This window comes from Eulemur rufifrons, chromosome 10 (assembly GCF_041146395.1).
Source record: "Eulemur rufifrons isolate Redbay chromosome 10, OSU_ERuf_1, whole genome shotgun sequence".
In the NCBI taxonomy this organism is placed as follows: domain Eukaryota; kingdom Metazoa; phylum Chordata; class Mammalia; order Primates; family Lemuridae; genus Eulemur; species Eulemur rufifrons.
In genome coordinates this window covers 25,889,327-26,011,222 of record NC_090992.1, presented here as the reverse complement: position 1 = coordinate 26,011,222, position 121,896 = coordinate 25,889,327, and the positions used below count along the sequence as shown (strand labels likewise).

Sequence of the window (121,896 nt, the reverse complement as noted above, 5' to 3'; positions counted from 1 at the left end):
ATCAGTAAGGACTGGGTAGATAAATGAGCACTTGGGAAATGTGAGGCCAAGGAGCTCGAAGAGGGCCGGAGCTTCCGTCCTTCTGCCGCGGGCAGGTGTGGCTCCCTGGTGATGGAGGCGGTGGGGCAAATCCTCCCTCGCTTTTCCACTCCCGAGCCGGGCGGCTTGCTGTCCCTTAGGACCGCGGCCTGGGACCTGAGCGGCCCTCCGAGCCCAGGTGCACGTCGTCAGTGGGAAGGCCTCATGGGGGGGCGCAGGGAGAGCCCCAGCCGCAGCCATTTCCTGCTCTTTGTGTGACAGCGGCGGCGGCGAAGGGGCCGGGCACCGGGGCGGAGGAGGAGCCGCGGGGCGGGGCGGCGGGCGGGGCCGAGCGCGGGGCTGGCGGCGCGGAGCCCGGCAGAGCATCCTGCGCCCCGGCGCGGGGCACTGCCGTAGCCTCGGGCCCCTCCCCTGGACCTGCCGCAGACCCAGGTAAGCGGCGATCGCAGGCCTCCGCCCGGCACGGGGACCACAATGCTGCTGGGGACGCGGATGCGGCCGTGAGGATGCGCGAGGGGCGAAGCTACTCTCCCCGTCCCCCAGCCCGCGGGGGACGCTCGGCGGCGCGCCCGGGCTAGCGCGGCCTGGAGGCCCCCGGAAGCCCCCAGAGGCCCGGCCTCCGGCTCCGGGCGGCCCCTGTTCCCCGCCGGCCCGCTGAGGGCCGGGCGGCGCGGACCCTCTGCCGGGAGGCGCGGGCACATCGCGGAGGTCGGGCGCCGTGGCAGCTGCAGCTGCAGCAGGTGCGCGGCCTGGGCCGGAGCCGCGGGCCGGAGAGGAGGCGGTGCTAATCTCGGGGACCGGAGACACCTGCAGCGGCTGCGAGCCCGGCGGCGGCGGCGACATCCCCGCGTCCAGGTACTGCAGAGCACAGGCCCCCGCCTCTGTCGCCGCGGCCACCATCACCTCCCCCAGCGCCAGCAAAAGCCCAGAGCCGCCTGGGCCCGCCTGGCAGCCGTCAGCGGCACACAGCGCCCTGCGGCGAACGTGAGATGGGTGGGGCGAGGGACGCAGCGGCGATGTTTGGGGGTGGAGGGCTTTGATGACAGGGTTGGCACGTCTGACCCGCTTTGAAGCATTCTGGCCCACACTAGCATCGCTCTCCCGGCTGGCTGGGGGCAGGGAGGAGGTGGGAGGAAGGGGATGAGTGGGCTGACTCCTGAGGGGAAAGGTTGTGTTTTCTTGAGCTCTGAAGAACCAGGAAGATGCCTCCCTATCTGTTGTGGCTTCTGCTTTTCAGGACGGCCCTATCCTCCCGCCCCCAAGTACAGCCTACCTATGTCCAAAGGAAGAGATGGAGGTGCGCTCTGTTTGGGGATGGGAGCAGGTAGCACGGTCCGACAGCAGGATGGTTCTCTCTACCAAGACGCTGGCTGGAAAGGACACTGACTGCCTAGGTGCCCTCCCCAGCCCAGGGAATCTGACTCTGACCTTTGCCTGTCTACATTCCCCAGCACAGTGGAATCACTCACCGGGGGTTGATGAGCCATCAGCTACCCTTCCAGCTAAGCCAGGAATGGAGCAAGGATCTTTTCGTGCTAGCTCCTGGGTGCTCTCAGTGTGGGCACAGACACTGGGGCAGTCCCTCAGGCACGATGGCCAAAACAGGAGAGTGTTGGTTCCCGTGTTCTCATTTTCCACCTCCTGCCTGTGTCCGATTTAGGGCAGTGGGTCTCACCTTACTCTTGGGCACAGGCTGTGCCAGCAGCCCTGGGGCTCTCAGCACTCGGAAGTCCATACCCGTGGGCAGCCTTGTGAAGGCCTTGAAGGTGGTTTTCTCCACCATAAGACCCCCTCTCTGGGGCCCTCCCTGAGGACTCCCACCTCCACTTCCATTACAGGGCCCCGCCCTTCCCCCATTCTCCAGTGTCAAAATTGTTTTCAGGAAAGGAGCTAGTGAATGCGTTTATCTTGAAGAGCAGCTAAAATACAAAATGGGAATACAAAAGAATTTCCCATTGGATGCAGGGCAGGTGCTTTAGAAGTCACTTGAAAGGAAACAGGGGATGGAGGCATTTTAATGGGGAGCAACAGAAATATTTGCTATCTCTAATGGTGGGATTGCAGATAGTGGGCTGGACGTGGGAGGCGAGCGCTGGGGAGCTCTCTTGGGGAACAGCTCCCTGAAATGACAATATCTAGCAGCTGACAGTTCCGTATTTGGCAAGGGCAGCTTTGGCCCTGAGGGCAGGAATACTATAAGGGTGTACACCTGTGTGTGTGTCTGTGTGTGTAATGGTCAGGGGTAACTGTCACTAAAAGGGGCATTTGTTGAGCACCCAGTGTCCACCTGTGGGATGTGACACACTTTTGCATAGAGTGTTACTCATTAGCTCTGGCTACCATCTGCCAGGGCAGTTATTAGGCAGCAAGAAGAGTCGTGTTGTTGCTTGCAAAGCCAGCGCCTCTAGCTAGTTCTGCACACTGAGCCTCTGGCTGGGGGCATTAGCTCCCTGCTCACTAAGCCGCTTTATTATATTTCCTGGCTAGTTTCGACCGGTTCTGTAGGCACCCAAGGCTGCCTTGTTCAGTCCCAGCTGGAAAATGAAAAGGGAAAAACTTGCTTTAGGCGTTAGGCCAAGAGTGGGGTATACAATCTAGTAAGGTTGGAGAGTTTGCCTCAAATCAAATCAGAGGCTGGCCCAGAGAAAGAAGGAGGCGTGAATTTAACAAACGGTAAAAGGCCCCAGGAGAACACTACATGTCCCTTCTGATAAATCGCACCTTCTCGGGGGTTCAGTGGGCCTCTGCTGCTGTCATTGACCAGAAAGCCAAATTGGGTGATGAATAGGCAACAAGCTAATTAACATTGGGAACGGCGCTCCTGGAACACAGTGCAGGGCTCCCGTCCCCACGTTTAGGGATCGGACTGTGCTCTCAAAGAGGCTTCTTTGGACCACTGCTGGCCCCAGGGGTCCACCAAGGGCTTCACAAAATGGGCTTTTGTAGCCTTCGTGTGGCCACCATAACAATGAGTCTATTTCTTTCCTGGCAAGTATTAATTATTCACTTGTAGTTGACGAATCCAGACATCAGTCACCTCATTGGAGTCTTTGTGAAAGGCCTTTGGTCTTGTCATTCTGCGGAGCTAAGCCATGTCTGGGGTCCAGAGGATGGCCCCTGCAGCAGTCATGGAGGTGGCGGGAGGGGCTGGCTCATGCTGCTGCCCCAAGAGACCAGCTGTGATGGGGGACGGGGAGCTGGAACATCTTCAGAGGATCTTATTAAGTGAAAGATGCGTGAAAGTGCCAAGCAGAGTGCTTAGCACGTAGTAAGTACTATTATATTTTTATTTATTGTTATGTGTATTAATTACATAAGCATTAAGAATTTGGCTCATGTGTGCAGCCAGCACCTTAGCTCTCACCAACCCCTCTACTTCCAGAGCTTTCTTCGATTTTGCTTTTGGGAGGGGAGTTGGTCTCTGAGACCAATAAACTGAGCCCCAGGTTTTCCTGCCAAAGGAAGCGAAAGGAAAGAATGATAACACATGGCGTCAGAGGGGTTTCAGGTGGGAAGTGCTCTTGAGTAGCAGCGGCAGGTGGGTAGAACCTGAGTAGGCCGGGAGAAGGGGGCGGGAATAGGCCGAGCAGAAGCCCAGAGCCATCCTGGCGTTTCAACACGCAGAGCCGGGGGAGGACCTCCTCCTCTGTATATATTCATCATTTTGCAACCCACCGAAGATGTTGAGGGCATGCTCTGCCTCCAAGGCAGACAGAGCAGTGCAGTGGACTCAGGTCACAGGATTTATCCCTGGCTTGCTCTGTGCCTTGAAACCAGCTGCAACCTCTCTGATTTTAAAAATCGAGCCACAGAAAGCAGTCTGCCCAGCCTGTTACCTGCCTGGCGTCAGGGGAGCCCACGGATGGGATAATGTCTATTAATCACAGTCCGAGAAGAAAAGGCCACGGAAATAGAGGAATCTCCTGAATGTGTGGCTGTTTTGGGTAAGTGGCCTGCATTCCTGAAGGAACAGTTTATTAATTATATATTGTGTGGCAGTTTAAGAAGACGAATCTGTGGGCTCTCTGTACTGTCAAGCCAACAGGAAACTGAAAGGCACTCTGTGGCTTACAGATTCTGTCAGGGCCCCTGCATGGCCTTGTCTGCACAAAGACACTTCAGAATTCAGTCAGCTGGGTGGGGGACGCCTCCCAGGACGCAGAGTTTGGATATTGGCTTCCTAGTCGTGGCCGTATGCTGAGGGCTGTGTGTGAGCTGCCATACTTCTTGGGCCTTGACCACAGGGGAGAAAACGAATTGGGTACAAATTCTTTTATTCACTTATTTATTTATTTATTTTGAGACAGAGTCTCACTCTGTTGCCCAGGCTGGAGTGCTGTGGCATCAGCCTAGCTCACAGCAACCTCAAACTCCTGGGCTCAAGCCATCCTCCTGCCTCAGCCTCCCGAGTAGCTGGGACTACAGGCATGCGTCACCATGCCTGGCTAATTTTTCTACATATATTTTTAGATGTCCAGCTAATTTCTTTCTATTTTTAGTAGAGATGGGGTTTTGCTCTTGCTCAGGCTGGTCTCGAACTCCTGAGCTCAAACAATCCTCCCGCCTCGGCCTCCCAGAGTGCTAGGATTACAGGCGTGAGCCACCGCGGGTACAGATTCTTGAAAGAGATTGTTTAGGGAAGGCAGAGCTGGAGTTCAGGCAGAGTTTCTCGCAGAGATCATTCTGGTCGAGTGGCATTTGATAGACTTACATGGCGACTCCGAAACAGCACGATGAGGGGAACGTAAACAGGCGAGACACCTGAGAGACACCCAGTGATGACATCAGTAGGCCTTTTGTGTGTTTACGTCATTGTTGGGTCCTTGTAGAGCAGCGGTTCTCAGACTTTTACCTCTGGGTGGAACAGAGGGATGTTTAGTGTGTCCGTGTTTTCTCAGTAAGGTGGGAGGTGAGGTCCTCTGCGGCAAGTAAGTTAGGAAACTTCAGGAGACTTCCGGGGTTAGGAATAGCTGCCTCTGTGGATGGAATAAGAAATCAGCTGAGGGTGAATGAGAGAATTGTCTGACTTCGCTGAAGACCCAGCTGCAATCAAAGAGAATCTTTAGGACTGAGCCTCAGAGGAGACACTCAGTGTTAGGTGAAGGAATACCTGAGAACTATTTGTGCTTTTACAATGTGATGCTTGAAGGCCCATTTTGGTGACATATGAATGGTGAGACAAGAATTCAAACTGGGGGTCAGCCCTCAGCCTCCAAATCTGTTACATCTCCATATGCGAAAGAGAATTGAGGGCCTGCCTCTTACGGTTTCAGGTGGAAACTGTATGGCAGAAGAATTTTCTAGAGAAGTCTCCTCAGATTCTTATGGTAATAAGGCTGACAGGTACGGGGCCTTAGAGAACCGTGATGTTTTAACTTCTTCCTCTTGTTTTAAACCAGAAGACATGTATTTTGGTCACTGGCTCATGCATTCAACAAATCATTCCTGAAGTTTTAATCAAGTAATGCCTGGTATGTGCCTAGCTCTGTGCTGGTTGCTATGGGTCAAACCCAGAAAAGATGACTCTCCTGGCATCCTCGGTGATCCAGAGAGTTAGCAAAATGAGAGTTTATAATGCAGTAGGAAATTGTGAACTCTAGACGGTGCTATGGGAATTCAGAGAAATGAAAGTTACTGAGGGGTTTGGTGGGTCAGACCTTTGTGGAAGAGGCATATCTTGGCTTGGGCTTTGACAGATGGTTGGTAGGATTTGAGAAGAGGAAAGGACAGTCCGCAAGGGAGTAGAGATGGTTTGAGCAAAGGCACAAAGCAAGAATGTCCTCACACAGGTTTCTGATGCCCCCTGTACATCTTGGCCACAGTGGATGGTCCACATGGTCCGTAAGGTGTGGTCTTTAAGGAAGCCGTTTAGATGGAATGTCCCAGCTATAGTTATGGCCATTTGCTTTAGACTTGAAAGGGCCCTGAGAGAAGTTCGAGTCTAGTGATTCTCACCTGGCTGGTTTTGTTGTTGTTGTTGTTGTTGTTTAGTACACATAATGGACAGTATTGACAAGCTCAACACATCACACCCTGCAGCCACACCTCCGGCTCCACCCCATTGATGAACAGGCAAGCAATGATATTATGGGGGAACCTTGAGCCCTTGCCTCACAAATAATCCAAAGTACTTGTTTGCAAACCTCAGTATTTAAACCGTTATTACCATAAGGTAGCTGCGACAACCTTCACAATGCAGGTTTTGCCATCACGGTTGAGACAGAACCTCCCTATTTGACAGAAAGAGAAATTTACCCCTTTAAAGTGAGTGCAAATGTGATTTAGGGGTCTCAGTCTTCAGTCTGAGCCATGTTCAAATTGCAGTTTCACACCGGTGAAGCAGAGGTCTGCATGTTCCGATCTGATGGCCAGACCAGAAGTCTCGCTCTGTGTCTCCATAGCAGGTGCGGTGGCTTCCCTTTCTGAGTTTTAGCAGGTGCCTCTGAGAGGCAGCTCCTCTCTCAGGGTTACAAATCACTTTGCTGTCCCTCATGTGATGGCCTGTCAGGGCCCCAACAGGAGCGAATCAGCAAGCCACCATGGGTGGCACGGCCTTCCCTCCTGCGAGGATGAGGGCCTACCCCTGAGCTGCTAGTGTCTGCTTGGTTTCGCCGGAAAGGCCTCTCAACCCTGACAACACAGGAAGCACCTGAGTAAAACGGCAAATGAAGTGGCCAGGCCCTGAGCCCCACCAAGATCTTTTTCTCTGCCTCTCCATAAACAATCAGGAGGGTAGGCCTTCCCTGGAGGCTCAAGTTGAGGCTGACTTGGACTTCTCTGTTCTGACCTCAGGTCCCCTGGGTGGAGAGAAGCTGCAAGTGACAGGGCCTCTGGTCCCAGAAGACAGGCAGTGAGGGACTTAAACAGTAAAGACTGGCTTGCCAGTCAGTGCCGTGTACCAGCCAGCTGTCTGAGCTGCTAGAGAGGAGGCCTGGGGTTGTTGTCTTTTGAGGTAAATTATTAAACTTTGATCAAAGCAGTACATGCACATGATTTTAAAAAAAAAGCAAGTAGCATCGAAAGACTCAATAAAAAAAACCACCACCCAGTGCCCACCTTCCCCTAGAGGCTGCCGCTTTTAACTCGCTGTTAACTTGCCGTTTCTCCAGTAGCTGCCTTCAGGCCGCTAGGCGATATGCTTGCACTGCTGTTTCTGGATTTATCTATTCTGCACGTTGTCTGTTTACTTCCTGCTGTGATGGATGACGATTTCTTACACCATCCGCCTCACTCCCCTGCCCCCATCTCCCGATTTAGGAAGAGCTCTATTTTATCCTGAATCCTTTTTAAAGCATCTGCATTATTAAGATGTGTAAATGATGAGCACAGGAGGGCCAAGTCATGTCCTTTGATTGTATTTCCTTTCTTGTACGGCTTTTTGTTTTGTTGCAGAATTAGAGCTCTTTCTTTCTTTCTTAAAAATATTTCTCTTTTTCTTTCAAGCTCTGTCCTAGCAGTTATTGTGCTGTGTTCCCTTGTCTTCTCAGGAAGTTGCGTGGCTAGCCCCAGCTCTGTCCCTAACCAGCCAAGTGACTGCACAAGTCCCTTCTCTTCTCCAGGCCTCGGTTTCCTCCTCAATGGGAGCAGAGCTAGGCTCCCTTCTTGTTCTCATTCTAAGCCTCACAGCCCATAACCCCACCCACCTCAAAGGGTTTTATCATCAGAGAAGACTTTTCTGCAGGGTGGGGCAGTCTCAGTACCTGACAGATGGCAGCAAAACAAAAACAGGCATGGGAGGGACCAAGCAGGCTAGTTTGGGACCCGCTGCAGGGTGGTTCATTTCAGCCCTGCAGTTTACAGGGCCACTCAGTGGGGTAGCGTGGGTGTGTCTGTGGCTCTTTCTCTCCACTTTGCTCACCACAGCCTCTGTTTGTAGGGGTGGCATCATAATCCCCAAACTCCCCCAGCTCCTGCTCCACTTCCAGCTCTCTTTGTACCCCTCCTGCTTATGTTATACCCCAAATTTCCCAGAAGTAGTTATAACAATACTAACATTTTCTGACAATAGCTTTATTGAGATACAGTTCACATACTATACAATTCTATTTTAAACATACAGTTCAGTGATTTTTAGTATGTTTGCAGAGATGTGCAACCGTAATCACAGTTGATTTTAGAGCACCCCAGAAAGAAACCTCATGCCCTTTCGCAGTACCACCTGTTTCCTCCAACCCCCAGCAGCCCCAGGCAGCCACTGATCTGCTTTATATCTCCATAGAGTTGCCTATTCCGGACATGTTGTGTAAATGGAATATTACAGTATGGGAACCAGTTTCTTTCACTTAGCATATTTTCAAGGTTTTCTATGTTGTAGCAAGTATCAGTACTTCATTCCTTTTTATGGCTGAGTAATAGTCCAGTGTGTGAATATACCACATTTTATTGATCAGTTGATGGACATTTGAGTTATTCCACTTTTTGGCTATTACAAATAATGCTGCTATGAACATCCATGTACAAGTTTTTGTGTGTCCATTTCTCTTTGGGTTATACCTAGAAATAGAGTTGCTGGGTCATATGGTAACTCTGTGCTTAAAAATTTGTGGGACTGCCAATCCTTTTTCCAACGTTGCTGCACCATTTTGCATTCCCACTAGCAATGGTATTTCTAATTTCTCCACATCCTCGCCAGTGCTTGTGATTGTCAGCCCTTTTTATTATAGTCATCCTACGGGGTGTAAAGTGGTATCATGTAGTTTTTCCCTGATGACCAAAATTATTAATCTTTTCATGTGCTTATTGGCTATCTGTGTATCTTCTTTGGAGAAAAGTCTCTTCAGATCCTTTGCCTATTTTTAAAATTGGGTAATTTGTCTTTTTATTATAGAGTTTTAAGAATTCTTTATTCCATATACTTAACATATATATATGATTTGATAAGAAAATATTTTCTTCCATTTTGTAGATTGTCTTTCACTTTCTCAATGGTGTCCTTTGAAGCATGAAAGTTTTTACTTTTGATGATATCTGGTTTATTTTTTATTTTGTTGGTATTTTTGGTGTTATTACATAATTAAAGAGGTCACAAAGATGGACTCCTATGTTTTCTTCTAGGAGTTTTATAGTTTTAGTTCTTACAAAAATCTTTGATCCATTTTGAGTTAATGTGTTATGTGGTATGAGGTAAGGGTTCAACTTCGTTCTTTTGCATGAGGCTGTCCAGTTGTCCCAGCACTGTTTGTTGAAAAGAGTATTCTTTCTCCATTGAATTTTCTTGGTACTCTTGTAAAAAATCAACTGACCATAAATGTGAGGGTTTATTTCTAGATTCTCAGTTCTGTTTCATTGATCTATTGTTGTTTATTCTCTGCCTTCATGCCAGCACCACACTGTTTTGATTACTGTAACTTTGTAGTAAGTGTTGAAATCAGGAAGTGTGAATCCTCCAATTTTGTTTTTTTTCTCCCCGCCTCAAGATTTATTTGGCTATCCTAGGTGGGTACCTTGAATTTCCATATGAATTTTAGAATCAACTTCTCAATTTCTGCAAGAAGCCAGCTGAGATTTTGGTAGAGATTGTGTTGAATCTGTAGATCAATTTGGAGAGCATTGCCACCTTAACAGTATGTCTTCCAGTCTATAAACATGGGATATCTTTTCGTTTATTTAGGTTGTCTTTAATTTTTTTAAACAATGTTTTATAGTTTATGTAGCATATGTTTTGCACTTATTTTGTTAAATTTGTTCCTAAAGTATTGTATTCTTTTTGATGCTACTATAAATAGAATTATTTTCTTAATTTCCTTTTCAGATTGTGCATTGCTAGTGTATAGAGATACAACTGATTTTTGTACATTGATATTGTATCCTGCAAACTTGCTGAACTTGTTCAGAATTTTAATAGTTTTTTGGTGGAATTTTTGAAGGATTTTCTACATGTAAGATTATGTCATCTGCAAATAGAAATAGTTTTACTTCTTCCTTTCTAATCTCATTGCTTTTATTTAATTTTCTTGCCTAATTACCTTGGCTAGAATCTCCAGTACAATGTTGAATGGCAATGGCGAGACCAGACTTTGTCTTGTTCCTGATCTGAGGAGGAAAGCATTCAGTCTTTCACCGTTTAGTCTGAGTTAGCTAAGGGTTTTTTGTAGCCACTCTTTATCAGGTTGAGGATGTTCTCTATTTCTAGTTTTTTAAACGTTCTTATCATGAACGGGTGTGAGATTTTGTCAAGTGCATTTTCTGTGTGTATTGAGATGATCATGTGGTTTTTGTCCTTTATTCTATTGATATGGCTTATTAATTGATTTTGTGATGTTAATGTTAAGCCAGTCTTATATTCCAGGGATAAATCTCACTTGGTTGTGGTGTATAAGCCTTTTTACATGTTGCTGGATACAGTTTTGTCAGGACACTAACTTTTATTAAGTACTTTCTACCTGTTATGCCATTTACATGGATTAACTCTTTTGGTTTTCAAAGCCTATATGATAGGAACTATTTTTATACCTCATATCAAAGATAAGGAAAGTGATGCTCAGATAAGTTATGTAACCTACTCACGATCACACAGCCAGGTATTAGCAGAGTCAAGATTGTAACGCAAGCCATCCAGTTCACTACTACATTAAAACGCCTCTCGTATGCTTATCAGTGGTGGGCATGAGAAAATTTTCAGATGTACCCAGACCTGTGCTTGTTTTCATTACTTTTATTTTTTATGATTCCCCTCTGTTAATGGAAAGTGATACTGGCTTTCTATTTGTGATTGTGACATAAAGCTTTCTTCTAAAGTATATTGATAAAGTGGCAAAAAAAAGAATTTCCTTAGAAAAAATTATTAAGTAAATAATTATACTGGAAGTTTACAGATAGACTGTATATTCTATTCTGATTTAAGTTTTTTTTTTCCTTTTTTTTAGGTTTTTTTTTTTTTCAAGACAGAGTCTCACTTGTTGCCCAGGCTAGACTAGCTCACAGCAACCTCAAACTCCTGGGCTCAAGCGATCCTGCTGCCTCAGCCTCCCGAGTAGCTGGGATTGCAGGCATGTGCCACCATACCTGGCTAATTTTTTCTATATATTTTCTTAGTTGTCCATATAATTTCTTTCTATTTTTAGTAGAGACGGGGTCTCGCTCTTGCTCAGGCTGGTCTCGAACTCCTGACCTTGAACGATCCTCCCGCCTCGGCTTCCCAGAGTGCTAGGATTATAGGCGCGAGTCATTGGGGGTGCCCGGCCTCCATTCTGATTTAAATTATCTATGTTATTAATAGTGAAGGAGAAGGAGTGGGAAAACTAGAAATGAAGACATGGCCAACTTCAGGTCATCTCATTTCTCCTACGTTGTCAGGAGATTCAGGTATATTCATGCATTCTTTCATTTGACACTTCCCCAGTGCCTAACGTGTTTATGGCACTGTGCCAAGGTCTTTGAGGTTTTCAGTGATGCATAAGAAAATTGTCCCTGACCTTGAGAGCTCCCTGGTTCTACTCTAGGGAGGGCATATATGTTTTATTTCAGGAGCAAACCCAGATTGATTGCTAGTGTCTGTCTGGAGCTCAGTATTTCATGAGAAGGAAGGACTGCGAGGCTGGCTGTGGACTCAGAGTGACATAGAGTCATTATCAATTAGCAATGTCTGTCCTGGCATGGGAGGAGAAGTACCAGTACTTGGGTCCCTTCTGAGGCAGAAAATATGGGAAGAGAGGTACACATGTCATAGAGAGGAGAGACCTTGAAGGATGGATGAAAACAGCACATGCAATGTTAGGAAAGAGACTTTATTTCATAGTTCACCATTTATAAAATATTAAAGCTTATAACTTTAAGTACTCAGACATTAAATGTGGCAGCCATTTTGATGGAGTTCTTTATAAAATATAAATGGGTTTTTGGTATTTATGTTTCTTTTCTCCCTTCACTTTTTTACAAACCTACCATCTTGGACCTAGTGTACCTTTCTTGATGTCTTGGGCTCACTGGTCATCCACTCATTGAACAGATCTTTACCGAGTTACAAGTGCATGCTCAGCATAGAAACTGGGTGTGAGTTAGGCACAGTGCTTGCCCTCAAGGAGCTTATAATAGGGCAGCAGAGAAAACATGATAAATCGCATGACAAAGTATTGTAGCTGCTACGAAAGAAGGAACACCCTATGTTCAGTGAGGACCAACAGAAAGTGGATTCAGGTAGTGCTTGGCATCAGAAAGACTTCTTAAAGAGTTCATCATTTTCTTAGGTCTCTTCCAGCTCTAGGATCATTTTGGCAACATGTGAAGTACTTGTTGGGGTTCTGTTCTGTACCATGATATTGGTGATATTTCTGCAGGCTATTGAGCTATGTAGAGCTCTTGCTTCTACACTCAGGGATCCTGATTCCTATTACCTATATGGATTTTCTCTCCATCTCATTTAGCACTGTCTCTCTCCACTGTTAGGCCTGCTGCTCTCAGCATCTAGGTGGCTCCTAACCTGTGGTTTTATCTTACAGACTGGTACAGGTAATATCTTAAAAGTGGCTTCAAGTGGCTAAGGTGGGGTTTGAAGCTGCAGGGTCTGACTGTTGGATAAGTGGATTGTTCCTATAAAACTTTTCACTTCCAGCCTATTCAATACAAGCTGCATGGTCTATTTTGGTGAACTCTCTGGAATTCTTTTAAGATAAACACAAACAGTTGTGTTCCTGCTTGGCTCCCACACCTGTGAAGAAGCTGGCTTCGATGAATGAAGGGGGGTCAGCTCCATGGGAGACCCTGTGACCTGTGGAGTCACGCTGGGTCACAGCAAACTTCACTTCCCACACAATCTCCAAACACACCCGGCTCACACCCAGGATGGAACAGCAGGCTATGATCCAGATTCTTTCTTTGGATTTTTCTTTGCTTAGTCAAATGCCACCCTAAATACTGTCATGCCTCACTTAATGACAGGGAGATGTTCTAAGAAATGCGTCTTTAGGCGATTTCTCATAGAGAATGTCATAGGGTGTGCTCACACAAGCCTAGATGGTATAGCCACTGTGCACCCAGGCTATCTGGTATAGCCTATTGCTCCTGGGCAGCAAACCTGTACAGAATGTCACTGTACTGAACAACTGTAGGCAGTTGTAACACAGGGGTAAGCGTTTGTGTATCTAAACATATTTAAACATAAAAAAGTACAGTAAAAATATGGCATTACACTCTTACGGGACCACGTGCAGTCTGTTGTTAACCAATCGTTATGCAGCACATTTTTTAATAGGAACAATCTAAGCCTCCCTTTTATTCTTATATTTATATATCTATTTACATAATATTTTCTTTGTCTATATAAATATACATGTATATGCATGTGTGTACGGATATTGGACGTGTGTACGTGTGTGTATGTAGCCTCTAGCTACAGAGCTGTACAGACAGGGGAAAATAGTTCTTGGCCTCTTGTTCATGAAACCCAAAGGTGACAGTTACCGAATCTTTCTAGCTTGGTGGAGTCTTGTTCTTCTTGAGGAGGGAAAAGGCAGTCAAACTAGGAAAAAAGTGCTTGGCACCTTTCAAACGGTAGAAAAACAGGTGTGGTCTGAAAGAAAAGGCGTAGAACTGGGAGTTGAGATATCTCATTTCTGCTCTACCTCTGCCACTAGCTGACCATGTGACCTTGAATGAAAGCATTTACTTCTCTGTAACACAGTGTCCTTATTAGAACAACAGCAAAAATGACAAGTGCCTGGTCAAATTTGCCGGATAGCTATGATTGAGAAAATCAATGTGAAAGATCTATAGAATTGGGATATTAGTGCAATAATATCCTATAATGATAATAATAATAGTAATGCTATCCCTTTTTTGTAGGAGAATTGTTGCAATGTTTAATTCATCCACGCTGTTAAAAACAGGCTATAGACTAGCTGATGTTAAACAAAATTATAGGAGAGGCCATAGGCTGAGCTCCTGCACTAGGCCCCAACAGACCAGACCAAACCAAAATGGAGTCACTCATGCTAAATGCCTCATAATCAAATTGAAACTTTAAGGAAGCAGATAGATTCCCAAACAGACTAGTTCTTTCTGAAAACAAGATTCAAGTCTACCTGAGTCAGCAGAATAAGGAAGTCCCCTCTGCTTTAATCCTTACAAAAAGCAGATGTTAACCAATTAGCATTTTTCCCCCTGTTGTTTTATTTCCTTGTTCCCACCTTACCAACCTCACTTTCTTGCTATTACCCAATGGGAGCTTTCATTCTATTTTGTGGAATAGCAGCTGCCCAATTCATCAATCGACAATAAAAGCCAATTAGATCTATATGTTTTTGTAATGTTGCCTTTTGACACTAACATTTCCTGAATGCTTATTCTTTGTTGGCTACTGTGTTATGTATTCCACATGTTGTAAAGTTATATAATCCTCAGAATAAATCACTGAGGACAGGCACTATTATAAATTATCACCTATTTAAAGATGAGTTCAGAGTGGTTAAGTAACATGCTGTGGTTATATAAGTGGTAAGTGACAGATAACAGATTTGAACCCAAACACAAGTTTACCCCCTATACTAGCCTAGTATTCTACTTCAGTAAAAATATCTTACTTTTTCATTTTCTTTCCAGAAACTCAAACAAACAGAAAATGATCATGTGAATATTTTGCTTACGGGGTAGCAGGGTTCAGGGTGTGGGTGTCAGAACCCGCATTCCCAAAGCCAGGTTCTGCTGGCACCAGTCCTGCATTTGTGGAGCCGATTCCCCTCTTGATTGGGGTCTGCCAAGTCACCACAGCCTGCCGGCCCCTAAAGCCTTTCTACGCAGCAAATTGCCCGTGAGCCCAATGTTATTACTGCCGTCAGTGAAGCCAGGCCGCTGACTTTGAGTTTGTTATAAAGACACTGAATTTAAATCTGCCATGAATGCCCCACACTGACAAGTTGCAGCTGTGTTTGGTAAATGATTCTCCCAGAGCACTGTTAATTTTAAAATATTTTCTTAATTTCTCTTCCAAAATGAAAAAAAAATGGTCACATGGTCATAGACTGAATTATTTTCATCTGGAAGATTGCATAACAGGCAGCAACTCAGGCAGAAAAGAAGTACATACTTATTTTCATGTATACCTCCGTTCACATTTCCAGAACATTTTTTCCTTCTGATTGATGGTGAATTTGTCAGCACTTGAACTAAAAAATCTCTGATTTCCTTCTCCCTTAGGCAGTGAGTGATCTACAAACACTCACAGACATCCATTAGAGAAGCTGTATTTGCAGGAAGAAAAGAAAGATTGCATTAATGTAAACAAAGACTCTTAACGTATTGACTTTGTAGGTTGTTCACCTATTAATTCTCTTCAAGGGAAGTGAAGGGGTACTATTGTGTTAAAGGGGAAAACCTTAAGGGTTATTTTGGCAAATGAGTATTTTTAAGTTTGAGAAGCCCAGAAGAAACGCAGTTATAGGAAAAAGAAGGGAAGTTGCATAAGAGCTGGGAGCATATAAACTGATCTCCAGGGGGTTTTATGGAAAATTTTAAACATATATAAAATTGGGAAAAAGATACAGTAAATCCCTATGTGTTCATCACACACCATCAACAATTATTAACTCATGGCTGGTTTTCTTTCATCTGTTATTCATTCCTCTCCCATCTAATATTATTTAGAAGCAAACTCCTATACCATGTTATCTATATTTTGGTAAATACTTCTAGAAGATAAGGACTCTCTTAAAAACATAACCTTTTTTTTTTCCTTTTCCAATGAACATAATTTCTTTCTTTTTTTTTTTTATTTTTTTTTATTTCATCTTGTTATGGGGGATACAGAATTGCAGGTTACATACGTTGCTCCTGCACCGCCCCTCCCCCCAAGCCAGAGCTCCAGGCATGTCTGTTCCCCAGGTCGTGCGCGTAAAAACATAACCTTGATATCATCACACCTAAAAAAAAAAACCCCACTATTTTCTTAATACTATCAAATATCCAATCAGTATTAATTTTCCAATAAATGTTACAATTTTATTTTCATGGTGGTTTGTTTGAAATAGAACACGTGATAGTGTGTGTTAGGTCTCTTTAAAATCTATAGCTTCACCCTCCATTTTTTTTTTTCCTTGCCGTATATTTGTTGAAGACACTGAGTCATTTGTCCAGCGGAGTTTGTCGTAGATTATATTGTACTGATTGTGTCACTGAGGTGTTTTATATCATGTTCTTCTGCCCTCTGCATTTCCTTTGAATCGGCATCAAAGGCCTGATTAGATTCAGGTGCTTTGTTTTGGGCCCAGCAGCCTTCAGAGGAGATGGTGTGTTTTTCTATCAGGAGGCACATAATATCTGAGCCTCTGTTTGCTCATCTATAAAATGGGAATAATCATAGTACCAACCTTTGTAGGGTAGATGCAAGATAAAAAAATAGTCAAGTGCTCTGCACAGTGTCTGACACAGAGCAAGGGCTACAGAAACATTAATTTCATCATTATTCTTTGAGCTAATGAAGAGAATTCTTAAGGCTTTGGAGGTTGTAGACCATTATGCCCAGTAAAACAATTAACTCCTCCTGTAAAATGGACTTAATAGTAACATAAGAAAGAAGACAGTCTTCTTTTATGGATTGGCAAGTGGTTTTGCTGTAGAACCTAATGCCACACTGCTTAGGTGTGGAGGGGGCCTGAAACCACCCTGGAAGGCCAGGCTTCTGCAGAGGACAAAGGGGGACATTACTTCTGAGCTCCATGTGCTCTCATTGAATGTGGCCTTCACTGTTGCCCTAGAACATGACATGACGGGAAGGTGTGTTCGACAACTCGGTGAACTGTGAATCTAGTTAGCTGCTCAGCCGTGGAAGCTCAGCCCTGATCTGCCCTCCCAACCTTGGGTCCAAAGGAGATGTTAGTGTAGGGGCAGCGTGACCTCCTGACCTCTGTAGCTGTTTCAGCCCTTTGCAGCCCCTGGACCGAATTCTCATGTTCATGGTCCTTTTCCTCCCTGACAGCCATGGTTCCTAAATAGCAAGGCAAACTCACTGACATTCACAGGAGAAATTCCAGCCCTCACACCGTCTCACACCTCCCTGGGATTGGAGCTGGGGAGGGAGGGGTTCCTGGACCAGTACAGTGGCCCTTCTCTTTGTGTCCTTCTTATTCGTGTGTATTTAAGGGTTGGCTTTATTATTATGAATCTTTTTATGAAACTCAGTTTTTAGGTTTTTTTGTTCACTTCTACTGTTTGTGTTTTATTTTGCTTGTTTTGGGGTTTTTTTTTCTGCATTATTTCTGCTTCTGTAATTATCAATCCTTCTCCTCTCATTTCTCTGGGTTGATTTTCGTTCTCAAGATTTCTGAATGGGACATTAAGTTCATTTAGTTCCACTTTTCTTATTTTCTACTAAATGCATTTGAGACATTTATTAGTGTTCTCTACCTTTCAGTCCTAAATATTATATCATTTCTATTTGAATTCCTCTTTAGCTATGAATAACCTTAAATGTGTTTTATAAATTTTCAAAGGCATGCGACTTTTTTTTTTTGCTATCATTTGCATTATTGATTTCTAATTTCATTGCATTGTTATCAATGAATGTGACTTCTAGGCTGTCATTTTTGGAGGAAACTTATGGGAACCTGATTGATAGCCTAAATCATGATTAGTTTTCAATCAGTGTTTCATGTATGTTTGAGGGAAAAAATAAGCACTCTGTTTGCTGGATGCTGAGTTCTTAAAATTGCCATTAGCTGGAGTTGGGGAACTGCACTGTTCAGATCCTCATCAGCTTTACCGCCAAAGTTACCATCAAAGCAGTGCACTCTGCCAGGGTCTAAGGACACAAAAATGTCCATTTAGGGTTGACTTGTTTGGCTTACAAAACAGACCCAGGCCAAAGAAGATGATGGCTCTTCCATCTTTGCAAGCAAGGTTGGTTTGCAGGACTTGAGTTCTTTTAGTCCCAACTCAGCCTAAAATCCTAGGCTCTGGTTTCTAGTCGATTATCATAGCTGTCATGACCACGGATAATTGTGTTCTGCAATAATTTCAGAATGGAACACATGCATATCCTTCTCATGAACAAAAGGTGAGGGGGCTAACCGTGACCCGTGTCCTAGCTTCCAGCATTCCTGGAGGCCCTTTCCCTTGGTTGTGTGGGAACTTCTCTGAGCCTTGTTTTTTCTTCACTTATGTGGATGGAGTGCCACCTTCCATGGTGACCACAGAGGGTTGTGGGGAGGGTCAGCCAAGATCATAGACACGAATGACCTTTGTTAGCTGAAAAAAGATCCTCAAATATAAAAGGTACAGGCAGAGTGCACCTTGTCAAGAAGTGGCGAGGGAAGTGTTCTCAATGTTTCTTAACCTATTTTATTCTCCAAAAGGAACCTGGACATGGTGAGGTTGGGAGAAATGTTTGGAGGCCCCTGAAATTCTCCATTGTCCTTCTCTTCCTTTCCCATGGTGCAGAATACAGAAACTACAGCCATGACCACGCACGTCACCCTGGAAGATGCCCTGTCCAACGTGGACCTGCTGGAAGAGCTGCCCCTCCCTGACCAGCAGCCATGCATCGAGCCTCCGCCCTCCTCCATCATGTACCAGGTAACAAACAGCAGATAGCTCCAGGGGGCCCAGGAACCCTGGGGATCCCCTAAGAAGGTTTGCCCTGAGGCAGAGGGAAGAGGAGGTCTGCATCTAGAAGGTGAAGGGCCATGAGCTGATAGAGTCCCCTGTGCACTCGTGGAGCCGAGAGTAAGGCATAGATTAGCTAGTGAGTGTGCACCAGGACTGTTTCCCCGCCCCAGGGAAGTCTTGTTGGTCTGCTCTGACCCCAGATACCTTCCTGGCTGTTCTGGCAGCTGCACCAACCAAGGTTTTGGTAGCTCTGACCTCATGAATTAAATATTGCAATTTAAAAACCCCTAGAGCCTGCTTGGGTAATTACTTTTCCTTCATGTATGTGAAAAGAGCTCGACAACTCCCCATAGCAGCCAATGGCCCAGGGAAGCTGGTCACAGTTGTTTGCTTTTGCCTAAGAGAGTAGAGCTTGTGATAAACCACTATCAGATTGTTCAAAGCCATGATCCATGCGGGCGTGGGGGATGGGGGGTGTCCATGCAGCCGGAGTCAGCCTCGCAAAGAGTCCCTTGTCTGGTTGTGCCAGGCCAGATGCCACGTTAAGAAAGGATACGTTAATTTCAAAATTTTAGCTGTATTTGACCTTTTGAAAGTTCTTGGACTGCTAAAGGAGAGTAAATATAAATGCATAATATATTTTTAATTTCATTAAGTGGTTAGATTTATTAAGCACATACTTGAAGTTTCAACTCATAAGCTTGGTTTTCACATCTTCTAACCAAAATTAAATTTTTAATCATGTAATTATCTTTTTAGTACAAGCAATACTAAAAGCTATAACAGAAGTTTCCCTGTAACTATGGCTATGTATATATTAATATCTTTTTACCAAATATACATATATATATGTTTTTACCAAAAGATAAATCTTTATATATATATATATATATATATATATATATATATTGGTCTATGAGTTGGCTTTTTAAATTAAAATTTGTTATGGGTATTTTTCCATGACAAAACCACAATACTACGACATTATGTTTAACCATGTCATGGTACTAATAAGTCCATTTGTGGATATACTATTGTTTATTTAGCCTTTTGCTGTTGATGGACATTGGATTGTTTACAGTTTTATTTTAGTCACAAAAAGTGCTGCAGTGATTATTCTTGTATGTATGTATCTACACCCTTAGGTAAGTATGTCTGGAACTGGTGATACACAGTGATGCACATCTTAACTTTTAGCAGGTATTTGGGCCTGTGGAGTTTAAGCATTTACTCCCGAAGTTCAGCTGAGTGAACCTGATTCCTGATGGGAAGCAGACGCAGGCCCTGTCACCAGCCTGCTCCTGCCCAGTGTGATTAAGAGTGGGATTTGGGGGGGAAGGGGCAAGAGGAAAGGTGATACAGCAATAGGTTTCCACAGACAGCTTGTGGTGTTTGTTGGTAGCAGTTTGTTCCTTGGACACTCAGCCACCTTGTGGACCTGTTTTCCAATAACCAAATGTTCCTGTCCCCTAATTCCACAGGCTAACTTTGACACGAACTTCGAGGACAGGAATGCATTTGTCACGGGCATTGCAAGGTACATTGAGCAGGCCACGGTGCACTCTAGCATGGTAAGTCTCTGTGACGCACGTGTGCTTACATGCTGCCTGCTGGGGTGGGAGGGGCCGTGGGCCACTTCTCATACCAGCAGCATGTGCTCAGCCGCCCCAAGACCCCCCTGCTTCAGTCAGACCCATCTGTCTATGCGTATTCTTACATTCTGCCCCATTCCCCTCTCTCAGTGCCCAGGGACGTCCTGTTCCCCTTTATCTTCAACCTTTGCAAAACCTACTCACTATTAGGGCCCGACTCGATCCCCCACTACTCACTTTCCTGAGCTCCTATAGCTTTTCGAGTTAACGTGTGATTAGATCTTGCTTTATCTTAATACTTTATAGATTTCTGATTGTGTGAAATTTTGTCTTTTGAGCAAAGCAAAAAGTTCCTCAAAAAAAAAGGGACCCTGGCTTTGGCTTTGGAATAACACAGTTACTGACTTGAGGAAGCTGATGGCCTGTATCATTTGCTAATGGGGCCAATCATTATTTTCTTTCTTAGGATCTGACCCATCTGTGGGGGGATCATCCACTTCCCTCTTGGGATTTCATTGATTTTATTCTCAGGCAATGCTAAAGTTTGAAGAATTTAGAATTCCTTGTTCATAGGCTCTGCCTGTGGCTCAGTAAACCTTTCTAACTATGTGTCTTAGTTCATTTTGTGCCACTATAACCGAATGCCACAGACTGGGTAATTTATAATGAAGAGAAACTTACTGGCTCATGACTATACTGGCTGGAAAGTTCGAAATTGAGGGGCCGTTATCTGGTGAGGGCCTTCTTGCTGTGTTGCAACATCACAGAAGGTACCACGTGGGTGAGATGCCTTCCAAACCCGTCCTTTATAAGGAACCCACTCCCGTGATGACAGCATTAGTCCATTCATGGGGACAGAGCCCTCATGACCTGATGACCTCTTAAAAGTCAAATACGGGCCAGTTCTGATTCTCAGTGGGTCAAATTGGAAATTGACAAGCTTACCATTTATTGAACACTCTCTCTGTGTGGATATTTTCGAAGCCTTGTCTCATTTACTGCTCACATCAAGCCTGTGAGGCAGGTTCTATTATAACATCCATTTTGCAGATGGGGAAAACCGGATCCCAGAAAAGTTAAGTAACTTACTCGGGGTCCTGGTGCCGACAGGGGACAGATCTAGACCCAAGTCTGTCTGACGACAAAACTTGTGCTCTAGACTATGCTTTGCAGACAAGTAAAAATGCACAAAGTTAAGGATAAACGTCATGGTAAAAGTTCAAAGGTCTATGTTTGTGAAAGGGCCTTGAGAGGGTCAGAGACAACTTGACGAAGGAAGTGGCTTTTGAGTGGAACCTTGTAGGAGGGTAATCGTACCTTACGGCTGTACAAGGTCTGTCCGGGAAGTATCCAGCCATTGTTATTAGTAATATAATGAGAATGGTTTACGCGACATCAACGCAGCCAAGCAGAGTGGACTGGGATGCGGATGCGAGGACAATGACAACTTCACGGTACTAATCAGTGGGGCGCTAGACGCCATTGAGTGAGCGAGCGCACTGTGTGGCCGTCGCGTTCAAAAACGACTGAGCAAGCAGAGCAACGAATCTGCATCAGATTTTACGGTAAGCTTGAACATTCCTCCACGGAAACTATTCGGATGATTCAGAAGGCTGTGGGGGACGATGCAAGGAGTGCAGCTCAAATGAAGGGTGACACGAATGCTTCAGAGGTGGTCGAGAATCTGTTGAAAGTGATCCACGTTCTGAAAGGTCTGCAACAAGCAGAACACCTGAGAGGGTTGAATGATGCAATCAACAAAGGTCCCAAGGTGCCTAGTTTAAGAGGACTGAGGTGTCATTGTCCTATGTACAGGGTTTCTTATATCTTCTTCAATAAATGTCTCCATTTTTTACAGTACATGGCTGGATACTTCCCAGACAGAACTTGTATCCTATCACACTTTAAAATGTATGTCAGGTGTTCTCATACATGATGTTATCGGAGCCTCATAACAGCCTTGTGACTTACAAAGAGATCATTGTACCCATTTTAGGGATGAGAAAACTGAGGTCTAGCGAAGTTCATAAGCAAGTTGCTCATGATTCCACGACTAGTAAGTCACGGGATTGGCCCTGAAATCTGGGACGGACCCTTAGTCCTGATCTCTTCCCAGTGTACTCTTCCATCTCACACAGTTATTAATAGAATTTTATGAGTCAGAGCTGAGAATGGGGGTAGGGGCTGTAGCAGGTAGAAGAACCAGCACGAGCAAAGACACAGAGGCAAGAATTTCCAGGGACTGACTGGGTTTGGACTGTAAGGTACATAGAGGGAAATGGTTTGTAGTATTAACGGAAAGTTAGATAAGGGTCAGTGCATAGGGGTTATATTAGTTTGCTCGAGCTACCATCACAAAGTGCCACAGACTGGGTGGCAAACAACAGACATTTATCGTCTCACAGTTCTGGAGGTTAGAAGTCCAAGATCAAGGTATCCATAAACGTATAATAGTTTCTCCTGAGGCCTCTGTCCTTGGCTTGCAGGTGGCTGCTTCCCACTGTGTCCTCACCTGTTCTTTTCTCGGTGTGCACACGTCCCTGGTGTCTCTCTGTGTGTCCAGATTTTTCCTCTCTTTGAAAGGACACCAGTCAGATTGGATGAGGGCCCATTCTAATGACCTCTTTTTAACTTAATTACCTCTTTAAAGACCCTGTCTCCAAATGCAGTGACATCCTGAAGGTTAGAGCTTCAACATGGGAATTTGGGGGCTACACAATTCAGCCCATAACAGAAACCTTTAATTTGGTTAATAAAAAATCAAAACAATGGAAAATCTTCATCCCTAGGAGACATGTGAACAGAACCCTGCTTAGGGGATAAGTTTTATTTGTTAGTATTTATAGAATGAGTTGTAAGTAGGAGTGAATGGGGCAAACAAGTCAGTCCGGATAAAATTGTCTACAGGAGACGCCTTGAAGTCTGAATGAAGGGGATGGCCCTGGGGGTGGCTGCGAGGATGTGGGGGTGAGAGCCCCTGGGGGTGAGCTCCCCCTGGCTCAGCAGTCAGCTGTGACCGTACTCACTGAGTTCTCCCAGACACGCCAGGTCAGGGACACCAACAGGGAAGTCGGAAGGAGAGGCTGGTCTGGAGGGTGACAGTATTCAATTCTATTGCTGCTCTAACAGATACAGACTGTCACAAACTTAGTGGCTTAAAACAATACAAAATTGATTTGCTTACATTTCTTTAGGTCGTAAGTCCAACATAGGTCTCATTTTGTTAAATAAAATCAAGGTGCCGGCAGAGCTGCGTTCCTTTCTGGAAGCCCAAGGAGAGAATCTGTTTCCTTGCTTTTTCCAGCTTCTAGAGGCTTCGCTTGTGGCCCCCAGCCAGCAGTCACATCACCTGCCCTCTGCTTCCACCTTCACGTGTCCTTCCTGCCTCTCCTGCCTGGCTCTTTCTCATATAAGGACCCTTGTGACTCCATTGGATTCACCAGGATAATCCAAGATAACCTCCCCATCTCGAGGCTCTTAATCACATCTGCAAAGTCCCCTTTTCCACGTGAGGTTATATTGGGGTGCTGGGGGTTAAGATGCAGACAACTTTGGGGGTCACTGTTCTGCCTACACAGGGATACTGTTGATCAGGTTTAGACGTGAGTCATGAGTAGGGTGTACTGTTCACATTCTTGGGTAACACCAAAATCTCGCTTCAATCAACAGTTTCCACCTAGCGCCTTGCCCGATCTCTCTAGAGTAGCTCATTAGCAACAGGTGGCTTCATTAGGCGCTCCTCTTCTTGTATTTCTCCTGCCCACACTTGGGCAAGGTGACTCTCTCAAAGGTCAGGACAGCCAGAGAAAAGAGGAGGAGAAAGTGCATAAATCACACAATTGACTAAGCACATGGGAGAGTTGGGGGTTCTTTGCTGGGGGTGAGATGGAGGCTGAGTGGGTGCTGAGAGATACAATCTGTCACTACAGCCCTGAAATTTGAATGAGACTCACACTGAGTTTATGTCATGGACTTACAGAACGTTAAAAATGTAAAGGACCTTAGAGATCCTTAGTCCTGCAGCTATCAACCTGGGCTGCAAAGGGAATCCCTTGGAGCTCATTAAAAAATAACCAGTGCCCGGACTCCCTCGCCCAGGGATAAATATTTAGTGAGTCTGGGGTATGGCCTGGGCATCACAGTTTCCCAGTTTCCCAGAGGACTCTAATGTGCAGCCAGGGTGGAGAACCAGTGATTTAGGCCAAATTTTTGCCTCCAAATAAGGAAACCATGACATTTACAAGTTAAAAGATGGGCCCAAGAAAAGCCAGGACCAGAACTCAAGTCTCCCAAGGCTCGGGGCTCTTTGCACTATACCAGCCTGACCTCCACATTCCAGGCATAATTGTACTGCACGTCTGGCTGGCGGCCAGCCCAGCCCAGCCCTCTGCAGGGCAGAGGCCACGTCCTACCTGTTCACTGCCCTGGTCCCAGCACACAGCAGAGCCTGGGACCCAAAAACGCTTCCAAAACAGTCTTCGAATGAATGAGTTGGAGTTACACCTACTGGTGGGCATTTAGTTTGGTACTAAAAGTAAACACAAGTCGCTTACATTCCTGTTACTTCCCCCTTTTGACGCGTGTTCTGAGGTTGCAGGAAAAACCCACACCCTTGATGTTGGTTCTCTTCGGTCTCAAGGACAAGAGCTTGTTACTGATTTAACAAATTCTCTAAATTAAGAATTGAAAGAGTGACCCGTCAGTGACTTTTGCTAATGCAAACAGAACTGTTGTAAGTAAATTAAATCCGATCCTGTACTAATAAGATATTATGAAATAGCTATGTGGATTTAAAAGTAAATCAATAAGGGTTCATTTCTATATAGATGCAAGCATTTACAAAGGGAGATGGCCCCGTAATATTTATTTTTTGATTGTATTTTTCAAGGTTTACTCTCCATAATACAAAACCATTTAAAGTATCCAGTTCTCTTAGGTATATACATCTAGGAATGGATTTGGTGGGTCAAATGGTAACTCAATGGTTAACATTTTGTGGCACTGCCGAACTGTTTTCCTAACTCACTTTGCAGATTACCTAGAGAGTGTGGGTGTGTGTATGTAATCCTTTTAAGTCTCACAAAATTCTGTGAGATTATTATTATCATCATCGTTTAACAGATAACTAAATGGAGAATTTTAGGATAAGCGACTTACTGTAGGCCAAAGGGCTAATAATGAATCTGGGATTTGAGCCCAGATATTCGGACCCTGAGCTAAAGGGCTCTTTCCACAGTAGCACTTACTCTCTGGGATGAGTCATCACTGTACGTTTCACATTGGTTTTGCCATCTGCTCTACTTACTATTTTTCAAAAAATTGATATTTATCATTTTCCTGCTCATGAAATAGTAACATGGGCTTTCATACAAATGTGAACATCAGCGTCTATAGAATGTAAAGAGTCACAGAATAATTCAGCCCCATCAAGCTATTCATAGCTTGGTGTATGTTGTACCAAAATTTTTTTCAATACATAATACATATTCATAATGATTCCTAGTTTTTTGTTGTTGTTTTTTAACCTATCTACTGTATATACTATTTTGCTACTTGTTTATTTTCTTGCTAACATTATATCTGGGACAGCGTTTGCTGTGGGAAAATATAGATAAGCCTCATTCTTTCCAAGGTGGCCATCCATCAGTTTGAAAAATGTGGCCTGGTTGTAGAGTCCTTGGGTGTCTGATGAGGATGATTTAGTTGAGTTCTTCTCGAACTTATCGTGCATGTGAGTCATCTGGGAATTTTGTTGAAATGCAGATTCTTATTCCATAGGCCCAGGGAGGGGCCTGAGATTCTACATTTCTAATAAGGCCTCCTCCCCCCACAGCCCCACGGTGTCCATGCAGCTGGTCCCCGGACCACACTGAGTAGTGAGGGTCTTCAGGGCTGTTGAGAAGCCTAGTGGCACCAGCGTAGTTTCTCCCTGCTGAGGATGTTTTGCTATTTCAGAATGAGATGCTGGAGGAAGGACATGAGTATGCGGTCATGCTGTACACCTGGCGCAGCTGTTCCCGGGCCATTCCCCAGGTGAGACTTGCTGTGTGTCTCTTTTGCCTCTCCAGGGGGTGTTACTACCCCCTCCCCCACTCCCAAACCAGAGAGCTGAGCTTTTCCAGGCAGCAGGGTGTGAAACAGGGCCTCTTATCCAAGGGAGGGCACTGAAGACATTCAAAGGACCCATGCCCAGGTGCTTAAAAAAACATTTGTTCAATATATTAATATTTTATTTCAAAAGCAGTATATACCAGCTGTACGATACCCAAACCAGAAGGATATGAAGTAAAAAGCAAGATATCCCCACTTCCTCACCCCCAGGACTATAAATGCTTGTGTACATATTCTTCTGGATCTTTTTCCTGGCATGAACATTCTTTTGTAAATTATTGTTATTTATAAAAGTGTGTTGTTTATTTATGTTGTTCTGCCAATTTTTTCCGCTTCTTTTTTCTTTCCTTTCTTTTTTTTTTTTTTTTGAGATAGAGTCTCATTCTGTGGTCCTGGGTAGTATGCAGTGGTGCCATTGTAGTTCACTGCAACCTCCAACTCCTCAGCTTAAGCGATCCTCCTGCCTCAGCCTCCCAAGTAGCTCGGAGTTACAGGCACACACCACAATGCCTGGCTAATTTTTCTATTTTTAGTAGAGACAGAGTCTCACTCTTGCTCAGACTGGTCTTGAACTCCTGAGCTCTAGCAATCCTCATGCCTCGGCCTCCCCGAGTGCTAGGATTACAGGCATGAGCCGCCATGCCCGGCCTTCACTTAATTCTTAATTACTGACTTTTTCCATGTTAACACAGATATTTTTATTACCATTGTCATCATATAATTAGTGGGTCCCATTATAACAAAATCAATAAGCCACAGGTATGTGAAGTGAACAGAAGCTATTCTTCCCCCTTCCTCCTAATTCTAGTCCCTAGCAGTAAGTACTGTTAACAGTTTGGTTTGCAAGCTTTCAGATTTTCTGTGCCTACATTACATATGAACACACACACACACACAGAGTTTTGTTTTGCTTAACAAAAATGGGAACAAATTATACTTACTATTCTATGACTTTTTTTCACTCGTCAGGTTATGGTAGCTTCTTTTCATGTCAGTTCACATAGATCTGTCTCATTTTTTTTTAGCAGCTCATAATGGTATCGTATGATTGTATCATAGTTTGTCCATTTAATCAACTAATGGATATTTAGCATGTTGCTACCATTTTAAGAATTTCTAAACCATAGTGTGACGAATGTCCTTGTGCTCACCTTCACTCTTTGCATTTGGCCTACCTAACGGCAGCCTTTGCGTGTGTCTTGTGAGAACGTCTGCCGTGTGACTCTGATGTGCGCACTGGCTGAAAACCACTGGACGGGGGCAACGGGTTTCTTGATGGACACATCTTACATTGGCCACCAGTGGCCTGTGTATGGCTAGGGGAGCCTTGTCCCAGGTGCATCCTGAGCAATGGACAGAACATTTCTCTGTGTTTAAAATCTGGCCACGCGCCTCTGAAGCAGGGTCAGGGAAAAGGCTGAAGGACAGAGAGCTTGCAGATCAGTGTGGATGTGTGTACGGCTCCCAGACAGGGCGCAGAACAGAGAGAAAGGGAGGACGGTTCTGTTCTCGGGACCAGCTGGTTTCTTTTCTGCAGCCAGTCTCTGCGGAGTATTTCTGCCCCCTGGCAGACTGGTGAGAAAAGGGCGACCCCAGCCTTCTCTCACTAGGGTGACCATGTCAGTTATCATCCAAAACGAGAGTGTAACAGGACCCTCTTAATAAGATGACAGGTGAGCACCAGGACTGCCTGGGCAAACCAGCTATATGAACCCCACCCACCACCTCCTCCCACAGGTCAAGTGCAACGAACAGCCCAACCGAGTGGAGATCTACGAGAAGACGGTGGAGGTGCTGGAGCCAGAGGTCACCAAGCTTATGAAGTTCATGTACTTTCAGGTGAGGGGGAGGGGCAGGTGTACATGCTCTCTGTCTTCTGGAGTTTAGTGTCGAGTTATTCATTCAGCAAATATTTTTTGAGTGTTCCCTACACATCCCTGGGTGAGCAAGACAGACAAGCCCCACCCCCTTCACGGAATTTACACGTCCCAGTGAGTACATGAGTGTGTTTTGGGTAGGGAGAGAGACAGACGATAAACAACACACAATAATGTTAGGGGTTCAGGGCATAATATGTGCTGTGAGCAAAATAAAATTTTTAATAATTCTGGGTTATAGAGTATCTGTGCTGTGGCTGCCGCTTTAGAGATGGCCTCTCGGGGTGGCATTTGAGCTCTGAGAATCTGTATGATGAGAGAGAGGCTGGCCCGTGACAGCCAGGGAGAAAAGGGTTCCAGGCAGAAGGTACTGCAGAGGCAAAAGTGCTGAGGCTGGAAGGAGCTTGACCTGTTTAAGAAACAGAAGGCAGCCCTGGTGCCCTGGGGGTAGGAGACGGGAATGTCTGGGGGAGGGTGCCAAGGCCAAGTGCAGCCCTGGATGGGGAGCGCTGCTTCTGGGGCAGAGAAGCCCAGGTCTAACCCGGCTCTGCCACTTTCTGACTGTGCATCCTGTGAATTATTTAATGTCCCCGACACCTTCAGATTTCTCACCTTGGAAACGATGCCTACTTCACAGGGCTGTGGTGAGTACAGATGAGGTCTGATTGTCAAGAGCCGATCAGAGCAGTTCCACAAATGGCAGCTGCTGTTATTAGCTTCAGGGACCTGCCTTCCCGGAGCGTGGAATCTCTTTGGGAAGACAGGAGACGAGAGAAGAACCATCCAGAAATCGATTAAGTGCTACCTTGAGGGCCACCTGGCAAGAGGCATTTATAGAAAGGAGGATCTGGAGTAATTCAGAGCTCTGCCATCCGGTGCCATAGCCGTTAGCCACACGTGGGTATTTACATTAGTGAAAGTGAAACCAAATCAACTCAGTTCTTCAGTAGCACGAGGCACATTCCAAGTGCTCAGTGGCCACGTGTGGTAAGTGGCTGTCCTACTGAAGAGTGTGGATATGGGACATTTGCATTATCGCAGAGTTCACTGGCCTTTGACTCTGGAAGGACAAAGAGGCCTGGTCTGGTCCTGGAAGGACAGCAGCGATGGCTGTCGGGCGCCTCAGGCCTGAGGACAGAGCCGAGCTCACGTCCTCGCCCCTTCTGTTCCTCCTCCTCCTCCTCCTCCTCCTCTCTCTTTCTTGGTCTCTCTGCTACTGCAGTGGCCTCTTTCTGTTGTTCAACTGCTGTTTAAAATTTTTGATAACGGCTTTATTGAGATATAATTCACCTACCATACAATTCACCCATTGAAAGTGGACAATTAAATGGTTTTTAATATAGTCACAGAGTTGCGTATCCATCACTACAATCCATTTTAGAACATCTTCATCACCTCAAAAAAGAAATCCCCAACCCTTTAGCCATCACCCCATAATACCCCCATTTCCTCCCCAACCCCAGCCCTAGGTAGCCACTACTCTACTTTCTATCTCCGTGGATTTGCATGTTCTGGACATTTCACATAAATGGAATCATACAACATGTGGCCTTTTGTGTCTGGATTTTTTTTGTTAGGATGATGATTTTAAGGGTTATCCATGTTGCAGCACATGTCAGAACTTCCTTCCTTTTAATGACTGTATACTGTCCCATTCTATGGATACACCCCATTTTATTTTATTTATGCATTCAACAGTTGATGGACATTTGGGATTTTTTTTTTTTTTTTTTTTTTACATACTGCTTTACAGTTCGGTTTAATCCATTAACAATACACTTGATATCTTTTTTCATACATATATAAATTCTCCCTTCTGCTGCATAGTATTTTATTGTATACAATCTGTGTAACCAGTCTCCTATTGTTGGCCATGTAGATGATTTCTGTTTTTATGCCTTACAAACAGTGATTCAGCAAACATCTTTGAGCATAAATCTTTTACTTCCCCTTTATTGGACGTTTTTACTTTTGGGCTGTTACGAACACAACATGAACATTCGTGTACATGTTTTGTGTGGACGTGGGTTTTCATCTCTCTTGGGCAGATACCTGGGATGGAATCGCTGGGTCGTACGGTAGATCCACTTTAGACACAGTAGCTCTTAACTGTTCTCCCACTTCTGTCTTTGTTCCCTACAGTCTATTGTCACCACAGCAGCCACTGTGACCCTTTAAAACTGTGGTCCCCAACATTTTTGGCACCAGGGACCAGTGTCATGGAAGACAATTTTTCCACGGACCGGGGTGGGTGGGGGGATGGTTTTGGGATGATTCAAGCACATTGCATTTATTATGAACTTTATTTCTATTATTATTACATTGTAATATATAATGAAATAATTATACAACTCATCATAATGTAGAATCTAAAGTCACCACTGATCTGACAGGTGGTGATGCTGAGCAATGGGGAGTGGCTGTACATACAGATGAAGCATCGCTGGCCTGCTGCTCATCTCCTGCTGTGCAGCCCGGTTGCTGACAGGCCATAGACCAGTACTGGTCCATGGCCCAGGGGTTGGGGACCACAGCTTTAAAATATAATTCAGACCATGCTTTCCTGCCCTAGAACTTCCCATGTCTCCCTAGCTCACTCAGTGTCCAAGCTCAACCCCTCTCAAAGGCCTACAAGGTGGCCCTGGCCCCCTCTGTCTCCGTTTTCTTCCCTGTGCTCACCCCACTTCAGCAACCCAGCTTCCTTCCCATCCCTTGAACATGCCTCAGGGCCTTTGCACTGGCTGTTCAGTTACCCTGTTTCTTTCTACTTCTCCTCTTTCAAATTCTTTTTCTAAAAGTCACTTCTTGATGATTTCTTCTCTGATTTCCTCCTTAGAGGGCAGCTCCTCTGAGCCCTTGCCACCTTCCTTCCCTTTGTTATTTTTTCTCCGTAGCATGTATCACATTCTGATAAAGAGAATTTGTTTTCTGTCTTCTCTTACTAGAATATAGCTCCTTAGGACAGAATTCGCTTATTTATTTGTTTTTCTGTTTTGTTCCCTGCTCTACTCCAGTGCCTAGATGGGTGCCTGGCATATAGTAGATACTCATTAAATAGCCATTTGATGAATGAACCTCTTTTTCTTTCTGAATGTCTCTTCTTCTCTACCTCCTTGTTGTCTGGTACCTGACACTGTCCTAGGTGCTAGGGATACAAGAAATTAACAAGATAGAACTCTTCTCGGCCAATGTATGTTGAATGAATCCATTGGTTTGATTCACTTAGGGGGCAGGTTCTAGTCTCCACTCTAGAAGTCAGCTTTGGATTTAAGGACTGCTCTGAGAAAGACTGCCTGACAGATTTGCCTTTCTCCAAATGCCCAGCTCTGATGGGCCCCAGGGGAGCCTTGGCCCTGCCCCCACTAGAGAGCCCAGGGAGCCCCCCAACCTGCCCTGGCCTCACTCGCTGCTCCTCTGCCTCCAGCGCAAGGCCATCGAGCGGTTCTGCAGCGAGGTGAAGCGGCTGTGCCACGCCGAGCGCAGGAAGGACTTTGTCTCCGAGGCCTACCTCCTGACCCTGGGCAAGTTCATCAACATGTTCGCTGTCCTGGACGAGCTGAAGAACATGAAGTGCAGCGTCAAGAACGACCACTCTGCCTATAAGAGGTTAGGGCACCCTCCCCCATCTCCCTTCCCCAAGCCAGGCCCTCCTCCTGGGCAGCCACCAAGTGGAGGAAGAGGATGGAGCCGTTCTACCGGCTCCTTCTCTGGTACCACGCTAGCCATTCCCAAACACAGCAGGGCTGGGCCCGACTCAGTGTGGTTTGAGGAATAGGATGCAGAGCCGGGTCTTGGGGGAACTTGGATCTTTGCAGAGGTTTATGTCTTCAGATGGAATCAAATCCTCATTTCTGTCTGTGGAGCATGCATTATGGGACCAGTAAGATAATGGTAAAAGGGTTACATTAGTCACTTTCTGCAAGAATCAGAGAGCCAATTCAAACTGCTTGTGTAAAAGAAGGGAATGAATTGGCACTCAGACCTGGAGAGTCCTGGCTTACCTGCACTGGATGCTCAATGATGGTGTCAGCTTGACTTTCCTCTGTGGCAGCTTCATTCTCAAGTGTCTGGTGGCCTCAGGCAACTTACAGCAGCTTCCCCCTCCAGCCAGGGTCGCAACCCTTCTAAAGAAGTGGAAGATGCTTCTCCTCCCAAATACTTTAGCAAAAGCCCCAGGGAGGATTGCGTTTGGTCCAGCTGGAGTCGCTTGGCTGGGGTGCTCTGCTTAGAGTCAGGGTTCTGTGTCAGCTGATGAGAAAGGAGGACTGAGAATGAAGGAGGGGTCATTCCTCTCCAGAAATCAGGCCACGGCCACCCGGAAGTAAGGGAGCGCAGTCAAAATGCATCAGATATCCTCTGTGTTGGTAGAGGCTCAGATGAGCTGCACCGTGTCTAGTGACATCTCTTGGGAAGGATTTGCTATGTCTCTGGTAAGAGGGACCCTCCTTCTCGAACTACGTCCTCCTGGGATGCCAAGGTAGCTGGAGAGATCGGGCTGATTCTCAGTTTTATCCTCCCGAGTGAACTGTGAAACCTGAGGGTGCCCCGCAGGCAGGGCCTCATCTCAAGGGTGACTCCAAAGTGGCAACTTCATGTAGATTTCAGAGATGGCCCATGATATAACATCTTCCCCCCCAATTCTCCCCAGTTATGGCCAACTGCTTCCAGCATGGCCACAGTCAGCATCCTCTGCTGCCCAGCTGGGTCATGAACAAGGTGGGGTGTCTTGTCTCTGTCTTCACAGTTCATGGAGACGCAAGTGGCACCGCCACCAGGTTAGGTGGAGAAGCCCCGAGCAGGTGTGGTTTTTCTCTCCTCGAGTCCCACCTGTGTTCCCTCTGCCCTGACCCTTTAACTTGCAATCCCGTTAGGTTAACTAGACTTCTGTTACCTAAACAGTGCTTTGCTTTAGAAACATCGAAGTTTTCCTACAAATAACAGAATATGCAGCAAAAACAAAGCATCCAACCTGTGATTCTTCCTCACAACTTGCTGTGTAGCTTGACTGGTGGTCACAGCAAGGTACAAGGATGCTCATTTCACCCTGTCTTACCGCTCCTGGCTGGGTGATGGGATACTAGTACCCTTTAAACTGTCTGAGATTTCAGAGATTTTTCAATACATTTTTGCCTTTTAATTTCAGGGACCCTTAATTACAAAGGGTATAAGTGGCCCCAAAAGAAATGACTTCAGAACACACTGTACCTTTCTGTGAGCCTCACCTGGGATATTCAGAGCTCGTTAACCTCGGGGACGGTGGCACTCTGGGCTAGGTTGGAGCGGGAGCCCGTGAGGCGTGGCCTAGGCTGTTGCGTGTGGACGGTCCTCTCTGCATCACCTGCTGTCTGTACTCCAGGGCGGCACAGTTCCTGAGGAAGATGGCGGACCCCCAGTCTATCCAGGAGTCCCAGAACCTGTCCATGTTCCTGGCCAACCACAACAGGATCACCCAGGTGAGCGCAGAATCCCCGTCAGTCCTGCCCTGGCGTCTCGGGGATACAGGCAGGGGTCTCGAGGTTGCGTGGGCCACAAGCCCAAGCAGACAAGCTCAGTCCCTGCCTTCCATCTCCACTGCCCTGTGTGAGAGTGAGACAAAGCTGCAGACTCGGTCTCTCCTCCCAGCCAGACAGCCGTTTCCCCGTTCCAGGTTTCATCCCCCGAAAGCCCTCTCAGCAGTGCTCTGCTCCCACAGCTGTGCAGGGGCTGACAGTGTGGGCTCTAGAGTCAGGCAGCCTTGTCTGCTAATCCTGGGCTGCCTCTGACCCATTGTGAGACTTCAAGCAAAGTCCAAGCCTCAGTGTACTCATCTGTAAAATGGGTCTGTTAGTTTAAGACTATTATGAAAATCCATCTCATAGGACTGTTGTTAGAAATAAATGAGCTAGTATATAAAAAGCCCTCATCATGCAGATCCTGACAGATAGTAAGAGTGTAAGAAGACATAGCTATTGTTTAGCTGCCATGGTTTGCCAGGGCACCCCCTCTCAACTGTCACTCTCCTGTCCTGCCCAACATGACATCACCCGTCTCCACCTCTGTCAGTGCAGTGTAGACAGGCACCAGCAAGAATGTCTGCAGGACCCAGGCCAAAACCGAGAGGGGCCTCCATCTTCCAAGGGTTTTCGGGCTCAAATCCCTGTCACCGAAACCCTGGGGTTGGCAGGGCCCTTGCTACTTGTTAACTGCAGAAGGCTGGCTGCTCAGCCACTGAGGCTCCAGGTTTTCTCTCCTGGAGCCCCCGCCCCCTGTTGCCCGTGGAGAGCACCAGCAGCGCCCTCCCCTGGATGTCCCGCAGGAGAAAGGGCCTGGAGTGGGGGCCTCCTTCCCTAACAGCAGGTGTTCCTGCCAGGAGGGGAGACACCAGCTGGCCCAACTCTCCTCCCCTGCCCTGGTCTGAGGGCCATCATAGATAAGTCCACATCCTCAGAACTAAGCTGAAATGACTACAGGCCCGTTGTTGTAAAGCTGAGCTGGTTTTCAGCTCAGCCCAAGAAAGCACTTTCTAGCAATCACAACTGCCGGGGAATAAAACGGAGGGCCGCACGTGGGGTGCGTTCCCTGCCAGGGGAGGTGTGCAGGAGCGCTGACCAACCCCTGCGGGGACGGACACCGGGGAGAGGATTCAGGTGTCAGGTGCTGGCCGGCTTGAGGGCTCCCCTTCACCTGGAGTCCATGACTCCTGGGCCTTCAGTGGGGGCCATGTGCTCAGTCACTGCCCTGCCACGGGGCCCAGGTGCCACTGCAGGACACATGCGCTGCTTAACCAGAGGGTGGCGCTGCTGTTTAGTGTCTCCATCAGCAACTGGAAGTGATCCCAGGCTACGAGGAGCTCCTGGCCGACATCGTCAACATCTGCGTGGATTACTACGAGAACAAGATGTACCTGACCCCCAGCGAGAAACACATGCTCCTCAAGGTAAAACTCCCCGGGCCGCATGCCACGGGGCTTGCCCTCTTACCTCCTTCTTATGTAAAATCATTTCTAAAAAATAATATTTCTTTTTCCTTAAACATAGATACAGATCTTACAGCACGTACTAGTTTGCAACCTGCTCCTTTCCTTTTGCCATGCCATCTTCACCTTCCACATGCCATTAAGGATATTCCTGCAGTGTCATGTGTAATGACCGCTGGGTATGCCATCATATGGGGACGTTGTTATTTAGCAGACCCCTGACAGTTGGATATTTGTTTGCTGAACTTCATTAGACACCCCTGAAGTACAGCCTTTGCGCACATCTTTTTGTCAAGCCAAACTTCCTAGAAGAGAAATTGTCAACTCAGAAGGCAGAATCTTCAAGCTTTTGCTCCATAATGCCAAAATGATCACAGTTGTTTTACCAGTTTACAGGTTTCATTCCAGAATTATCATCACATGTATTGTGGAAAATCTGGAACATACAGTAATGCATAAAAAAATTAAAGTAGCCAGGCGTGGTGGCACATGCCTGTAATCCTAGCTACTTAGGGAGGCTAAGGCAGGAGCATTGCTTGAGCCCGGGAGTTCACGTCCAGCCTGGGCAACATAGCAAGACACCGTCTCTTAGAAAAAAAAGAAACGTCTTACAATCTTTCCACCCAGCGATAACACTTTTAGCATTTTAATGTATGTCCTTGTAATTTTTTCTATGCTTATATATTTTCAAACTTTGCAATATACATAAGCATGTGTCATTTTTATCCCATGTGAGTAAATGTATTTGGAATATTATGCAGCTGCTAAATCATGACATGTGGATAAGGCTCCGTTTCTTCATTATTCTACTGTTAGCCACGTAGGTGATTTCTAACTTACCCCGACAGCTGTAGCACTGACATGAACAGCCTCCTCCAATTCTTTACATACTGCAGGGCCCCTTCAGATTCTTCCCCAAAACTTCACCTCTCAAAAATCTGGTACTTTTTTTCTCCTTCATGTCACTCTCGCTTAGTCTAAGAATGCCAGCCCTGCCTTGGTGTCCCCACTTTACGTTTTGTAGCACCTCAGTTAAGTTTGCATGGCTGGGTGGTTTTGTGACTTGTTCACTTTGGCTTCCTTGTGACCATCAGAAATCTGGGAAAGTCACCAAAAGTTGAGACGCCCTCTCACCCGCAGTGCGGTAGCTGTCCCCAGGCTCGCTGTCTGCACAGGCTGGGTTACCACCAAGCAGTTGTAGAGCTGCCTTGCAATTCCCGGGCCCTCCTTTTCTCTCGCCCACCTGTAATCCCTCCACACCTCGACCTCCCGGCCTCCCTCCCTCTCGGTTCCCCACGCTCCTCAGCCCCGCTTTCCCCAGGGTTTCGCCATTTCCTGTCTCTGCGCAATCTGCGTTGGTGAACGCAGATGCCACCAGGGGGCGCCATCCACCTCACACGGAAAAGCGTGGCGTTCATCCTGCAGGACAGAGTGCACCCAAGGGGGACACGACCTTAGCAGGCTCTGTTCTCCCTCCTTTGTGTCGGATGAGAAACAGAGGCACGGAGAGCAGTGACTTCCCCGTGGTCACACAGCTATTCAGGCCCCTGCAGCTGTACCTGTTCAAAGGAGCAGGCCAAGCCAGCATTCAGGAGACATAAGTAGATTGGAATCACAAACGCTGACTTACCACACATTTTCACGAAGAGGTTTGTTTTTTAAAAAGTCACCGGTGGGTCCTTGAGAACGTTTACATTGTCGGTTCTGTGGGGAAGGAAGTGATAGATATTTTACATTCACTCACTGTTCGGCAAGTAGTCATCAACTGCCCGGGTGTGCCGCAGCCCAGGGATTCAGCAAGGAGCTAGAAGCAGTCCTCTCTCCCTGGAGGGACCTAAGTGAGCAGATTTTGTCGACAGATCCTGGTTCAGATCCTGTTCGGCACCTGTCTCTGCAGCTTTAGCTGTGTGACCTTGGCAAGCTGTCTAACCTCTCTGATTCTTCATCGATAGAATAAGGTTATTGTATAGAACTTACAAGATTGTTGTGAGAGTTAAGAATAATGCTTGTTACAGCCCTAAGCACAGACTCTGGCCCATAGTAAGGCCTGAAGAATTAGCTGTCATAATAATTTACTAAATTCCTGTTTGAAATTAGACCTATGTTTCCTGTCTTGATTGGAAGACATATGGTTTGTTTTTTTTGTTGTTGTTGTTTTGGTTTTTTTTTTTTTGAGACAGAGTCTCACTCCGTTGCCTGGGCTGGAGTGCCATGGCATCAGCCTAGCTCACAGCAACCTCAAACTCCTGGGCTCAAACAATCCTCCTGCCTCAGCCTCCCGAGTAGCTGGGACTACAGGCATGTGCCACCATGCCCGGCTAATTTTTTCTATTTATATTTTTAGTTGTCCAGCTAATTTCTTTCTATTTTTAGTAGAGACGGGGTCTCGCTCTTGCTCAGGCTGGTCTCGAACTCCTGAGCTCAAACAATCTACCCACCTCGGCCTCCCAGAGTGCTAGGATTACAGGCGTGAGCCACCGCGCCTGGCTAACGTATGGGTTTTTATGATTGAATGTGTCTCTACGAGATGTGTGGGTGTGTGTACTTTTTTTGTTGCTGTGAACTTTTCCAGTGGATGTGATTAGCTTCTGTGCTCTGCCCCTTCTTGTTCTAGGTGATGGGCTTTGGCCTTTACCTGATGGATGGAAATGTCAGTAACATTTACAAACTGGATGCCAAGAAGAGAATCAATCTTAGCAAAATTGATAAATTCTTTAAGGTCAGCCACTGGGGCTGGGGCAGGGCAGAGGGCTGGGGTCACCAGAGCCAAGATGTCTTTGGGGAAAGGAATCAAATTAGCCAGAGAACTGTGGGGCTTTTTCATTGAGCTGGACCTCCAAAGAGTCCAGGAGGAGGCGAATAGAGCGACAGGGCCTGCAGCTGCGGTCAGCAAAGGAATTTGCTCTGTAGAAGGCTGTGCATGAAAGCTTCTGAGTCTTGGGATTCAGCTGGGGTTTGGCTGGGAGGTCCTGTGAGTCTTTTTGCATGCTGCTTTTTTCCTTTTCCTGAAATCCTTTGTCACCTAAGGAAAGAGGCATGTCCCCAAGATAGTGTCTGCTTTAGTTTCCAGTATAAATCAGAGCTCACAGAAATAGGATGATTAAAACCTGGATTTTAAATTGATTCACATTTGCAAAATCACCGCCTCGTGCTTGGTCCCTAGGAGGCCACCCCAGCCTCCCTCACCTCTGGGCAGAATTCCCCATCAGCGTCCACCATACGCCCAGGCCATTCCAGTGCCTTTGAGATTTGATCTTTTGTCCCCAGATCTTTAAAAACTTACAGTTAAATTAAGCCTTTGAGGTTTTTGCAAGGGGATTTTATACTTTGGAATTACATTCCGTGTTATCAATTTATTCTAGCATGAGGCACCGCAGGCATGGAGTGGGCCTGAGGGGTCAGACATGGAACAGCAAGACCCCTTAAAGGCAGGGTCTGGGTCCCACTGACTCTTCAAGGTGAAGGGGAACGTAAGTCACCAAGAGGAGACCTGTGACTTTTCTTCACTTTTTTTTCAAGGCTGGAACTTTTACTTTTCTCTAGAGTTGCCCCAAATGAAAACGGGACTCATCTCGGGGGACCCTTGGAAAATCTGCCTTAAGGCAGCATGAACGAGACGAGGGTGGCGCAGGATACGGCCTCTCTGCAGACAGGCCTGGGTTTAAGTCTGGCTCTGCCACGTAACAGCTGGATGGCTTTGGGAAAGTCACCAAATTGCCCTAAACTGAGTTCCCCAGTCTGAAAAATACGAATGCTAAGGATATCTACCCTGTAGGGTTCCCTGAGGATTCAGTGGGATTCCAGAGATAAGTCAGAGCCCTGGGTTAGAATCAGGGCTCCTGGAATTCCAGCTGGTCTGACTTCGTGAAAAATCACGGACGCTGTTTAAACTTCAGTTTCTTCATCTGTGAAGCAGGAGTGATAAAAGTACTGACTTCGCAGGGTTTTTGTATGGTCTGAGATACTGTCTGTAAAGTGCTTGGCACAGGACCTAGTGCGTGAGAAGCAGACGTTAAATCCCAGCCTCCCCTCCATTCGAGCTGGTCTTTGGTGGGGAGCTGTCTGCCCTCTGGTGTTAGGCGTTGCTATGGTTTTCACTACTTTCATGGTGTAGACTCTCTAGGAAGGCCACACCCACATAGCGGCAGGGATCCTCTAAGCTGGGGAGCATTGGAGCAGGGAGGACCCTGCACTGGGAGACGGGCCATCTGGTTCTTGGCCTTCATCCATTCTGCTGGCTGGTGACCTTAGACAAGTCACTTGGCCTTGCTGGGCCCGGTTGCCTGGAACACAGAGTTGATTGGAGGCAGAGGAGGACCTGTACGCAGGCTGGGGCTCCTTTAGGTCCCAGGGCACACGGTGGCACCATGAGGAGCAGAAACTAGGGGTCGCCCCCGGCACACACAAGCCCTGCCTCCCCCAGTGGGGTGGCGGTGACGACTGCCGCGCTCCTCCCGCCCTCGGCGTCTCACAAGCTGTGTTTGCTTCCTTTGCAGCAGCTGCAGGTGGTGCCCCTTTTCGGCGACATGCAGATAGAGCTGGCCAGATACATTAAGACCAGTGCTCACTATGAAGAGAACAAGTCCAAGTGAGTGCCTGCCGTAATGTCTCTCGGCTCCCGCGAGGACACCCAGCCTGGGCAGGGAGCCAAGGGGCCACTTCAGCCCCTCCTCCCTCCCCAGAGCCCTGGGCAGGTGGCTTCCGTCAGCACACTGGTGCCGGCCGGAGGGGAGCTGCGGAGGGTGCTCTGAGCCCTTTTGTGTCCGTCCTTTGCTGCCAGGTTCAAAAGGGCCAGAGCACAGCCACGCCCCTGTCCGGCCCAGCAGTGACCGGTGGATCCCGTCAGTGGGACAGCTAGAGCCGTCCTCCTTCCCTAGAGAAGTGGGGAGGAGTGGCTGGCCCTCAGTGGTCGGGGCGAGAGGTGGTGTCATTATTCCTCACCTGTTGAGGTGTCGTAGCTGTGCAGTGAATCCACTGTGGAGTGTGTGGTCTGGATGGTCCCAGCGATGAAGTGGGTTGACAGCCTCACCTCGGGTCACTTTACAAACCACAGTCCTAGGTAACCTGTGCTCAGGCCTGGGGTGTCAGTGCCTCACAGGAGTTGGGGTGCATCTGGCTCTTCCTTGGCCACCCCTTTGGTCTCTGGGGCTGTCAAGGAGGTTCCTTCCGTGTGCATCTTGCCCGAAGCTGAGTAGATGTGGCCTTTCTGTACAGAGGGGAACCAGCAACCCTTAGTCAAGGGTGAGGGCGTCAGTGCCTTAAAAAGATACAAATGGCACATCTTTGAAATGCACCCGCCTGGAGCCGCTGCCCATGCGTCTCCCCAAGGAGAGCCAGTTTAGTCTCTTCATAACCCTCCGGCTGCTGGTGTGTGAACAGGTTTTGTAGGAAAAGCAAGGAGTCGAGAATGCTGGACTTGTTTCCTCACTTTCTCCTGCATGACTTCTCGACCACCTGAAGTTGGTTGGGAGTGGAGGCTGCTGGGGTGACAGGGTGGGGTGTCAGGTTTGAGGGCTGGTGTGCCCCATCCTACACGAGTAACTCAGAATGAAAGTGATACCGAAGGGTTAGCCTGGGGAAGGCCATCGCCACTCTGCTGTTCTCCTGAGGACCACTTCGGGGACCCTTTTGAAATATTAAATTCCCCCCCAATGTGTTTCTGCCTTATGTGGTGCTCATGCTTCGACTCTGCTGGGTCACCGGCTCCCGATGGCAGGAGAGGGTGAAGGGAGTTGACTTTTTTCTCGGGGGCATGGAGAGAGAGGTTGGAGAGAGAGATCAACAGTGGAGAAGGGGGAGGGAGGAGGGAAGAGAGCGCAGCCAGGTAGCTTCCCTGCATGGGGTGCTTCTGCGTTGCCAGGTCACTGCTGGAAGAGAGGCATAATCCCACTTAGGCCTCCCTAGTCCTGGCCCATAGGCCCCTCCGAAGCCAGCTCCACCTGCAAAGTGTTAGTGCCGTCAGAGCCAGCAGACAGGTTCAAGGAGGTTGCCCACCTTGCTTTTTATTTGCTTGGATTCCAGCCCTTTGTACCCCTAGAGAGGCCGGGGTTCCTCCCTTCTCGTACTGCTGGTAAGTATTGTGGACTAATGTCTGGAAAGGCCTGCGATGGGCTCTTAGCGGAGGCTGGCCCCCCAGGAGGAGGAGGAAGGACTACTCCACTAGGCCTGCGGTCCCCACAGCGTTGTACTTAGCAGGTCTCTTGCTAAGGTGGCTGGGATGCCTTTTGGTGCCACCCAGGGGGAGCCGGCCACCTTGGGTGAGCCCCAGGAGCAACTCGTGCCTGTCCCACCCAGGCGCCTGGGGCCGGGCCCCACTCCGACCCCCTGATTGTCTACCCAGGTGGACGTGCACCCAGAGCAGCATCAGCCCCCAGTACAACATCTGCGAGCAGATGGTTCAGATCCGGGATGACCACATCCGCTTCATCTCCGAACTCGCTCGCTACAGCAACAGTGAGGTGAGCGTGGCTGGCTGCTGGGCTGTGGGCTGCGTGGGTGGGCCCAGGACCAGAAGGGGTGAGGAGCAGCAGGGATAGGACGTGAACCCATGGGTGCTGAAGAGCTGGAGTGAGAGAGAATGCATGTCAGAGGCAGGAGGGCGTGGAATTTAGAGACATGCTGAGGTTAATACTGGTTCTGCTGTTGCCCTTTGCAAGTTATCTGACGTCTCTGAGCCTCAGTTTCCTCATCTGCACAATGAGGGTAAAAGTAGTATCTATTCATTGAGAGGATTAAACGATCCAGTGCCCGAAGCATGCATTGAGCCTGGCGGACGGTAAGGGCTCAGTAATTGTGAGTTCTGCCTGCACGTGATCCAAGCCATCTTCACCCTGGATGGCGAGAGGAACTGAGTTCTGATCACTCATGCTCAGAACACCATCTAAACATTTCTAAACCACACAATAATAAACGATCATTATAAAAAACCAGAAATACAGTTAGCGAAACTAGGAGACCATAAAAATCTCCTGTATCTCAATAATTATGTTTCATTGAATTTTCCTTTTTTTGTAAGTATTTTTTAAAATATGGAAACATGATCAATGCACAAACCTCAAAAAAATACATGTATGCCAAAGGAGAGAAAATCATGTAAAATCCTGCCATCCCAGAATCAACTATGATCAATGTTTGGGTATATATATCCTTCTGGATCTCGTCCCATGTACACCCTTCTAACTTAGGTGTTGTTTGATAAACACAGGGCCCCTGTGTTGCTTTATTCCCCAGCGCTCATGGATGGCTCTGTTCTGCCCTCGTTTGCTCTTGGTTCCACCACGTTGCTAGCGGCCATAGAGATCATGCTTTCCAAACCCAAACTCAGGGAATGTCTTTGGTCACAGAGCAACATATTGGAAATGGGGACAGTCTGACAAATGCAGCAGTGTGGTCATTACACTGGTGACCCGCATGGACCAATGTCAAGCCCGAACTTTTAGCTTTCTTAACCACGTGTCAATCAACTGAACTGAAGCTACAGGACTTGAGTGCTAGGGCGCCTTAATCCTAGTCAAGTTTTGGTGTGGTCCAAAAGTGGTATACTGCACTGGCCAAGGATGTTTTTAAAAATTACATGCTTTATACGTATGTATAAACAGTCAATTCTCATTATTCTCAGTGGTTACATTCTATAAAGTGGTCATGAACTCTGAATATTAGCAAATACTGAATCATTCCAAGGAAAAAATACAGAGTTACGTTCTTGGGAACTTCTGGTCATATTTTTTGTCAACCGATCAGTATATAACCTTGTATTATAAATGCTTGTGTTTAAAGACGCTTCATGTGATGTATGTTGTTGGTTTGTTAACATTAATTCATGACCAATAGCACTGTAACTTATGCATGAGCAAAGCTTATCTAAAGCACATATTTTTTCAAAAGCTTTCTTGCACGTAGGAACACTGTGTAGTACGTTAGCCCTAAGCTAGGGGATCATTTTAAATTGTGAAATCACCAGTAAAAAGCACAAAAATATGGACAACATGGCATTAAGCAGACCACAAAAAGGACACTTGTTTACAGTATGACAGCTGAAACAAGATGGCAGAGAGTCACCTTGTCCAATTTCAGCTGGGAATATGCACATGTTTGCAAATGACTGAGAAATTGCTGCAAGTATTGATTTTGGGATCACAAATATATTTATCAAGTAGATTAATTCAAAATACAGATTCCACCAATAATGAAGACTGGCTGTATCTGTATATATGTGCATGTACATATATGCACACATGTTTGTGCACATACATGCATACATGTTATATTTCATTGTGGAATATCCCACATATAGACAGATGTTTGTACTAGTGTTTTCCAATCAGTGAGTCGTGTCTAATGAATGAATTGTGAGGTCAGTTTAGTGGTTTCTGATCAGCATTTTTATATGAAATAGAATAAAAAATCAGGGAATCCCATGCATTAAGAATGATTGCTTTGTGAAAAATATTGTTGCATACATATATTTAATATCTCCATGTTAGTATGTGTTCCTGAGTTACCAAATAGTATCCCTTCCTACTGTGAATGCAGTCAAAAAAGTTCGACAGGCAATGCCCTGTGATATGCCAAGGTGGGTATGAGTGGGGCTCTGGCATCGCACCACCTGAATTTGAACCCTCAACCATTTACAAGCCACGTGGCCTTCAGCAAGGCACTTGTCTGAGCCCCAGTTTATCTGTCAAGGGGATATAAGAATAGAACTTCCCTGTAGTGTTCTTGGGGGGAATTGATAATGTGTAACAGTGCCAGGCACTTAGACAGTGTGATGGTCAATGTTCCCCAGGTGGTGACGGGTTCGGGGCTGGACAGCCAGAAATCAGACGAGGAGTATCGCGAGCTCTTCGACCTGGCCCTGCGGGGCCTGCAGCTGCTGTCCAAGTGGAGTGCCCACGTCATGGAGGTGGTAGGTGTCCCTCGGACAGGGGGCCTCATGCTCACTGCTGTTCCCTTACAATCTGCCTCTTTCTCTCCCCAGCACTCTTTTTAAAATAGCTTTATAGAGATGTAATTCATATACCATATTATTTACCCATTTAAAGTGTATGTTCATTGGTTTTTAGTATAGTCACAGAGTTCTATAACCACAATCAAATTTAGAACATTTTCATCACTTCAAAAAGAAACCCCAAATTATCCCCCAGCCCTGTGCAATCTACTTTCTCTCTATAAAGGTTTCCTTATTCTGGATGTTTCACATAAATACAATCATATAATATGTGGACTTTTGTTATTTATTTATTTTTTTTGAAACAGAGTCTCACTCTGTTGCCCAGACTAGAGTGCCGTGGCATCAGCCTAGCTCACAGCAACCTCAAACTCCTGAGCTCAAGCCATCCTCCTGCCTCAGCCTCCTGAGTAGCTGGGACTATGGCATGTGCCACCACGCCCGGCTAATTTTTTCTATATATTTTTAGCTGTCCAGGTCATTTCTTTCTATTTTTAGTAGAGATGGGGGTCTCGCTCTTGATCAGGCTGGTCTCGAACTCCTGACCTCGGCGATCCACCTGCCTCGGCCTCCCGGAGTGCTAGATTTACAGGCGTGAGCCACCCCGCCCGGCCAATATGTGGACTTTTGTATTTGGCTTCTTGTATTTTACGTTTTCGAAGTTTATCCATGTTTTAGCATGAATCAGTACCCAGTTCCCTTTTTATGGCTAATATCCCATTGCATGGCTACGCCACATTTTGTGCATCCATTCATCAGTTGATGGACATTTGGATTGTTCCCACTCTCCCCAGTACTCTTGGAAGCTGGTTCACCCCACAGACAAGTTCTGCAACAAGGACTGCCCTGGCACGGCGGAGGAGTACGAGAGAGCCACCCGCTACAATTACACCAGCGAGGAGAAGTTTGCCTTCGTCGAGGTAGGTGCTGACTCGCTGCAGCTCCCCTCACCTCTCCGAGATGCTGTTTCAGAAGCTGTTCTGAGCAAGATAACAGCGTTGGCCCTCCTAATCTGCACGCTCTGCCCCGTCCCCTTCTCCCATCAGTATTAACCTGTCAAAAGTTGTTACTCAGAAATGATTAGAAACTCATTCTGTTCTTAAAAGTCCAAAGAAAAATGTCCACTCAACTAGAAAAATGGGCCAAAAGAAACCAACAGAAGAAACAAAAGTGAAAACAAATGGCTACAAGAGATATAAAAATGCCCAAACTGATGAGTGGTGAAAGAACTACAGATTAAAATTGAGATGGGATATAGTGTTTACCGATCAGGATAGCCAAGATTTGAAAGATGGGTGATGCCTGCTGCAGGTTGAAGTGTGGGAAACAGACATTCTGAGATACCTTCAGTGTCCAGTCTACATTTTACAGGCTTTCTACAAGGGCAGTCTGATCATATGTATTGACTATTTTTTTTTTTTTTTTTTGAGACAGAGTCTCACTCTGTTGCCCGGGCTAGAGTGAGTGCCGTGGCATCAGCCTAGCTCACAGCAACCTCGAGCTCCTGGGCTCAAGCAATGCTACTGCCTCAGCCTCCCTAGTAGCTGGGACTACAGGCATGCACCACCATGCCCAGCTAATTTTTTTCTATATATATTTTTAGTTGTCCAGATAATTTCTTTCTATTTTTAGTAGAGACAGGGTCTCGCTCTTGCTCAAGCTGGTCTCAAACTCCTGAGCTCAAGTGATCCTCCCACCTCGGCCTCCCAAAATGCTAGGATTACAGGCGTGAGCCACTGCGCCCGGCCTACTGACACTTTTAATCTAGGAATATATCCCAGCTAAATAAGTCACCAGTGCAGAGATGTATGTACATGGGTATTTATCACAGTACTATTTATAATACCGAAATATGTAAAACAACTTAAGTGTCCTCCAACATGAAACCAGGTAAATAAATTAAGATACAACTATACCATTGAATACTATGCAGTTTCTAAAAAAGACACTACCTACATGGAAAGCTATGCTAAGTATATTAAGTTAAAAAAAAAAAAGATAAGGAACAGCATGTAAAATGATTACTTTTATATTAAAATTAATATACTTTTGTATATTTGGTCAAAACTAAAGGGCATAAATATTTATATATACCAGACAATTACCAGTAATAATTTCTAGAGGGAGGACTCTTCCTGCTTTATAACCTTTTGAATTGTTTTTTCTTGTTTGATTGCAAAATAATATTTCTATTTGGGAGGAAAACTCATTCAGACTATATTGTGAGTGAAGCTATCTCCTTGATGACCATTCGAAACCTACAAGAGACTGGTCTAGAAGTCAGAGACCTGGGTCCTAGCCCTGGGCCCCATGGTCCATTCATTTCTGAGCCTCAGCTTCCTTATCTGTAAAATGGAGCTAATAATCTCTGCCCTCTCCCATCCCAAGGTTATTATTGAGAATCAAACAGTAATTGTCAAATGAGATAATGAAGGTAGCTGAGCTTTGAAAACTTAAAGGATCATACAAATGTAAGAGGTTAGAATTCTTATTAAGCAGATCTCCAAGCTGCATTTTAAAGGGCTGAGGGTCAGTGGTTATTATTTCAGAAAGGAGAAACATTCTAATCTCTCTCAACATTGTCCTGAGCGGCCCCCATACCTTTTGACCCTTCATTGCGAATAGTCAACCTGGAAAAAAGCTTCCCAGGCATCATCCCTGGTGGAGAAAGCCACCCTCAAGCCTATTTAAATGAGACCTACAGTCACAGGGTCCAGGCAACTTTGTAAAACTGTTGATGTATTTCTTTCCTTAATAAAAGGGATGCACATGCTCTATCGGTGTTTAGAAAATGCTCCTCCAGCCTCACTCCTGCCTTTACCTTCCCCCGGCCTCATATCACCATCCAGATACAAACACCGGGAACATTGTACTGTATTTCCTTCTAGTTCTTATTTTGCTGTACATTGAGAGGTCTTATCATTTTTTATCTTATTAGTAAAACATGTTTAAAAGTTTAAAAAGAAAAATAGTTCTGTGTGGCCTGTAATAATACAACAAAGCAAAAGTAGTAACGGACACCACCCCACTCCGCCCTGAATCCCCGAATAGGAAACGTCGTTCAAGTTGTGAAGCTGTTTCTCCTGGTATTTATCACCATAGTTCTAAGTAACAGGCTTCTGAGACTGTTTCTTGGTTTTTTTAATTTATGACATTTTTCTGTTGATTCCTCCATTGGGAGATAAGGATTTAACTCTCTCATCTCCACTTCCCACCCCCCCAACACACCCAACTGCCTTCCCACATTTTCCCATAATAGTAACATCACACTTTTCAGTAAAATCAATAGTTACCTTATATTATTGTGACAAATAACTCTTGTTACTTGTCCTATTAGGCCAAGTCACATGGTCTAACATGAATGCATTTTTCTTGTGCCTCTTTTGTTTTTCCTAGAGTGAACAAAGCCTTATTTTTTGTTTTTTCTATGAACCTATCAAACAGGCAACCCTAAACATACCAACAAAATGTAGAACTCCTTACAAAATAATCCATCACAATCATTATTTTATGAATTTTTTTTTTTTTTTTTTTTTTTTTTTTTGCTTAAAGCCATTCCTCCTGAAGTCCTCTTTCCTTTTTTCTAATCTGCACTGGTTTCCTCCAGACCAGGCAGGCCACTGATCTGAGATGCTCATCATCATTATCTTGAGGGTCTGCCTTTTTCTTCATACTGGTGGCAGAGACCCTCCAATAGCTTCCTAAGAAAGGGATTATGGGGAGAAAATGTTTGAGAGCTTGAATGTCTGAAAATCTTTTTATTCTGATCTCACTTTGTACTTGGCTAAATACAGAATTATCAATTATAAATTTTTTTTTCCAAATTCTTAGAAGTGTTATTCTGTTGTCTTCTAACCATTGATGTTGCTCTTGGAAAGCTGGATTCTATTCTAATTCCCGATTCCTTGCTTTTTTCCTCTGCAGAATTTTTAATATAATAGCTTTATTGAGATATAATTCATATACCCATAAAATTCATCCCTTTAAAAGGTACAATTCAATCGGCATGAACTCCTGGGCTCAAGCAATCTTCCTGCTTCAGCCTCCTTAGTAGTTGGGACTACAGGCAAATGCTACCGTGCCTGGCTAATTTGTTTTTGTAGAGATGGGGGTCTCACTGTGTTGCCCAGGCTAGTCTCAAACTCTTGGCCTCAAGTGATCCTCCCACCTCGGCCTCCCAAAGTGCTGGGATTAGACATGAGCTACTGCCTAATTTTAGAACACTTTTGTCACCCCCAAAAGAAACCCATTCCCATTAGTGGTCACTTTGCATTCTTCTACCCCTGGTCTCTAGCAACTACTAATCCTACTTCCTGTCTCTATAGATCTTCCCATTCTGGAGATTTTGTATAAATGGAATCATACGCTATGTAGTCCTTTGTGACTGGCTTCTTTGATTTAGTATACTGTTTTCAGAATTCATCCATGCTGTAGTATGTATCAGTATTCCATTACTTTATAGTTGAACAATATTCTATGGTGTGGATATCCCACATTTGTTTATATATTCATCAGTTGAACATTCGGGTTGTTTCAACTTTTTGTCTATTATGAATAATGCTTATATGAATGTTCGTGTACAAGTTTTTGTGTGGAAATATGTTTTCATTTCCCTTGGGTATGTACCTAGGAGTGGAATTGCTGGGTCGTATGGTGACTCTGTGTTTACAATGTTGAGGAGCTCCCAGATTGTTTTCCAAAATTGCTGCACCATTTTGCAGTTCCACCAGCAACTGTAGGGTTGCAATTTCTTCACATCATTGTCATCACTTTATTATTATCTTTTTCATTTTAGCCATCCTAGTGGGTGTGAAGTATATCATTATGGTTTTAGCTAATAACTAATAATATTGAGCTTTTAACTAGTGGTATTGAGCATTTTTCTGTGCTTATTGGCTATCTGTCTTTGGAGAAATGTCTATTCCAGTCCTTTTCCCTTTTTTAATTGGGTTGTTTGTCTTTTTATTTTTGAGTTGTAAGAGTTTTTATGTATTCTAGATACCAGTCACGTATCAGGTATATTATTTGCAAAAATTTTCTCCCATTCCAAGGGTTGTCTTTTCACTTTCTAGATGGTATCCTCTGAAGCCCCAAAGTTTTTAATTTTGATGAAGTCTAATTTATTTTTTCTTTTATCACTGCTGCTTTTCATGTCATATCTAAGAAACCATTGCCTAATCCAAGGTCACAAAGATTTAATCCTGTGTTTTCTTGTAAGAGTTTTTATAATTTTAGCTCTTATATTTAGGTCTTGTATCCATTTTGAGTTAATTTTTGTATATGGTGTGAGGTAGGGGTCCAACTTCATTTTTTTGCATATGCATATCTAGTCCCTGCACCATTTGTCAAAAAGAATGTTCTTTCTCCATTGAATTGTCTTCGTACCCTTGTCAAAACTCAGTTGACATAAATTTGAGGGGTTATTTCTGTGTGTTAAACTCTCTTCCATTGATTTATATGTATATCCATATGCCAGTGTCACAGTTTTGCTTAGTGTATCTTTGTGGCAACTTTGAAAATCAGGAAATGTGAATCTTCCAACTTTGTTCTTCTTTTTTTATCTCTAGAATTTTATAGGCCTATCTCTTTATCTCTGCTTTTCTGAAATTTCATTGTGAGAAAGCTTAATGAGGACCTTTTACATTCATTTTTTTTGATACTAAATAGGCCATTTCACTATGAAAATACATGTACTTTAGGACTGAGAAATTTCCTTGTATTTTAATTTTGGCAATTTCCTCCTCTCTGTTTTCTTTCTTTTTTCTTTCTGGATTTTCTGTTTGTCAGATGATGGGCTCCCAAAATTTAGTCCCTAATTTTTTAATCTTTTCTCTCTTATTGTACCTCACTTATTTTTAGTCTACTTTATGGCGATGTTCCCTTAAATTTAACTTTCAATTTTATTACAATTTTTAAATTTTGGCTGTCATATTTTTAATGTCCAAAAGTTCTGTCTTATTCTCTGCATGTTCCATTTTTACAACACCCAGCTCTCATGTCATAAATGTGATCTCTCCATAAAGATATTATAGCTTTTTGTAATCAGCTCTATTGAGGTATAATTTATAATTCAATAAACTACATCCATTTAAAGTGTATAACTGAAAGAGTTTTGAGGGTTGTTAATATACCTGTGAAACCACAAACATAATCAACATACAGAACATTTCCCTCTCCCCTTACCAATTGTTTCTTTGCAATCCATCCGTCATTCGTTTCTTACCTAGTTGTGAACTGGCACTTTGAGTAGCACTGGCCTCACGTTTCTGGATGTCTCATACCCTCCTTCCCCTGCGAGGTGGTGGGGGGTGGCGGGCAGGCTGGTGTGCTGAGGCTTGGTGACCCTGACCCTTGGTCTGTGCCTGGCCAGGTGATCGCCATGATCAAAGGCCTGCAGGTGCTCATGGGCAGGATGGAGAGCGTCTTCAACCAGGCCATCAGGAACACCATCTATGCAGCCCTGCAGGACTTTGCCCAGGTGACACTGCGCGAGCCCCTGCGGCAGGCAGTGCGGAAGAAGAAGAATGTTCTCATCAGGTGGGTGTGCAGATGGCTCTTTTCAGGGACGTATCAAAAATAAGCAGTGCTAAGTGCAGGCTGAGAGGAAGTTCCCACTCAGCTTCCAGATTAGTCTGTGAACACACACAGATCCTTCCAGCAAGTTCCAGGGGTTCTCCTTAGGAGACTGGACATTTGGGATGAATTAAGCCTCCATGTCTGGGTTTGTAGCCCTTATTCACACATTGTCTAGTTGTATGAACCTACTTAAGTTACTGACTTCAGAACCTCAGTCTTCCCCATTCATAAGATGGGGATGGTAACAGTATCTACTTCATAGCCTTCTGGGATGATGAAATGAAACAATCCACCTGTAGACCTAAGCACATGGCAGCATGAGGTCAGGATGCAATACATATAAGCTATTATTAAAATTTTAAATGCACAGAGATCTGATGATTTCCTATAACCAAAAGGGAAAAATAATCATCTTGCCTCACCCAAGTTCTTTCTCACTTCATGAGCTCAGAGGTGAGTTTGCAGATATCCAGCAGGCATCAGAATCATGTGGGACGCTTGTTAAAATGCAGGTTTCTGGACCACACCTTAAATCTTTGGGGGCAGCAGGAATGAGCATGCTTCATAGCACCCCAGAATTCTAATGCAGGTGGTCCTGGGCCACGATGGGCCCCAGAGACACAGGCTTGCGGTGCATCCTTCCAATGGTGAGACCTGGTCTGAGTCTCAGTTCTTCCTTCCCCAGTGTCCTGCAGGCAATTCGGAAGACCATCTGTGACTGGGAGGGAGGGCGAGAGCCCCCCAATGACCCGTGCTTGAGAGGGGAGAAGGACCCCAAAGGTGGCTTTGACATCAAGGTGCCCCGGCGTGCTGTGGGGCCGTCCAGCACACAGGTAAGCAGCTCCAGGCACAGGCCAGCTTCATAGACTCAGAGGCCAGCTGGGCCGTGGCAGGTCATCATGGTGGGACCGTGGGACGGGGGGATGGGGCCCCTCAGTCAGGAGGGGCAGGGTTGAGCAGCTGCTCTGGTCTTACTCTGCTGTCTTGTTTTGGTATAGAAAGGAGGACCACTGGCTTAAGATTCAGGAGACCTGGATTCTAGTCTCAGATATCTGTGTGACCTTGGGCACGTTACATAATCTCTCTGTGCCTCAGTTGTCTAATCTGGCCAATAGGGAGAATACCATATCCACCTATCCTGGCTATCTTGTAGCCCAGTGAAATACAGATTCCAAAGCTCAGGAGGAGTTTAAAGTGGAATCTGTATGCATCAATCCTGTCTCTCTTTAATAAGCCCCAGCCCCGGCCCCAGCCCCTGAAGTGACATCCTACCTTGGAAATTCACAATTTCTGCCTCTGACTTGCTATGTGATCTTGGGCAAGCACCTTGACCTCCCAGAGCTCTGATTATATTCTCTGTAAAATGAAAACTTTGGATGAGATCCTGGTACTGACAAAACATCCCTTATTCCTCACATCTTCCCAAAAGCACAAATGTGCAAAGCCCTTGACCCCTCAGTGAAAATCTAGTAATCAGAAATACTCAGTTGCCAGCTGGAGCTTCCATACAGTAAGAGGTGGCCTGTGGCTAATCCAAAACTGTCATAAAATTATAGGGGAGAAAAAGTGTATAATCTGGGCATCTTAGCTGAATCCTTGCCTCCTATTTAAGGATGAACAGTTTCTGGTAGTCTTGCTTAAGTATTGGGAAAGCAGGTGGATCCCATTGCAGCTTTAGGGGGTCTTCCAGACCCCAGAAGCCCCAGGCTGAGAACTCCTGCTTCAAGCCCCTCTCTGCCCTGGATCCTCCGAGGCAACCCCCTGACCCTCCTCACTGTGTGTGTGTCTGTGTCTGGCAGGGGACTGGGGGCCGGGACAGGGGTGAGGTGGGTTCTGGGAAGTTCATCCTAACTTCCCTTGGCTTCACAGTCCTCGGCCAGCTGCCATTACTGTCACCCACTGGCTGTGGAACGTCCCTCGGAAGCGTCTACAAACACATCTGTGGAGTGCCAAGGGTCAGAGACCTTTCCAGCCCAGAATGTCCCGGGGGGCGCTGCACAGGGCTCGCAGGTGTTTCTGTAAGTCCTAGGACACGAGTGAGGAAGAGACAGACGAGACACAGGAAAAACTGGAAAGGAGGATGAAGGAGGGGCGTTAGCAGAGAGAAAGGGGAGGAAGGAGCATTTGTATAGCTAGTGTGAGAGAAGGAGGGTCACCAACAGTGACCCCCCAGACACCACCAGGTCATGCCAAGGTGGCATAGACATATTTAGTAGACTCCCAGACAGCAGAGCTGCAAGAGCTCTTAGGAAAAAAAAAAACCCAGTCCCTCCCCCTATTTTACAGATGGGGAAACTGAGGTCCAGAGAGGGGAAGTGACTTGTCCAAGTCACAAGGTGAGTCCCAGGTGGAGGTGGGACAAGAACCCAGGTCTCCTGACTCCCACCCAGGGCTCTGTCACAGCCTTCAGAACACAGTGGACGTGGTGTCTCCCATAGCTGGGACGTAGACTGTTCTGGTGAATTAAATAAAAGTAGGTGGGGACGGAGTTCACCCTCTCGTGGAGGAAGCCCGTTTTCAGACAGTTAGAGTGTGATATAAGCCAGTCAGCACCCACACCAGACGGGACTCTCTGCATCCTTTGAGGACCTGGAAGGCCGTCATAGAAGAGCGCGTCTCGATTCTTAGGGATGTTGGGACGCGCCTGCTGACGGGGCTGCAGACCGTGCACTGTCTAATGGGCCGACAGCCACGGTGGTTCCTTTACCGCGAAGGGAAGCCCTGCGGCAGGGACGGTGTGTCACGTGCTTCTGTGGCTGCACAGCCTAAAGCAGTGCCAGGCGTGTGGCGGGGTCCATCCCAGAGCAGACCCAGAGGCAGCAAAGACGATCGCGGTTGCTGGGAGGTTGGAGCATCTCAGAGGTGGCCTCTAGCAGTCGCGGCGGCATTCCCACCGTATACAATACCTCTTGCTTTTCTCTCTCTCTCTTTCTCTCTCTCCCTCTTCCCTGTCTCTCCTGCCCTCCCATCCCTCTTCCTTCTCTCCTATCTATGTCTTAGGCCTGCCAGTGGTCCCCGAGGGCTTTGTTTCACCCCACTGGTGGCACACAGGGCCGAAGAGGCTGCCGATCCCTGGTATAACACCGCCGGGCTGGGTTGGCTTGGGTACCCTTCTCGAGGAGGCAGCAGGAATGGACTAGCCTGGCTCCTCAAGGTCCCTTCCGGCCCTAAGATTCACAGACAAATGATGTGGAAAGATCTAGATTAGCAAAGAGAACAAGCCCACCGCACTTGCATCCTTTGCACTTAAGGCACTCTGTAAGCAGGAGTTAATTGCCTAGTAGCCTCCTGTGTAAGTACCAATGTTAACCCGCTTTCCACCCAGGATTTCGGCGGGCTGTGCAATGCAGCTGATGCCACCAGGGGGCGCCATCGCTCAGTAACGGAGTCGAAAAACGCTAAGGGCCGGAAACTTGAGCTGTGGGAGGGGGGTTCATTCTGATCTTACCCCGTACCACAGTTCCTCAGAACGTTAGAGCTGAAAGGGACTGGCGTGCAAAAGCGTCTGGTCCAACCCCTTGTGTTAGATAAGACAACTGAGGCCCAGAGTGGGGACTTTGTTGCCTCAGGTCACACAGCAAGTCAGTGGCAGTGCCTGGCCTTGAACCCCGGTCTTTTGACTCCCAGTCCAGTGCTCCACCTGTGGCGCCTGTGGCCGTCTCCTCTGATGCCCGTGGCCTTGGCTGAGCAGAACAGGCAGGAGCCTCTTCCTGGGCCTGGCACAACCTGCCCAGGGACGCTGGGCGGAACTTCCTGCCGGGCTCCCAGTCTCCCTCCTGAAGGTTTTCATGGTTCCAAAGTGACTTCTCCAGCCCTAAACTGGTGCTTCCTTAAGACAATGCTTTTTAAGAGCAGACATCTGCAGAAAAAAAATAAATACAGCACAGAGCAACCTTTTCCCCCCGGGTTGCAGGGCCGGCTTCCGACCTCTCCTCTCTCTTTCTTTCTCAAGCTGTACATGGTGCGAACCATGCTGGAGTCGCTCATCGCAGACAAAAGCGGCTCCAAGAAGACCCTGAGAAGCAGCCTGGACGGGCCCATCGTGCTCGCCATCGAGGACTTCCACAAACAGTCCTTCTTCTTCACGCATCTGCTCAACATCAGTGGTGAGCCGTGGGGCCGGGCCGGGGCCAGAGGATGGGGACTCTCAGAGTGACTGCAGCCGCCAGGCTAGAAGTTGCAAAGAGACATGATGGTTGACCCTAAGGGGCACATTCTTGCCACCAAGCGGGAAACACACTTTCCGGTAGACTTTGGAAGCTAAGAAAGGCCAGGCTCAGTCCAGCTATTCTGACTTAGCGAAATTTGTCTGGGAGGTGCCTGTCGCCAATTTGTCATGAAGACCTCAATGGAAGGGGATGAAAAACAGGAATGCCCACGTGCAGGCACACTGGGCCCTAGGTGCTAGCAGCAGCCAGGAGCCGGTTAGCACTTGCAGCTCCTGGCAGAGGGGGCTTCCAGGCTGCATCCCGGTCCTGTGTCCTCCATTCTTCCTCTCCTGTTAGAAGGATGCACGTCCAGGTTGTGGAGGACAGGGTGGGGGAAGAGTAGCATCCCAGGGACACGAGAGTCTTAACGTGTCTGTTGGTACAGGAAAGAGTGATCGTAACACACAGTACAAACTTCTCTGTTAGGGAGTAGCCTGGGAAGGGCCTTTGGGGCCTGCAAACAGCGCGGGATCTGGGAATTACCGCACAGAAGGGGTGCGGGAGCCACAGCCCAGCCGAGAGCCAGCACTTGGGGGCTGTCTTGACCCCGTGTGTGTGCAGCGAGCACACGTTTTACGCTTAGATTGCCAGTTTTCAGGAGGGCTTTGCGGAGTGATGATAGAAATCGTGGGGACACCTAAAGCTCTAAAACATCTTCCCCCACCCCACTCATTACCACTGTCTCTGAAGCTTTACAGATGCTGTTTTCCAAGTAGATGTTAAGCCTGTCTTCAAGTACAAAAGAACAGCATCTACTAATCAATATTTAGTACCTGCTCTGTACCTAGCAGGCACAACAATCATCATAACAATGAACATTAATAAAAACAACAAAAACCAAGGCCTTTTGGAGCTTCCTGTGTGTAACCCAAGGCTCGTTCCCTTGTGCTTGCAGAAGCCCTGCAGCAGTGCTGCGACCTCTCCCAGCTCTGGTTCCGAGAGTTCTTCCTGGAGTTGACCATGGGCCGGCGAATCCAGTTCCCCATTGAGATGTCCATGCCCTGGATTCTAACGGACCATATCCTGGAAACCAAAGAACCTTCCATGATGGAGTAAGAGGCAGGATTTGGCCAGCAGGAGGTTCCTGGGGTGCAGGTGGAGGGAGGATAGTTTTCCAGAGAGCTCTGTTCTTTCCAGACGGAAGTGCTGAGTTGACTGGAGATGAGGCGGTCAACTGCCCCACCCGGGGAGAGCCCAGGCCAGGGGTCAGGCCACGCCAGGTCGTTTGACTCAGCCTTGCAGACAGAGTCCGAAGTCTCCCCCCAACTTCCCTCCCTAGACTTTGTCTGTCTCATAACAGCTCTGCTCAGAAAACAATCATCTCTGGGGATCAGGAAGCTAAAAATCCTTGGTCACCACCAATGTATTAATTATTGATTATTTTAGTCCCAGACAGATTTTTACAGGCCTTGGTTTTATTTCATATGGGTTTTGGGTGCACTGTAAAGTAAGTCTTGGGGGGGCCCTGGAGACATCGGAGAGGGCCGGCAGTTTGTCTTTCCCAACTCTGAGCTGGTGTCTATTTCCCGAGCACGTGCAAATCCGCCTGCCTTAAGACAGCTCCTTAGCAAGCCGCCGGCCGTTGTGTTTCCCTCTGCAGGTACGTCCTCTACCCGCTGGACCTGTATAACGACAGCGCCTACTACGCTCTGACCAAGTTTAAAAAGCAGTTCCTGTACGACGAAATCGAGGCCGAGGCAAGTGATGTGCTGCTCCTTTTGTTCTTGTGACCTTCTTCTGAAATTCTTGACTTTTCAGATCTTTGGCTATGAGCACAAAGTGGGGGCTTGGTGACTTACTCTAGAGTAGTCTTCATAATCATCGTGAAACTCAGAAGGGACCTCAGTAACATCTGAGGGCATGGGCAGAGGTGCAAATTGGAATACTCAGCTCGTGGCCTGCTCCTTTCTCTTCCTGTCTCCAAATTCTGTTCTGCACCATGAAGGGCCTCACGTGCACGTGTACAGACACCCAAGCTCTGCTGTCAACCCCCTCTGCTCAAAAACAGTGGCCCCTTGGCCAGTGCTAAGAACAGCTCGTACACCTGCTGTGTAGTCCGTCCGCAGGGAGACAAAGCCAGGGGAGAGACCACCGTAGCAGCCATCTGGACAAGGCTACTCAGAGCTGCTTCTAGAAGGGGAGAATGGGGGCTGAGTGAACACCGCTGCTTTGACCCTATACATTCTTTGCCCAGAAGAGGGTCCACTGGGGGCCTCTGAAGCTCAAAGTCCAGGGCAGAGACCCCAGTTAACTGGGTATGAGGAAAGCACTACACACAGCACTGTGTTTTACGTTCTGCATAATATGTGGGGCATAAAATAAAAGCTATGAAACCTTTTTGAATAGTTAACTTATGGAGCCGAGGATTTGGTGGGAAAAGAGTCAAAGATGGATCACGTAAATACAGTCTGCCTCTTTTGGTGTCGCACTCGTACCTGGGGGCTGTCACAGCTCCGCCCTCGGCCAGTTCCCGCTCTTGCCAGTATTAGAGGGTTGGGTTTGACTCCCTCTGTCTGGTGTGACATCATCTTCCCACCTGATCACCATGATCTACTACTAGAATGGCAAGGCTTTGTTCATTAAAAAACAAAGATATTTAAGCAAAGTTTGGAAAAAGGGGGCTTTTACATGTCTAATGACTATCAACTGCATAATCAAATTTGCAAAGGAAGATAAGAAAAATTGAAAGGGGAAGACAAGAAAGTTATCAGAGGAGATGGACGGGGAGGCTGCAAAGTTAGCTAATAATATGAGCAGCTGCGGGATCTGAGGAAGGTCTGTCTGGTGCATTCCCCGGGGCAGGCCACGGGACAGCCAAGGAGGGGGCAGTGGGGAGGTCGTCCCATCAACAGACTCTTTGAACTTTGCTTTCTCTGTTGACTAAGTGAGGACCCCAAGAGCAAGGGACCAAACTCACTTGGCCATAGAATCTTCTTTTTCTTCCTTCAAAGCACCTTGCCCCAGAAAGTGCTGTGGGCAGTCCTGCCCAACTGCCCTCTTCCGGTTGCCTGAGTGTCTGTGCTAAAGCAGGACAGACACCATTAACCTGTCCCACTTCTTCACCAGGTGAACCTGTGTTTTGATCAGTTTGTCTACAAGCTGGCGGACCAGATCTTTGCTTACTACAAAGCCATGGCCGGCAGGTAGGAGAGCCCCCGAGCTGTGAGCCGCCATCCTTCCTAAGTCTGCCACCTGGAAGACTTGGTTTTCTGTTGCAAAACCTCCCTTCTTCCCTAGCACCTGAGCAAAACGGAGCCGTTGCACAGGCCTGGACTGGGTGCTAGAATGTTGTGGGAAGGAAACTAGGCAGATACGGTGCTAACCTCATGGAGCCTGCAGTCAGCAGGGAAGACAGACATTGATTAAAAACTGATAAATGCACACTGACCAGGGAGGGTACGTGCTCTCTATGAAGGAAAAGTTTATGGGAACATGTGACTATCAAGCCAGAACTGCTCTTTGGTTGGGGAACGACAAAGCCTGTCTTGAGGGAGCAGCGTCTGAGTTCTTACCTCAAGCTGTTAGGAGCTAATTAAAACTAGGTGAAGGATGGGCAGGAAATTGCATGCAAAACGAACTGCTTATGCAAAGTCCCGGTGGTGCAAGTCTAATAATAGCAGCGCGCCTACCTCGTGGGGCTGTTGAGAGGATTTGTGTGCGTGAGTTAATACATGTCAATGTCTCGTTCATGACCATGAGACGGGGCGGCGTGCCTGACAAAGCTGGAGAGGTGGGCAGTGCCAGATCACGCCTGCCTCGTAGGCGTTTGTCTTAGAATGAATGACAGGGCACGGAATGCTTTCAAAAGTACAACAGTGACCCGATTTGATTTTATTTTTGAAAGTTCACTCTTTTAAAAATATACTAGTGTGAAGAATGGATTGTAGGTTAGCAAGAATGAGTAGGTGAAAACCAGATAGGAGGCCAGTGAAGAAGTCTGGTCCAGAGATTGTCAAGCTTTAGTGGCTCATGGGTGTTGTCAGGATATATGGATTTATACCCCTGTGAGTTCCAGGGTTTCAAGAACCTGTAATAGTCCCGGTCAAGAAAAACCTTAAATTTTATATGTAGGTATTAATATGTCCATTCTTATTGGAAATCCAAATGTACAAACCAATAATTTCAAGGATAGTTTCTTACCTTAATTATTTTTCTTTCTGTGGAAAGGATTTGCTTCATTTTGCTTTCAACAGCTGGAGTAGCTCTGAGATACTTCAAATGGGAGTTGGTGCAGCACACACAGGTTTCTGTTAACAGGGTGTACACTCAATAAAGCAAATGACTCTTAAATGATGGAAGCATAGAAAGCAAGAACTTAGGATTTCAGGGAACGCACAGAGAACACAGCCTTTCACAAAGTGGTCACTTAACACGAGACTGTGGATTAAACGGAATGTGGTCCTAACAGTGAGTTGGTAATAGGTGGTGATGGCACGCCTGACTCACGGGGTCGTTGTGAGATTACCAATGATTTTGTGTGTGGGGGCCCATGCATGTGACGTGCCCGGTAAGCAGCAAACGCCATGCAGATGTTCACTCTTGTCTGCAATTATTTCATTCCTTTGCTTATTTTTGTATCATCAGTCTCTTCCCTAGAATGTAAGCTCCATGAGGACAGGAACTGTGTGTCCCCAGCGCTAGAATGTCTCGTGGGGTGTCCCTAGCACGCACTCGGTTGCTTTTGTGGTAAATGAACAATAGAGGAAAGAGGCTCACTCACCTTCTGTGTTGCCCATCGTTAACTTAGAAACTCTGTTTGACATATTGAGCTGCTTCTGTAGCTGAAAAGAAATTTGAAGAACCTTGCTCCTGAGCAGAAAACAATTTTATTTAAGATGTATAGTCAGGTGTGGTGTCTCATGCTGGTAATCCCAGCACTTTGGGAGGCCAAGACAAGAGGATCGCTTGAGGCCAGTAGTTCAAGACCAGCCTGAGCAACACAGCCAGACCTCGTCTCTACAAAAATAAGAAAAATTAGCCAGGTGGGGTGACGTGTGCCTGTAGTCCCAGCTACTCAGGAGGCTGAGGTGGGAGGATCGCTTGAGCACAGGAGTTGGAGGCCATAGTGATTTATGATTACACCATTGCATTCCAGCCTGTGTGACAGAGTGAGACCCTATCTCATAAAAATATTTTTATGAGACAAATATATATGTGTGTGTGTGTGTGTGTGTGTAAATAAAGATAGTCCTTCATGAGTAGATGCTGTGTTTTGAAAATAGATGCAGCTGGGTGCTTGAGAGCCATTCACTGTCCTGTTTACTGGCCTTACTTAAATTTTATCCCTTCCAGTGTCCTGTTGGATAAACGTTTTCGAGCTGAATGCAAGAATTATGGAGTCATCATTCCGTACCCACCGTCCAACCGCTATGAAACGCTGCTGAAACAGAGACACGTCCAGGTATGGTGGCAGGAACCTACCGTGGAGATAGAACAGGCGGGAGAGATCAGAAATCAGGACTGGGCACCGTCTGCCCTGCGTGCATTGCCCGGTGTGGATTTCTGAGCACAGGTGTAGCACAGCTTCAGAATCTTGCAGATAATACAGAGGCATTGGGCGCCCTTTGGTTCCAGTTCTAGGCTTCTCCACCCATCTGCAGCTGACCTCTTACAAGTAATGGCCACCAAAGCCTATGTCTTCCCATCACAAGCTGTTGCCCGCTCTTTCAGCTGGAACTGCTGCTCAGAGATGGGTAAATCTGTCCCTGAATGTGGCCCAAGTGCTGGTCGAAGTGAAGAAGGACCACAGCACCTTTGAAATGGAGCATGGCAGGTCAAACGCAGGGTAGAAATTGGTGTATGTGTATGGAGTTGGTTTCTGTTAACATTTGACCCCAGATGTAGAAGAAATGTTGCTGGGAGCTAAGAAACACATCCCCAGTTAAAAAGGTTAATGTGAGCCCAACAGACAAAATCAGAGCTGCCCCAGCGGACTCTGAGCCCTCCTTCTGGGGCCCTGCTTTTGGCCAGGCTAGTGGCGAAATGGCCTTTATGCTGTGATGTCTGTGTGTCTCTTTCGTGGTCCTGGTCTTCTGAAGGGGCAGTACCAAGGCTGAGATGATGCCATAGGTGAAAAGGAAAGAGTTTGCCCAGGAACCCTGGATATTCCCACTGCTACGAGAAGTCCAAGGGAAATTGAGTATTGTTAAGAGGGAAAAAAATCACTTCTGCCAACAGCAGGGGCTCATTGAGAGCTTTTTCTTTAGCCTCTCAGAAGATTACTGCTATCAGTTACGACACAGCCAGAATTAGCCACAGGATATTAAAATACTAAGCTTTATGTGTGCATGAGATGGCCATAAGGGGCCCTAGTCAGTTGGTAGAAAATTTATCCCGAAAGGGAAGCAGGAAAAACAAAATAATTAAGAATAATCATTTGGCACCTAGCAAAGTGCCATGGACACAGCAGGTACTCAATAAATGTTCTCTGTTACCTGCATAGTGTCGGCAGTAATGCCCACGTGTGCCCCAGTGGAAAGTATCTTAAGCTGTATTTTGCATCCTGTAATCAGTCCTGCATCCTCTTGCTTTTAAATTTTCCCCCGTAAAGGCACAAAGTGGGCCCTTGCTGAGGTGGCTGCTGTTTCCTGGTGACTGAATTACTGAATTGAGCATAGGCAAGATGCAGGCAGAACCTCAGGGCTAAATTTAGGACGTCAGCAGAAGCAGTTACAGGGAGCCAGAGCCTACCCTGAGCCTCTTCCTGCAGCCTGAATGAACCGTATTTTTCCTAAACTTTTTGTATTTCAAGCCTGTAGGGAAGTTGAAAGAATAATACAATGAACACTCATCTACCGTATAGCCAGATTTGTGGTTATTAATGTTTTGCCACGTTTAGTTCATTTTCTCTTTCTCATTATATATTTTGTCTCACACACAGATACAGTGTGTGTGCTAGTGTACATACCTTTTTTTCTTAACCATTGAGAGTAAGTTGCAGATATCATAAGATTTCATCCCTGAATGCCTCAGCCTGTATTTCCTAAATGCAGGCACATTCTCTTGTAAAATCAAAGTAGAATTATCATACTCAGGAAATTTAACAGTGTTGTTTTCTAAATACAGTCCCCATATGTCCCAGTAATGTCCTTTTTACGTTTAATCCAGTCTCCTATCAATGTATTGCATTTAGTTGTCAGGTGTCTGGGCGAATCTTAAGTAACTTCTCTCTCTCTCTTCCTTCCAGCTATTGGGTAGATCAATTGACTTGAACAGACTCATCACCCAGCGCATTTCTGCTGCCATGTATAAGTCCTTGGACCAAGCCATCAGCCGCTTTGAGAGCGAGGACCTGACCTCCATCGTGGTAAGAGCCTGGGGGCAGGCAGGTGGGATTTCTGCTCTCGGATTCCTCAGACTAGAATCCTAGCTGGGGATTGTTGTTCGCCTAGTGCTGGGTCAGATAAAGAGAAGCAGTGAGTCTCTTTCCCGTCTGAATGAAGCAGGAAATAAAAGACTTACACAGAATGAGAATAATCTTACCCTCCTGATTGCCTAGCGGGGTGGGAATGGAGGGGATCTCTAGAGATGGCGAACTGTCAGACACAGCTGCTTGTTCTCAGGATCCTGCAGAACCAGGCAAGTAGGTGAGTGGTCCTAAGAAGCTAGGGAAGGTTGCACAACAGGGTGGGCTTCATGGGCATGCAGTAGTACACGGCCCAGAAGGGCTCTGCAGCTGGCTTCATGCTTTGCTGTCACCAGCTTGAAATTCTTAATAATTTTTTAACAGGAGGACCCTGAATTTTCATTACGCATATGTACCCTGCAAATTATGTAGCCAGTCCTGACACACAAGCATGGAATAGGCCTGCTCCTTTCTCCTAGAAAACAGTGATTTAAAGTGCTCTCTGCTAATTCTAAGAATTAGAGTGAACTTGATTGGTCCTTAAGTGAATCAAAGAAAGAGTTGAAAGCTTTCAAAAGCAGATGAGTAGAAGGAATGGGATATAGAAAATCACCACTAGAACATACTAATAATTGTTGCAGGCAAGATCAGTCGATGGATGTTAAAATGAATGGCAGAACTTTGAGAAGAATACTGAATGATTCCTCTTATATGAGGTTTCTGCCGTAGCAAATTCATGGAAACATAAAAGCATGGTGGTTGCCAGGGAGAGGGAAGTTGGGGTTTAATGGATGGAGCTTCAGTTGGAGAAGATGAGGTTTAGTTCCAGAGATGGGTGGTGGTGAGAGTCTTCCAGCAATGTGAATGTACTTCATGCCACAGTACCCTTAAAAATGGTTAAAATGTTAAAGTTTTTGTTATGTGTATCTTACCAGAATAAAAACATTTAAAAACAAACAAACAAAAAAAAAAACTTGGAGAAGAAACATGATACTTGCATAGTCTCAAACTATCTCCCCTGAGATATTTATTAACTACGAAGGGAAGAGGAGTAACTCTACAGTGGAGAAAACTGACAGACACCATCTTAACCAAGTCAGGGTTAATGTCACCAGCAAGATACATTTCTGTTGCCCATCATATATTCTTGCCAAAATGTACAATCTCAATCTAAGTATGAGAAAATATCAGGTGAACCCAAATTGAGTGCCATTCTAAAAAAAAAAAAAAAAAGTGAACGATGTTTTTCAAAAGTGCCTGAGTCGTGAGAGATAGGGAAAGATTAAACACTTGCAAATTAGAGAAGAATAAAGAAACATGTCAGCTAAATGCAACGTGGAATCCTGAACCGAACCCTAGAGCGGAAAAAGAACCTTAGTGGGAAAACTAGTGAAATCTGAATGAAGCCTGTTGTGTACCAAAGTTAGTTTCCTGCTCTTGGTGATTGTACTGTGTTATGCCAGATGCTAACATTGGGGAAGATGGGCAAAGGATATGTTTTTATAACTTTTCTGTAAGTCTAAAATCATTTCAACATAAAACGTTTTTTTTTTTAAGTGGACAAAGTGGTAAAAAACCAAAGTGACTGAGAACTGGAACTACAGACGCAGGCAGGGGTTCCGGTCCTGACCCTGCCACCTACAACTGGGTGATTTCGTGTACGTTACTGGCCTTCTCCAAGCTTGTTTCCTCGTCTCCGAAATGGAGGAAATATCAGAATCTACCTCATAGGGCTTTGTTATAAGGATAAAATGAGATACTGCCTGGAAAGAGCTTTGCACAGTTCCTTGTACCTAGTAAACACTTAGTATTAGCTATTAGTAAATAATAGCTTAGTATTAGCTGTTAATAAATAATAGCTTATGGAAGAAAGATGAGAGAAAAAGAGAAATTTGGGGCTGTAAAACAATGCTCTCAGGGTGAATTTTTGGCAACGTTTCTTAGGACTTGACCTAACCGCCCACCTACGTCCCGGTTCACTCATTTCAAGAGGCTACAGTACAGCACACTTTCTTCCGGGAAATCATTTGGCTGCTTCTATTTTGAGAAATAGAGTTTTTCTTTGTTTATGCCAAAAATGTTAGCAGTGATTAGCTCCAAGTGGTAGGATTTTTGTTTTCTTCTTTTTTGTTTATCTGTATCCTTTAGTTTTCCAGTGATGAGCATATCTTACGGAGAAAAAAAAATGATTTGGGGTGTGTGCATCTCCGTGGCCTCTTCCCACCTTTGGAAAGGCACTGAATGTTCTTTTAGCTGGGAACAAAACCAAAACAAGCAGTGAAAGCTCTTGTTTATCAGGTGAGGGCAACGGCTCCCCTGAGAGCACCCACTTCCCGTGAAGCCCTTGAAGAGGCGACCCCGGGAAAGCTCTGTCCTGGTGGGTCAGGACAGCCTCCCGCTTGCCTCGGCTGGGAAGTGTCTACCTCCAAAAACACACCGAGGAATGTGCTCCCCTGTGCCCTTCCCTCCACCTTAACAGCTCCATGCTGACAGGGGACAGCGGCTTGATTCCGAGCTTGGAGAGGTTGCAGTCACCCTCGTTGTACACAGCCAACCAACAGTGTCTCGGCACGATCTGATGCTGAATTGCAACCCAGCAGGCTCTGTTTTGCTCAGGTTGCAGAATGTATTTGTAATTTTGAGCCAACCCTTCACATTTGGAAGACTTCAAATGAAACTGCAGAAGCTCCGGCAACACCGCACCAGCGTTCCCAGATGGCAGAGAGATTGCCTGGAAATGACTAGAAGTTCCCGTTAGGTGGACTGCCCTCTCTTTGCTCGCTGCACGTCCCGCTGTGGTGCTTCCTTCACGTGTGTGACCTTCCAGGCCTCGCTGTGCCTGAGTTTGAGACCCCTGCTCTTCTTACCTGCCCCAGGTCACCGAGCCGGCTGACAGTCGGATGTGGCTGACGCTCAGCTCTTCTGAGTCCCGTCCAAGAGCTCTTCCCCCTGCTTCTCTGAGGTTGCCCACTTGGGTGTTTTATTTCCCCAGTTGTGCTTCTCTGTGTTGCCCTTTAGTAAGCTAGCTTTACCGTGGAAGCTGAGATCCTCTTAGAAGGCGCCTAAACTGCCCGTGTAGCCTTTTAAACCTTTTCCGTCCGTGCCTCGGTGCACGGAGCCCCTGCATCCAGCAGGCAAATGCCCCCTTCTGACTCGAAGGCCAGAAGAACAAACCCAAAATATGATGCCAGATACAGCTTGGATTGCATAACGTGGAGGAAGAAAGGGACCGATGGTTCTAGCAGCCCCCACCTGTCCTTTGGTCTTTCTTGTAAACACTGCCACGCCCTCGTGAGACTGTTGAAATAGCAGAATGTTGAAACAGAAGTTGTTTCCCAGTTTGTCAGCCGCAGTTATCTTTGGTAACAGAGCACCACAGTGTGCCAGGGACTCAGTGATCTTAGAAATAAACTCATCAGTGTTTACTCCATTTTAATTAATTATTTATTCGTGACCCATCTTAAGTGAATGGGAAGAAGACACATTCCAGCTAGCTAGGCCCCCGGGAGACAGGAGCAGAAAGCTAATTTGCTGTGTCTGCCCTTCATACACATCATGGTGCATGATGACTAGAAACTTATTCTTCCGGATATTATTCCAGAGCTGAAATTCAGATTTTGACCTTCTTTGGAAAAATTGCAGGATCTGCCGTCATTAACTCCCATTCCGATGTGGCAGCAGCCAGGTGGAATTTTGAAAGTTAGTAGTTCCACCTTTGCCAAGGCCCCTCCAATCTGCCACCGACAGCCCACCCCTGAAACTCCTTCCTGACCCCTGCTGCTCTCACTGACCTGACCCGTCCGGTTTGCAAGGCTTCAACCTGTTCTTCGCCCTTACTTGAGGGCTACGGACTCTGAGTTTCAGAAAGGCAGAGCTCTGACCACTGGAAGCGTGGTCTGAGGCTTCTGCCTTCCAGGACGTCATCCAGGCTAATGGGGACCTTGTGGCTGATGAGAATGACATCGAATCCCTGGTGTGAAGCTGCCTCTGTTACCATGGACAGCTTCGCTCCATGTCCCAGCCATTGCCTCTGACCCCCCCTGCCATCCCACCTGTCCACGCTCTGGTGAACTGCCCTTGCCACTGTTTTTTCAGCCTTTATATTATTTTATAAAACCACCTTTGCCTTTCAAAGGACTTTACAGCTCTTGTACCCTTATTCCAGGAACTGTGTCACAGGGGTCACGAACACATGATTTGGAACCAGAAGACCTGGATTCACATCCCGAGCCCTCTTATGTATTCCCTGTGTGACCTTGGGCAAGTTACTTAACCTTCTGGCCTCAGTTTCCCCCCTCTATGAAATAGGGACATTTATATCTATCTCAAAAGATGGCTTAGCCAAAACAACACAGGAGTGGCCTAGAGCGCCTTTGCTTTCTCTGCACGAGACTGTGCTTTGATTCTTTTTGATAGCAAGATCAAGAAGTTGCAGAACAAAAGACCAAAGCGAGATGAAAGGGTTTCACTCTTATTTCATGTCTCAACAAACGCGGTGTCCTTCCATGGGCAGGTATTATCCACTCCAGTCCCAGCTCTGCCTGAAGGTGAGATTCCAAACCATTAGGGCCCACGGCACCCACAGATCCCTGGTCATTGTGGGCTGCAGACCCACTTGCCCGTGGCTTGTAGCCACGCCTTTGCTGACCCCTGTGTGACACCTCGAGGCGCCTAGAGTCCAAAGGAAGAAGCATTCTGACCCTGCTGCTTTCGAAAATTTCTATAGAAGTTACAGTACTTAGTGGTTAAGCATGATGCACTTTGGAGCCCAGCTTCCTGGATTTGAAGCCAAGTTACTTAACTTCGCAAAGCCTTGGTTTCCATATGTGTAGAGTAAGGACAGCAGCAATAGACCTCAGAGGGGTTTGGTGAGCATTAAATGAGTTAACACATATAAAATTGGCACATATTAATTAGGTCGAACCATACGAAATTGCCAGTATCTGAAAGCGTTCCACCTAAAAAAATCCAGTTTTTTCCACCTGTTCAACCTAATGGTAAGTCCTTAATTAGTGGTAGCTCTTATTACTGCTTTCTGCAGGTGGAGATACAGCCTCTGGTGATACGTGGTCATAGCTTTCTTTTACTGTGACTCTGAGGGACATGCTTTTTCCTGACCAGAACAGGAGCTGGAAAGCAAGCAGGCATGCTCTCTACCCAAAGGGGTGCAAATGGGGTTTGCAAACGGTCCGTCGTCTCCTTCCAGGGGACAGGCATGCAGCCCCCGCCCTGCCCCCAGGACAGTCTGGCAGTTCCTCCCACTTCTCAGAAGAGAACGTGGTTAGATGCCACTGCGGGTCTTAGTCAGGGGGTCGGCTGAGGGGCTGTCACTGGCATGGAAGGAATCAGTGAGATAAAGCGCACACGTGTGAGGTTTATACGTACGTCCTCAGCGGTTGCGGGTTCTCCCTCTGGGCAGGAGCTGGAGTGGCTGCTGGAGATTAACCGGCTCACACACCGGCTGCTCTGCAAGCACATGACGCTGGACAGCTTCGACGCCATGTTCCGGGAGGCCAATCACAACGTGTCTGCCCCCTACGGCCGCATCACTCTGCACGTCTTCTGGGAGCTGAACTTTGACTTTCTCCCCAACTACTGCTACAATGGGTCCACGAACCGGTAAGGGAGTCCCTGTGCAGAGGGGCCTGGGGCTGAGTGGGGGCCCAGCACATGTGTCAGTTAGTTCCTGCGACGGGCGTCACTCAGAGACCCCCCAAAGTGCAGGTTCTGTTCTGCCTCTGAGAGCCTTCAGGCTAGAGGAGGATGCAGGTGACTACACAATCGCAGGACACATGTACCTTCATGAGCAGTGAATGAGAAGATGAAGGAAAGCCCACGGGGCTGTGAGAGAGAGAAAAACACCACCTGACCCAGTCCTGGAGGTGACGTAAACCTCAAGGGAGGCTTCCTTCTCTGAGGAGGTGACACTGGAGTTGAGACGCAAAGGATGAGTAGGAACAGATAAGGTGAAAAGGCAGGAGAAGAGTATGCCAGGCCAAGTTTCTAAAGAACCGAGAGGTTGGTGAGGGTAAAACTAGTGGGGTGGGGGATGGTGCCACGAAAGATAAAGCAGGAAGCAGGGACAGACCACTCCATAGGCCACCCGGGATCGTGCATTTAGGAACCCTGGAAAAGTTGGAGGAAGGGGAGTGACGTGATCAGATTATACATTTGTAAGGACATCCACATATCTGAATGCATGTATGCAAAACAGACATATGTTTGCGGAGCACGCATGTGCACGACAAAGTGGAACTTGCCTCCTGCGAGGTGCACACAGCCCTGGGCCAGGCACCCAGGTAGAGACAAGACCCAATTCCTTTATCCCTGCAGAAGGTCATAACCTGGTGGAAGAGGTAAGACATGTTTGTCTTCACATACAAAACAAGTACATAAGGATGCAAGAAAATGTCCGCATCATGCAGGTCCTCAGCGTCTCTAGGGCCCAGCCCAGGGCCAGTGTTAAATGAGTATGTGTTGAATGAATGGAAGGATACAGGAACAATCCACAAATGCTCCTGAAACCACACACTGAACAAAATCGACTTTTGGTAAATCTGTAAAGATTTAGGATTTTTAACTCTCTTGAGCAGGGAGCAGCAAACAACAGGCCATATCCAGTTGCCAACAGTTTTTGATCGGCCCACAAGCTGAGAGTGGTATTGACATTTCTGGATGTTTGGGGGGGAAAAAATCTAGAGCATAATATTTGGTGACAAGTGAAAATAACTTGAAATTCATTAAGTTTTACTGGAACTCAGTCACGCTCGTTTGTTTGTTATTGTCTGTGAGCGTTTCCGCGCTACAACAGCACCGTTGAATACTTGTGACAGAGACCATCTGGCTTGCAAAGCTGAAAATAGTGGCTGCCTGGCTCTTTAGAGAAAGGGTTTGCTAGCCCTGCTGTTGAGAAAGCAAACTGGAGGTGGAGGGATGGGGCCGTTTTCAAGCCCAGCCCGTTCTCACTTTCTTGCTCACTAGCGTCCTCAGCAGCCAGCAGCCCCAAGTCAAGACTGGGAACCTGGGGTGTAGTTTTCCCATTTGTGGAAAGGAGACAGTAAATGGCTGGGAGTTTGTCAGAAGAGTTTAGCCCCAACCTAAGAAACTCTGGTTGTTCCAATGTGAGCCTTCACCTGGTCACGAACGCCTCCTGCTGTCCGTGTCCCATGAAGAATAATGCTAAGACCCCGTTAACTCCGTCCCCATCTCTTTTCTTTCAGTTTTGTCCGGACTGCCATTCCTTTCACCCAAGAACCACAACGAGACAAACCCGCCAACGTCCAGCCTTATTACCTCTATGGGTCCAAGGTAAGGAGCCCTGCCCTGCCCTACTTACAAGAGGGTTGGGGAGAAAAAGCAAATAGAAAAGCGTCCCCCGAATCGGAAAGGCGACAAGGCGTGGAGATAAAGGCAGCAGTGAGCTCCAGACAGAAACAACTGCGAGTATATTCATCTTTATTTGTTCACAACTAGCAGGGACGGGGGCGAAAGCAGACCTGGGGGTGCTGGGTGCAGAGCAGGGTCAGTTAGGTAAGGATGTCACTGAGGCAGGCGGGGAAGTGGGAACTGGGGGCTTCTCATTTGACTTCGCAGCTCTTGCTGTTGCTCAGCGGATTCTTCGCAGTGTCACCCTGTGATGCTGGGATTTTGTGCTCCATGCATGTAAGGAGACACTTGGAAGGTCTTAGGATGATTCAGGGAGAATACAGGTGTCTCTGTACAGCCAGCCTTGGTCAAGGTGACGTCTCAAACCAAGGGAAGCTCACAGACAGCATTTAAAGTGGTCCACAGACATGGCATTGACTAACATTGACTCCCAAAGTAAAAACAGCACCTCCCTTTTCAATCCTCTTCCAAACCTTACACTGTATCAAGGAGAAAGACTTATATTCATGCTTCTCCAACACTGGTGGGTCTCCCTTTCTATCAAAGACAAGAGAGCAGGCCTAACTCAGGGTCATCGGCAGGCAATAGTAACTAAGGCAAATTTAATACTATTTTGTTTTTATTATATTTATTCTTATGTCTCTTCCCTACTATTTATAGCAGGAGGGCGCTGGTTTTTCACTTACGGAGTAATATAAGGCTATGTTTGAAAATAAGTTTAAGTTTAAAGAATGAGTCAATTTAAAGAAAAGTGTTATTAATAATAGTAAAGATAGTCTGTGGTTTAAAAAAAAATAGAGATGGGATGTGAGGTGGTGTGTGATTTGTCTAAAAACTAGAAAACACTCCAGATCGAGGCTTCTGACACTTTTCCAAAGAATTGTCCCAGTGGCAGAGGAGACAGGACGTCTGCCTCAGCCGACTGACCACGTGCCTCAGACAGCCCACCTGCCACTCAAAAATTTCTTTCAAGTATTGTGTTTCATTTAAGTCATGCAACTTTTTATTTTCTACTCTGTAATATGTCCATGTGTGTTTTGATGTTTAAATAATGCCTTCAGTTCTTAACTGGGTCCCCCAAATGGACACTGCTGAAGAGATGCTTATTTGTGCCTGGCACACGCTGGGGGGGGGTACATTTTGCAGCTTGAGAGCTTTGTCATCGGGCATTTGTCCAACCCAGGCAATCTGTAGTAGCACTGACATTTGACAGGAGAGAAGCGGGTAGTGTATAGACACATTTTTACAAAAGACCTACTGTGTGGAGGGCTTTAGGCTACATGTGGGCCGTCTCCTCTTCCGCTCACTCCCCAGGACAGGGCAGTACGGCTGGTTGGTCGGCGCCCTCCCGCTGTAAGTCACCTGTGTCAGGGGCCTCCTGGCCTGCGACGGCTTCTGGTGCAGCTTCGGCTCCAGAGTTCTTGCGTGGCATCTCCACCAGGGGCAGCCCCTGCAGGTCTTCCTCCCTCTGCCCGAGAGCCGGGGCCTCCTCTGGCCATTGCACCAGCCCGTTGGCTTCCTCCATGTGGCCGGCTCTGTAAGACCACCGAGGCTCGTGGCAACGGATGCACCAGAACTGGAGGCAGATGAAGGCGAGGACGGCTGTGAAGCAGGCCAGCAGGATGGCCATCAGCACCCAAAGCGAGATCTGGGGGTCCACCAGGGAGCCTCCAGCAGCCAGCGGGCTCTTATCCAGGGTGTGGAACATGGTGCAGTAGTGCCTGTAAGGAAAAGCAGCCTTCTTACAGCTGATGCACAGGAAGTAGAGAGTGGAAGGGGCGAGATGCTCCAGCACCACGGAGCTGATGGTTCGAGGCACCTTCTCCTCGTGGTGGAAGCTATAACGAAGATAGCCGGAGAAGATGCTGTTCCAGTTGGGCCTGTACATAATATGGTAATAGTCCTCCAGGCAGGGCTCCGAGGACGACCAGGAGATGATGGCTCCCGTGTAAGAAACGTTCCCAACCTCGATGTTCATCCCGATTCTGGAATCAAAGTGAAGAGTGACATCGCCCTATTTCAGTATTATTTATCATAATCATAGTCACCATTTAGCGAGCATTTGTGATGGATGCTAATATTGCTCCCGTTTTACAGAGAAGTAAATAGAGGCTGAGAGGTGACATTACTTAGCTAGGCAGAGCAAAGGACTGGCAGGACAAAACTGCAAACCGGGGCTGTCTCATCCCAAACCTGGTGGCCTTAGGGCCTAAAACAAGATGGACCTGTGTAACCCCAGCCACGTCCCACCCTGGCCGAGATCTTTGGATACAACCTTGTTCTCATCCCCTTAAAAAAAAAAAAGAAGAAAAAGTAATAAAAGGAGAAATCAGTAGAACCTCAGAGGCCCCACCATAGTAGTCTAGGATCTCTCCCCTCAAGCCACTGATACACCTAACATTTCCTTTCTTCACCTCCTACTTCTACCCCAAGTGCTGTGAGCTCATTGATCTAGAACATTCTGCTCACTGCTTTTTTTTTTTTTTTTTTTTTTTTTTTGGTCTCCCAGTTCTGTTGCCCATGGTGAGCAGGGATTTACTGTGTCACTTACTGGCAGCTGATTTTGCCCCAAAACCTCTGCTCATGTTTTATTTGGTTTTTTCAAAACCAAGGGTACCGGGTAATTAGTTACATCGGTCAAGATGGTAACAGCAGTTAATGACTACTATTTAATATGACTGGAGTCATGAGTGTTAATCGTGGGCATAACCACTGCTGACAGCTGGTGGGCAGGTGCTGTGTCACAGGTCACGCTAGATGCTTCACATACAGTGACAAATTTCCTTTATTCTTCACCCCACTCTCGGAGCTGGATTCCCATTTTACAGATGCACAACCCGAGGTCATGCAGCTCCTGCGTGGAAGGGAGACTCAAAGCCACTAAACCGCTGCACTTGTGAGTGCCAGGCTGCTGGATTTCGTAACGGAATGTTATTGCAAAATGAGATGCCGGTCCTGAGACCCAGTTGCTGTTTTTCCAGACAGATGAAATGAGCCCTCTTCAGGTGGCCTGGCTCCTGCTTTGGCAAGGGAGAGCCATCCTCGAGTATCTCAGTTTCTCTTTTATCTGGGAGATCTAGCCCCACCCCCACCCCCACTGTATTTCCCCGATCAAACACCCAGGGACAGCCATGGTCAACCTGTGTATGTTCACTTACAGGGCTCAACCTGCCTTGTTACCTGCCCTCCTCTCTGACATGAAACACAAGGTTTCATTTTACATTGCAGCCACATAGTGAAAAAGCAATCGATCGGATTTTAGCCTGAATTGGCTGTTAAGCCAAACTGATTTCTATTACAACCTGCCTTCCTCTCTCCCTTCACCCCCACCCTCCTGGTTCTGTGCCCGTATTCCTGCGGGGGCTGAGCTGCAGAGAGAGGCACAGCATCGAGTACTCCCGATCCTTGTTTTTCCTCTCTAAGGATGACGGTGAATTAACATGCTCAGGAGAGGGAATATTTCCTTTGCATTCTGCTGGAAATTTCTTCCCAGAAAATGGGGGATGAAAAGGATGAGACAGGTGTGCTCAGATCCTTCCAGGGAAGGTCATGGTGAAGGAGACTGATGTCTGTGCTCCCTCCTTGGTCTCCCCGTACACACTCATCTTCCCCACCCCAGCTCCCCACACGACCCTGTAAAACACTTCCAACCACAGTGGACAGAGCTTAATTCATTGCTTATGATACATAGGCAACCACCTTTGTAAACCCTTCCGTCAGGAGGGATTGGGGATCCTGTTTCTTCTTGCACACAAATCTGTTCTTCTGTTTACCTTGTATCTGCCCTTGGCCGTCTTTATAGACCAAATTTCCTACAGCAGACGTTTTTAAGAGCTTTCTGTCAAGATGCTAGCAGCATCCTCAGATTTTAGGACCAAATCCATCTCCCTTATTTATTTTTCTTCCTCTGTTTTGGTTTCTAAATCCCCTCTAATTAGCTATTCATTTACCATTGCCTGGCCCTTCTCCAAGCCGAGTGTGAAAGAAAAAGCCATTTCCATTTCTGAGAAGAGCCATCCACATCTCTTACCTGATGCTTGCGGCGTATCTGGTTAGATCTCTGCTCTCTGAGGCAGAGTAGACCAAAGCTGGAAGAATGTGCCTTCTCCCTCCTCCGCTCTGGACTCTCCTGGATGCCTCTGTCACCACTGAGTAATCCCACTGTCGCCCCCAATGCTCGCATTATTCATTTCTTCAGATCAGCATCATTCACCATGGCAACCAGCAGGCATCTGTACGCACGATGCTTTCAGGGACCAGACTGGAAAGGCTTTTGCCCAGTGAGAGGAGCTCTCACTGCTTTTGCCAAAAACAGGAAAACGGTCTCCTGCAAATCAATCCGTAGTACGGTACTGATTCTTCTGACGCTCTTACATTTTTCTGGCTAATTGGCTGCTAATCTACCCTTTTCTCACCCAAACTAGATCCTCTTTGGACCATGGTTTCCAATGCAAAGATTCTCTTCTCAGTTATTCTGCAACCAAAACAGTAACATTCACCCTCATACCCTCCCAAGCCCACACCCACCGTCACCACCTCCTACCCTACCTCTGTATCTTTTTCCTTCTTTATTCTTGTCTTCTGTGGCATTACCTAGTTATATGGCAGCGGTCAAGACCCTGTCACTGTCTGAACCTCAGTTATATCATCTGTAAAGCTGTGGGCTTGGGCTGGATGGGGATGGCAGGTAGAAGGACATGAGCATTATCCCTGCCCAGCCTGCAAACTGTGTCAAGCTTGCTAAACCATCCTATCACTTGTACTGGGTTGAATAATGTACCGCCAAAGTATATATTCACCCAGAACCTCAGAACGTGACCTCATTTAGAAATAGAGTCTTTGTGGACGTGATTAGTGAAGGATCTCAAGGTAAAATCATCCTGGATTTAGGGTGAGCCGTAAATTCAACACTGGTGTCTTTATAAGAGGAAGGAGAGGGAGAGTCACACACGGAGAGACACGAAGGGAAGAAGTTGGGTGAAGACAGAGGCAGAGATGGGAGTGACACTGCCATGAGCCGGGGAAGCCCAGGAGCCACCAGAAGCTGGAAAGGTCAAGGAAGGATTCGCCCCTGGAGCCTTTGGAGGGAGCGTGGCCCCACCAGAGCCTTGATTTCAGGCTTCTGGTCTCCAGAACTGTGAGAGAACACATTTCTGTCATTTTAAACCGCTACATATTTGCGGTAATTTGTCATAGCGGCCCCAGGAATCTAATGCAGCACTCCCTCCAGCTGGGCTCAGAAACCGCCCAGGCCTCCCAAGAAACTGCCCGACCAGTCGGTCAACCACGCTGACGCCGGAAATGGGGACGGTTTCCTCTTCCTGGGTTGGATCGTCCCCAGCGTTCCTTTCAGGAATCCAGACTGCTTCCCTGCCGTCTTCCACTCCCACGAAGGTCGGTCTCCCTCTGAGCTTCCTCCCCTTCCTGGTCCCCCCAGCCTTAGAAGAAAACATAGCCACCATTCTGCCGAGGACATCACAGAGCTTGTCTGCAATAGAGGATGGACAGTAGCTCGCATCGATTGAGACATGAGCCATTTTATGTGAATTATGTGTTTTTAAAAGTTAGCTTTTTCCTTCTTGGTTCTTGGCCAAAGTATTCAAGTGAACCCACGAAGGTCTCCTTGTGATTCACGTCAATAATAATCAAACACCACCCTTGCCCTGGCCAGGGGTCTCCTGGAGGCACGGAGTCTCGGGACATTCAGTGTCCTTGTTCAGCCCGTTGCTTGTGGCTTTCCCATGGCAGTCAGCCTTCCCAGGGGCCTGTCTTCCGTGTGCCGTGATGCACACAGCGTGTCTCGTCCCAAATGCTGACGGCGACGCCCTGCAGAGAATGAAAGCGTCCTCTCCACAGAAAGGCCAGTGCGGTGTTTCGCAGGTGCCTTTTGAAAAGGTGATTTTCAGGGGAATAACAATACCAGAGTTAGGGGGCCCTGAGGAGAGAGGGACAAGGTAGAACTCTGGCCTGTTTCCGCAGAAAGTGGGAATTTATTTATTTTTATTTATTTATTTATTTTTTTTTTTTGAGACAGCGTCTCACTCTGTTGCCCAGGCTAGAGTGCCGTGGCATCAGCCTTGCTCACAGCAACCTCAAACTCCTGGGCTCAAGCGATCCTCCTGCCTCAGCCTCCCGAGTAGCTGGGACTACAGGCATGCGCCACCATGCCCGGCTAATTTTTTCTGTATATATTTTTAGTTGTCCATATCATTTCTTTCTATTTTTAGTAGAGACGGGGTCTCGCTCTTGCTCAGGCTGGTCTTGAACTCCTGAGCTCAAACGATCCACCCGCCTCGGCCTCCCAGAGTGCTAGGATTACAGGCGTGAGCCACCGTGCCCGGCCGACGGGAATTTATTTTTAATGTTCTGGATGACATTTTGAACTGTGAGTTTTTCATTTGTGGAATTAAGACAGTCAAAGAATGTGAGGCCTAGAAGCCCTCATTTCACTGTCCCAAGAGAAGATGTGACATTCCTCAAGCCGCTTGACTAATCCATGGCAGAGCTGGGAGTGGAAACTGAGTCCAGAGCTTGCCCTGCTCTGAGCTGTCACCGCTCACCAGCAGCCCCCAGAGGAGCCAGTGCGGCCTTTGTGGATGGGATAAAGTATCTGGGGACACCTACCCCAGCAGATGACACCCCAGCTGAGCTCGCTCTCCAGCAGGGACAACCCTTCCACAGTGTGTCCACATTGTAGCTGCCTCAGCTGGCAGGCCAGGGGGTCCCCAGCAACGTAAACCACTAGTAAGTTACTGCTAGAGGAAATCAGCCAAGAGCGGGGTCCCTGCACCTTTTCTGAAGGGACGGCTTGGGGGCATGCCTCAGTCCCAAAGCTGGGTTGCCGTCCAGGGAAGTGAGTGGCTCAGAGAATAGGCCCTGGAGTTCCCAGGCTGGGCTCAAATCCTGACTGGGTGGCCTTGGAAAGATTCCCTCACTTTTCTGTGCCTTGATTTACTCTTCTGTAAAATGGGAATATCGTAAAACCTGGCTTACAGTGTTGTAGTATCAGTGAGATGAACCCATCTCTGCAAAGTGCCAGGCTTGGGAGTAGTAGCTATTGTAATTAAGAAAAGGTGAATGCATCAGAGCTGGCTCCTAAGTTGGTCATAGCTTCCTCCAGAGGTTATGATGAGCAAGATTTGCGCCCCACATTGCATTGTATTTCCTTGCTTTTTTTGCCCTTAAGTCAGCCTTATTGGTTTTATATTTTTAATGTACGTGCTCATTGTACATAAGTTAAAGAATATAAAAGAGTTCAAAGATGACAGTAAAAGTCATATCATACAACTCAGAAATAACTACTGTGTAACTTTTTGGGGCATTTTACATGTGCTTGCTCATTTTACCCTCACCCACATAACTCTTTGAGATCGGCCCTCTCATCACCCTTGTACAAAGGGAGAGACTGAAGCTCAGAGGGGCTGACTGACCTGACCCTGTCACAAAGATGGGTCGTGGCAGAGCAGGGCTTTAATCCTGGGTCTGTTGGTCACTAGAGCCTGAGCCCCTGGCTGGGCTGTTTGACGCACTGCTGTTCTGCACGTGCCGTCCTGCAACCTGTGATTCTTTAGTCCATAGCAGCTCTTGCCTTGGGTTAGCTTCTCTCGAGAGGTAGGGACAGGATTTCGTAGCATAGTAGACTCCAGGAGGATGGGAACAAGTAAAGAACTATAAAAGGCCTTGCAGAGAACATCCAACCCCCTGATGTAGTAGTGTCAGGAAAGACATCAACTTGTTTGGAGAAATACAGTCCACAAGTGTCTCTTCTTCTGAATGTCCCTTGTTCTGGAGCCCAAGTACACCTGCCCAAGAGCTCTGTTGCTTAGGAGAGATGTTAAATGTTAAAAACAACAACCACCAAAAAAAAACCTTTAACAACTGATCTAGTAATCAAAATCAATATATGAATTAAAACTGTAAAAATATATTCTCTAAGTATATAGAGTCTTATCCTAAAACTGTCTTCCAAGTGATATATTAATAGATTGTGGTACAGATCATTCATTCAATTATTCCAGTAATTTCCCAGTAATTGTTTGGCCTTTAGGAATTGTTGGGGTGATCTTTTGTTTAGCATGTTCATCACTAGCTAGATGGTGGCCCTATCTGAGCCATGGTCTAAGCTCAGGGAAATTCATCATATTCTTGCAGTGCCTTCCTGGTTAAGGTCCTAGTTCTTAGGTCCTACAACCCAGCGTTTTGCTGCAGCAAGCTGGGTACAGCTCAGCTGGGCACCCACCCAGATGCCAACACTCCCCACATGGGCTGACTGGGGGACGTTTCCCTTGGCCCCTGTGACAACACCGTAGCACCCTCTTTCCTGCCCCCACAGCACCCTGTGTCTGCATGGTACCGTGATCAGACATTGTTTACCCACCAGTCCAGAGGCTGTTGTTATTTTGGCAGCTGGTACATATGGCAGAATTTCATCTTGTATCTCACCTTCAAGTCACTTCATTTCACCTGGGCTTCAGATTCCTCCCTTGCTAAATGGGGGAATTGGTACTATGCGACCTGGTGTGACCTGGTAGGCTAGGAATGGGCCCCAAAGATGTTAGGTCCTAATTCTGGAAGCTGTCCATGTAACTTGCTTTGGAAAAGGTCTTTGCAGATGTGATTAAGTGAGGGTTCTTAATATGGGAAGATGATCCTGGATTATCAAGGTGGGTCCTGAATGCCAGCACAAGTGTCATTAGAAACAGGGAGGTTACATGCGTAAGGGGGGAAGGCAGAGAGGTGTGAAGATTGGAGTGATGCAGCCACAAGCCAGGGGATGCTGGAGCCACTGCTAGCTGGGAGAGGCAAGGGACAGATTCTCCCCTGGAGCCTCTGGAGGGAGTGTGGCCCAGCCAACACCTTGATTCTGTCCCAGTGACACTGATTTTGGATTTATGGCTTCCAGAAATATGAGAGACTACGTTTCTGTTGTGTTAAGCCACCAGCTGTGTTATAATTTATTACGGCCACAGAAAACTACATGGGTAGTTAGGAAGGACTTAGTGGGTGAAAACCATTCACTGAGAAGCATTATATACACATGTGTCATCATATGGGTACTAATTATAAAGAAAAGTGATGACACTGATTTCCTTAAAAAATGTTAGCTTCTCTAAGTAATATAGTGTTGATACGATACCTCAGAACTGGAAGGCTCAGCTCCTGTTCACCCTCTTGACTTTTCCAAAGCACTTTATTCATGGCTTAGGAGAGGAAGGAGCATCATTTCTTGAGATCTCTATAGCAACTCCCTCGGATCCTTCAGCCTCTGAGCTGAGAAGGCCGAAAGGAGCCCAGATGTTGGACACCCAGCCCTACAGCTCACCAAATGTCAAGAAGAGACAGACAAACACATCAGCAGTTTTACCCAAGCTCTAGCAGTGGATCTGAACTTGTAACTGAGGATTGGTCAGTCCTTTGAACGATCTTGCTCTGTGACCTTCCCAACAAGGATGGTGTTGCTGTTTCATTCATTTACCACCCCCCACACACACACACACACGCCCCCTTCATTTACCTGCGGTGATTTCAGAGAGTTGAGCTGCAGCTCTCCAACCTGAATTAGAGAGCTGTGTTTGTGTTTGTGGTCTGATGGTGTTCATTAGAGAAATTGCAATGAAAACAGGAAATTGGAAACTGTTTTAATTCCTCTTGGGATTTCTGAAAACAGCAATTGAGAATTCCAGACAGCAGAGATGCAAATTGCTTACAAATACAGATTGCCAAATAAATAGGCCTCGCTGTTTGGAGTGATTGGCCTTGTTTACCAGCTGGTGAGAGATAGAGGCCTTATGATTAAAATCTATATGTAACACTTGAAATGATTAAAGCGTTAAATTTAATGTTACGTATATTTTACCATAATTTTAAAAAAGTCCATCTACAGATAATATTACAGGATCTGCCAGATCAAACTCACCATATTTTTTCTCTCCTTAAAATACTGTTTTGCTTTGTTTAGAAAGTGCAGGTCTGTGTCATACAGTAATAACATGACTCCAATTCCTGAATCAGGATTGTTTATTTCTTGAAGTCTCATAAAGGTGCCTATTTTGTGTAATGTGGATTTAAACAGCTTGATTTTAAGTGAGCCGTCCAAAACAGACAGGATACATAATTAGTTTCCTGTTAGGTCCGTTGGTGGTAACCTGAGTCAGTTAGCAGTACCGGTTCAGTGTAAGGGATTTGTGGCAAGTTTCCAATGTCTCAAGTCGTGTTGCCTTCCTGTTTTTCTTTGCCAAACCTCAGAAAATGCCCAGGCTCCCCTATTCCCACATTTTCTCAGTAGGGCCAAGCCTCCTCCTGAGCCAGCAGGTCAGAAGGTTGCCCTCCGGGGGTGCGTGTGCATGTGTTTTTCCGCATGCGTGTGCGTTTCCTCTTGCATGCGTGTGGTGTTATTTGGGGGGAATAAGGGGTGGGGGGAGCTTGTTCACGTAGAAGGAAGATTTGAGTTCTCCTTATTTCATGCGCGTTCTTCCTGCATGCAATGCAGCTTGGGGCATCCACTGAGGCCTAGACTTCCAGTGTAGACCGGAATCTAAGACTGACGTAGGAACATCAACTGGAGGCCACCTAAGTGCACCCAGTGGGTCTGTAGGGGTCATTTTTAAACCGTTGCGTGGGAAAACAATGGCAAAATTACTCTCCTCCTCTGCCTAGAACTGGGCAAGCCTGTTGAACAGTTTCCATATGTGGGAACATATATTTATTTTTGCTCACCAGAAGATATTAAGGGAAGCTTTGTACTAGGCGCTCCTTGGGTGGGGGTGAGGGCTTAGGAGACTGCGAAGGAGGGTGAGCATCCAGGAGAGAGCACTGGGGCTTGAGCCTCTGGAGGGAGCATGAGAACACATCTGTCTCCACCTCCACTCCATCACCTGCAGTGAAGAGGCCTCTGCCCCAGCACAGCTTGTTGCTGGGCATTTCTCATTTTTATGATATTAATAGTGAGAAAAATGTGCATTTTTGGTGCCTTCCATCAGCTGGTCCTAGCACTGACGTCTGTAACATCCCCCCATGGGATACACACTGTGTTATATAAAATTATACCTTAGATATGCATTCCCTCTCCACAGAATCGTAGCCATAGCTGTAGCCAAAGCCACTGGGGGAAATTTGACCAGGAAGCTGTGTTTTCTTAGTCTTTACTTACCAAGTTACTAAACAAAGTAATATTAATGGCTGTTATTTCAGTGGGTGCTTCCATGCTGACTGCTTTACATATGTTATATAAGTTTTAAACTTTTAACAACCCTATTAGATTTGGTGTTATCTTTACTTAGGGGAAACCAAGGCTTAGAGGTTTAAGTAATTTGACAAGAGCATCTAGCTAGTAAATTTATGGACCCAGGATTTGAGTTCAGGTGTGCCCACCCCAAGAGCCCATCCTCTAAACTCAGATAAGGCTAGAAAAGAAGTCAGAGAATAAGACAGGAAAAATAAAATAAGTAGCTGGTTGCTTTTTGTCCTCTCCAGAGAGATCCATTTGCAAGCTCCGTGCTACTCAAAAATTCCTTTCAAAGGATATTTGAAGAGGGGACAAAGGAGGATGTGCTGAGGGCTTTACTGGGTTTGCAGGAGAAGCCCAGGGTCCCTGGTGTGGGTGGGGATAACAAGGCCATTTGGACACTCCATGAGCTCCATCTCATGCTCCCTGGCTGCGAGCACAGCCAGGTCATTGTCCCTTGTGTCTGTGCAGGCTTGAGCTGTGGCCCTCTTCAGGAGAAAGTTCAAAGCATGATTCTGGTTTTTAGTCTTTGAAAATAATGTTGGGAATTTAATTAGGCTATGACATAGCCCAGTGGGGTTTTCACATTTTTTTATTGAGGTGTAATGTCTTTGTTGAGCTAGAACAAGAAAACCATAGACTGGGTGACTCAAACAACGAACATGTATTTCTCACAGTTGTAGAGGTTGAGAAGTCCAAGATCAAGGTGCCAGCAGATCTGGCGACTGGGGGGGCCCACCTGCTGGTGTGCAGATGGCCATCTTTCCGTATCCTCCGTGGCGGAGAGGAGAGAGACAGCGAGCTCTGTAGTCTTCTTATGAGGGAGCTGATCCCGTTCACGGGGGCTCCACCCTCATGACTGACCCCCTCTCGACGGCCCCACCTCCTAATTCCATGACATTGGGGGTTAGGATAGCAACACACAGACTTGGGAAGGACACAACCAGATCATACACAGATCCTAAGTGCACAAACAATTTCAGGAGTTTTAACAAACACATCTATGTAGTCAACAAGTCATGATGTAGAGCTTTTCTACCACCCAAGAAAGCTCTCACGCCCCTCCAGACAGTCCTCGCCCCCCAGAGGGAAGCCGTGGTTTGTCTGGTGTCTGCTATGTGCTCCTCGGCCCTGGAGAGGGAACCATGGGAGTGGAGCTTTGATAACAGGGCCAGAACCGAGCCTCACTCACTGTGGAGAGAAGGCACCTCCTAGCATCTTTCGTCCTACAGGCCTCACTCGCCTCCACCTAGTCCCAGCCCTGTTGGACAGAGTGGCCTGTTACAGAGGCACTAAAATAGATTTTCTCCCCACAGAAAAAAAATGACACAGCCTGGCTGCATGGGTGGCTACATCAGACTCAGCAAGTCACACACTTCCAGGATTTGCTGAACGTCAACATCAGTGAACTGTATACTTTTCACTCAGTTATATTTTTCCTCCCTACATAAACCATTCCGGGCCCATACATTTGTAAACTACATAAAATATGTCCCTCCCTAGGTTCAGGCAGAGTTTAACGTGACAGCTACTCGGTATTGCGTACGGAACGCTGCTCTTCCTCCCACTCCCAGCCTCCCAATGTGGAGTCATGAGCTTCGCCAAACTGCCGTCCCACTTGGTGAACGAGTGGGTGTTCTAATTCCTCACGAATCCTTGTTATTAGTGGGAACTCTAATTGTGTTCTTCGTGTATCCTTGTTATTAGCACGTACTCTAATTGCGATGCTTGTTTTGCAAAGTTGAGAATAATTTGTATGTAGTAAAACATACTTAACTCAAAACTTAGACCGAACGTAATTAAATCTTCCCTGGATGGCTCCAAAGGGAGTTGAGAATCTTGCAGTCCTCCGAAAGCATCACTATAATTCCTATTTAATTCATGTAGAATTTCTAATTAGCCAACTTAATAGAGAATTTCAGTGAAGAGAGTCTCAGATGTGGTCTTGCCATATTTGCATGTGCCATGTATAATATTTTTACAATTCCAGGTGGGAAAACTGTACTCAGAACTAAGTTTTGAATTGAAACCTGATCTAAAAATCTTAGGATGATTTATTTAAGAATTCAACTTCCAAAGTATACCATTATAGGCAGAGCACAGACTATACCTGGTTGAGGTCGGGGCTCAGTTATCTACAACTTATGTGACCTCGAGCAAGCTACTTACCACCCTGAGCCTCAGTTTCCTCATCTGTGATATGGGGCTAAGAATGGTACGTGTCACGTAGGTTTGCTGTGTGGATTAAATGAGAACGCACACCGAGGGCTTCACAGAGCCTGGCACCAGGTGCTCCATAAGTGACACCATTTCAGAAACAGAGCATTCAGGTCAATGATAACTTTCTCACCAAACAAGTGAGACCAATTTGGAGGCCTGTATTTTGGAGGCCATATATTCTCAGACAGAAAGGGATCTTAAAGAGATCCGTCTAATTCAGTTAGGGTATCTCATGGGGTCCAGGGGACAGTAGTGGCAGCTGGTCAGCGGCCAGGGCCCCGGGCCCCCAGCCAGCACCAAGCCCAAGCACCTCCACAATATCTCCTGCAGACTGATGCTCTCCAAGTCATGAAACCACTGATTTAATCCAACCCCCTCATTTCCTAAATGAAGAAGCTGAGGCTCAGAAGCCTGAGTGATTGTCCCATGCGCTCAGCAGAGGTCTCCTGACTCCCAGGTGTCCACTGTGTCACAGATGGAAACAACTAACAGTAGAAGAAAGAAGAGGACGTTGAAGTTTGAGTTTTCACATGGTTCTTCCAGCCAATTTCTAGTATCAGAAATGCCTCTAGAGAATGAAAATCAGCCGTTTTACCCTTACGCCCATAGCTCAGTGTGTAAAAGTCCTGGTTTGTGTGTGGACAGCCATGGGTGGCAGGAATCCCTGTGAAAGGGACGTTTGTCTGGAAGCCCTTTCTCCCCTTCTGCTAGGGCACAGCTGCTCCATCCTATGATCACTGGCCATACCTCTCTCCGTGGCCAGTATCTTGCAACATATTTGTGGGGTCCCAGTGAGAGAGCTGATGACATCAAGTTTCCATCCCTTCTACCAGCAAGACATCTCCTGCCAGGACTGGCTCCAGCATCCGTTCAGTACTCAGCCACTTACTTTGCCACAACCTCTGTTTTCCAGCCTCTCAACATTGCCTACAGCCACATCTATAGCTCCTACAGGAACTTCGTGGGGCCCCCTCACTTCAAGACCATCTGCAGACTCCTGGGTTACCAGGGCATCGCCGTGGTCATGGAGGAGCTGCTGAAGATCGTCAAGAGCTTGGTGAGGAAGGGCCTCAGTGCGCCTGGGGTGTGCTCAGGTGGGGTTCATATGAATGGGATTTGCTTTCATTTTCAACCTGGCCTGTGAAGACAAATCTCAGGCACTCCAGCTCTGCCTAGAGTGATCACACACAGTCTTTTGCCCTTATCCCTTGGTTGGTCTTACCTATCATTCTGTTCTGTTCATTTCCGTGCATGTTTTGACTTGTAGCTGTGCCTACCATTTTCTGACCCTGAACTAACCCTTGATTTGATGACTGAACTCAGCAATCCTGATTTTGACCTTCAGAGCCTGCTAATGATTGCTCCTCCTTCTGCCTGTGCAGTACTATCTAATGAGAACACAGCAAATCCATGACACACATGCTACCACTGCCCATGCCCATGCCCATGCCCATGCCCATGGCAGACATCTCTAATCAATCACCACACTTCTTCCCCTTGAGATTTCTCACCAAACACTGCTCCCAATACTGCACTGGCTTCAAGAGAATTCTGTATCCCTTTACAACTGTATCCCTTTACTACCATTCTGAATCTGCCCCAAATACAGTCATCTGAAGCTTTCTTCAATTCCTTGCAACACTGCTGAAACAAGGCCAAAACATTTAACCAAGATTTTCCTGAGAAATTCAGATGACAAAAGAGAAATAAAGTAATATAGAACCAGCTCAGGAATAGCAAACAGGATTCACCTGCTAACTCCAGTTCCTTGGCAGCAGCTATGAGGAGCCATGGGTTGTTAAGGATGGTAAAGCTAAATCTAGAGTAAAACAGAAAAATGCGGTAATTGATTAAAGATGTCTGCCTTGGACAGAGAAGGGATAAATATGTCATTTATCTTCCAGGCTGAAATTGGGTTATGTCTCTCAATCTCCACAGTTCCCTGGCCCCATTTCATTTTAGCTGTTAGTGTGAATATCACATAAGCATCCCCAACCCCAGGAAGGACCCCATGCCTAGAAATGTGCCCTCCTGAAGTCTGTAAGCCCAAGAGAGTAATGAGGGAGCTCCCTTTCCCTTTTCTGTCTCATAAAGACTCATTTCACTTTATAAAGGCCAGTGGGACTGTCCCCCACCTTTAGGTAACAAGCTGCTCCCTCCTTACCCACAGGTCGCAGCAGAACCTCTGTACCCCTGACCCCGTAGCCCAGCATTCAGCCCCAAGAGGCACGCATGCAAGCAGTGCATGATCTCATTCATCTGTTCTCTTCTCTTGTCAGCTCCAAGGCACCATTCTCCAGTATGTGAAAACGCTGATAGAGGTCATGCCCAAGATATGCCGCTTGCCCCGGCACGAGTATGGCTCTCCAGGTTGGTGACAGGAAAATAATCCAAACCCATGCCACGGTGGGGAGGGGGCTCTGGCCATCTACCTTGGAGTGTTTGCTTCTCTAACACGCCGGCGAGCTGGAGGAGCACTGGCTTTGCATCCTATCCTGTCACTGGCTGATCCCCCTGAGCAATGATGCGATCCAGCAGGCTGCAGGGAAGCTGGGAGAGTACAGCAAATAGTGAGAGTGCTTAAATAGTGAATAGCAGGGTTTGCTAGGAAAGGTCTTCATTAGCTCAGCACCTCCAGGAGCGATCCCTCCATCTGCTCATTTGTAGGAGGCTGGGGCCCCAGGTGGTGGCGCCAAGTGACATATCTAAGGTGAGCTGGGAAACAGGCATCTTTGCCATTCGACCTCTGGGCAGAGGAATAATTCTTTCTTTCCTTTACTAATAGTGAAAGGACTAAATATAGGGCCTGGGGAACAGGGAAAGATGGAGACCATGAGCTTGGCAACAGGAATTTTTATCCAAAAACCAAGATGTGAGATGTGGAGATCAGTATGCTTCAGAATAAGAAAGGGATGGGGCTGAAAGCTCTGGTGTTGAATTCCAGCTACCCTACTTACTGGCTGTGTGACTATGGGCATGCCACTTACCCTCTCTGAGCCTCATCTGAAAACAGGGGTAATAGTGCCTAGTCCGTGCTCCTGTTATGAATATTAAAAGTGATGTTACTGATGAAGTGCTTAGCACAATATCTGACACCTATAAATATTAATTTCTATCATTAGAAATTCAGGTAACCTTTTGGAGGGATGGGGAAACATACAGGGCTGCTCCATTTGTGTGTGTTTTGTTTTGTTCTGAAAAAGATTTGAGCTGGCTTCCCAAGCTTTTTGTAGTACTGAGCCCTGGAGGAAATCTCACTGCTGGGCCCACGTGTAGAGGGACGTGTGGCTTGGCTCTTAGCTACCCCAGAGCTACGCGGTTGGTGTTTCCCATAAACCCGGCTAGGCAGTGTCAACTTCTTGCTGACCGTCCCCCTTTATCTCCCAGGGATCCTGGAGTTCTTCCACCACCAGCTGAAGGACATCATTGAGTATGCAGAGCTCAAAACAGACGTGTTCCAGAGCCTGAGGGAAGTGGGCAATGCCATCCTGTTCTGCCTCCTCATAGAGCAAGCTCTGGTAAGTCCGGAGCCCAGAGGAATCGGGGAGTCTCCAGGTTAGAAGGGACCCCCCACACCCTAGCCAGACACTGAGGCTCCTGGCCAAGAGGCCCTGCAGCATTGATCTGTGCCCTCCCGGTGGGCTCACACACTGCTGCTCCATCCATCTTCAGACAGCTGTGACCGTGGGACCCCTGGAAGGGGCACTGGCCCTGGAGTCAGACCTGGATTCCAGTCCGGGCTCCCCCATTCACCAGCTGCACTTAGACCTCATGGTGGGCGTCTCAGTCTTAGTTCTCCATGTACTTATCAAACAAATGATTACTCTTTGGCTACCATGGGCCAGGCACTGTGCTGGGAGACGTGGCAGTAGCCAGTCCCTGCCTTGTGTCCTGTCTGTATTTACACAGAAATGCTGTGCCTACCATCACGGTAAGAGCCGTAACGGATGAGTGCAGGGTCCCGTGGGAACATGACACAGAGAACCCGCCGTGGCTTCGGGGCTGGGGGTGGGGGGCACTTCCCGGAGGAGGTGGCCTGGGCTATGAGCAGGGATTGTCCTGGTGAGGCCGTTCCAGAGGCTGAGGGAAGAGCATGCCGTGTTATCTTCATGCTTTATGATGGGAGACCGTGGTTTCTCCCTTCAGGGTAGTCTGAAGTCGGAAGAGAACGCGTGTAAAGCGCATGCACTAAGAACTGAGCAGTTGGTCGTAGTTGTCATAGTGAGCAAAAGCACACCCGCCGCACGTCCACACCTCGGGACCACACAGAGCCAGCCCACTCTTCCTGCGGGACCGTTTGTCTGTGCGCACCAGCCCTGGTGGCTTCCCCTCAGGGGCTGTGTCCTGCACCTCCTTCCCCGATGCACTCCCGGGACTCTGTTCTCCACATGCGGCACCTGGCGGGCCCAGTCCCACCTGTACCATACGGGGGGTAACTGGTCCCGCCTGGAGCTGCAGCAGGAAACAGAGAAGCTGTCACTCTGGGGACGCATAACTCCCGGGACACAGTGGGAATCTCTCCCAGTGCCCAACCATCCATCCATCCCTCAGCGGCCCCAGGTGCCGTTCTGGGTTGTGGATAAATGGCCGTGAATAAAAGAGACAAAGCATTTACGCTTTTTATCCCGGAGAGGGAGGCAAGTGGAGTTGCGCACAGCCAGGTGTGACTGCAGATGGGATGTGAGGCAGGAAGGCAGCAACAGGGTAGTGGGATGGGGGGAGGGTGGCCGTGTCAGGGAGGGACGTGCTGTTTCTGGAGGGGACAGAGCTTGACGTCTTTAAGGAACAGAAAGAACCGCAGAGTGAGTTGGTGCGACAGGGAAGGAGAGACAGCTGGAGCCGTGGTGGGAGGCGGCCAGGTGGCAGGGCATGGAGCTTCGAGGGCCACCACAGGACGCCCTGGGAGCTGTGACTGTGGGCTGTTGAGAGAACCCACTGGAAAGCACGTAGAGAACAAGGCTATTTGCAGTCTGGGGACCATCTTTGGAGGCAATAGGTACGTGGAGAATAGAGGGGAAGGGGCAGGAAGGGGATGGAATGATGGGAGAGAGATGAGAAGGTGGCAATAATAGATAGAAAGAGCTCCCCAGTCAGAGCCAGAAAGGATTCTTTGCCTCTAATTGTCTGGTCAACCTTGGGTGAGCCAGCTCATTCCACCCGTCAGTGTCCTCATCTCTAAAACAGGGGACTTTGATCAGCTGCTCTCTCAGACCCTTCCCTGCCAGAGAGGCTTTGAAACGGGGACTGTTTGCTGTTCCTCTGTAAGGAATAATTGCGTCTCTGTTACCCCTTTAAATGGACTCTCGAGACAGCTAATTGTTCCCTTTATGATAACAGGTTTTTAACGCAGTTCAGTGGGCCTGGGTTGCTATAGCAACTTAGCCTTCAGACGTCACAGGGATAAGTGGGAACAACTGCTCATGGCTTCAGGGGCACCAGGAGCTGGTGGAGGTGGGGAGGGCAGGTCCCTGAAGGCTCAGCTCCTGCGTGTCTTTCTTTCATGCGGAGCTGGGACTCGGAGCATCATTCAGCTTCCCCTGTGCAGACTCCGGGAGGCAGGCTGTTGCTGAGGGCTGCAAGGGAAGGAAAAACTTTTCTCAGGCACTCCTGTCTGAGTGGCCGCTTGCATATACACTGAGAACTATAGGACACTCAGGATCAAAGGCCCTCAGAGCTGAGAGAGATCCCCTACAGCTGTGGTCCCCAACCCCTGGGCTGCAGACCTCCACCATCTCCCACCCATGTCCATGGGAAAATTGTCTTCCATGAAATAGGTCCCTGGTGCCAAAAAGGTTGGGGACCGCTGCTCTAGAGCATGTATACTCCAACGCCCTCTATTCATACGTGAAGAAATAGAAAACCAGAGAGAAGAGCAGCTCACCTGAGGTCACACAAGGCACAGCAGCAGAGGTGGCAGAACTGAACATAGGTTTCCAATATTGATCCAGTCCTTGGGGGGCAGGGGGGGGCACACAGAGCAGGATCAGAGATGGCCAAAGTGTGCTCTCCGCTCTGTATTCAAATGACCAGGGAGATCTCCAAGCCAAGACCACGCTTTCTGAGATTAAAATGAGGCATGAACTTTCTGGAGTTTTTTAGTTTAGGAAGCTGAAAATAAATAAGTATTTAAGTGACATACCAATTGCTCTTAACATGGCATAAGAAAAGGGAAGAAAGATGCCTAATGGCCATCCACAGAGGAAGGGCTGTAAACCATGGAACATTCGTTCTTATGGAAGGCTCTGAAGCAGTTAAAAAGAATACAGTGATAAAGTAGCTTTGCACATAGCAACATAACATTTGGTGAAAGACATAATATTGAGCATAAAAAAGCAAGTTCTAGGACAAGACATACATTATGATGCCATACATGTAAACAAATAAATAAAATCCACAAAATAACACCACATTGAAAAAAATCTAGAAAAAAAAAGTGTACGAAGCAGTTTAGAAAAGCCAGCACGTGGCCGGGCGCGGTGGCTCACGCCTGTAATCCTAGCACTCTGGGAGGCCGAGGTGGGCGGATCGTTTGAGCTCAGGAGTTCGAGACCAGCCTCAGCAAGAGCGAGACCCCACCTCTACTAAAAATAGAAAGAAATTATATGGACAGCTAAAAATATATATAGAAAAAATTAGCCGGGCATGGTGGCGCATGCCTGTAGTCCCAGCTACTCGGGAGGCTGAGACAGGAGGATCGCTTGAGCTCAGGAGTTTGAGGTTGCTGTGAGCTAGGCTGACGCCACGGCACTCACTCTTGCCTGGGCAACAGAGTGAGACTCTGTCTCAAAAAAAAAAAAAAGAAAAGAAAAGCCAGCACGATGCTGGCAGTTGCAAAGGGGAAAGTGAGAAGCCTTCTGCCCATTTTTTTCTTTTTCATTTTTTGTCTCTTTTTCTAATAGATTTGCAGAGTTCTGGTTGTGGTTTCCATATCAGTATATGTGCTACAAAACCTCTCATTCTGTGGCTTGCCTTTTTCTTTTGACAGACAGATTGTTAATATATCATTAATATGTAAGTAGAGGGAATATAAATTGAAAAGTTTGATCACTTGGACAAAAGTATATTTTCTTCATTAAGTTGAGTGCTTATGAATGTTTCTCAAAATTCAGCGTTCAGTATTGGTACAGAAACCCATGTACCTGTGGGGTAGTTTTTCTGGTTTTTGTTTTTTTGTAGAGTGTTCTGGTGGTTTTAATTAAAATATACGTGCAGTCCAATGCATAAATCCCAAGTGTACGGCTATTCCCAGAGATTAGTTTTGTTTGCCCTTGAACTTCATATAAGTGGATTTATCCAGTATGTTTTCCATTTCCTGTCTGACCTCTGTCATCCAACATTATGTCTGTGAGGTTTGTCTGTGTTACGGTGTAGCATTCTCGGTGCATGAATAGACTAACTGAATCCTCCGTTTTACTGTGAGTGGACACTTGGGTGGTTGTCAGTTTGACGCTATTAGGAATAAAAATGTCATGAATATTCGTGTACATGTCTTTTGGTGGACATGTCCCCTTTTTATTAGGTAAAAATAGTTGACCTGACATGCTAAACCTAGTAGTTTAGCTTCAGTAGGTTTGCAAGCAGTTTTACAAATTGTGCCAATTTACTCTCCCATTCGGCAATGGGTGAGAGTTTTAATTTCTTCATACCCTCATGAACAGCTGAATTTGTCCATCTTTATAAGCATAGCAATTCTGGTGGATTATGGCTTCGACTTCCCTGATGACTAATGATGCTGAGCCTTTTTCCACGTGTTACTGGCCCTTTGCTCCTCCTCTTTAGTGAAGTGTGGTTCACATTTTCGCCTGTTTCTTAAATTGTATTTTTCTTGCTGATTTTAGGCATTATGTATTATGGATATATATATATTACAGATACATTACTGCGGTTTATCTTTTGATGAGAAGTTAAGGTTTAATGTAGTTATCATTTTTTCCTTTATGATGGGTGCTCTTGGACTTTTATTTGGAAAATCTATAGTTGTGAAGATATGAGTAGTCATGAGATATGTTATCTTCTAAAAGTTGTAGAGTTTAGCCTCTCAAGGCTAAATAACACTTTAAGTCTATTACTCACCTGGAATTGATCTTTGTGTTTATTCAATGGGGTGTAGAAATGCAATCTCATTTCTTTCCACATTCTCCCAGCACTACCTATTGAAAAGGCCTCCTTGCCCTGATCTGTCGTGGCAGTGCTATGGCTGTTGTTAATTAAGTGTCTGTAAATGGTCTGATCATATCAGGCTCTTAATATTTGTTGAATCTAATCTGAAATGAATCAGCGTTTAAGTATATATGTGTGTGTGTCTCTTATGTTTTGGAAGGAAATTCTGTTATCTAGTGTTTCCTCTCGTGTCTCCCACCCTCAGAAATCATAATGTGGTCATTAGGAAAATAGGAATCACCAAGTTTTTGTTCAAATGGTGTATGGTTTTCTAGACCTCAGGCCGTGTTGGTTATGCCAGCAGACACCAGGAGAGGGCCCTGCTCGTGCGTGTGAGCGAGAGAGGGCCTGCATCCCTGGGAAGGAGACAGCCGTTCTGTCTGCCTGTCACGGCAGGGCCTCCCTCCCAGGACTGGAGAGTGTCCTCTGCCTTTGTCCCTGTTGTTTATTTCTTCTCTCCTCCTTACAGTAGAGCGGGCCACAGAAACACTCTAGTCATTTGAGAGCGTTTCAGATTTGAATGCTGGTCAGATCTGGGAAAGCCCTCAGAGACTACCTAGGGCCAGTTTCCCAACCTCGGCGCCACTGACCTATGGGACCAGATAAACATTTGTTGTGGGAGGTTGTTCCGTGCCTTGTAGGATGTTGAACAGCATTTCTGGACTGTGTACCAGTAGCACCCTCTTTTGTTGCAACAACCGAAAATGTCTCCAGCTAGTGCCTGCTATTCCTTTGGAGGATAAAACCTCCCCCCGTTGAGAACCACTGATCTAGTACGACCCCACATTTTGTAAACGGGAAGGCTGAGGCCCCCAGAGGGAGCTGATTTTCCCAGGGTTACAGCTAGTGCAGGAGTTGGGACGAGAACCAGATGTGACTCAGAGTCCAGAGTGTCTTCAGGTCAGCACACTGAGGTGCAGAGAGATGCTCAGCTGAGCTTCACAGATCGTTTTTTATTTACATTGTTGTTTTTTAATGGTTCCAGCCCCACATCTGACCCTCTGTCTCCTACTTCCAACTTTATAGTCCCTTCCCTCTAATTGTTTTTCTTATTACATAATTGAAATAAATTCATTGATAGAAAACCCAGAGAAGCAGAAAGAAGAAAGCAAAACCACAGTGTCACACTAAGGTACACTGTTCACATTCCAAAGGATATTCTTCCAGATGTTTTGTCCCAGCATGTTAATTTTTCTTATCTAAAATTTTTTAAGTTGTTAGTTGAGTTATAAAAGTAATATCAAGCTAAGAAGAGTGGTTACCTCTACAGGGTGTGATGGAGACAGGGGCAGGGAAGAGAGGGCTTTCACTTTTTACTTTACACGCTAAATTACTGATGGAATTTATTGCAATAAACATTTGTTACTCTTTTCCTTAAAAGGAAATACTTGCATACTTAAATGTACACAACCCAGATGCATGGGAAGTAAAAAGCTGAAGCTTTTTACCACCCTTCTCAGACCCTCACTCCATATCCCCACCTGTACTTGATCGGGATTATTTTGCCCATCACTCTGGGAAAAGGCTCCTCCAGCCGCCCACGAAGCATGTCCTGTCCCTTCACCCACACACCCCCAGGCAGTGCCCCTCGGCCTTTTGTCTCTTCCAGCCCAGACCGGAGCCAGATTGTGTTCTTGATTGAAAATGAGCCACAATCTGTGGAGTGGAGGCATCTTGACTCCCAGTAACATCCATTCTTTGCATGACTTTACGAATTTTTAAGTATATTTACTAGTTGCAGACATGGCCTAATCTGAAAAACGAACATGCTGTGGGGTCATCCACATGTCAAGACCTGGCACAATGGTCTGAGAGGTAAGAGTCATTGGTTCCGCAGATGTGAGAGCCCAGCTCTGAGATCTGGCCATGCGTCCTATCCCTGACGTCACAGCTCACCACCTCTGCCCTCAGTTGTTGGCATCAGGGGTTAGCCCTTCAGGGCTGGGCAAGATGATCTCAGAGCTTTTAACTCTTTATTTACCAGGGGAAAAAAAAGAAAAGAAAGAAATTAAGCCTTACTGTTCATTAACACACCATTTGACAATGACAGCTATGAAGAGTTGATAAAATGTGTCAGTTCAGGTGTTTGCTCAAAATTTTACGCATGAAAGTTTATGATCAAAGAAGTTTGGAGACCACCAGCCTAGAGATATAGGAATAGAGTGAAAAACAGCGTAAAATGAGAACTGATCTACAGAAACAGAGAGGAGGGGGTGACAGGAAAGGTTTCCCTGGTGAGGGTCATTATCGTATCCTCAGCACCTAACACAGGGCTCAGCGACTAGGAATGAGGGGAGGGACGTTTCAGTTCAGCCTTAGCTGATAAGCAGAAATGTACCTGGCTTGTCTTCTAAAATCCTCAAGATACCACCACTCACTTTGAGACAGGGGCCATCGGTCACCTTTGTCCAAATCCAGCCCAGTCCGTGCTGATTTTGTTAGTCTTGCCAGTAACTGCCAAGAAATCAGAGCCTTGGTTGTGTAATTCTGTACCGATAACTTTCCTGTGAGGGGACCATAATGGACACAGTGCCTGGGATCCGAGGGCTTGGCGGTCAGAATGCAGTTTGTTCTGCTGAGAAGTCGTCTACAGGGGACTTCTCCAAACGCCAGGGAGGCAGCACTGGGGTCTCCACTGCGGCTGCTCATTAAACTCCCTTGGAAAGCTTCCCCCCAAAATTCTGATTTCTGAGTCTTATCCCACTCCAGGGAAAACAGAATCTTTGGGAGTGGACCCAGGTATTTTAAAAACTCCACACTTCATTCTAATGTGCAGCCGGAGTGGAGAAGCCCCTGATCTGGAAGCAGCCTTCTTGGACAAGACTTGCCGAAGCTTTGGCATTGATGCTTCGTTGTCACAACTTGTGCCCTAGCTGCAGACCACTGGTTCTGTTATTTATATAATCTTTTTATTTAAATCAACTTTTTAACTGAAACTTATTTTAAAAGGAAATTAGTTATCAACTTCCCTAAAGACAAAATCATTATCTCTTGCCATGATGAGAATGCAACTAGAATAATAAAATTCAATAAAAATAAAGCCAAGTAACATAATTCCAGCTGCTGCCTGCCCAGACCTCTGAACCTGCTCCCTCCCTCTGTCAAAAACCAGACTACCAAATGTTAAGAGAGGTGTTAGGCCGGGCGCGGTGGCTCACGCCTGTAATCCTAGCACTCTGGGAGGCCGAGGCGGGTGGATTGCTCAAGGTCAGGAGTTCGAGACCAGCCTGAGCGAGACCCCGTCTCTACTAAAAATAGAAAGACATTATATGGACAACTAAAAATCTATATAGAAAAAATTAGCCGGGCATAGTGGCGCATGCCTGTAGTCCCAGCTACTCGGGAGGCTGAGGCAGTAGGATCGCTTAAGCCGAGGAGTCTGAGGTTGCTGTGAGCTAAGCTGACGCCACGGCACTCACTCTAGCCTGGGCAACAAAGTGAGACTCTGTCTCAACAAAAAAAAAAAAAAAGAGAGGTGTTAACGTGTGCTGGTTCCAAATAGAGACTTTCTTTTTAATATCATCAGAAAGATTGATAGGAATCGGAAAAGGAAAGAACTTTCTCACCATGTGGCTCGCCATTATCGGATACCCTTTCCTTGTATCCCCAATTCCCGCTTAAGGAAATGCTAACCTTGGAAGACATTGGCATACATTTGGGAGGAAGGAAAAGTCACTTTCTAGGCCACAGTTTCTTGGTTAATGGATCTTTCCCAGTTGACCAGACATGATTCTGATCCAGAATAATAATTCTATTATCCCCTTGACAATGCAGAGGAGGAGGCATAGATTGGTGGGAACCCCGCCCTGCCCCCACCCCCCAACAATCAGGTAAGAGTAACTTACTGATTTATTTAGCCAGGGCTGCAGGGAGCTGCTGGAAGGGAGGCCCAGTGCAGCAGGAGCAGATGCAGCCTATCTCGGTTGAGCTTTACACTGTACCTAGAGTCCCACCCAAGGGGCTGGAAGCTGCAGCTTGTACTTTCTGTGCCAAGGAGGGTCCTGGTGGGTGTGAGAAGCCTGATTTCTTGCCAGCTCCACAGGCCCTGTATCCTTGTGGCTTAACATCAGTATACAGCAAATGCACACTATGTGCACCCATATAAGGGAACCCTCGGCTCTCTGGTTAGGCCCAGCCTCTCCCAGCCCCTCCTGACAGAAAATCAGAGCAGTGATGCCTGGGGGGTGCCTCGACCTCCAGTTTTGCAGCTCATTTCTCTGCACTTAACGTGACAAAGACAAAAACATAATGCATTAGTGTTGTCTTTTAGCTTGGATTTTGGAGGCAACAAAAAGTTATTTAAGAAATTATTGTTTTGAGATTGGTTTGATAATCCTCTTTAGGAAATCAGCTAAAAATGGTCATTTTTAAACCCAGGAACAGAGCATAAAGGTAGAGTCTAATGCGAATCTATATAAATTGGCCATTTTTAGGATCACATTGACTCTGGTTTTTTATATGTATACGCAGAATCTTTATGGTGTCCGTGAGCCAAGAGAAATCAAGTCCCCAATTAGCCTCATAGGCCGAGTTGGGAACATTCAAGGTTTTTTGGTATTTTATGGAAATCCCTCATCCTGGTCCATCAGCTTTAAATTAAGTATACTGCAAAAGGAAAATTTTAAGACTGAAAGCAATGCAAATATAAAATACCAGTCCTACAAAGAATTTTGATGTGGGTTTCTTACTGTAAAATAGTTTTGCATCCTGAGTCCAAAAGCCTTTTTGCTATTATTTACCCTGTTAACAAAGAACAGTTTTACAGTAGACCTTGGTTCTTATTAATCACCTAATGATTATTTCTCTCACGATCATATGTTAGTGGTTGTCTTATCTTGGGCATAAGCAGCATTAATGGGACATCTGTTATCTGCAAAAATCACTTAAAATCTCACCACTTGAGAAACTTTTTAGTCTCACTCATAACTGATAGGATCATATATATTATATATCACTTGTTGATTTACTGGGTTTTTGGTCATAGCAACTAATGTTCTTTAAATTAAAAAAATTGACAAGTATATGCAGTTTGAAGAAGAATAAGAGCCTTGAACCTCCTTCTAGCCAAAGAAATAGAAAATTATTGATACTTCTATCCACAAACCCCAGAGGTGGCCTCTATCCTGAATTTATATAAATAATGTCTTTGCTGCTAACTAATTTTTATAGATCTGCTGGTGTGATTCCAAAGTATAGAATTGGACCACTCATGTGGTCAATTTACACCCACAAAGTCCTTCTTGCCTGACCCGCCCCCCCCCCCCCCCCACACACACACACATCAAAGCTTTCCACCAATCTTATTTACCCTGCAAATTCAATTTTCACCTCCTAGGACTCCAAGCCCTTCTAGTCCATAGTGCCTTTTATTTAAAAAAAACACTGATCAGAGTCCTTATTTACTCAGGGCCCCCACTAAGCTGCCTGCAGATCGAGCTGTCTAATCTAGTCCCAGCTCAGGGTCCTGAAATCTGAGCTTCTGCTGGGAAACAAGGGCAGCTGGACAGTGACCCACATCTCATGCAAACATGGTGAGAGTGAGTCTTCTCGGAGGGACCACCCACAATCAGAACCTGCATTTTACCTGATATGAGAGGGCCAATGAGAAGAACAGAGAACACTGGGTATAATAGGATCTAGACATCAAGCAAGGGGTACCAAATTCTGCACACATTCATTCTCACTCGGATAGAGCCTGAGCAGAGATTAAGTCATTTATCCATCCATATAACAAACAGTAGGCATCTACTACACACAAGGCTCCCTGCAAGGTACTGGGGATACAACAGTGAGGCAGGCCTGATGCATGGTCCTTACCAAGACAATGAGATAAAACAAGTAAATGAGCAATTCTATCTACCACTAAGAGTCATGTGAAGGGCAATGCTAGTAAGTGCTCCAGTTGGGGTATGTCTGGGGTCTGTGGGGCTACAAAGGCAACCAATCCACACGTTTGGGGAGGATGACAGGGAAGGCTTTCTGCAGGAGGAAATGCCATGCTGGGAGCTGAACCAGGGTGTAAGTGCTGGACAGGTGAGAGGGAACACTGCAAAGGCCCCAAAGCAAGACAGACCATGGCGGGGCAGGGCTGAGAACCAAGGTCGACTGAAGCTGGGAAGCAGTGATATGGGATGCGGAAGGACAGGTGTGCAGGGGCAGATTGGGCACTATCCCAACAGTTTTAATCAGGGAAATGGCATGATCGGATCTCCAGTTTCACGTTCTGGCTGCAGGGAGGAAGGAGGATTGGGGGGAGGGCAAAAGGGGTGTTGGAATGGTCCAGGCAGGAGGGAGCAGGGCCAGGAGTAGTGGCAGTGGGGACGGACAGGCGTGGGCAGAGGCCATGGACTTGACCACTGACTGCACGTGGGGGCAGAGAGGAAAAGGACACCCAAGCCAAGCGTCTGTAAGACAGTGGAGCCATTCGAGGAGTTAGGGGACACTGTGGGTTTGCAGACAGGAGGCAGCGGAGATCGGATTTGGGCGAGGTAAGTTTCTGATGTCCATGTGCTCCTCCCTCTTCCCACAGCAGACTGCAGTGGCCTTTTCTGTGGGTCCTTTTAGCTGAGAGCCTGGCTCCCGAGACCCACAGCCCACGTCTCCCCACAGCCCACACCGACAATGCCCCGCCCCTTCACAGCAGCCGGCTCATCTTCCCTCTGTCTGGCTTTACACCTTTCCCGTGGGTCAAAACCCTGCCCATCCTCTCAGACATTTCTCCCAGCTGTCATTTTCTTACTTTCGATCTTTTATTCAGTGCATATTTTATCAAATGCCTTTTTCGGCAAGGAACGAGACCGTGTTTCTCCTCTGAGTCTCCAAAGCCCCTTCTGGCAACGTCTCCTATTGCACCCAGTCGATTCTGTTTTATTTCACAGACCCAGGGGTCCGTGGCTCTCTTCCCCACTAGATGGTAAACTGCACTAAAATCTAGTTTTTGCAGAGTCCTACCTGTCCTCGTGTTTCCTGCAGCACCCAGGCCCCTCTCCGGCTCCATGGAACACATTGTCCTGTCTCTGTGTGTTCGGCCTGTCTGCGAGGTCACAGAGCAAGCACTCGGGTATTTGGTGGCTGGAAGGAAGGAATAAAGAAGTAGCACCCGCTGCACAGGAGTGGCGTTCTTCCCCACACCTGACTCGGAAGGTGGCTTTGCATCCCTGTTCAGGTGGTGTGGTATTAATGCTTAGTAGATATGGAAGCGCCCAGAGTTTACCGGTCTCCCCTTGATCACAGGGGACACTTTGTGCCTTTCCTTTCTTGGGTCTCATAGAGTCAAACGAAATGAAATATCTGGAGGGGCCTGGTCACCTTGAGAAGCGCCCACCCGTACAGACCCTTGCACGTGTGCAAGTCCTTTCCCTGGGGTCTGTTTCCGTCCGCATGCTGATGACTCCCAAGTTCAGCTCTATGCCCCAGACTCTGCAGGGCCCAGGCCTTATACCTAGCTGCCTTTTAGACATCTTGGGAAAACAATGGATGTCGCAGTGAGATGGACCTGGGCCTATGTATCAGCCTTACTGCTTACTTAATAGCGGTGTGGACCTGGTCAGGAAACTGCACCTCACAAGACCCTCAGTGTCCTCATCCTCAGGCCAGGTAGTGAGCCCTACCTCACAGGGATGTAGAGTAGACAACAGGTATAAAATGCACCTGGCAAACAGTTAGCACTCAGTAAATGCTCCTTGCCTCTCCTTCCCAAAAGAGCAAAGTGAATATATTGTTATAGACTCTCAGTTCTAGGGAGGGACCCTTAGAGACCATTTAATCCAACCTCTTCATTTTGTTCCATTTAAATCGTTCTTAATTGCACATGAGAACAAATCAAATGACACAGGTGAACTAAGGATGCAAAGCATCATTCTTAGCGTGGCACCGCTGCACCTCCCCCCACCTGCATTCCAGTCGCCAGGGCAGCCCATCTCAATCATTTCTGTTTCCAGTTCTGCTAGTTGTTATCCCCATAACACCTAATAATATGAGGGTAACCTCTATTCTTTAATTAGCAACTTTAGACAATACTTACTGACTCCCTGCTTGGAAAGATAAGATTTCAGCTCATTTTTATCTCTCCCCACCTTCCTCTCAATATTTGCTTATATTACTTATTGCTTCTGTTGTTTTCCCTTATAATCCTAGATAGTATACTTCTTTTGGCAACATGATTCAGTATCTTAACTCTTTTCCATGAAAGACCAAAAGACCAAGGAAACTACCACTCTTGGCACTTCTACCTCCTACTCTTGTCAGCTATAATTTTACTTTTGTATCATCACAGCTATAGTTTTTGTAATATTTGTATGTTGTCCTGCATCTGTGATTTGCCCTTAAATGTAGCCTAAATCAAAACAAAACAAAAACATACTATTTTTATGAAGCCTATGCAAATATTTTTTCTTGCTGGATGGAATGGCATGCTAGGATTTCATTTCTTTCCCTCTGATTCCAGCAGCAAGACTCCAAAAGCTCTTTATTTTAAAGTTACGAAGTAGGTGCTTTTGGTTTTTTCTTTTAAATTAATTTTTAAAGTAATATATGTTTCATGTAGAAAACTTAGTAAATATATACAAGTAGGAAAAAAACAGGAAAAAAGGGATACTAGGATAGAAATTTAAAACACCTGAACATTCTACATAGAGCATTTCTTAAAAATACTTCATGTCATTCATACAGAGTAATCAGTAAAATTGAAAGGAAAATACTTCCCTTATTAATAAGAAGAAACATCCAGGCCCAAAATAGGAGAAATTCTGTTCTAAGTCTCAATTCCCTTACACGTTGGGACATTCAGCTTTTATTCTATGTGATTATTGAGGATTTCTCATATACCAGGCACTGTTTACTATTGGGAATAAAATATGGTCAAAAATAAACATTGTGCCTACGTTAATGGAGGTTAAATTCCAGTGGGAGGAGATAGATATTAATAGTCACATGTAGGAATATATAATATAGATTAAGTTCAAATGCTGAAAAGGAAAAGAACTGGGTTCTTTTTAGGACATTTAACAAAAGACCCTACATGGGCAGAGAGGTATTGAGGGGGTCAGGGAAGTGGTCCTTGAAGGAATGATGCTTGGATTGAGATCTGAAAGAAGAGGGGGGATTTACTAAGCTGAAGCAGTAGGGGAAAAGAGATGGATGAAGGAGGAGTCCAGAGAAAGCAGAGATTCTGTGATGGCACACAGACGAGCAGCCAGAGCCAGGGGGACAGTGGGGAGGGACCCAGGCTGGGGCGGCTTCACAGGCCAAGGCAAGGAGCTGCTCTATCAGGGTTCCTAGGCAGAGTGGATGACCTAGTGTGGATCCTTTAAGATCAGACCAGAGGGAGTCAGCATTAGCAGAGGCTCCCACAGTAGAAGCTTGTTTGGATCCCTTACACAGGCCTTTGTGTGCTCAAAAATGGATGTTTTTATCAGTCTCAGTGATCTCAGCTAATGAATGCCAAACAAATACCTTCCACAAAAGACGTTGCAGAGTGTGTTGCCACCTCGTTATGTAAATAATCACGCAGCTCATTCTCTTGGTAATTTCCAGGCAAATGCTTTCCCACCTGTTAGGAAATCACATCCTTCTCTTCTTCTTCCCCCTCATTCATAAATGACATTACAAAATCAAGAACACCCAGAGCAGAAAGCACCCCCAAAGAACCTCTGGAACACTCTGTCTCTCCAAAAGAAATCTGCAGTAGAAGCTCACCATGTGAATGTATAAAGCAGCAGCGTTGCTCTTGCTGTAGGCCACCGGAGGCTTCTTCCCCTCCCTTTACCTGTAACGTGGCTCCCAAGATCACTTTACCCATAATTCACAAAATATAAAGTTGACGGTTCATGCCATGGGCAACCTTCTAGTAATAAGACATTTTGAGAAGCAGCGGAAATGTTTGGAAGAGAGACAAGAAAAGTTGGCAGTGGGGCTACGTGAACTAGTCCTCTGCTTGGAACAACTTCAGCAGCTCTTCATTACACTTCAAATAAAATCCAGACTTCGTACCATGCCTGCAAGGCCCTGCAAGATCTGATTGCTCCAGACCTTTAGGGCCTCCTGCTGTATAGACTATAACTCTCATCATCACTAGACTCCAGCTTATTCCCTGCCCCGGGGCCTTTGCACTGGAATGCCCTTACCTCATATCTACACACCTAGCTCCCTCACTTCATTCCATTCTCTGTTCATAGGTCACCCCTCAAAAAAATTTTTTTCCAACCACCTGAAGTAGCCCCCTCCATTCTCCCAGTCACTCTCCAGCCTATTGCCTATTATGTTTTATCACTACCTTGTTTACTTTTTTATCTGTCTCTGTCCACTAGAATGTAAATTCTCTGAGGGCAAAGATCTAGTCTAACTTGTTTAACAACATATCTGCAAAGCCTAAAACAGTGCCTGGTCTCAATAAATAATTTGTTGGGTGGATGGATGGATGGATGTCACAGCAGCATTCTCATACTTGGAGGACTGTCACGTGGACAAATTTATTTACTCATCCAGGAAACATCTATGGGGTAACACTTATTCACTTAATAAATAGTTATTAAGAAACTATTATATGCAAGGCACTGGGGATAAGAGGCAAAATAGAGACACTGTCCCTGCCCTTGGGAGCTCATAGTGTCATGGCAGTCAGTGTGGAGAAATGTGGAAGGAATAAAGAGACAATGACAATCAACTGGACATAAAGACTAATGGGTCTTGGGAGGTGAAGAAGAGAGAAGATGTACCCCAGGTTCTAGGCTGGGGCAGATAAGGAGATGACTGTGACAAAGAAACCCCAGGTGGTAAGGGGAGAAGATCATCTTTAGAAATGTTGAGCTGTGGAATATCCAAGTTGGGGACATGCAGCAAGGAGTTGGGTATCGAAGTCTGGAGCTTGGGAGACAAGTCTGGGTGGAAGTACAGATTCGATGAATCATAGGCAACGAGTGGTGTTTCGAGTCATGGGAGTGGGAGATATAAACCAGGTCTATAGGGTAAGAGGAAAACAAGCATTTAAGAAATGGAATTTAAAACCTGCAAAGACACTAAAAAGGAAAAACCAAAATGGTGGAAACAAAAGAACACATTGTCATAGCAGCTGAGGACAGTGCCCAATACTTTAGAGACAACATGTAAGATGAGGACTGAAAGATATCAGTTGAACTTAGTGACAAAGCAGTCCTTGGTCATCTTTGCTAGAGCCATTGCCATGGCATGGTATGGCTGGGCGTGTTTCTGTTTGCTGAGGAGGGAAGTGAAGACTAGGAAACGGAGAGAGATGTAGAAAGCTCTTAGAAGGTATCTGACCCTGAAGGAAAGGAGAGAGAGAGGAGGGTGGCGGAAGATGCTAGCTAGAAAAATAAATACATTCAGTGATGCTCTTAATGGCAGAACAAGGATCCGGAGTAGAAACTATTGGGAGGCAGCCTTGGCTTAATACAAAACCAAACTTTCTAACCATTAGAGTTGTTCAAAAATGGAATGGGCTGCTTCCAGAAGAACTGAGCCCTTGATTGCTAGAGTTATGGGAGCATAGCCTGAATGTTCTCTTAGAAAAGAATAAAGGTGTCAAATAGGTAATCTTCCTCCTTGAGAAACTAGAGAAAAACAAGCAAATTAAACCCAAAGCAAGCAGAAGGAAGGAAATAATAACAAGCAGAAATCAGTAACATTGAACACAGGAAAACAATAGAGAGATATAAAACTGAAAGCTGGTTCTTTGCTTGGGGCAGGGGTGGGGGCAACAAATCAATAAGATGGATAAACCTCTAGCCAGATTGACCAAGAAAAAAACAGAAGACACAAATGACCAAGAATGAAGAAGGGACATCACTATGGACCCCACAAACATCAAAAGGACATTGAGTACATACTACAGATGACTCTATGCCCATAAATTAAACTTAGATGAAAGGAGCCAGGTCCATATGAGACATAAACCCCCAAAACTCATTCAATAAAACTGGTAAGCTGAATAGTCTTGTATCTATTAAAGAAGTAGCATTCCTACTTATTAAAAAATTTCTAATTTAAAAAAAATCTCTCAGATGCAGATGGTTTTACTTATGAATTCTATCAAACATTTAAGGAAGAAATAGTACCAATTCTACACAATCTCCTGTAGAAAATAGAAAAGAAGCAAATTCTTTCCAACTTACAAGATACCTTTTTTTCTTCTCTTTTTTTTTTATCCACTATCATTCCCAAGAGATATCTTATCTAATACCAAAACCAAAGACTTTCAAAAGGAAACCTACAAATCAATATCCTTCTTCATGAGTATGGATTAAAAATCCTCAACAAAATATTAGCAAATAAAATTGAGCAATACATAAAAAGGATAAGATATCATAATCAAGTAGAGTTTATTTCAGGAATGCAAGGGTGGTTCGTCATTCAAAAATCCATCAATCTAATTCACAATGTGAATATGAAAGAATAGGCTGAAGGATCAATAAGCCAGGTTTTCGGGTTATATGACGAATCAAAGGATCTAAGCTTAGACACAGCAATGAAGACCAGGTTGTGTGATTTCCTGGTAGGGAGAGAAGCAACTCAGTTAAGAAAGGGGGGAGTTTCCCCTCTGGCTAAGAAACTGAGAATTACAGTCAGATCCAGTGGGTTCCTCTGCAGGGACCAGACCAGTGTGTTCTCCCTCTGGTGTCCTCCTTTCAAAGACTGATCTGCAGTTAAAAAGCAGGAGTTTGGGGGTCCCCTCCCGAGCAGCCAGCCGTTCAGATTCCCAGGGTGGCAGTGTTCCTGCCATGCTTGGGGTAGAGGGAGCCAAGGGTACTCAGGGTCCTGATTTTCTCAGATGCTCAGAATCCCAGGTGTGTCACAATTTGAATGGAGCCTGGACTTTTCCTAATCCAGATGCCCACAATTTAAAGAGGAGAAAGCAAGCCCCCATGCAGGGTGGCTTCTCCGGGCCCCTTCCTTCCCCTCTGTTTTTAAATCCTGTGATCACGAGCCGGTCCCAGGACAGTAAGATCGTGAGACCACATCTTCCATCTGACCCTTACCAAACATTCCTCTCCAAACATTGCATATTTGCTTTTAAGCCTACCTTTGTGCATAACAAGTCACCATCCAAACCGATCTGGCCTGGGTTCTAGTCCCTCTTTCTCTACTTGATGTCTGGTGTGGAGAAAACCGATCAGACACAGGCCTTTGCACAGAGTTGTCCTGGATTAATGGATTGGAAGATTGGCCCAGCTGCCCGCTTCAAGCCTGCAGACCCCGACAACCAACCAGACAGACGCAGAGTCTGAGGCCCATCATCTCTGTGTGATTCCTCTGTTATTCATTCCGATTCTTCAACAGATGCCTTATAAGATTATAGTAAAAAGGCACTGAGCTCTCCTCATGTGTCTGGGACTGTGCTATGAGTTATGCGTTCTCTCATTTAATCTTCACAGCAACCCATTAACATAGGTACTGTTCTCATCCTCATTTTGCAGATAAATAAATAAGACCCCAAAAGGCTGAGTAACTCACCCAAGGTCACATAGCTAATAAGTAGAAGAACCAGGATTTGAAACTAGGTCTGGCTAACCCCAGTGCTCAAGTTTTTAGGAACGAAAATTCCTCCTGGTTTAAAATGAAAATTGTTTTCTCTTCCTTTCCATCCATCTCTGCAGTCTCAGGAGGAAGTCTGCGATTTGCTCCATGCTGCACCCTTCCAGAACATCTTGCCCAGAGTCTACATCAAAGGTAAGAAGCCACTGCCAGCAGCTGGGTAGCCTTATGCTCACCTCCCAACCCGGTCAACTCAGATCTGCGCAGCAAGGAAGAGGTTAGAGCTTTGGACATCTATTGAACAGTCACAGAATCACAGAATTAGAAGACACTCCAGGCCTTGTTCCTTCTAGAATATCCATAGTATATTGCTATCTAGCATTGGTTTAAATTCCTGAGTGTAGCACTGCACACTATATCCATGTAACAAAACTGCATTTGCACCCCCTAACTCTATAAAAATAAAGAAAAACGAAATTCCTTGAGTGATAGAGAACTCACCAGTCCCAAAGTAGATAATTCCATTGTTGGACAGAGATCACAGAAAATGTTTCCTTGGAGGGAGTCCTCATCACACTTTCTAGAACCAAGGAGAATAGTTCTGCCTGCTCCATGCAAGTTTTGGAACACATACCCATCATCAGGTCCTCTGAGCGCTTATCTTCCCCAGTCCCCCCAGGTGCCCTGAGTCTCATTTTCTGTCTGCTGCTCCTTTGCAGAGGGGGAGCGCCTGGAGGTCCGAATGAAGCGTCTGGAAGCCAAGTACGCCCCCCTGCACCTGGTGCCTCTGATAGAGCGGCTGGGGACTCCTCAGGTACGAACTTTGCATAATGGGCTCTGGGATCAAAATGAACTTTAGAGGGAGAGCATTTGGCCCAACCTCTTCATTTGACAAGGAGGGAAACTGAAGCCCAAAGAGGGAGAGAGAGTGTTCAATACTATAAAGCTGGTTAGCGTCAGGAGCAGGTCTGGAATAAGGTTTACTAACCCAGCCCTGGGTGTTTTTTCTCTACCTGTATCATGTATCCTGCCAAAAAAGAAGCTGCTCATTTAAACAGGTATCTGCTACTCCCCTGCCAGGTATCATAATTCTGCTTTGTTCTCTCTCCCCACACCCTGTGAGCCAGCTGTTCACTTCTGGATAGTTTTGCTAAAGAAACACAGGAACACAAGATGCTTTACCATAACATTGTTAAAGCAAAACTGGAAACAAACATCTATCGGTAAAGCACTGACTAAATGAAATATGGTATAGTCATCTCAATGCTGAATATTTGCATATTCAGCATTTACTGAAGACATAATAATGAAAAGGAAAAAGTAGATCTAAGCGCATCAGTGTAGCTCGATCATAAACACATGGTAAGTAGATGAAGCAAGTTGCACTAAAATTCACACGGAATAATGCCATTTGGTTTTTTTAAAAAAATGCATACAACACAACCATGTAAGTAAAAATTTTCCTGAAAATATCTGGAATGATACACACGTAGTTTATCAAGGTGGCAACCTCTGAAGAGACATGGGGACAGAGACTGGGTAGAGGGGGAGGGAATCAAAGACAACTTCAGCTTTGCCTGTACTGTTCTCATATTTTCAAAGGTGAATGAGTCCATCTGTTAATTCTGTAGTCAGACAGGACCCCTGCCTGCAGAGAATTCATGGACTATGCAGGGAGCAGGAAGGAAACAGAATGGGGGCAGAGAGGGGCAACAGAAAGTATGTGCTCTGTCCTTCCCACTTGATTTCAGCAAGCTTCACGTTTTGGGGGCGGGCAGGGGAAGAATTGAGGAAGTAGGGAAACAGGGCACTGTAGTGAGACTATAGAGAAGATTTAGGATTGAAATTTGCTCTTGGACTCACATTCTCTGGTGCTGTCACCAAGGGCAGAAGGACCCACAGCCTCAGCAGAGGGCAGAAGGCGACTTCTCTTTTGGAAAAGCTTGGCAAGTATTTGGAGCACAATGCAGAGTCCCCTCTGCACAGGGGTCATGCTGGTGAAGCCACCCTAGCGGGGCCCCCTGCATGCCACCAACCATCTACTGCAAATGGTAACTAAAAGCCAAGTGACATTTGGGTTCTTTGACTCACCTGCAGAGAGAGCTGAGATACCGTACAAGACACACGTTTTCTATTTTGGCCTTCAGAGGCTGAACAGAGGAGATCCTCTCAAATGATTTCCTTTTAGGGAGAAATCCCCCCGAGTCAGTGACATGTAAACATGTCTGCCCCGCTGCTGGTGTCATCCTGTAGGAATCCAGCCTCTCGTGCCCAGGGTCTGGCATGTGTTTCCACTTAGAGGACTGTGAATTCCATCCCTGTTCTGGTGAATGGCCACTTCCTTGGGACTGATAGAAATCTCCATTTGTCAAATGCTGAGTATTTAACTAACAAAAGCCTAGACAGTCCGTGAGAGAGGAAATGCCAGTTTTATAAGTCTCCCATCCTCAAGAAATAGTCCAAAACTTAGTCATTCCACAGACCAAAGAAAAGTTAACAAAATATTAACTTCCAAGCTCTCTGGGGCTCAGGAGGATCATATAACAACCAGCTCAGTGACAGAGGAACTCTGCAACAGATTTAAAGCCAGAAGTTTGAGCAGTATTGCATTGTTGGCATTTGTTGCTGAGACAAATTGAGGTGACCTGGTTTGTTGCCCCATACTATCATGGAAGGAAGACTCTCGGGGTCAAAAGATGGGGGTCTTTGTCCCAGATCCACCCCTGAATTATCTATGCAAGCCATTGAATTTCTCAGTCTTTGTTTTCCCATCTTTGAAATGGGATAAGAGCTATTCTACTTCCTGAATTGAGCCACCTTTCTTGATTGCTATGATGAACAAATAAGCATGAAAATTCCAAAAACCAAAGAATTATATAAAGAAGGAATATTAAGATATCATTCTCCTCCAAAGGACACTGAATGTAATCAAAGCACCCCATGCAGGCATGACTTCAGCGTGGCTTCCCAAGCGTTTTCTCTGTTCCCTTGTTAACTTAGAAAAGAGTGGCAGAAGGAGAGAGAAAAACTCCCCCACTGAGTGGAACAGAAAAGAAGTGGACAAAATCTATGTTAAACACACACACTCACACAAACTGGGGATATTTACAGTAAACAATCTATAAAACACTTTTTCAAAGCAAAAAGATGCTAGACATACGAAAAGATAGAATGAAAGAAAACTTACAACATAAAAAATATAATGCCAACAAACATAGAAAAAGTATTCATCCTTACTAGTAATCAATGAAATGCAAATTCAATGAATGAGATACAATTTTTCATATCTCGAGTTGTTAAAGAACTTTTTAAAAATAATAGAGTACTGATGAGGGCTCACGGAACAAGCGTCACAAAGATAGATGGACGGGAGTCAGCGTCTCCTGAGACCAGTTGCCACTGTGTAGCAAAAGCCTTTTAAAATATTTATGCTCACTGACCCTTCTATTACTAAATATTTATCCTAATAAAATGATGAGAAATAGGTTCACAAAATTTTATGTATAAGGATGGTTGCCATAGAAATTTGGTAATAGTGAAAATTTGTAAACAATTTAAAATAACCAACAAAAGTAGAGGGCTAAGTAAATCATTATGTATCATCAATGGCCATTTTATGTAGCCATGAAAAAAATCACGTAGCCATTTTAAAGATCATGAAAATATTTACAGAAGTGAGTTTTTAAATTATTGGTATATTGAGAGAAAAAAGCAATATAGATAGCATCCAAATTTTGTTAATATATAGATGCACACACATGTACATAAATACAAACAAATCACACATCAATATTTTAAGAATGCTCATCTCTGGGTAATGGGGTTTAGGGATATTTTTCTTTTGTCATAACTGTAAAAAAATTTTTCCAAGTTTTGCCAATGATTAAGTATGACTTTTGCAGTTCACAGAAAGATCTGTGAGGGTGAACACTTTTCTAAGGAAAGGAACGAAGCCGCTAACCGCAGCCAAGGCCCTTTGCGTTGATTGTGGCAGGTGGGGTCACTGGAGTTTAGAGTCTGTCTGCAGATTGATAAACGCAGTTGCCAATTCTTCTAGTTCCCCCACCAGGACTCTCTGGCCCTGAGGATTGATTCCAACTAACTAAATGCACAGTAGATTGATTGGTAAACCAGAACTCTGTAACAATTTGTAAGAGAGAATATTCCCGACTGGAGAACAAATTGGGGCCTTTTATTTACGGAGTATCTCCCCTGCAGCAGACACTGTCTTTCTGAAGTGCAGAGCTTTTTTAGCAGCCAAATAGAACAGAATCAGAATAAAGAGAAGAACAGGCATGAGCACAGGCTTGGGATTTTTTAAAAGCACTCTCGCCACTCCAGCTAGCTGCAGCCTCTGGAGTGATCCTCCTCTGCTCGCCAGCTGGCTCCGCCGGTGAGACCGAGCTGAGTCACCGCGAATCAGGGCTCCCTCTCCTTTGTGTTTAAAACACACATTGGCAAATTTGTCTTCTCCAATTCATCTTTTTCCTAGACTTTTTTTTGGCTTACTGTTGTCGTGACAACTACATGCATGGCCCACATTTGTCACAGGCCCCCACATTGGTGTTTGCTGACTTAATTTCCCTCCACGATTCACTTGGAGGTCGCCCTCTTCCCAGGGGCCTCCAGGAAGGAAGCTTTTGGGGGAAGTCGGGCAGGTGCCTCGCAGCCACCTGCAGAAGGGGGCTCTATGGGAAGTCCTCTCAACTGGGGAGCTGATCCCATGGGGGTCCTGAGGATCTCTCAGGCTCAGAAGCCAGCCCTCTTCAGCTTTGTCCTCAGACTTGGAGACATTACCTTGACCTTAGATTGTTTTTTTTTTTTTTTTTTTGAGACAGAGTCTCTCTCTGTTGCCTGGGCTAGAGTGAGTGCCATGGCATCAGCCTAGCTCACAGCAACCTCAAACTCCTGGGCTCAAGCCATCCTCCTGCCTCAGCCTCCTGAGTAGCTGGGACTACAGGCATGTGCCACCATGCCCAGCTAATTTTTTTTTCTATATATATTTTTAGCTGTACAGATCATTTCTTTCTATTTTTAGTAGAGACGGGGTCTCGCTCTTGCTCAGGCTGGTCTCGAACTCCTGACCTCTAGCAATCCTCCCATCTCGGCCTCCCAGAGTGCTGGGATTACAGGCGTGAGCCACCGCGCCCGGCCTGACCTTAGATTTTAATATTCATCTTACCTTACAGATGGTGGGACCTTTAGCCCTAGATGCTTTGATTCATGATACATACATACAATAATGTGTTTTGACATGCAGTCAGCTGATTATTAGATCTGCAGGAGCCAGATGAGAAGCCAGTTTTCATAATTAATAGGGATCGTTTGCAATTGTCAAAGAAGGACTTCTAACTAGAGGAAATAATTCTGTTAACTCAGTGGCAAATTTTGAAAGATTAACATATGCTCATTGTAACACATTCAACTGTATTAGAAGTGTTTCAAGTACAAAGTGAAAATCCCACTCACTTCTCCAAGCCCATCTGTTCCCAAAACTGATGTTAATCTTTCTAAAAGTTTCTACACACACATACACACACCCCACATATACTTCTGTCTGTGGGATTGTGTGTTGTTGGTGGTTTTTAATAGGATTATAGTACACATCCTTTTCTTGTTCACTTTACAGTTTAACCCATAGATCTAGGCTACTGGGAACCAAATCCCAGTTTTCCCACTCACTGGCTGCCTCTCTGAACCTCAGTTTCATCATCTGTGAAGTGGGGATAATAACGGCACCAACCTCATGGGAGTGAATGGAGTTAATATCTATCAAGTACTTAGCACAGGGCATGGTTTATTACACTCAGTGGCATGAACTAGTAATAGTTACAGTAGTAGTAGCAGTACTACTAGTACTATCACTTCAGTCTTTTCAATGGCAACCTAGTGGAGTTTGGTTTTTTTTTTTTATGATCTAGGGTAGACTGTAATTTTTTTATTTGTTTTTATTTCAAAATATTAAGTGGGGGACAAGTGTTTTGTTAAATGGATACCTTGTGTAATGCTTAAGTCAGGGCTCTTGGTATGCCCGTCCCCAGAATGGTGTTCATTGTACCCAATAGGTAAGTTTTTATCCCACACCCCCTACACCTCCCCCCTTTCTTGGTGTCTCACACCCTTCGTATTGCTTTGTGCCGTGAGTGCCCATGTTTAGCTCCCACTTGTTAGAACATACATTTGGTTTTTCATTCCTGAGATACTTCACTTAGGATAATGGTCTCCAGTTCCGTACAAGTTACTGCAAATAATATTATTTTATTCCTTTTTATGGCTGAGTAGTATTCCATGGTATATATATATATATGCACCACATTTTCTTTATCCACTCATGAATTGATGGGCACTTAGGTTGAGTCCAAAACTTTGCAGTTGTGAATTGTGCTGCGATAAACATTCGAGTGCAGATGTCTTTTTAATAAACTGACTTCATTTCCCTTTGGGTAGATACCCAGCAGTGGGATTGCTGGATCCAATGGTAGGTCTGCATTTATTTCTTTGAGGAATGTCCGTACTGTTTTCCACAGAGGTTGTACTAATTTGCAGTCCCACCAACGGTGTATAAGCATTCCTTTCTCTCTGCATCCACTCCAGCACCTATTGTTTTTTGACTTTTTCAGTATGGCCATTCTGATAGGGATAAGGTACTGTCTCATTGTAGTTTTAATTTCCATTTCCCTGATGATTAGTGATGTTGAGCATTTTTTTCTTTCATGTTTTTCGGCCATTTGTCTATCTTCTTTCAAAAAGATTCTGTTCGTGTCTTTTGCCTCCTATTTGATGGAGTTGTTTTCTTGCTGATTTCTTTATAGATTCTGGATATTAGTCCTTTGTCATGCGTATAGTTTGCAAATATTTTCTCCCATTCTGTAGGTTGTCTATTCACTCTGTTGATTATTTTCTTTGTTGTGCAGAACATTTTTAATTTAATTAAGTCCCATTTATTTATTTTTGTAGTTAGTCTATTTGCCTTTGGGGTCTCAGTCATAAATTCTTTGCCTAGGCCAATGTCTAGATGAGTTTTTCCTACATTTTCTTCTAGAATTTTTTTATAGTTTCGTGCCTTACATTTAAGTCTTTTATGCATCTTGAATTAATTTTTGTATATGGTGAGAGATAGGGGTCCTGTTTCATTTTTCTGCATGTGGCTATCCAGTTTTCCCAGCACCATTTGTTGAATAGAGCATCCTTTCCCCAGTGTATGTTGTTTTCTGCTTTGTTGAAGATCAGTTGGTTGTAGGTAGATGGTTTTATTTTTGGGTCCTCTATTCTGTTCCATTGGTCTATGTCTCTACTTTTATAATAGTACCATGCTGTTTTAGTTACTATCGCCTTATAGTATAATTTGAAGCCAGATAATGTGATGCCTCTAGATTTGTTCTTCTTGCTTAAGATTGCTTTGGTTATTTGGGCTCTTTTTTGGTTCCAAATGAAGCTTATGATTAATTTTTCTAGATTTGCAAAATATGACATTGGTATTTTGATAGGGATTGCATTGAATCTATCATAATTTTTTTAAAATCAGTCCTCTACTGATGGTGTCTGGATTTTACTTAACATAAATAAGACTTACCACCAGACTTCCCTGCTGTTGTAGTCAGGTTTATAAAGTGAGTACCCTGTTCTGAGCAAGACATCAGTTCTGATGAATGAATTCCAGGTGCGGTCAGCTCCAGAGTTTGGGCATCTCTGGTGGGAGGTGGCAGATGGGGTCTGAGATGTGCACAGAAGGTTCACATACTCTTCCATTCCCAGCAAATCGCCATCGCTCGGGAGGGTGACCTGCTGACCAAGGAGCGGCTGTGCTGTGGCCTATCCATGTTTGAGGTCATCCTGACCCGAATTCGGAGCTACCTGCAGGACCCCATCTGGCGGGGCCCGCCACCCACCAATGGCGTCATGCACGTGGATGAGTGCGTGGAGTTCCACCGGCTGTGGAGCGCCATGCAGTTCGTCTACTGCATCCCCGTGGGGACCAACGAATTCACCGCTGAGTGAGTACCCCCAGGAAGGCAAGGTCACCCCAACCTGCCTGTGCCCCTGTGTGTCACCAGGTTGCCAGAGTTCAGCCCAAAAGGTGGGCAGCGGTGGGGGCAGCCAACAACTGTTAATTGAATTTGTTGGTCCCTATGCTGGGTGCCGGACATTCAACAGTGCTGAGCAAAAGTAGGCAGTCCCTGGCCTCACAGAGCTTACGTGGCCAGGGGAGAGACAAGAACCATAGATGTAAGGGACATGAAAGGAGGTTGCTTAGCAGCAAGGGTAGGCAGGGTGGCAGATACCAGAGGAGAGAGGTGAGGGGGTTATCAGGCTTCAATTCACAGACCAGAACTGAGCCTTGAGCAATGCCCGGCATTCAAATCAACAGAAGGAGAAAGGGGACATTCCAGAAAAGGCAGCAGACGGCTGAGGCAGAAACAGTTTGTGCACGAGGGTGCAGCATGGGGCTGTGTGAGCTCTCGGGGCCTCGTCTTTCCAAGACTAGAAACTGGGCCGACTGCATGGGCCGGAGGGAGCCCAGTGAGGGGCTGGCAGTAAGAACCTCACCGCCTACCTCTCCTCCCACCAAACTCTACTCCTGGAAAATGAGGCGGCTCTAGGAGTCTCAGAGAAAACAGCAGAGACGGTTCTTCCTGCAGTCACCCAGCTACGTGTCAAGGACAGCAGGGGGAAGGCAGACAAGACTTGCACTCCAGAAGCCAAGAATGCTGAGAAGAGTGGGGGGCCGAGAAGCCTTCCCCACGGAAGGGGTGCTGGGACAGGGCGGGAAGGCAGGAGCGCTGCACGAGGCTGTGTCAGGGAAGTTCTGGGCCCACACGCTTCCGGCACAGGCTGGAGCAGTGGGGACACCTGCCCAGTGCAGGCTGGAGATATTCCTTGAGGACAAGGGAGACAGCCAAGGGCTGACCCCACTGCCATCCAAATTGCGCACATCTCTCAAGCTTGGGAGCTGAGGTCGGAGCTACATCAGAGCAGGGGGGACTCAGCCTCCCGAGCCCAGCAGCGTGTGCCCGCCGTGCCCTGGGCCTTCCCTCAGCCTGCTCTGGCTGGTTGGCCCCCTGGTTTGAAACGGCCCTTCACCCCACAGCTGGCCCTCTGGCTTCTCTACAGAGCCTCCTTTGATCTGCCTGAAATAATCAGCCACATAAGTCTCAAGGGCCCCCATTGGGGTCTTTCTTTGCAAATTTATGTCGTCTTCAGAGCTGATTTTTCTTGTGTCAGTGATGCAAACAGGCTGATACCTCTTCGTGATTGGAAGGGCTTAAAATATAACCACAATCCCTGGAACTAATGAATCTTCCATCACAGCTTCCCTTGTACCCATTTACAGATTAAGAGACTGGGCCCCGAGACAGACATGCTTACTGGCTGTGCTTTTGGCCCCACGTGAGTGAGGCTCCTGCCCCCCGAACTCCTCCTCTGCCCCTCACCCCAGCTGCCTTTTCTCCCTGCTCCCAGGCAGTGTTTCGGCGACGGCTTGAACTGGGCCGGCTGCTCCATCATCGTCCTGCTGGGCCAGCAGCGTCGCTTCGACCTGTTCGACTTCTGTTACCACCTGCTGAAGGTGCAGAGGCAGGACGGCAAGGACGAGATCATAAAGAACGTGGTGAGCAGGCTGGTGACCGGGCCTGGGTGGTGGGGCGGGGCCGACAGCCAGGCTTTCACCAGAGAGGCAGGGGAGGGTGCGCTGCTCACGGAGGCCAACTCCCCACATCACAGTTTGGTACAAAGACATTCAGAGGCCAGGGACCTGCTTGGAGGAAGCTGTGAGTCACTTGCTCATAACCTACTGCCATGAAGCAGGTCACCCCAGAGGGCAGGGCTGAGCTCAGCCCTGAAATGCACCTTCCCTGGCCCAGCCAGACTCTGCCGGCGCGGGTTCCTCACCTGTGCAGATGGTCCCTGAACACTAGCATTGTGCCGAATGCTGGGATGGGTGCTGGTGTGGGGTGAGCGGGGCTGCCGTGGGAGGGGAGAGGAGCACCCTCAAAACCAGGCTGCAGGGCAGGGAGCAGGTGGCAGAGAAGGCGTCTCATGAAGGATGGTGCTTGGGCTGAGTCCTGCATGGCCAGCAGCAGCAAAGAGCAGGCGGAACTAGAGTGTGGGGCTTTCCAGGATGATCCAGACACGGGGAACGGCCACAACAAAGGCACAGAGACATGAGGGTGGATCAGAGAGTGACAGGAGAAAGAGGCAGGAGCCACCTCACAAAGGGTTTTTTAATGGTGAAAAATATACATAAAACTTTAAGCATCCAGCTCAGTGGCATCAAGTACACTCACACTGTTGTACAGCCATCGCCACCAGCCGTCTCCAGAACATTTCCTTTTCCCCAGGCCGGAACTCTGTGCCCATTAAAAAATAACTCTGCACTCGTACCTCCCCCAAGCCCCTGGCAACACCATTCATTCTACTTTCTGTCTCTATGAATTTGGCTATTCTAGGTGCCTCATGTAAGTGGAATCATGCAGTATTTGTTTGCGACTGACTTATTTCACTTAGCATAATGTCCTCAAGGTGCATCCACATAGCCTGTGTCAGAATTTCCATCCCTTTGATGGCTGTATAATATTCCATCATGTACGTACCCCACGTTTTGTCTATCTATCCATCCACCAGTGGATGCTTGTGTTGTTTCCACCTTCTTGATATTGTGGAAGAGGGTTAATTCTGGATATTATGAAACATGGGTGTACAGATAACTCTTCGAATTCCTGCTTTCAAGTTTTTTGAGTATATTTCCAGAAGTGAAATCGCTGGATCCTATATAGCAAGGCTATGTTTGATTTTTTTGAGGAACTGCCGTACTTCTTTTCCACAGCAGCTGCACAGTTGTGCATTCCCACCAGCAGTGCATTTAAGCGTTCCGATCCTCATCCTCATCAGCACTTGTTATTTTCTATTTTTTATAGTAGCCATCCTGATGGGTGTGAAGTGTTACCTCATTGTGGTTTTGACTTCCATTTCCCTAATGATTGTTACTGTTGCGTGTCATATCACGTGTTCTTGGCCATTTGTATATCTTTTTTGCAGGAATGTCTATTCAAGTCATTTGTTCATTTTTTTAATTGGGTTTTTTTTGTTGTTGACTTTTTTAAATATATTCTGGCTGTTAATCCCTTACCAGATATGATTTGCAATAGTTTCTCCTGTTCCATGGGTTGCCTTTTCATTCTGTTGATAGTGTTCTTTGATGCCCAAGGGTTTTCAGTTTGGATGTAATCCAATTTATTCTTTCTTTCTTGCCTGTGCTTTTGGTGTCACATCCAAGATATCATTGCTAAATCCAACATTGTGAAGATTTTTCCGTTTTCTCCTAATGATTTTATAGTTTTAACTCTTACATTTAGGTGTTTTGTCCATTCTGAGTTAATTTTTTGTATCTGGCATAAGGCAAGGGTCCAGCTTTATGCAGTGAATGTCCATTTTCCAAGCACCATTTGTTGAAAAGACTGTGCTTTTCCCCCATTGAATGGTCTTGGCAGCCTTGTGAAAAATCATTTGATATACATACATGTCATGGTGTATTTCTGGGCTCTCTATTCTGTTCCATTGGTCTCTATGTCTGTCTTTATACCAGTGTCACACGGTGGCTCACTGTTTTGATTACTGTAGCTCTGTAGTAAGTTTTCAAACTTGCAGAGAGTTTTTATGGTCCAGTTAACATTTGATTGCAAGAGTTCTAAAACCCACAGAAGGGCTTTAAGCAAGAGAGTGACATGATCATTGAAGCTTCTGGACCCTGTACCCCAACTTCACTGACTTCTTCTCTTGCCCTCCCTCTTTCCACCCCCTGCTTCCCCAACCTGAACATCCCCATCCTTCTGCAGCCCCTGAAGAAGATGGCCGACCGGATCAGGAAGTACCAGATCTTGAACAATGAGGTTTTTGCCATCCTGAACAAGTACATGAAGTCCGTGGAGACAGACAGTTCCACCGTGGAGCATGTGCGCTGCTTCCAGCCACCCATCCACCAGTCCTTGGCCACCACCTGCTAGGCAGAAGGGCCCACAGACCCTTGACCAGGAGGAAGAGGAAGAGGAAGAGGAGGAGGAGCAGGGGAGAGAAAGCCACAGCCAGCCTGCCATAGGGCCCGACCGGACAGCGTGTGGGATGGACCTGGAAGCAAACAAGCACCTCCCCAAACACATCTGCACCATTCCCAAGGGCGGGGCCTGTGCATGCTCTCCCATGACATCTCCATGGTGGTTTGTCCATAGCATAAATGAAAAAAAAAAAAAAAGAAAACAGGGCAGTGTGTGCTTTTTTTTCTTTTCTCCCCTCAGCTGTATTAAGAGCTCCTAGTTCCACCCATCTGTGGTTGCTTCCCTAGAACTCCTCCCAAAATAGCAACTGCCTACCCAGTGCCCATGTGCGACCCCAGGACTGAAGGCTCAGAGAACTGCGATGTCAGCCCGGCCCAGAGGGCATGCGTCAGCCTACTGCTGCTTCATCTCCCTGGCTCTCCTCCAGAGCCCCAGGTGGCATCTCCTCCTGCAGTGGGTGCCAGGGATTCCACATATAGGCTCCCCAAAACCCCATCCTAACCACCCCTCAAGGGCAGTCCAAGAAAGAAGTCAGAAAAGGTTTCATAGCTGAATCCCACTGAGAGGAGTTGGGGTAGGAGAATGGTCAGGCCTGGCGGGAGGCAGGATGTACGAACACAACCAGGATTCCCCAGCCCAAGACAGAACACTCTTAGGCCATCACAGCAGCCTATTGATGAGATAGTTCTTTTGTTCCTTAAGCAAGTGCTTAGCACCGGGCACACAGGAGATGCAGCGTTGAACAAGTCAGTCACAGCACTGCCCACAGCATTAGCCAAAGACCAAATTAGGGACCACTTCTTGGCACAGAATTTCTCATTGAGGAAAACTCCCATGACAAGGGTTTTTAAGGGGTTTGTACAACAGAGGCCAAAAACATCTTGGGGACAGGGAGGTACGAAATAAAAATAATACTTGTCAATGAGCTTGTAATACCAAGATAAACCTCAAAGGGGACTCCTGTTTTAGTGAATCAGAACTTTCATTGTACTAGATGCTGAAAGTGTCTTGGAACATTTCATCTTTTGCTCTGAACTTCCTGCTCTCAGTGTTCCTTAAAGTTAGACTTTGGGGTATGTCTTCTCTCACAGGGGTATATTTACTTCCATTTTCCCGACTGAACTAAAATTCCTCTGCAGAATCTTCTGCCAAGTATAGGGAGACCACTGAGAAGAACAGAGGCCTTTGGAATATCAATGTCTTGTTATAGAGCACATCATCTTCAAAGGGAGTCTGCAGCACTGAGCTTTTAAGAACACACAAAGTGTGATATTTAACATGTCTCCTCCAGCCCAGGGAGGAAGAGAAAAGAGAAAGTGGAAAGAATAAAGAAATGGTTACCTTTAATCAGATGGCCCCATTTCTAACCCCATGGGAAGAGCAAAGGAAGTGTCCATAGCGAGAGGTTTGTGTGATACACTCGTCCTCCAGTGAGGAATTGGTGCCAAATGTGGTCCAATGGCCGCTTACGTCAGATCCTGAGATTAGCAAATTTGAGTGCAGATTCCTGGGCCCCACCTCAAGCCTAATTTGAATCTCTGGGAGTAGAGCCAGGAAATCTGCATTTTCGACAATCTATCTGAGTTATTCTGTTGGGCAGCAAAGTTTGAGAACCACTGCTGTAAAGGAATCATTCTGCTTAACCTTGGGCTTTGAGCTACCTCTAAGCCATGAAAGGAATACGTGTAGGGAAGGAAGGTGGTTCAGAGGGGAAGCTGGCAGACCCTCCTGAGTGGAGCTACCGCTTCCTATTTGGATTTCTTTTTCCCTCTTGGTGGCCACAGAAGTGTCCCAGAGGCAAAAGAGAGAGGTCACGCCCCATGGCAAAACTACATAGTAAAACATGCCTCCAAAACACACATAAAATCTCTAAGCTCCTGAGCCTTCCAGATCAATGCTGTCTGGGGACAGTAGCTAACCCTGTCTGATGACCAGAGTTCTTCCCAAATCCTTGACTATTGTTGCTTTGCGGAGATTTGGATCATCCATTTGATAAGATTGCTATTGCAACCACCCGCCCCTCCCTCCCTGCATTCATAACCCTGAATTTGACCCTCTGGGCAGAGTCACATTATCCTCAGGAGACTTGATCCCAGTAAATTGAGGTCTTCACTTTCAGAAGAGAGATTTCATTTCCCTGGCTGGCCAGCAGCACTTATTTATGAACACCAGACAAATTTAATATTCTTTCCTCCCTGGTATTACTGCCTCCCCACCCCCACCTTTTGATTTTTTTGTGTGTGTCTAAGAACCAGGAAAAAAAAAAAAGCTTAGGTTTTAAAAAGTTTAAAAATATCTGTTTCAGAAACCGTCAAATGTACCATATTTGTATTAAGAGTTGTTGGGAATTTTTGTACAATGAATTTACATTTATTTATGGTGACTTATATTTACGCTTGTGATCAAATAATGATGTTAAATTCTTAAATCATATTTGCTATGCAGCTGAAGATGATATTTTGATTTGTATTTTGGGGGTACCTGTGTTGAACTGATAAACATTTCCATCTCCATTAAAACTGCTTCCAGACCAGTAAAACTAGCGACTTGGTCTTGATTCCTGGTCATATTCCAATTCTCAGTATCTGTAGAAGACCACATTAGAACTAATGACTAAGGAAAGAACCTGAAAGAGAATTAAAATATAGCAGGTCTGTACTCCCTAAACTAAGGGCTTAGCTTGCTTTCTCACTGGGGGGAATTACATCTTTGCCAATTATTTACACTGGGCAAGATGCAGCAGACAGTTCCTACTCTTGGGGATGCCATAGTCTCACTGAGTGTAACTGTGCACATTACATCCCTAGTCCTAAGAGAAAGAATGGGAACTAATGTTTAATGAGGCCTAATGTGTACAGGCACCATGCTGAATCCTAGCCATCCATTCCTTTTAATCAACCACAACCACTTTATGTGGTATACTCCACATTCTACATGAAGGCCATAGAGTGTCTATTTTCACAGTTACTAAGTGATAGAGCTGGGGTTTGAAGCCAGTTCCAAAGCCTGGGCTTTTGCTGTCACACTGCAATGAACTGATCAGCCAGGCCAAACACAAAAACTAGACTTGCGTATTTGGTCACTGGACCTTTCATCAGGGCTTTGAGTCAGTAAGGTTGAGCAAAATCTGGTATCAGGAGCGAGCCCATGCAGCGTGCTGGCTGAGGAGTCCCCAGGCTGAAGGGGAAAGGCTGGTGCCTGGGAACCTCCCCCACTCATAAGAGAAATGTTCACTAGAAGGATGCTGGGAGCCTCACACTTCACACAGCACCGCCTGTCCTAAAGGCCACTTGCTAAGGTGAGTGTGAGGGCCATTTCCTCCTCTGTCAAGTTAGACAAGCTAATCGCTCCCAGCTCTGATAGCCTGATTCTAGGTAATTTCCCACTGGCGTCCTTTGACAGGCCTGATTACTTTCTCATACTCAAAATCTTTCTCAACCTATGTCACCACCTCCTAAAATTGCCATCATTAGGAGTCATGTATTTAAGCTAGAGTGGTTAAAGGACTGTCAGTTTTGAGAGATGCTCAGTGAAAAGAAGGCTCCGTGAAACATAAATTTGAGGAACGCTCCATGCCCTTTCCCCTCTGCAAGATCCATAATGCTCTGTGGAGTCCTGCAGAACCTAATCAGTCCGGATTAATACCACGTCTCCTACATGGCCATAACCTTGGGAACACCTTTATTTGAAACACTAATCATCGTCTCTTGGAACACACTCTGAAAAACACTGGGCTAAGGGTATGGGAGTCCGTGGTAAGGTATTTTTAAAGCCCCCCAGGGGAAGGACCACTGACACACAGGGAGCCATGACACTGGGGCACAAATAGAGAAGTAGGGACCTGGCAAAGTATTGAAGGGTTTCAAATAGGAAGGGGAAGCATTTTGATGATGGGAGAGAAGACAGTGGCTGGGTGTATTGTTTTGCTGAGGCTGTCATAACAAATAGCACAGACTGGGTGGCTTAAACCACAGAAATTCATTTTCTCACAGCTCTAGGAGCTTGAAGTCCAAGGTCAACGTGTCAGCAGCGTTGGTTTCCCCAAGGCCTCTGTTCTTGGTTTGTGGGTGACCATCTTCCCCACCGTGTTCTCCCATGGTCTGTGTGTATCTGTGTGCTGATCTTATAAGGAGACCAGTCATATTGGATTAGAGCACACTCTAATGGTCTCATTTTAACTTAGTTACCTCTTTAGATACACTGTCTCCAAATTCAGCCATTCTGAGGTACTGAGGGTTAGGACTTCAACATATGAATTTGATGGGGGGTGGGGGTGACAATTTAGCCCAGGACACTGGAGATGGATCTGGGGAAGGTGCTGTCTCTGGGGACCTTCGACAGTTTGAAGGCTAGGATGCCATTCCTTTGTGAAACACTTCTGGAACACTTATCATTTGTAAGACTTTATACGAGATTAGGAAGAAAGATGAGAGGATTATTAGAATATGGTGGAGTAGGAAGCACAAGGAATCCGTCTCCCAAACTACACAACACTCACAACTGGCAGAATTTCTAACGTAACTATTTTGGAACTCTAGAGTTTATAGAAGGCTTGCAACTTCCAGGGAAAGGCTTGGACAGTAAATTACAGTTAATTTTGGTCAATTTTAGCTCTTAGCTCAGCAGCTGCTACCCATCCCCCACCGGCCAGCCCCATACCAGGCAGCTGTGCGTGTGTACTGGAGCACACAGCTTGCGGGAGCCAGGGTGAGCAATACGCACACTGTCCTCCAATATTGGGGATTTATGGTCTAATCACTGATTGTTGCTTCTCACCATGGAGGCAGGCAGCCATTTTTGCACTCCCCAACCCCCACCATTGTTGCAAGCTCCCCCGCACCCCCAGCTGAAGCAACATCTAAGGTATTTAAAATATCAGCGTTCTTTTTTTTTTTCCTTTCCCACCCCCACATCATTTTTCACTTTTTCACTTTTCAGGAGCCAGGCATTAAAGACCAAGACATTCAAAAGCAACTGTATAAAAGGGGAAAATTAGAAAGTTACCATGCATACACAGGGAAAGGCACAGGCTAAGAAAAAACCAGAGAAAACCTTAAGTTTACACCTCAGGCTGATATTCAGGATAGAGACAGCCTACAACGATCGAAAATAAAACAAAACAAACACAAACAGCAAACCCTGGGGAAAAGAAAGAATCTGATTTCCAGACATAGCACATTAGATTCA

General features: G+C 46.2%; 2 protein-coding genes across 3 annotated transcripts; one reads left to right on the top strand and one right to left on the bottom strand.

The window, feature by feature from the left end:
- The first annotated feature begins 436 nt into the window (after nt 1–436).
- On the top strand, nt 437–116,873 carry CYFIP2 (cytoplasmic FMR1 interacting protein 2). 2 transcript variants are annotated; one of them, XM_069484311.1, is made up of 32 exons: nt 437–471; nt 18,406–18,540; nt 20,055–20,144; nt 26,121–26,198; nt 28,014–28,115; nt 31,578–31,759; nt 33,510–33,606; nt 34,941–35,069; nt 37,723–37,827; nt 39,605–39,696; nt 41,449–41,566; nt 43,894–44,013; nt 44,850–44,975; nt 50,426–50,592; nt 51,317–51,464; nt 53,632–53,706; nt 54,584–54,737; nt 55,735–55,891; nt 56,440–56,536; nt 57,906–57,982; nt 60,132–60,240; nt 62,026–62,145; nt 67,604–67,803; nt 69,405–69,492; nt 83,928–84,071; nt 85,294–85,384; nt 86,402–86,532; nt 104,785–104,857; nt 105,382–105,476; nt 112,418–112,656; nt 114,122–114,269; nt 116,494–116,873. In XM_069484311.1, exons 2-32 carry the CDS (start codon nt 18,424–18,426, stop codon nt 116,659–116,661), a joined length of 3,837 nt encoding a protein of 1,278 aa, XP_069340412.1. In that variant the 5' UTR covers nt 437–471; nt 18,406–18,423; the 3' UTR covers nt 116,662–116,873. The 2 variants fall into 2 exon arrangements, with proteins under 2 accessions (XP_069340412.1, XP_069340413.1); XM_069484312.1 differs by lacking the exon at nt 53,632–53,706.
- On the bottom strand, nt 70,874–71,548 carry FNDC9 (fibronectin type III domain containing 9). The gene has a single exon (XM_069484468.1). The coding sequence runs from the start codon at nt 71,546–71,548 to the stop codon at nt 70,874–70,876; it is 675 nt and encodes a 224-aa protein (XP_069340569.1).
- Nucleotides 116,874–121,896: the final 5,023 nt, after the last annotated feature.

Excerpts from the sequence above, each read along its gene's own strand:
- FNDC9 (XM_069484468.1), bottom strand. The coding sequence starts at position 71,548 with ATGAACATCGAGGTTGGGAACGTTTCTTACACGGGAGCCATCATCTCC.
- CYFIP2 (XM_069484311.1), top strand. The coding sequence starts at position 18,424 with ATGACCACGCACGTCACCCTGGAAGATGCCCTGTCCAACGTGGACCTG. Across the intron at positions 31,760-33,509 it reads GACCACTCTGCCTATAAGAG|GGCGGCACAGTTCCTGAGGA; the intron begins GTTAGGGCACCC and ends TCTGTACTCCAG. Across the intron at positions 37,828-39,604 it reads AAATTGATAAATTCTTTAAG|CAGCTGCAGGTGGTGCCCCT; the intron begins GTCAGCCACTGG and ends CTTCCTTTGCAG.